General features: G+C 44.8%; 4 protein-coding genes across 4 annotated transcripts; 3 read left to right on the top strand and 1 right to left on the bottom strand.

The window, feature by feature from the left end:
* Positions 1 to 4,017: 4,017 nt before the first annotated feature.
* LOC126541911 (katanin p60 ATPase-containing subunit A-like 2) lies at positions 4,018 to 39,988 on the top strand. Its single transcript, XM_050188876.2, has 17 exons — positions 4,018 to 4,190; positions 4,681 to 4,738; positions 4,801 to 4,871; positions 4,964 to 5,124; positions 5,225 to 5,264; positions 6,065 to 6,200; positions 6,837 to 6,893; positions 11,688 to 11,783; positions 14,503 to 14,601; positions 15,754 to 15,817; positions 18,301 to 18,419; positions 18,766 to 18,860; positions 19,048 to 19,155; positions 20,751 to 20,931; positions 22,607 to 22,709; positions 24,897 to 25,038; positions 37,324 to 39,988. The coding sequence occupies exons 2-17, from the start codon at positions 4,685 to 4,687 to the stop codon at positions 37,328 to 37,330; spliced, it is 1,533 nt and encodes a 510-aa protein (XP_050044833.2). The 5' UTR covers positions 4,018 to 4,190; positions 4,681 to 4,684; the 3' UTR covers positions 37,331 to 39,988.
* Positions 39,989 to 41,938: 1,950 nt separating this feature from the next.
* On the bottom strand, positions 41,939 to 46,536 carry mRpL24 (mitochondrial ribosomal protein L24). Its single transcript, XM_050188878.3, has 5 exons — positions 46,132 to 46,536; positions 45,757 to 45,852; positions 45,523 to 45,623; positions 43,610 to 43,746; positions 41,939 to 42,129 (listed from the first exon to the last, which is right to left on the bottom strand). The coding sequence occupies exons 1-5, from the start codon at positions 46,402 to 46,404 to the stop codon at positions 41,993 to 41,995; spliced, it is 744 nt and encodes a 247-aa protein (XP_050044835.1). The 5' UTR covers positions 46,405 to 46,536; the 3' UTR covers positions 41,939 to 41,992.
* Positions 46,537 to 46,742: 206 nt separating this feature from the next.
* Idh3a (isocitrate dehydrogenase [NAD] subunit alpha, mitochondrial) lies at positions 46,743 to 72,679 on the top strand. The gene is made up of 10 exons (XM_050188877.2): positions 46,743 to 46,852; positions 47,751 to 47,894; positions 49,620 to 49,792; positions 54,676 to 54,805; positions 57,625 to 57,758; positions 59,042 to 59,144; positions 63,563 to 63,627; positions 63,761 to 63,842; positions 67,245 to 67,397; positions 69,023 to 72,679. The coding sequence occupies exons 1-10, from the start codon at positions 46,826 to 46,828 to the stop codon at positions 69,107 to 69,109; spliced, it is 1,098 nt and encodes a 365-aa protein (XP_050044834.1). The 5' UTR covers positions 46,743 to 46,825; the 3' UTR covers positions 69,110 to 72,679.
* Positions 72,680 to 77,814: 5,135 nt separating this feature from the next.
* LOC126541915 (uncharacterized) lies at positions 77,815 to 112,901 on the top strand. The gene is made up of 2 exons (XM_050188879.3): positions 77,815 to 78,641; positions 108,392 to 112,901. The coding sequence occupies exons 1-2, from the start codon at positions 78,179 to 78,181 to the stop codon at positions 108,691 to 108,693; spliced, it is 765 nt and encodes a 254-aa protein (XP_050044836.1). The 5' UTR covers positions 77,815 to 78,178; the 3' UTR covers positions 108,694 to 112,901.
* The last annotated feature ends 8,995 nt before the right edge of the window (positions 112,902 to 121,896 follow it).

Genomic DNA, 121,896 nt, shown 5'->3' with positions numbered 1-121,896 from the left:
ATACGTAGGGCCTGGGGAGCCCTACGTATCACGTGTGGGAAGGACGATATTGTAATGAAGTGGTGGAAATTCACCAAATTCACCAAGGACTGAAGCAAGGATATCATCTCTTTCCATTGTTATTCACGCTTTAGTTTATGTTAGGGGTACAGAAAGGCAACTGGAAAAGAGTCAATTAGGATTTGATTTATCATACACGCGTAATGGAAAAAGGATGTGACAGAAGATCCCCGCACTTACGTATTTGGACGACATAGTGCTACTAGTCGACAATGCAAGATATTTACAGGCACTGGTCAGTATGTGTGGCAACGCAACGACAAATCTAGGCCTTCAATTTAGCACAGAGAAATCTGGAATTATTATCTTTAATGAAGATACGAGTAACTACGTGGTGTCGATTCAACTGCAAGTCATGTCCATAGTCAAGGAATATAAATATCTCGACGTATGCATAAACGAAGGAAAGGCTTACTCATGCACCCACCAAGATAACCTGAAGATAAAAGGGAAGCGGAATGCAGCAATAATGAAACATAGGGCACTTTGTGGCCACAATAAATATGAGGTGGTGCGTGGAATCTGATGGAAAGGAGTCATGGTGCCAACGCTGACGTTCGCAAATGCCATTCTGTGCCTAAAATCTGATGTATTGTCGGGATTGGAAGTTAACTAAAGATCGGTGGGCTGGTTGGCTTTGGGGGCTCACAGCAAAGCCACAGATGGGGCAGTGAAAGGGCACGTGGGTTGGGCCTCGTTTGAAGTAAGAGAAGCGCAGAGCAAAATAAGTTTTGAAGAAATACTCAGGGGCATATGGTTCAAAATAAATGGGCGGCTAAAGTGCACAAGTATCTGCACCGAAAAAGCGGTGGGTTTGCCCTGCACTGAAACCGACGAGGCTGCGGCACCTCGCAGCAGCGGGACTTTCGCCGCATAATCCGAGTGATTACACAGCTTGGACGCAGGCACCACATTATCGATCCCTCTTGGACTTCATTAGATCAGCAAATCTCTTTTCATTCGTTTATTCATCCTTATTCACCCCCATCCCATACCCCTGTATGCACTGAGGCATTTACCATCGCATTAAAAAAAAAAAAAGCGTGGACGCAGAATGGAGGAAGAGGTAAAGAAAGTTGGCAACCAAGTACAGGTTAATGAAAGTGTAAATAGGCATCCAGGAGTAATCAGAAGGAAAGTGTGAGAAACGGAGGCAGTGAATTGGATGCAAAGAATGGAAACAAAAAAAAAAACGAAAGAAGGGAAAATCTGTACGATAATACGAAGGGAAGTGTCTGGTCATTTAAGGCTCGAGCTGGTTACCTAAGGACAAAAATATACAGGAAAAAATATTCGCAATTAGATGAGGCATGTGTAAGCTGCAGCAAAAATCCGGAAACCACTCAGCACATGTTAATGGAATACGAAGGGGTTCACTCAGCGAGACCAGTACGTAACATATTGTCACGTGGTGGTGACGTTGAAGAACACACTAGCAACACTGTGAACGACAAAACTAAATTTTATTGGGCAAACCTGGGCCCATAAAACAGGCTACACTTATAGCACAACGATAGCGGCGAACACAGTCGGCGATCGTCGAAAATCTGATCAGCGTGTCAAGCGCGTCGGCTTTTATAGATCGGTCGTCGAATGTTCCAGATTAACCGCTGGGACCCGCGTGTCTTCCACAAAGTTCTACACTATTCGCGTCGCGCATAGATGCAATCAGATTACACAAGTTGCGGTGAAAGACAGTGGACGGAACCATCGATAACATTCCAGAAAGTTCTTTTACATACAGGCGCGTCCTGCGCTGTGCAATAACACTTGTTAGGCGGCGAAACGTGGTCGCCCGATAAAGTTAAGTACATGTGCACGTGTCAATATGCAACACACGCGCTTGGATTTAAAGTATAGACGGAAGTACCAACCGGTCAGCAGTGGAGATAAGCAAGAGAAGTTCAGAGTATTGGTGGAAAAAAAAGCAGGAAAGAGACTGATACGACCGGACTCATTGCAGACATAGGCAGCGGTACAAGGTAGATAGAGAGGATTTAAGGGATGTATACAATAATGCTAGAAGGGAAAAGCATTGATAGCGTATACCTGAGTAACTCAAGCAGGCTGGTGACGATATGTGTCCTGGCATCGTTTTAAAGGGGATGCCAATAAATCATCATTATCATCATCATCTTCGTCGTCGTCGTCGTAGCTAAGTTCCCTTAGCTTGGAGGGGGGGGGGGGGGGGGGGGGGTGTTCGCTCGGTGACCTCAATGCGCTGCTCGTCTCCGAACGGAGACGGAACGCATCGAGGCTTTGCTCGTTCAGCGCACACAACCAGATACAGAAAACAGGCTTTACTCGGAGAAGAATGCTTTGCATTAAAAGAACATCGCGGGCACGCGATGGCATATGCACAGCGCACGAAGTAGCCATATAGTATATTATGCCTAGCAGGCGAGCGGGACATGATACACTTGAACGGTTCAGCTAGGCAGGGGAAGCAAATCTATGACACGGGTTCTGGTTCTCTACACGGTTTAAATCGTACGGAACTTCCGGCGAGTGGTAATTAATGGCGGTGCTTATTTCAGTTTCGTTATAAGAAGGATTATATATGAGGGTCCCGTTTTCAGTATTAAGACTTTGGGACCCTCGTCTGTATATTACATTTATGTACCTATGTTTTGCATATGAATAAACTTCAACTTCAACTTTAAAAAAAAAGCTTCAAAAGAAAACGTCGATTATTACGAGATGCATGCTGTTCCGACGCGTCGACCCTTAAATTTTGCACAGAGGCTGTAACTGGGCTCTTTACACGGTTGAAATTTTCATTTCACTTGGCCTTTATATAGCTACTTCGCCCATTTTGAATGAACGTCGTCCGATCTCGCAAGATAGAAAAATCTGGAGGAGAGTAAAGAGCGGAGAGGGAAAGCGTACTTGCGGATATGTGCAGAGGAAGAGGAGAGTAAAGCATTTGTTTGGTTGGCGCGGGCGTTTGACTTCCTGCACTAGGAAAGGAGGAGGGGAGGAGAGCGCGCGCTAGTGTTCCTGTATATGCTAGCACGCTCCAGCTACGAGCGCCACACCCACGTTCCCACGTGGCAAAGCCGTCGCGTAGGGCGCGAAGGCTTTGGACAGGCATTGATTGGTGGACAGGCATTGCAACGAAGTTGGAGCCAGTATGATAGGGGTAGTATGGGTCACTAGGCAGTTTCAAATGGGATGTTGTGATTGCAGCAAGATATACTGCCTTAGTATCATATCGCATCGTGGTTGGCTGCGAGGTTGCCACTTCTTTCGTCTGCTCATGTGCCCATGAGGTTTCGTTATTCACGAGTAGCCTATGGCAATATGGAGCATGTCAAAGGAAAGCTATCGCTGACTTTGGCAATAATCTTCGATAGTTTCTGACACATTTCTTTTTTCTCATCACTGTCAGTGATTTACCTAAGCGATCTATTGTTACAGAAGGGCGACAGGAATTGCTTATCTACGGATGGCACGTGCATATTAGCTCAGCCGTAAAACGCACCAAACGCTATACGCCATGGCTTAAGTCAACGTTACTAGGCCACACGTGCTCTTTCGACTGCCGTAAAAGCATCTCGGAGTCAGAAGCATTGATGAAATAGGCTGGCCTAGCAAGTGAATTGACAATTAGATCAAACTTTCATAATCATATGCTACAAACACCCCTCTCTCCCTGGCGGAAATGTATAAGCACTAAGAATAGCGCGACGTTTATGTTTAAGTTGAAATTCCCGCCTTTTCGCATCACACGATGCCACTAATGCCACCGAGCGCGCGATCATGCTCGGGAAATTTATAACTCCAATAGTAAGTAGACGCCGAGAAACTTTAACACTAAAATGTCTTTTATTTTTAAGTCACCAAAATATTAATTTCTTATTTATCGCAGATTTTTTGTAATTCTTTGAAAAGTGTGTTGAGCTCTGCCATCTAGGTACCGTCACCTAAACTATGTAAACGCGACGACTGCAACTGATGAACTTACGGGCATTCGGTCAAAAATAATCCTGCGCGTTCGGCTGCACGCAGTGCACCTTGTTTGTCATGGCGTTGATGCGGAGTGATCAGCTGTGCCATAGAGCAAGCATTACCACGGTGACGACGGTCTGCTGATCATCTGAAAGAGGCTGCTGATCAGCTGCTAACAGGTATTACGCTTTGTTATTAAAATCCGCCCGTGTGGCGTACTTTTTTTTCTCCCGAAGACAGGTGTGCGCGTTGCGGCTTTGCCGCTTGGCACTGGTCAGCGCTGTCAAAGGCGTTCGTGCGGGCGATAATGCTGCTCTCACGATCAATTGTTCTATTTATAATTCCGCGACCGAGCGTCGGTGACCTGCACGCCAGTGTCTCTCACGCACAGTAATAACATCTTCGCTCCATATACAGTTTAGAAGCTTACAAAAATAAGCAAGGAAACGGCGCTGGTCGGCACGTCAGCCAGTTCCACTACGCGGTCGTTCGAGCTGACAACAGTCGCGCCGTGACTACTTTACGAAGACATGCCGTTCGCGCCGCTTAGTTCTGTTATGGAGCCCAGGACGGTGAAATTTTCCTATACCATGAGGTTTGTGAAGGCAACTGTAAAATTTTCGGTATGTATACATGCTGGTGTCCTCGCGTCACTCTTGTTTTTCGCAGGAAGATGGCAGAGTCAAAAACAGCAAAATCCTTTGTGGACGGGCATATCGGTGACACTGTAAGTATTTAGTTCTTAATTGGCAGCTGAGCTTAGAGTTGATGAAGGCTTTTAACGTGCAGGAAGAACAGAAATCAGCCGTTCGAAAGCGCAACCTCCTGGTCTTGATCCTACACTACCTTCAGCACCAAGGGTGAGTACCTCTACGTCACTATATTTGCCTTATCACTTTACCTAGCTCGGTGCTCTATAAAAACTACTTCACTCTCTGTCTTCTTTTATAAGGCTGATGACAACTGCAGAAAGCCTCAAGACTGAATCGACACTGAAACTTGACGACTATGTTCTCTGTGATAATGTCGACCTGGAGCTAATACTTCAAGAGTATGAAACATTCCAGTTCGTCAAGTTCAGAAAACAGCCACATATCACCCGTAAACTGGAAGGTGTGTTTGCATGGTGCTTCCAATTAAATGTTACCCCTGCATGGTTTGTTTCCCACAGCAGAGACAACAACGTTTATTGATTGCTCCATTTCTCATGCAGAGAGTGGCACACAGAAGCATTCAAAGTCATCACGAGCGCAGTAAGTGATTGCAATGTTGTTTCCCAGACTGCATGATATCTTACTTCTTGAATTCGTTACTTTTCATTTATATGCTTCCAAATTTAATTATTAACATTCCCCACCAAGGGGCCCGCAAGTATATTTGTTAATCATCAGTGCTTCTCAGACAGGATAATGTAACGGTTCTATTCCAATTATTTTCTTTTTCACACTTCTTCAGTAGTAGGAACAGCGCTCCATCTACGCTATCACCAGGATTGGCCTGCATGACCAGTGAATGGTAAATAAGGAACAAAATTGAGTTAAAGGAATCTTTACGTTATGTCAGCCCTTGTTTGCTGAAACTTTGAATATATGAGCCATGGAACAACATAACACGCTCCGAAAACTTACGGTTCGAACAGCTGAAGGACGGGTTGAACACTGTCTTGTGCAGTGTTGTCAGCAATGCTGCAGTCACTTATTCAGTTGTGTAGAATGATTGTTGTCATGTCACAGTGTCTAGCTAAACATTATATTTGCAATTGTAGAGCTTATAACATGCTAAAATTTAGGTCACGAACTGCCACTGACAAATGGGTTGCATATGAGCTTTCAGCACAGAGCAAGTTGCTTTATAATGAAATGCTGGAGTGCAAAAATCACTAGGTGACTCACAAAGTACATAGTACTCATTTCTTTGCCAACCCATCTTTCAAATGTGTTGTGTATAAGAAAAAAAACATTCGCAATATGGATCTGTGTGGACTCTGCCAGCTCTACCACTGTATACATTCACAATTCTTATCACTGTACTCTTCTCCATCATAACTTTTCAGTTCTACACAGGGACAGTCAACTCAGACATCTAGCAATGGAAGTGGGTCCTTTTGCAGCACATTTCGGATACGGGGCCTTCATCGAGCAAGTAGTGACGAAAAGCACAAATCTGAGTCACAGCTCTCTAAAGGAAAGGTAAACCATGCTGCTCTCTATTTCTCTTAAGTGATGTTTGGATTTGTGTGTTCATTCTACAGCTGAATGCTAGCACTTGTTGTCTGAGTGCATAGGTACTCTATATGTGTCTCATATGTGCACCACAACTTGACTACGTCGAACTGAGATGTATTTAAATATACTAAAAGTAGAATAGTACTTGGAAAACTTCAGTGTGAAAATATGGTAATGTAATATTGTTACTCTGAGCCAGCCTTACTGTGTAATCGAATAATGCGGACTTCAGTCATAAACCAGTCCATGCAATGTGAGTGATGCCAACAGAAATTCACACTGTTTCATTACTGTAAGCATCTGTTGCCTTTATTTTAATCAGTTACCTAACTTTCCTGTAACATGTCATGCATTTTGTTGCAAACCTGTAATATGTCCAATGTTCTCTTTGAGCTGTTCAGCATCTTACCAACATTCCTGTTTAATGTGTGATATTATGATCTAATTAATCTTTTATTAAAGATGAATAAGAAGCATTCCTCTGAAAATAAGTCTGCAGAAGTAATGTAAATTTCGTTCGTTGTTGCTTTAATTCTTCAGTACTGTATTCCAAATGTCCTTTCTTGTTTCACTGATTCCTCTTTTGTATTTATTTCATAGCTTGAAAACACCTTTCGGCCAGAAAACATTACCATTGACAGGCGCCTGGGAATACAGGTAAGCAAACTATTGCCAATAGATAATAATGGCCTTGATTCATTTTAGGGCTGAACAGTTGATAAATCAACTGTCTGATTAATCACCAAATTTTATTTATTTATTTATTTATTTATTTATTTATTTATTTAGGAATACTGCAGTTCTTAGAAGGCCCAGGCAGGAGGGGAAATATACATACAAAAAAAGAAAACACAATAGATTGACGAAGGAGTAAAAAGAAAGAGCTCCAGAAAAAATGTAATAGAAAGTACAAATGCATAATGAGTAAAGCACTTAAATAATGCATAGAGAGTGGCAGTTACAAATTGAAACATTGTTTCACAAGCACAATTTCAAAGCACTGGAAATGTCATAGAAAAAAAAAGAGGAGTGCATAATTCAAAATTATTACAATGCGTAAATCAATAAATATTGCACAACGATACAAATTGAAACGAGATTTCGTAACAACAAGCACTAATATTAAATAGTAATAGACGCTATTGAGTCAGTGCTGAGAAGTTTGTTATAAGGTAGGCTGTTCCATTCCGTTACTGTTCAAGGGAAAAAGGAAGATATAAAGACATTGGTTCTACCCTTATAAGGCGTTAATGAGGCAGCGTGGTGATGTCTTGTTCAGCGGGCAGTAAAGGGTGTTATGTAAGGTTTGTGAGAAAGAGGTAGTTTATTGTTACTCAGTAAGAAGAGAAATTTAAGCCTGTGAATTTTTCTTCTTAGTTGCAAAGACTGAATTTTGTGTTCAGCCATTAACTGACTTGGGGAATCACTTGAGCGATATTTAGAGAAGATGAACCTTACTTCTTTACACTGTATCATTTCTAGCGCATCGATGTTACTTTTAGCATAGGGATCCCATACAATAGCTACATACTCAAGTTTAGGACGGACAAGAGAGGTGTAGGCGATAAGACGGGTTTCAGAAGGAGCGTGTTTTAATTTATGCCTGAGGTAGCAAAGCTTCTTAAAAGCTGAGTCGCAAAGATGAGAGACGTGCGAGTTCCAACTAAGGTTACTGGTTATTGTAACACTGAGGTACTTATACTCATTCACCTCCATAAGAGGTTTGGATGCTAGGCTATAGGTAAATGACAATTTATTAATTTTTCTAGTGATCTTCATAAATACTGTTTTATCAATGTTAAGCTGCATATCCCAGCGCGCACACCAAGCTAGTATGTCTTGAAGGTTAGAGTTTAGAATAACTTGATCTTGTTGGCAGATGATCTCATTAAAGAGGAGACAGTCATCAGCAAATAGTTTTATTTGTACGGGTTGAGTAACAGTGTCTACAATGTCATTAATATATATGTTAAATAATAATGGTCCAAGAACACTACCCTGGGGACCACCAGAAGTGACAGGAAGGATGCTGGAAGAACAATTATCAACTACTACGAATTGCGTACGGCTAGAAAGATACGCGCAAATCCAATTTACGAGATGTGAAGGAATGTTGAGATGTTCAAGTTTTTCTATTAGCTTTGCGTGTGATACAAGATCAAACGCTTTCTTGAAGTCCAAAAATATGATGTCAGTTTGCCCTGATTTGCCAATAGTGCTAGCGAGACTGTGAATTACAGTGGTTAATTAGGTTACACTGGAGAGGCCCCTGGAGAGGCCCTATCTCCTGCATAGGAGATAGAATGGCTCTATTATTGAGAAATTTATTGATTTCAGAGGCAATAATGCGTTCTAAATGTTTGCAACAAGATGAGGTTAGTGGAATGGGACGGTAGTTTGCCACTAGTGATGGATCACCTGTTTTTATTATCGGAACAATACGAGCAGAAAGCCAGTCGTTAGGAAGCACCGCTGATGAAAGGGATGCACGAAAGATAATTATGAGAAAGCGTGATAGCATTTCGGCGTACCTGTGAAGAAACACGTTTGGTAGGTTATCAGGCCCAGGAGATGATTTTGTTTTAGTATTCAGAAGCATAGAAAGGACGCCAGACAAGGAAATAAAACTAAAATCATCATTGTGTGCTATGCCATTCACACGAGGGAAAATGGGCGAGTTCGAAAAGACACTGTTAAAATAAGCATTGAAGTGAACAGCGATATCTTGTTTAGCAACGACAGGATTGCCCTCATGCATAATATGGTCAACTGATTTACTTTTTTTTTACTAAGATAACCCCGAAACTTGGAAGGAGCAGTTCTGATGAAGTTAGGAAGGGTTAACTGGTAATAACGAAGTTTAGCAACACTGACAGCCTCATTTAATTTTGCTTGGTAGGGTTGTACTATGTCACGAGAAATACCCTGTCGTCTTAGTCGCTCGACCTTTCTCTTTATGTTCACTATGTCACGCGTCATCCAGGGAGTAGCTCTAGATGTTTTCTTGGTTTTATTTGGAATAAAGTTGTCAATACAGTGCATACAAATATTCTTAAATTCATCCCAAAGTTGAACGGTGTCATGTCCCCCTAAACCGCTAAGACGAAAGTCTAGATAATCCAGTATGTTCTCATCCCTGGTATGTGCGAAATCTTTTACAGTAATAGTTTTACAATAAGTAGATCTGAGAGGATCAAGGTAGCAAGAAAAAGCCACAAGTTCATGATCAGAAATGCCATGTTCAACAGAGACCGAATAATTATCTAAAGTCTGTCTAATAAACACAAGGTCAAGTATTGAGGTTGAAGTAGTGCTAATTCGTGTTGGCTCAGTAACCACTTGCTGCAAGTTGTGCATCAAGATGATGTTACGCAACTGCTCAATCACAATGCTTCAATCACAGTCGTTCTGCTTTATCCCTGTTAATTGGCTGAGGTCACATTAGCAGAATCAGGCAAGTGCCAACACCCCTGTCCTCGCGTCACTTCTACAGCAAGGAAGGCAGCCACAGATTCACTGTTCCAACTAAGATGGTACGTGCATGCATGTTTCTCGGAAGTCAGGACAACGACCATCTATGTGCGTTCCACTTCAAGCCAGCAAGACGAGTAGTCAAGTAAATTGCCTAACACTGGGCTTATGATTTCTTACCCACCACAGTAGCTTAGTGGCTATGGTGTTGTGCTGCTGAGCCTGAGGGTCGCCGGTTCAATGCCAACTGTGGCCATAGCATTTCGATGAGGTTGAAATGCAAAAATGTCCTTGTACATTGACTTAGGTGCACATTAAAGAACCCCAGATGGCCAAAATCAATCTGAAGTCCCCCCCACTACAGTGTGCATCATAATTAGAGATTTAGGTGCATGTCAAAGAACCCCAGATGGTCAAAATTAATCTGCAGGCCCCCACTATGGTATATATCATAATTAGAAATTTAGGTGCATGTTAAAGAACCCTAGATAATCAAAATTAATTGTGAGTTCCCCACTATGATGTGCATCATTATTGGATCATGTTTTTGGCACGTAAAACCTCAGAATTTTAGTTATGATTTCATCTGAGTGTATTTGATAGTATTGATGTATGTATGCTCAAGCAAGGTGTCACTGACATAATAACAAAGGCAACCGTCTTCATATAGTACAGGTTGGTTTTTTACAAAGTTTATGTACATTTTTAAAAGTTATCAGTTTTGATTTTTAGCTCACATATGTAAATCTACAAATCCCATTAGTAAATTAATGTATTAAAAAGATGTGGTTAATTGGGTTAACATTTTTGATCAATGCCTGGCACTAGCAAAGTTGTAAATAAAGTTATGATACTGTAGAAAGTCTGCTGTTGCCAGTAACATGCCTAGCTGGGTGCCATTTAAATAAATAAGATAAAAAAATTTAATTGTTCAGGCTTTATTGTGCTTTATTGCTTGTGAGTCCACTACATATTCTTGAAATATTTTGGGTGCCATTTTCAAGTCAATCGAAACTGCAAAAGTAATATGATTTTGTCAGTTATCACAATATGCAAGTTTCTTAATATCTTTGGGAGGCTTAATGAAACAAAAGCACTATCTCTCTCTCTCTTTCTCTCCCCTGTCATTCTCTCTCTCCTTACCTTTTCACTGTCGCAGCAAAAACATGGAAGGTAGTGGCACCGACCAAATCTATCTTGGTTGTGGAAGGAATAGATCTCTTGGCTAACTATCAGGCAGTCATACACCATAATACTGATTCAAGACATTGTACAATAGGTCAGCGTGTAGCCATGGTTTAGTATATAGGATCCATTTTGAAATAGCTTAAAAGTTTCTTACATGGCCTCTGTGCCAATTCTAGGTTACTGAATGGGAGTGGCATTCTCACTGTCTAGTGTGTGCGTTCCATCAATGATGAAGCAGACGTTTCATGCATTTTGCATATTGGAGGCACAGGCTTTAAACACCGTGCTGATGCCAGAAGCACCATGCTGATTGTGACAATTACAGTGCATATCACTAGCACCTTGAAAGATAGTCTGTCAAAACAGCATGAGGAACAAGGATAAGAGAAGCAGATGACACAAGCCCTAGCGCTGTTTGCTCTCTCAGCATTGCCTCTTTTTATGTTACAGTGTGGAATACTGTTACAATGTGGAACAATATGCTCGATATGTTGCAGTCAGTACCTTATTAAACTTCAATGTGTGGCACTTCACAACATGGTAGTTTTCGGCAGAGTAGTTGACATCATATGGATAGATACGTTCTGTGGCCTGATGAAATAATGAATGTTCTTGATATGGCCCTTCAAAATGAAGGAAATGGCAGCTCAAAGGTGCGGTAAAGAGAACAGAAAATAGTGCACAGGTTTATATATTGTGATCTAGTGAAGGACCCTTTTTGTCTATCGTGCCAAGTCTGTGAATACCCATGCAGCATCTAGTACTAGAAATTGCGATGCTGTGCTTGTGCAGATCTGTACACCTGGATTGCCTCAGCTAAAGCTGCCGCAGGCCATGGGTGCCACTTTGGGGAGTGAGTGGTTTAACTTGGTCGACATCATTTCAAAGGTAAAGAAGAAAAAATTATGCAAGAACTTGAATGCACTGCCCTTAACGACATGTAGCAGAGTGGAGCTTATTATTGGTTTGGTAGACTTACTGTGGTTTTGCATTATGCACATATACGCTACCAATACTTTTGTTAGCTTTGTTTTCTGTTTTCTTTAGCATAGAATGTGGCATGGCATACATCATGTGCATGACAGTGTCCTCAGGACTGTGTCTATGTCCCCTTTTTGTCTTGTTTGTTGCACTGCTGTTCTAAATACCATGCACTGAATAGACCACCAGTAAACTCTTTTACAATAAATACCATTCATCTGCAGCAGAATATATGGGGTGATCATGCTTAAGTTTTACAGAATCATTAAAATTAACTTGTGGCAGATAGCATAATTGTAGTCCTTAAGCTGGATTGCTTGAAGCGGCGGGCATTACTTACACAAGAAATTGAAATGCATAATTGACTAAATAACAAACATTTGCTAATTACCTTTTAATTAATTTCCTTATTTCACATATTGCAATTTACAAATCTTATCCAGTTAGTTGGCAAGGCATACCCACTTGGAACAAATTTTGAGGATGGCACAAGTTTCGTGATATGTTCCTTCAAACTAGCAGTGAAAATGCACTGTTGTTCCACTTATGTTCTTAACAAAACATTATCTTGTGCATCAAAGCACAAAAGTAACTGTAATGGCCATGTATTTCGTCACACACTTTGGCAATGAACATATCGAAATTGTAATCATCCTGAAAATAAATTTTAAGTGAGTACACCTGGCAAACTCACCTGCTACAATTTGTAAATTGCAATATGTACCATGAAGTAAATTAAATATTAATTAGTGATTCTTGGCGAATTAGTCAATTATGCATTTCGATTTCTCACTCGAGTATTGTCCACACCTTTAAGTAATTCTGCTCAAGCATTACAGTTACGCTATCTGTCATGGGTGATTTTTTTTAATTCTGTAAAACATGATCACCTCTTATGTTCAGAATGAAAGAGCCATTAGCAGTTATGCACTATACTTACACCTGCAAATCTGCTGCATTGATTTCATATTTTTTAGCTTGCTTTACTGCCATCTTGCGATGAAGATCTTATATGTACTGCTTGGCCACATTCTAAAAAGAGCTTGCTTGTGTGCTGTGTACATTTGTACAGAAGGAAGGTACTTTTACAGTTGTTTTATGCTTGTGTGTGTGAATGTGTGTGTTTGTGGTATGCATGCACACATATATGCGTGTAAAATATCTTTCACGCTTGTATCTCTGGACAATATGATACCTTGCATTTGGTAAGAATATATTTTACAGGGCGCATAAAAATGGCAAAATTCAAGCACTAGCTTTCACATCTGATTTTTCAAAATCAAGGGAAGTTAGATGACCTCTAGTGTTCCTTTTATTTCTACTATTGCATGTCCATATGCACACACCCGTATAAGTACACTGTGAACAAGCACGTGGTAGCCATAATGAGCTTGAGCACCAGTACAAGTGATTGAGTAGGAGCATGATGATGAAGTGGAGGCCATTTCCGCAGTTACCGTAATGTATAAAAAGGGGTCAGTCTACACCAAATTTCCCAGACATGCCACTCAACTATGCCAGATTTTTGCTCTTTTATTTTATAAGCGTGACTTTTTACTACCTTGCTTACAATCATTTTCAAATATATTTTTGTTGAAAAAAATTTTCATGTCACGTGACATGCTTTTAAAGTTTGGTCAAGTATGTGAGAACACAGTTCTGTGAGAAAATTAATAATAAAGTTATTTCAGTGTGTAATGCTGCACGACTTTGCCTGCTGAACTACAAAGACTCATCTTCAATATGTAATGGTGCTTATCAGCAACGTTGGTCATGGAAAGTTTCTTTAATGTTCCAAATTTTGACAGAAATCTGCAATATTGATTTTTACTGCCAGAACTACTATTGGTTTGCTCAATGTAATTATTTCGCTTGACTTTCCTGGAACTCAACTTTACAGCAAGCAAATTTCTTGCACCATTACATTGTATGGATTTTTTAAAACAACATGATAAACATACCAAAATGTCAGTTTTCATGCACTTTCAGCCCTGATTTTCGCAGTGAGGTGCTCCATATAAGAATATGACATAAAGTGCATTAGGTATGCCTATTTTTTGGTGTTTCAATTCCATACGTATCTTATTTAGATTTTTGTTCTAAGTAGGATATAACTTTTTTTTAAAATTGGACTACTCCTATGCTATTTATGTGATAGGATCTGTGCCACCAATTTATGGCGCAGTGCAGTAGCTGTCAGTGCACAGTGTGGGACTGTAATGCGAATTTCCTCAGCACGTGAGAGCTAAACTGTGTTGCCCAGCCAAAAGAACTATTATAAAAATTGTCCTTGCCTTGTCTTCCTGTCATATTTCTTAGAGCTTGCCAGTGTGAATGCACCCTTACACTTGACTGGAAGTTGTAACTTTGCCTAAAATTGAACTCCTGATGACAAAATAAAAAAAAAAGAATACACTGAGAAAATGATGAAACAAACGTTTCATGGAACTGGAACAAAGTGACATAGTTTTGCATTCTGACTCTCTCTCTCTTCTCTCTCTCTCTCTCTCCCCCTCCACACGCACACACACACACACACACACACACACACACATATATAAATATATATATATATATATATATATATATATATATATATATATATCTTTCTCTCATTCTTTTGCAGGATGTCTATGTGGACAGTCCAAACGTCCACTGGAATGACATTGTTGGCCTTGAGTCAGCAAAGCGGCTTATCAAAGAAGCTCTAATCTACCCAATGAAGGTCAGTTCAGCACGTTTTTTTTCTGCGATATTTTGCAGTGCGAACTATACAGTGGAACGCCTTTACAAATAAGTGCTTGGGGCCTTTGAAATCACCCGCTGTACATGTCGCTCTATTGTAAAGTTGCACACAGCACTACTCACTATAGAACCAGGACAGAATTATGTCTTCGCTAACAGGTCATTTAGTTGTAGACACATTCATTGTAGAGGCGCTTAACTGTATTTAGCAAAGTTTATTTCAAGGGCCCAGCAATATTTCTTGAATTCATTACATCATGTTGCCTTGATTATCTCAGCAGAGAATTATACATCCATCAACATTAGAGGTCAAACTTGTTCAAGTAGCACCTTGACTGTGCTTGCACTCATTCAACATTTAATTTTTGTTTGTGAGCTCATTCCTTTTTTTCCTTCTGAAGATATTTTGCAACTTTCCATAAGAGTGTTGGAAGGGGCATTAAAGCACTGGCACCTCAATCTTAAGCTACTATGTAAAGCTAAGATGAAACACACATCAGTTCGGCTGTGTACAAGGGCACAGCTTTAATGTTCCAATGGAGGAGCCCGATGCCAGTGGAGCAGACTGTGGAGATATGTTATGTGGTTATGTTGTGGCTCACATGAAAAAAAATACATAGGCTGTTGAAATTAGTCTACAGCGTAGTGTAGTAGTGTCACTCTTATGGGAAGTTTGACAAAAGTTTCTTTTGCATGTAATAAAAATCAGTCACTCAATTAGTATCACTGGGGGGAAGAATAAAAAAAGAAAATTCATTTTGTTTTTCCCAAAGGTACCTCAATCAGTAAATTTAAATTCATAGTTTACAACACAATACACACAGAAGCTGTACTATATCTAGTATGAATGATCCAAAGACATGGTAAAGTGATCTTGTTTTTTTATGACGAGTGTCACATAATGACAGTGTTTAGAGAGAGCATGGTTTAGTGTTATTGGAAGCTTTTGTTGGCTGTGCAGTTCGTTATTGCATTAATACTGAAAAACATGTTATATAGTTTTCAGACCTTGAATTATTAGTTGAAGAGCCTATCACAAACATTTGATGATGAGTAAATTTGAATTGGAACCACTGTGATGTAGTTAGTCATTTATTCAATGATGCATTTATTATCGTTGCACGCTGCTTAGTATCCAGACATCTTTTCTGGAATAATGGGTCCATGGAAGGGACTTCTGCTGTTTGGACCACCAGGTGGATTTTATCTCACATGTCACTGTGTTGTGTGCCTGTTTTTGGACAACCTATAATATCTTCAAGCTGAAAAAAATTATGGTTTTCCCTTTACAGGCAGTAACCACATGGAACACACATTTAGCATGACATTGCCCTCTGCAATGCACACATTTTATGATTTTACAGGATTTGATAATGCTACTTTTATTGCTGAAATGCGCGCATAGTGCAGGCTACTATATTCTCTTTAAAAGTGAGCACCTGGAACCCCTTTCAGTGAAAATCACAGTGCAATATGGAGATACCATAATAAATATTCATTTGAAATATGTCCCATGAAAGAAAATAATAGTCATCCCAACAGTTGCATGAAGCCACAAAGGAAGCCAATACAGGTTTCTTAGGGAGAAAGCTTCACTTTTCAGGAAAAATTTATTCTGGACTGGTGATCGAACCTTTCTGGGGTGGTCACTGTACCATCTGAGCTAACCAGGAGGCTAGTGGATCACAGAGCTGGGCCAATTAACCAACAACTTAGAGCATAGAGACACCAAATAGGACAATATTACTCTGCAAAAATATGCAAGGTAGCTTCATGCTACTGTCATGTGGATGACGATTACTTCCTTCTATGAAACTTCATCTTGCAGACTTCTGCAGGGCAGACTTTCAAATATGTTCCATGTGGTTGCTGCGTATGCTTTGTTAAACACACCACACAGAATTTGTTTACAGACCTCTTTCGTTACTTAAAATCAGAGGCATGCCAGTGCTGGTGTTGGTATAAGTGCCATTGACAATTCACATGATCTGCAGTTGTGCAAGAAGATGAAATACAAGAAGAAAGTGAGACACAAGAAAGGGTGTTCCCGTTTTCGCCTTATCTCCTTTAAACTCGTCTCCTCGCCTCTTGTCCTCTCGCTCATTTAGGTCATTCTACCTAGCCCAATTTTCTGCAAGGCAAGCATTATTGAGCTGTGTCACTCTGTCACAAATTGACGTCATAGGAAGCTAAGCTTCCACAATAAAAACTTAGTCTTTGATTGAAAGTCACAGTAATAAATGTAAAGCTAGTGGCTGTTTGTAATTTAGGACATTTATTAGTTATGACGCACACACTTTGCAACACGACAGCTTTTGTAAGCCATGGCATGACCTCAGCATTGTAACAGTGGTACAGGGTGTACAGTTCCTTTAGAAAAAGATGTGTCCAATTCTAGGAACAGGGGTATGAAAGCCTGATACCCATTGTCAGAAGAATAATTGCTGTTAGCCAGATGTACAGAACCGGCAAACTGCGAGTTAAAGAGCCTCTTACAAGTTACGAGACAAGCGAGGTGCATAGATTTCGCACTGATGATCGTGTCTGCAAGGTATCAAACTGCTGCACGTCACGAGAAGAGCTGAAATTTTAAACACAAGCCCGCGCTTCCTTCCTCTCGAGGGAGCCCCGCTTCCTGCTAGAAAATTAAGGCCACATGCATAAACGCACTGCCTGCAATGTCCTTGATCATGCAATACAGTATGCACAATACCACCACTCAAAGTATGCTGCACAGCAAAAAAAGGAAGAAAATAATTAAAGAAAGGAGTTGGTGCTCATGATGTAAATGAGATGCAATGCCTTGGCTCCAGTATAGGAGAAGGCACAAACAGAATGTTTCTTGCAAATGCTAGTTGAGGCAAAGCAAGTGTCTATGTTGGCAGTAAAGCTAGCCTCCTGGCATCACGGCAACATGACATTTCAGTTTGTCCTGCTTCCTCTAATAATTTACTAATTTTGAGAATACCTGCGATGAAATGCTCTGCAGATGGCATTATAGAAGTTCTGATGTACTATAACCAAAATTTTCTATAGGCCCTGGTGAGGGGCCCATTAACAAACTGTGCGCCTGACATGGAGCCTTGTGTTCATTGCCTAAATGTCAGCGTGCTGGAAATAACAGTGGCACCTTTGTTTACTAGCATGAAAAAGGTCTTTTTGCCACTGTCAAATCAATTTTGCACCTTGGGCTGGTGTCATCTCCTATATAATTTAACTAATTGCTTTCTTTTTCAAGAGTTTTATTTGCTTTGTGGTCTTTTGCTAGCAACCTTTGCGGTGCAGTCTTATTATTCCTCCTTCCTTCTTGTTTTTTTTCTCAAACTTGTATTGGTTTCACGTTTTATATAGTGGCAAGTTCTACACCTTAAATACAAACCTGTTCTTCAAATTTTAGAGCAGCTCAAGTTTGCCTTTCATGTGATGCTATAATTAATTATCAATATTACCGCTAACGTTTTTTCACTGCTAATGTATGTCTAGCCATGTAGCCTATCTGCAAGAATGACAGGGTTCTAGATAGGGCAGTTTCCTTTAAGAAAAGAAGTGTTCCACATAAATAGAAACACCTGGTATAGTGTACATAGTACAGAAGTGAGCAGAGCTCAGATCTGGTGCAATGTTGTAAATCTTGCCATCAAGTAATTAAACAGTTGTACTAATAAATGCTCTGCCTCAGGCACTGGAAAGACACTCCTTGCAAAAGCCGTTGCAACAGAATGCAAGACAACATTCTTCAATATCACTGCTTCTACACTAGTCAGCAAGTGGCGCGGTGAGTCTGAAAAGCTAGTCAGGGTAAGTAATTGTTTTTCCTATTGCCATATTGTGCAGTGGTTATAGGTACATCTCCTAATTTGCATGTGCTTGATACCTTGCATCTTGAAACTGTCAAAGCACAGAAAGATGAGAAACAAAGAGAGTGGATAGGACGAAGCGCTTCCACTTCCGTCCTATCCACTCTCTTTGTTTCTTGTCTTTGTGCTCTTTAACAGTTTCAAGATGCAAGTAAACCAACTAGCCCAGTTATCCATTCTGTTACTTGATACCTTGATTGCAGTGATAAGGAGTGTTTTTGATAGTTATGCTCTGCTAACACAGAGGATTCGTTTTGCATAACTTGAGGGCACTCTTTCACATGTAGGTACTGTTCGAACTGGCTCGTCACAACTCGCCTGCGACCATATTTCTGGATGAGCTCGATGCACTGGTTGGGGCTAAAGGTGCACTAGGAAACAGGTAACCAGCCACTGAGTGCAGCAGTTCCATTGTTCATTTGTGCACTGAGAGCACAGTTCATCTTTCCTGTCAGACTTTTCTGATGATTCATTTTCTGTGCATTTTGATTTCTGAATGAAGTACAGTAGTAGGCTTTCCTTCCAGGCAAATTCTGAAACTCCCCCAATTGTGTGTTTTTATGTTGCAGTGAGAATGAGGCCAGTCGTCGCATGAAAAGTGAACTTCTGATACAGATGGATGGTCTCAGCAACTCTAAGGATCATGTCTTTGTGTTGGCCACTTCTAATTCACCATGGTGAGCAAATGATCATTTGTTGAAGCACCGAGAAAATCCAGCAAGGAAAGGACATAATGCTAGTTGCAAATTCTGAGTGAAAATCAGCTATTGGTTGCATCTTATGATGGTTTTACAAAAAATGACGGCACTTTCATTTTTGCAGCACCAGAAGTTCAACTTTATGTCAACCTACAGAGCACCACTGACAGCATTAGGAATCAAGATGCTTGTTTATGCAGTGTTACCTTGCTTGCTTAGACAGAACATGTTTAATATGTTGGCACATTGGCAACTTCGTGATGTAAAACAGTCATCTCCTTACATAGTTGTGGTCAAAGCACCAAGGCATGAACACACATAAAGATAAAGGGAAAGACACTGCATTTGCAGACGACTTACTTATGGTCATATGACAAAAAATAAGGCATGGGAGCACATATAATGTGCAACCTTATTGAATTCACAGCAACCAGCATGGTAGCATAATTTTTTAGTGACACCTGCCAACGTGCACAGTAACCTGAATATCGAACATGGACGCACGTTGCCTATCATGGCTCTCATCAGCCTTTTTAATACCATGCTTCCCTGCTATGGGAAGCCAAAATACTTGAATTAGAGATCCTTGTTCTACATATTTCAGTTAAAGTTTAGGAAGAATAAAATTTGCAGGACACTTAAGCTGTGCCTTTAGGAGTGGAATGTGATAGCATTCAAAGATTCCTGACTGCTTCTCTCGCTTCCTGGCAACTGCAACTTATGCAACTGTAATGTTTACCGGGAAACGCTGGCAGCAAACGCTATGCATGAAGGCAAGTTTTCTGGTAGAAATGCGGCCTCTTGCATGGGCCGATCCCGGAAGTAGTGCACAGCCACGGCAAAAAAATTACATAATTTTTAGGTTTCTATTTCGCACTTTTATTATTTAAGTCTGAGAAGATTTAACATAAAAGTCGTGTGCTGTCAGTGTCTTGTTTAATGACATTTGTTTGTGGGCTGTCATTCTCAAAATTCCTAGGAATAACTTTCTCAAGAATGCAAGACAAGGTAAGAGCACCTTCAGTGATAGACTGGTGTGGCAATATAACCCGCATGTATTGCATGTCATATAGCATGACGTGGCATATACATGTACCTGAATATATGTGACAGTTTTCGCTCACGAAGAACTTCGCCGACACTGGATTTTCTGCGACACGGGGCTCTTACCGCTGTTGCATTAAAATGCACAATGCAGACAACGGCGAGAGGTCGAGACACAGACAGTTCGCCTGTGTTGCGCATATTATTCTGTCTAAGCATTATGAAGCAACTCACCCAGCAGCAAGTTTTATTAATTAAAGTGACTTAATGCATTGAAATTGTTATGGGCCTACAAAAACTTTGTGAGTGATTTTATTTAACTGGAATTTAGAAGTGCACATAATTAAAAAGTGTGATGCCTGGGCACGCTTGTTCAGAGGCTTTGTTATTTTAGGTCAGCGTTTCACATGGGCATTGTCTTCTAGTTTCTGCTTTTGAACTTTTCACTGTCTCCCTCTTGTAGTTCCACCCATCAGAGGTTTCATATGTTGACTGTAACAACAAAACAAATTTGATGCCTCTCACAACAGGGATCTGGACCATGCTGTTCTTCGACGCCTGGAAAAACGTATCCTGGTGCCTCTGCCAGGCAAAGAAGCTCGCACCTTTCTTTTCCACAAGTTCCTTGAAGGCGGCCAGAGTGCCAAGAGTGGTGGCCGCCGAGAGAGTTGCTTCGTGGCTGCTGACATTGACTACAACCTCGTCAGCGAGGTGCGATTGTTTGTTTATTCCTGTACCTCACTCAGAAAGCTTGCACAGTTTACATATAGCAGTGATGGAACAGATGCACCAAATTGTGCCAATAGCAGCCCCTTGCCCCAACCTGCTTTAATATGGCATCTTAGTCAAAAATTGTGTGGTGCCTCCCCCCAAAAAAGTATTAGAACTAAAACCTCATTCTGCTTATGCTACCCAGCTAATAAAACTGAAACCAAAACCTAACCCTAGAGCCTGCCATCTTTCATCATCATCAATATGGAACTAAATGGAGCAGCCATAGCCTGTGTATTTCTTTCCATTGAAAGTTCACTGTGGAGTCTTGTTTGGACCGTTTGGACTGCAATTCAGTATTCCTTGTACCATCAATGCATGGAGTTTGCTCAAGAAGGATATCGGATCAAAAAGAAGCTTTAAATAATGTCCAGTCGTACATTCTTTCACTGCACTTGCTGACAGTACTGCTTTAGAAATATTTTGTAGTACGCCAACTCAATCACTGACAGATAATTTGCTCATTAGTGCGAAACTTCCTTGCAACTCTGCATGATTTGAAGACAATGTTTCACGGTTTTAAACAGCTTTCACATGTTCCATGGCACAGTTATACAGTAGAAATTGTGCGCATTAGAAGTAAAGGAGCCTGTGGATGTCTTTTCAGTAACTTCACTTTAGTTGTGCATGTCCTACAGTATGGTCTCATTTACATGCTCTAGTTCCATGAAACCTTGCTCGCTTAAAGCACACTGATTGCACACACAATGCCTGTTGCAAGTTATAAATGGCTTTATACTATGACATATGCACAGGAAAACCAATTCTATTAAAACTTAATGAAACTAGCTTTATGATTTCAATCTAAATGTCTGAGTGATGTACGTAAATCTGGCTCCACTTACTTATACACTATTTCATTTAAAACTGAGACCATATCTGGCATATAAATGTAAATCGGGTACTGTGCCGAAAGTGCTTGTTGCTGCACAAAGTCAGCTTTCTGCCTGTGTCAAGGCCTGTGCTAAAAGGTCAAATGGCTGTTTCTCGCTAATGTTGACAAATACATACACACATAGGGAAACTACTGCATACTTAAACAAGAGTGCTGGTGTCACTACAAAGGCAGCAGTGCAATTTGAAACTAAGGGCCATGTTCTGTGCCGTGTTGTTTTGAATTTTTGATTCCTTTTTCCCTTTGTCATTAGCCTAGGTGGCATAATGCCACAATTATTGCCAGGATTGGCCTCTCATTGTAATGGATGATAAGAGGGATGGAACATTAAATTAACTTTTGCAAGACATAGCCACCAGATATCATATCTTGATTGCAAATATACTAGATTTTGACAAGCTACTGCTTGTACGTCTGTTTGTAGCCCCGCTGTTGCCTATATGTACCTGAAACTACAAAACTACATAAGAAGTCCACACGAAGCCCTTGGTTGAACCTCTGTCACCTTTCTGGTTGTCATTGTGTTACATTGATGCAATATTTTATTCAATGGCATCGACAGTTCATACAGCGTCGAGTAACATCAACAATCTGCAAGTGTTCAAAATAACAAACAACTTTACTGGATTACTTAATAATTTACAGTGATCACTAGTCTTAAAAAGTAATTAGAACACCACCATCAGTGAGTGTGTGCCTGTGTGCTCTCTTTTGTAACAGGCATCAGAGGGTTATTCGGGATCAGACATCAAGATAGCCTGCAAAGAAGCCGTGATGAAGTCCCTCCGTCAAGCACTGGAAGCTGCTGAATGCTGTGATAATGGTAAGCATTTCAGTTCTCACAGTTACCGCTGGTGCTGCTAATTTTTTATGACATATCATATTATTGAGATCCGAAGTGTTCTGCACAAGTGAAACAGCTAGTCGTGGTAGCTACATTTAGAAATGTTGCTTTCTCTTGGAGCTGCTGTCATCATTGTTAACCTTTCATGCCATAATGTGGCGGCAATGCACTTGAACTAGAATTTGTTTCAGAGTAATGGGGGGGGGGGAGGAAGCAAATGACATGACAGGTGCAGCAAATGTAATTTCTGCATTTAACTGTTAATTTTTTTTTGCATGCTGAATTCTCCTACACTACTGTTTTTGATGCAAGTACTGCTAGCATGGTAACATAGCCTTGCGAACAAGAGACATTTTGTGTGTGTGTGTCAATTGGTGCCAGCTATAAATTTTATGAACAATTAACTATGATATGTTGAGTAAGTAAGATTACATTTAATAGAATTCAGCACATTACTTGGCCATCGAACTTTCTTAAATATTGGTTCATATACTCTGGTAAGGCTTATGGATGTTGTACCGGCACTTTAACAGTTTTGAAATTACTACCAAAATTGCTTTTAACCTCCTGGCAAATTTTTCATAACATGGTGATCAAACACATAAGCTCATGCATGATGGTACCACAAAAGAAACAATAGGGTAGGCAAAGTCAGGTAAAAAAAGAGCACTCTATCCTGTCCCAACTGCTTTCCGTCAACAGCAAGTAACCCCACTCTCTTCATTAATTAAAAAAATAATAATTTAGTGCCGTATTTGCTGTCCTCTTAGCTTTTCCATCTTCTGCACAGTCACAGCTTTGCAGCTCAGTCATAGACAAAAACGTGCTTGCATTTAGCATGTCCGCTTGTTGTCACAATGACTGGTTAGCATTTGTGCTCCACTGCAGTTATTTTGCAACCCTAGTGATCACTCAGTGAAGACGTACTTATTTATTTCACAATGCCCCTAAAGGCCCTCGAAAGGGTATTATTAGGCAGAGCGGGGGATACAAAAAAGAAAGTAAGGTGAACGATATTATATAAAAGCTACAAGAATATACAAAATTAAGCGATAAAACCAAATCCACAAGTGAAACTGATCAACAATTGAGCGTTCAAAAGAATACAGATGGGTCGAACTGAAACATAATAAAAACAAATGAAGTACAAACTTGAAAATAAATATAGCAATACGTGCTCATCAGACACAATAAATATCTAATAATGGCACAAAAATACACATAAGTGCTGAAAAAGTGATAGAGAAATAAAAGTGTTCTTGCTCACAATTGAGGCAATTGTTTGAACATAACAGTAAACAAGTAATTTATACACTGATAAGCATATACACTGGCAAAAAGTCTTCTTTGGGTAGACACACAATTAGGTAAATCATTAATATAGATTAGGAAAAGTAGTGGAGCAAGAACGCTGTCCTGTGGAACAGCAGAGATTACTTGGGTAGAAGACCCGCCGTGGTTGCTCAGTGGCTATGGTGTTGGACTGCTGAGCACGAGGTCGCGGGATCGAATCCCAGCCACGGCAGCCGCATTTCGATGGGGGCGAAATGCGAAAACGCTTGTGTACTTAGATTTAGGGGCACGTTAAAGAACCCCAGGCAGTCGAAATTTCCGGAGTCCTCCACTACGGCATGCCTCATAATCCGAAAGTGATTTTGGCACGTAAAACCCCATAATTTTTACTTGGGTAGAAGAACTAATGTTGTTAGCACAGGTGTATTGTATTCTAGATTAGAGGAAATCCCTAATCCTCCCAATAGCGGTTGGGTGTATGTTAAGGTTCGTGAGTTTCAGCAGTAGTCTGTGAGAGAAACTTGCTCAAAAGCGTTTGAAAAATCTAGAAAGACGGCATCAACTTGGAATCCATGGTCTATAAATAAATGTAACTCCTCTAAAAAGCCCTCTAACTATGGTTCGCATGAAAAGCCCTCAGGAAAGCCATGCTGGCATTCAGAAATAATTTTGTGGTCTTCCAAGTAATTGATAATTTCAGTATATAAGTTGTGTTCAAGTAGTTTGCAAGTAGTAGATGATGATGTTTGTCATCCGGAAGGCTACCAAAGAGGCCATAAAGATACAAGAAGCGAATTTGCTATTTTTGTGATATAATTTATCTTCAGTACTTCAATTACATTCATACACCGTTGGCGACATTGTCAACTGCAGAGGCAGACGGAACTGACCGCATCATCCCTGAGCCTGTGTCAACGGAGGACATCTTGGATGCCATCAAGCAGACCAAGCCCACTGGCAAAGCACTCGCAGCAAAGTTTGAAACTTGGCACCAAGAGTTTGGCTCGTCACTTTCGTAATGCGCTTTCCTGTAACTTTCTCAAAGGCTGCATAGCCCACAGTCAGAGCAGGCAACTGTGTTTTGTCTCTAGTGCTAATGATTGCAGCCATAGAGCTTCCTACAAAAATTACACTGGTCTCTGCAAGAGCTGCATGTATGGTGGTTTAGACAACGTGGAAATGATGGTTAGAACATGATATTGACTGAACTTCATCCTCCACGCCTTGTGACTTTTGCAAATCGGTAATTTTCTAAGTGCAAGGATTTGCAATGATTATGCATGTGCACGGAGACTTATTGCTTTCCTTTGTTCAAAAAAATATGATTTCTTCGAAGTGAATATAAAGCATAATAAATAATGCAACAAGAATGTCTGAAGCCACAAGCACTAAGATTAGACAAATCCATGTACTACCTACGGTTCCTGTGTTAGCTGAATGATTGCGGTGCCAGAGTTCTCTCTAGTAATTTTAGTAGGAAACTATGGCTGCAGCACTGTTAAAGCCCATGAAAAAAAAGCATAATTCCAACAAAACAAAGAGCATGTTTACTTGGTGCACGTGAACTGCAGAGGACATTTCTACAACCATAATAAGAGTCTTTACGGCCTATGCAACAGTGTTCAAGTCAGGGTACTGTGTGGCGAGAACTGCCATGCACACGCGATGGCTTGGAATTCTTTCATTGCATGCCTATTTGGCTGTTACTAGTGATGTAGTCTCGTGTTCTGCAGCTTCGGCGTTATGCAGCTTAACCCATCATAATGTGATGCTGTCATGCCTTGATATGAGCTGTGCTCATGCACTGTTGCGTTGAATATGAGCTGCAACGTGTGGAGAGGGTGTTGCAAGAAAAGTGGAGAGGGTGTTGCCATTCCAGAAATGTGCATACCCTCATGCCGTACACTGTCTGCTTTCTTCGTGGAGCAACCCGCCGTGGTTGCTCAGTGGCTATGGTGTTGGGCTGCTGAGCACGAGGTCGCAGGATCGAATCTCGGCCACGGTGGCCACATTTCGATGGGGGCGAAATGCGAAAACACCGGTGTACTTAGATTTAGGAGCACGTTAAAGAACCCCAGGTGGTCAAAGTTATCGGAGACCTCCACTACAGCGTGCCTCATAATCAGAAAGTAGTTTTGGCACGTAGAACCTCATAATTTAATTTAATTTTTTTTCTTCGTGGAGCAATAATACACTGGCCCGCCAAGCAGCCATCGTTCCATCGTGGATAAAAGAAAAATTAGAAAGCTAGAGCAGCATGCACCGTGATGACGTGCACTGAGGGCTTACAGGCTGTTCTGCAGGCCAATGTATTATCAATCCACGAATAAAGCAGACACCGTAAAGCACAGGAGTATGCGCATTTCTGGAATGGCAAAACCCTCTCCACAGTTTTTCTCGAGAATGTAGCTGCAGCCATGGCTCATGTGTTGCAGCTCACATTGAGCGCAATAGTACATCTGTAATTATCCAAACACTGACCGTAGAGTCACTGCTGTGGTTGGGTTGTGAGCTGCTTAACATCCTGATCTTTAACAATGATCCGTGTCTACTACTGGTACATATTTAAGAAAATGAGACACTTGGCACTTTTAGGTCTAGGAAATGCATTTATTAAGTGCATTTAAGCATGGCTCACCATGAATCATCATTTGGCTGAAGGGAGCTAGCTCTTTCATCACAGCTTTACTAAGGGTAGCCAGTAGCTAAATTTAAGCACTGAAGATTTAGGTAGTATTTCTAGCTCTGATGGGCTTAGCAGGAATCACTTCAAGCAGTTACTAAAGAAGCGACATCGTAAGCTTTCCCCTACACTTGTTTCAGTAGTTGCAGTTCCGCATATTTTACATTGACCGGATATTAATTCTTTCTACATCACAAGAAATGATGAAAATTGTACAAAGTTTCCAGAAGCTTCCATAAATGTGGCACACGGGCAGCCATGTTGAAAAAGCGGGCAGTCAAGTAGCTCATAGTATGAAGTATAAAAGCTACACACAATGCCACTGACGTTGACAGCTTGCCCTCTTATTGTCAAAAACTGCAACAAAAAGCAAGCTGACAGGTTCACATGTCAAGGTCGGTTCCCACATAACGACTATACTCACAATCTATTATATTGGTACTAATTCCAGTGACAAGCTTATAATCATCAGCGGATGTGATGGTTAAGAAAGATAGTGTCAAATTCATAAGTCACATGTGAATAAGATAACAAAAAAAATTGTTTCGCTCAAGTATTGCATATTTCTAATTCTTGTCTTGTTGTAAGGGTTTCTTACTACGTGAATTAGAGAGGGGTGGTTGCATGTGCATGTGGTATTTGACTTAGAAAGAAATAGGAAGGAATTATACAAGATCATGAGTTTAATTATCTTTTTTTAGCAATTGGCAAAATGTTTCTCACTGATGCTAAAGAAACATAAAATCGTAACACAACTGAAAGTTGAGCAAGTTGGTTGAGATTCATGTGACTGAAAGGCAGGCGTGCAGACACAAATACAAGAAGGAACAAAAAGGACAAATGCCAGATAAAAAGGAAAGATCAGTAAATCTTTGTCTGTGACTGAGTTAACATCACTGGTGCTGCTTCTGTGAGAGTTCGCCTGAATAGACGAGTGCAAGGCTGATGCAGACACTAGCGCAACCATGCGTTGGCTGCTGAGTCACAAGTGGCAGCATGCAAGTACGTACACCTTTTGCCAACTGCTGCACCATAGCCTGCCATGGCTGTTGATCATCATTATCAACCAATATTGAGTTCACGGCGTCACAAAGGCCTCTCCCACACATCTTCAATTATTCCTGTCTCTTATCAGATGAACCCAACCTTTGCCCGCAAATTTTCCATTCTTGTCATTCCATCTAAACTGCTGCTGTTGTTGACTAGTGTTATGCCCTTCCCTGGGCATCCACTGTGTTATCTTTAACAGACTACTGGTTGTCTGATCTACAAACTACATGACTTGTTGAACTCCACTCCTTCCACTTAATCTCAGCTAGGATATCAACCACCCACATTTGACCACTAAACAATACTACCATGTTTTCTATCAGTCATTCCAGTGTTATGCTTATCATTTTATGCTGTTGAGCATGAGGTCATGGATTCAATTCCTGCACCACTGGACGCCACATTCTGAGGGGCATGAAATGCAAAAATGCTTGTGTTTTTTTAAGTTTAGGTGCACGCTAAAGAACTTCGGGCAGCCTAAATTAACCTAGAGCCCAACGCTATAATGTCTCCTCTTAAACCACTGTGCAGTTTAGTGACATTAAATCATACAATATGATTTCTGATCTTTCATTCCACTATTAGCAGAGTCATTAAGGCACAAGTTGGCAATATGCATTATGTCATTTATGGAAGCACCTAAGCAAACTCTTAGCTCACAAGTGGTCCCCTCACTTTCAAAGGGGCTATTACTCCATGCCATTGGTTCCTGGGCAAGCCATACACTAGTATCTTTGGATTAACTCTGACAGTGGCAGTACAATAAAGTTGCCAAGAATTTATGGCGCACCCTACCTCAATTAGTTGCCATTTTCTAAAATTGCACTAGCATGATTATACTAGTAGTAAAGTACACCAGCACTTATAGGTGTGCATGCAGCCTGCTCATTTTACAAAGGCCCTTTCTGTCCAACAAGCAATGTTGCAATCCGTGTAAGATGCAGCAGAGCATGAACAGGCTGACTCACCAAGTGTCGCAGTCTGCTTGTGCAGGGCTTGGGACACATATTTACAGTACTCAGTACAAACATGCTTTCTTTCAAACTGGCTGATTACCAAGGTTACCTTCAATCATGTTGATTTGGAAAAAGTTAAGAGCTGTCCTTGTGTGTCCGTGGCAAATATATGTATTTCAGCAAGTAGCTAGTAAGCCGATTACAAAGCACTTTTTTTCTTAACAAAGCTGCACCATATCTTTGTTTTCTCTATTCCTGTAATACGACACTTACAGCCAGAGTATGTGTTATAGGGCACCAGATGCCACCTGAACAAAACAGTTTTTCATAAGCAAAGTACAAGCATAAGTGGCTTTCAGCACAGGCATTGGAACAGGTCACATCCCAAGACAGTGGGTACAAGGTGGCAGTGGGTGAATCATGCCTGTCAGCCAAGATCTTCTTTGGCATGTGCCACCGGTCAGTTTGGAGCAGGGTCCATATTTTGTAACAATTCTTTGTCCTCAATTCTGTCTTTTCTGTATGAACTGTTGTGTCATGTGGCTGATCTTGGCAATAGTGACAGCATACAAGTTAATAATTATAAGCAAAAAGGGTGAATTGTGAAAACAATTATGACAAGATCTGGGCAAGACATTCTTTCGCCCTATGTGCATTTGTCTGGTTAATTAGGGCGATGTTGCTCATTTCACTGGTGCGCTTGCATTTTGAGCAAGTTGCTGTAAATCACTGCATGCTTGAATTGTGCGAGGAAAGTGTGAGCTTGCACTGAATTGGTGAATGGGTCATGCACTCTTGCACATGGACAAGCTGTCTAACCTGACCTGTAAAAATGGCTGCTAGGTCTCTATTGATTGAGCTGCAGCTAACCCGATAGAGTTAAATGCATTGCAGCTGTCTTTGTTCAGCTGCAAGCCACGGTTATAGTGTGTTGTATCACAGTTTATAAGTTGGAGCTTTTGGCCATCCTACTCTGGCCACACTGAAAGAAGTGCTGTTGAGCCCGTAGAGTTCCCTACAAAAGATTACTAGGTGGAATTCTTACACTAGTGTCAATGGGAATTGCAAGCATGGCAGTTAAGCTAGCATGGGACTGATGGGTAGTACATGGATCGATTTGCCTCAACTCATTTCCATTTGGCTTCAGATGGCTTTGTAAGTTTGCAAATTGATTGTTTTCAACAAAATGTTGCATTATAAACTAAAAAAATAGATGATGTTCAAAGTATGGTAGCCATTACATGTGTCCAACTTCTACAATTGCTCCTGGGACATACAGTAAGCAAAATCATAGGTTTCGAAATTGGTTTCCATTACTCTAGGGGAGCTGTCGCCAGAGGATCTATTTGGACACAACCTATTCGCAATTATTATACATGTGCGCAGAAGCTTATTGCCTTTATGGGTTTAGAAAAGATATGAGTGCTTGAAAGTTTAGAAAGAAAGAATGGAAGAATTACTGCCACAAGCATGAAGATTAGACAAATCTATGTACTAGCCATTGTTCCTTAACTTAACAATCGCAACGCCAGAGTTCCCTCCAGTAACTTTCTTTAGAAAACTGAATGGTTGAGCTAATCTATATCACTCTAGGATGCTTTGTAGCCTAAAGGAAGCTTCATAGCCTAAAAGGGAGGAAATGAAACTGCCCATCTTTTGGTATAAAGGATTAGCAATTCAGTGGCGTATCAGTGCTTTCTCCAGTAGTGTGCATGTACTAGTGTGCAAACACCATGAGGTGCAAAATTCATAGGTGATGAAAATGAAGGCGCTTACTACAAATTCCTTGTCTCTTCCAACTTATGTGCACCCACATTTCAGCATTCGTAATAATTTCCAGTGTGTCTATAAGTGTTCCGATGACTTCTTGTTTGCATGAAGTGCCAACAGCAGAGACTCTCTCAGGTTGCTTGAACAAACAGTTATTAGCACAAGTGAAATACTTACCTCCGTATTCTAGGACGTTCATGCGCTCAACACTCTACCTCGACTTGAGAAAGTGGATGGCAGCGGCGCCCCTCGACAGAAGTGGTCACTGTGTTTCACCAACACACCACAGCAATTCTTGGGAAGCATTGTGCCTTGTTCGGTCAAGGGGTGGTGCTGTGCTCAACTTGGTGAAGTGGTGGAAGAGCTTTGAATCAAGGATCATTTCAGAATACATGGATTAGTCTCTATTTAAAAAAAAATCTCCCACCAGCTGCATAATGTGAAACAGTTTAGTGTGCTTTCTAGAGCCTCTTTAACATAACGTGCATGTGTACATGCTGTACTGTGATGCAGTCTTAACACCTGGAGAGAGCAGTAACAGTAATGACATGACATTAACGCTACACTATAAAAGCATAGAAGACACTACTGATGTGCAGATCTAGACATGTAGAAACAAGGGAACTGCAGCTCCTCAAAAAAAAAAAAATATATCAAATCTTTTGGAGCCTTATGTCACTTACCACGTGATGCACACCTCTACGGAGCAAATGTCAAGCTGATCAAGAGAAAGAAAAATGCACCACTGCAGCATTTGTTTCTTGGCTCCTTGCATAAACACCTCGTTTATAGAATCAGAGCTGTTAGTTCCTCACAGTTACAATTAGAAGAATATTTACACAATTAAAAAATGTGGTTTCATGCTTGCTATGTGTATTCACCTTCCTCAACTGCTCATAACAGCAATTGAAGCATGAAAGCAGTATTATGACCATACCACCCAAAAGCACAGATCTGTTAACTCAAATCATGAAATTGTAAAGGCTGCAGCTTATCTATAATCATGTGCATTCTCATTGTAGTGCTTGTATTCTTTAAAGCTATTTTTCTGTGCCAAGGCTGAGCTATGTGCTCAACAGTCCATTTAAATTTTTTTCCCCTACTGCAGAATACAAGGACAATACCTTATATGAGCATGGCTATGAAGAAAACTTGAAATTGAATGGAGCTAACATACATTCTCCTGCTGGTGTGCCGTGTTGGTTTTAAGCAGGTCTGGGTAAGCAGTGCCTCTTTCGGGCACTGCTTCAACAACGTACGTGCCTTGAAGATGCCTCAAAGAAGAAAAAAATAAGCTACTGAAAGTAGTGAGCAAAACGAGAACAAGGTGAAAGCGAGAGCCAACATTTTGACAAGTGAACTTGTCTTCTTCAAGGTGGATGGCAGTCCACTTGTTAAAACGTTGACTCATACTTTCACCTTGTTCTTGTTTTGCTCATCGTCTTCAATTTCCATCTCCCGACTTCCCCTTGTTTTCTACTGAAAGTAGTGACATTTAAATTCTGTTGGGTACATATTAAGGCACTTCTGATTAGACCTGTGCTACAAAATTAGGTTACGTACAGAAGATGGCACTCAAAAAATGCAGGAGATAAATCTGTGGATGGGAGGGATGCTTAGTGGTGCAAGCATATATGGTCATGCAGCTGTTTTTGATGGTAGTGAGAGTATTAGAATAAGGTCCCCAAAGGTTTTGCAGCCCCGCAAAAGTAACGTCAGGGCCACTGTGCATGCAAGAGATGCAAACAGAGTCTAGCGTTTAGGTTGGCGATGCTAATTCATGAAAATAGCACTCCGATCCAAACTCGATGCAAAGGTTTGCCGTCAACAAACATGGTGGCATCCACTAAAGTGATGGCTCTCACCTTGTACCAGATTCGACCCCAGTCCTCGTTAACCTGCAGCCATCAAAAGCAATGAACAATGTCGTAGGCTTTCACTTTCACACATTCCATGTAAAAAACAAGGGTTGAGTGAGAAATCATTGTTATTTCTTAAATCAATAGCCAAACTTGAAGGCTTCCACGCCTAACACAAATACATCTCGTTGCTAGGTTGGCAGAGATTGAATTCAGAGCTTAACATGGCACAATTTATTATAAGCACTGTACAGACTTGTCATCGATAAAACATGTATAGAAAGAGCAATTATTTTGCTGCTGTGCTTTTGATTACCTTTTGTTGAAGCTTCCGTTTTCACTCGTCGAGGTGCTGCAAGCGCACAACACAAAGAGCAAAAGCTAAACCCTAGTTTAAAACTCTTTGTTCTTGCATGCGCAAAGCTCTTTGGGGCCACAATGATAGATGCCCCCAATATAAAGATTCCTAATAGGCTCCAAAATGTCATCTCTGCATTTTTTTGACATGGTTTGTGACTGCATATTATGCTGCCTATCTCTAATAGAAGGTTGCGGAAAGTGTGCACCCAACCTTCTTTGCATACCCAAAGCCGCATGCCCTGCTTGCGTTCTTTTGTATACCTTTTTTGTATTCTTTTGCACACCCGACAGTTTGCATCCCTGAACTGACTGCACAAAACCTAAATTTCTCTAATGAATTCTGAAATGGTTTTGTGTTTTCCAAGTACCCAAAGAAAAAAAATTCTTTAAATACATGCTTAGCAAGAAGCGTATGTAAACCTACAAATATAACAGTAGCTAATTAAAGATTATCACATGTATAATGCACCAATATTAAAGGAAGCCTGCATCATGCACAAGGTACAATATAATAGATTTTGATGCTGCGTGTGAGATAACCAGAGCTCAGGCATGCAGTGAAACTTGCAGAAAAATTCAGAAGGTTCAATCCATTTTGCTGCTTTCTGTTTTTAGTAATTATGAAGATGGAAGATATAGAATAAAATAGATCTTTTGGCCAATATAATTGAATGGTGCCTGAAGAGAATATGGCTTCCAAATCAAAATTGGTGCACATAGTTCACAAGCTTTATGCTTTCAAATGCTTTCTGAATATATCTGTTCTTGTGTTCATCTGTACAAAGTAAATCAGCAAGATTTCAAGTCAAGCCAAAGCGTTCTTATTTAGACTGGAAAAATACTGCCACCAAAGAATGCTGTTGAATTACAGCTGGATTGAGCCGTCTTGTCGGTTTCATGTTGGCCAGCTGAAAGGACAAAAAATGAAAACTCTTTAAAATTTTATATACCCTTCAGGGTTCACAGCTCAACAAGAGAACAAACTTTTTTCTCTCCCTCTCTCTCTGTTGCTTCAAACCAAGATGGTGCTCATGTTGCTCGTTCAACTATGCTGAATGCTCTTGTGTCATAACAATCATTAAGTGTGCAGGACTGTGAAAGACACAAAAAAAGCATGCTTTCAAGAAACATTTGTCTTCCCTGTTATTATAGAGCACAGGTCTCTTCAAGGCAACTAGATACAGACAAGTAGGTGGGAATGTAATGATAACACCATTGCAAGAGCTTGATGCTGAGGTGGTTGTTAGCTGAGGGAGGAACATAGCCTTGAATGGTTTGGTTGCTATTGTCCGGCTTGACCGTCATGTTTTGCGTTGTAATATTTGATAGATCAACTCACGTTTGAGTGTTACCACATTAGAGGCGGTCAAAGTAAAAAATGGTGGACCACGTGATAGAAACCCGTGCATCTTCATGTCCATCCCGTCCCCAACCAGTGAGTGATATGTGGTGTATATTAAATCAATACCACGTTGCCTGAATCTGTGTGACAATGCCATCAGCTTTGTTGTTGTACTTGTGATGCTCTACTAGGGTGTCGCAAGATTATTCATAGATTTAATTGTTGCGAAGAAACAACTTTTTCTTTTCCCCCAGAGCTTTGCTAGCTTGTTTCTGAGAAGAAAAAACTTCAGATGAAAGCCTTCAAACCAGGCAGCTCTCTTATGTTTTTCCTTTCTCCTAAAATTCACTGTTTTTCTTCAAATATTTATGCAAACATTGTTTTAGGCAGGCAAAGTTGTTGCACTTTTATAACTGTTTAACAAGTCATTCATGCTACACTGTGTAGGAAGGTACTGTAGTGAAAATATGCTTTACAGCTTGCACACAATTTGTCCTTGAAATGTTATAGAGCATCTAAAAATTGTCAATTCTCCAGTAACTACAGATACAGTACAAAGATGAAAAAGAAACACTTGTAATTGCAGGTTGTGTTGCATCTTCTATGTCACGTCCAACTTGCCAGCATTAACATACCGTTACAAAGGCAAGGTTTTGACTTATTCGGGCTATTAACAACACACTGAGACATTTCCTGAATGCAGGAAATGTTCCTATCTGTGAGCAACACCAGTGATGACATTATAAGAAGCATGATGGCCCAAAGATGCCAGCAATTAGGCACACGCACAAAACCCTTCTCAGATTTTCTAGAAAATGGAGAAGCAGTGGTTGTTAATTAGTGCATCCTGCCTGTCCTGTCACTACTCCATTATTGTGCTTGGATGTCTTTGTCAGACGCCAGCTTCAAAGGGTTACCGTAAGAGCACCACAGCATTAAAAGAGGGGAAAAGAAAGGAGCAATAAACAGGGCATTGTCATCAGTGCCACCCCAGCTGTAAGAAATGGGAAAAGTAAAACATTGTACTAATTGTATCTCCTTTCATGTTAGATTCCTTTAAAGAATTCCATTTGGAACATATTTCTCAAAAGGCATCACATTCATTCCAGTGTGTTGCTCAATTAAAAAAGGTGTTTCAGGGCTCCTTTAACACTGTTTGTTTCCTGTGACTTCATTATAGGATGTTAATTTTGTCACATCAAAGGTAGCAGTGGTAGTACAAAATTTTACACTTGTGTTAGCTTGCAGCACAGCAGGACAATATTTTCTTTTAAGAACGGGAAGGACTTGCCATTTGCAGTCATTGTGATGATACGCAGTTTATATGGTCTCATTGCCCTGTTCTCTTAGATTCTCCTATTGTAAGACAGATAAGATAGGACCCTCATGGCAAGATCACTAGGAGTAAACCGGCCAATGCAGTTGTTCAACGATTGAGGGAATAATATTTAGTACACATATTTCTCTATGACTTAGCTTGGCTTTGTGGAGAAATCACATTGCAGTCAAGGCATTTATTCAGAACAGTTAAAGATATGTTCACAACCAGTTCATCTTATAATATTCAGTGCATAAATAAATCACCACAGTGTATGCTAAATTAGGATGACAGCTGGATGGACCATGACAGTCACTATGGGTGACGTTGTTTTTGATGTCCTAAATATTTCTTTCACATTAATGTTCTCCAAAGAGCTGAACAATTGCTATTAGAAGCCAAGATTAATCATTGGGTTGTAATGCTCTTGAAAAGGCAAACAAGGTTCAAAGATGTTATTATACAAAGCCGCAAGGGTATTTGAAGCCACAAGGACAAAGATCAGGCAATGCTATGTGCTGTCCGTCATTTCTATATTGACTTAATCACCAGTGATGGAAAATGCAGACACCTGCATTAAGTTTTCCTCTGGTAACCTTGGTGTAAAGCTCTGTGGTGGACAGTAAGCGATGTGCATACAAAGGCATGAAGTAAACTGCAGGAAAATAAAGTGACTCTCACACCCTGATATCGTGTAAATCCACTCATGTATACGTCCTGTGAATCTCTCACACCGTGAGATATTTTCTTGCTGTTAAATCACGTGTTTATGCCCGCTGCTGTTGTCTGCTGCCGCGGCTTCAGTTCTTGTAATGCTTGCAGTATCTAATATCCATCGCACTCAATCACGCCAACATGTGACCTGTTACGCTGTGCAGTATTGGTAGTATTGATGATCTGATTAATGTCTAGTTTCCAACTGTTCAGGCTACAGTGCATACATTTTGGCTCATTATGTGCCCATGAATCATAGCATTTCATTATAACTGAGGTGACCGGGTGTTCCATTTCCCACCTGCTGCAGTAGCCTAGTTACTATGATGTTGCACTGTTGAACTTGAGGTCGCAGGCTCGATACTGGCAACGGAAGCTGCACTTCAAGGGTGGCAAAATGCAAGAGCGCCATGTAACTCAATGTTAGAGGATCCCAGGTGGTTGAAATTAATCCAAAGTCTCCATCTGCAGCATGCCTTATAATGAGGTTATGGTTCTGGTGCAAAAATTCCCTGAATTTTATTTCGTTTTATTCTTTGTAGGACAGCCATCCATGCTTTTACATTTATCTTGAGGAGCCCTCATGTCTTGTCATGAAAACCTCATAATGTGTCCTTTTTTTTCTTATTCAACTTATACACTAACTTTGCCTTTGTTTATTACAGTTGCAGATTAATTCCATTCAAAAAGTTTGCCAGCGCTATTTGCAGCCAACTGTGTAGCCTCTGTACATTTAGTTGTTCTACCTTGCCATTTTATTGTCATATGAAACAACAGTTTTAGCTCCCTTTGTACTCCGACACCACTTTAGTTATTATGCGTAATTTGCATTGGCTCATCACGATCATTGTGTTCAGAGGGTCAGATTGTGACTACTGCAGTGCATACGTGCCACGTGGTGCAGCTTCATAAATAAGGACAAGCACAGATGGGCAAGCCTACGTAAGAGGACATATTGTGTTTCTTGTGGATATAAGCTGCTCGAAATAGTCGAGAAATTTAGCAGAAAGTGAGAGTACTACTAATTATATGCTTGGCTTTCAAGTGTAGCTTCACAGCAAAAACACATTGCTGTGAATCAGCATTTTAAGGCTTTTAATTGCTGTGAAGCTACACTGTGCTTCTACGGAGAGAGATGCATGTTATTGTTTCTGGAACCATGATTGTGCCAAGAACAGTGCCAGGTTGCTTTTCCAGAGAAATTAATGATGTGTGCTCTCTCTCTCTCTTTTTTTTCTTTCTTTTTAGGCCTTAATAGACTCTGCAGGTCATGTAAGGGCAGCCTGTACACACAAAAAGATGGTACATATACATAACACTGAGAAGAGAGTACTGTACTCATTTTGGTTTCCATTACTACTCATTTCCGTGCTGCCATGGTTGTGCTGCCCATGGTTGCAGTGGTGCATATAGCTGCCAGCTTTGACATTTGTGTGGATTGAGCGAGCGTTTAATTATGTGCTGTTGTACGATAGTCTGCCATATTGATGTAGCACATCCTCCATGATGCTGTGAAACCCAGCACATTGTGATACAGAATGTTTCGTGTTAGTGACAGAAACCCTATAGAACCTGCAAGTGGAACCAGAAGTAAACGGAGCCTCGATTTAAAAGTGAGTGTGCTGATGCATGTTACAGTGAAATTTAAGAGATCACTCGTGCTTCACGCACAAGCACTTTGGTGCTGAAGTTGTGCATGAACACGGCATCTCTGTTTAGAAAGCTGCAGAACTTAACCTAGGCCTTTAATAAAAAAATTTGTAATAAATTTATAACATTTCAAAAAGTCACATTCTAGTGACTGTTTACAGTAGACTTACTAATACATCCTATAATTTCCAACAAATATTTTGCAAGAATACTTAAACTGCAAAACAATTGAAGCATCATTTTTACGATTTCATAATTTTGCAACAGACAGGTACTGAACTTAATATGTTAAAGAGGGTCGAAAATAAATGATCCTGGACAGGATATATAGGGTGTTTCACGTAACTTGAACCAAGGATATAAAAAAAGTGGTTAGCCGCAGCTGAATGGAACCAACGGCATATGGTATGCCATCATGTGGGGCTCCTTAGAGTATTTTTCATATTCCGCTGAATTAGTTAACCAAGATGAATTATGCAAAATTTTTTATATTCACTTTAGGGCCTAGTGCATTTTGTTGCATTGTAAAAGAGGTTCACAAATGACCGATCCAATTTTTTGTGGCAACGTAAGTGCTGCGTAGTGATTTTTTTCAGCATTTAAAGAAAGCCCGCGAAATATGAAATAAAACCACATGACTGCACTCATGTGCTATCGTATTGCTGCGCTCTCAATAGCGGTTCATGCGAAAGAATCGTGCGGGGGGACCATGGTGAAGCGAGCAGGCACAGCTCTAGGCATCAGCTTCACAGTGTGTCAGCATTTTTGGCGGTTGCACATGAAAAGGAACCGCCGTAGTCCCCGATAAGCGATAGTGCTTTTTCTTGATTTCATCCGCAGCTTAAGATTCTGTTCTTTTTCGACCATGTACTCACCCCCTCTGTAACACCCCAATGGCCCTGAGGGTAAATAAATAAATAAATAAATAAATAAATAAATAAATAAATAGGCTCGGCACATGGTTGAGAGTGCTCATGTGGTTCTATTTTATATTTTGCGGGCTTTCTTTACATGCCCCCCCCAAAAAAATCACGACGTAGCAAGTACAGTGTTACAAAAAATTGGATCGGTTGTTCCTGAACCTGCTCTACAACGCAATGCATTGGCCCTAAAGTGAATATTAAAACTTTTGCATAATTCACCTTAGTTAATTAATTAAGCTGAATACAAAATATACTCTAAGGAGCTCCACATGACAACAAACCATATGCCATTGGTTTCATTCAGCTGCCGTTAACCACTTCTTATTTTCTTTGATTATGGGGTTTTACGTGCCAAAACCACTTTCTGATTATGAGGCACACCGTAGTGGAGGACTCCGGAAATTTCGACCACCTGGGGTTCTTTAACGTGCACCTAAATTTAAGCACACGGGTGTTTTAACATTTCGCCCCCATCGAAATGCGGCCGCCGCGGCCGGGATTCAATCCCGCGACCTCGTGCTCAGCAGCCCAACACCATAGCCACTGAGCAACCACGGCGGGTAACCACTTCTTTTTAAATCCTTGGTTCAAGTTATGTGAAACACCCTGTATAACATGCTCCTAGTTTGTATGACTGGCAGTGACATAGAAAAGTAAATATGTCTGCTTTAATTACCCTATAAGAAGTAAGAATATCTGCAGAATTGCAGATATTCGCTTCAACTGCAGTGCTACAGCATAATGGTGCTTCAATGTTTTCTTGATTCTAACTTGCTTTACATATTTTACAACATATTTGATGGTCTAAATAAAGGATCTGCCTCAACCAGTCACTAGAATTTGACTTCCTTCTTGAAATGCAACAAATCTGTCAGAACAATTTAGCAGTAGCACAGGACCCAATTTTGCAATTGAAACATGTTTGAACGGGCAAGGTATAAGCAGAGTTTTCCTCTGCGAAGATGTGAAGTACCACCTCAGTGCATTCTACGTCGTAACGTGCCCCGTCTATATCTGGCTCCAATTCATTTTGCACAGCAGTTTTTTGTGTGTGATGATTCCATTCCTCATATCACTGCACAATTGCAATGTAAAAAAAAAGTGTCGCAGTGTTAAACTGTTTCGGATGCAGTGTTCAAGAAATATTACGCTACAATTTTGTAATGCAGCACTCACAAAAGAACCTCTCCCAGTTGAGCAGAAGCACAAGTGTTTGTTTTTACTTGTGTTGTCGCACACTTTTATGGCCTTGGGTGGACCTTTCATGGCATTGTTGTCAACATGTGTATTTGATGTACAAACCACACCAGTGTACAGCCAATAAACATTTTGCACCTGTAGCCACTGCAGTAGTAGTCTCCTTTTCGCTATACAAGCCTTTTGAAAGCTGTCTGTTATAATGTTAATTACTGATGTTTTCTTACTAGTCAATTAAATCTTTTGATTTCTCATGCAAGTAATGTCTGCCTATTTAAATAATTCAGCTTAGCTCAACAACTACAATTGGGCTATCTGCCTCAGGTGATTAAAAATGTTTAATTCTAAAAAAAGTGCTCTATATAGAAAGATCTGTCCTATCCATGGCAATAAACATTTGACACAAGTTTCACCAATATATGTAAAAAAAATAATAATAAAGCCACTGTGTTAGACAATGGCAGGGCTACCAATCCCATTTAGAGCACCTATATCCAAAGGCAGTCAAGGTAGCAGACAATGCCAGGAAATGTTTAGCAGTGTTTAAGACAGTGAATTTTTTATTAAAATGTTTACCAGCAAGAACACAGCAAACATCACAGTGTGAGGTCTGTCCCTAATGTTCTTGCAGAACGACTAGAAAAGATTCATTTCATGTACTTCAGATATATTGATTTGTTAACTTTCAAAATACTCCAATTATACACAACATACCATTTCCACTTTTTCTTCAATTGCTCGAAGCACCCTTGGAAGTAATCCATTAAGCACTTTAACAGTGATTATGCTCCTTTTGAATTGCTACATCACCAAAATGACGCCCCCAGAGCACCTGCTTTTATTTTGGGGAAAATATCACAGGGGGCTAACTCTGGGGAGTAGGGAGCATGCTCCAGCACAGTGATGAAACTGTGTGCCAGAAACTCTTGCACTATCAATGCCTAGCGTGCATGAGCATTAATTACTGTGGTGCAGAATCCAGCACCCGTTTCGACAAATTTGGTTGGACACGGCACACACAATCTTTCAGATGCCTTGGGAACTCCACACAGAAAACTGCATTGACAATTTGACCTTCAGGTACAAAGTCATGGAGCACAATTCCATGACAGTCGAGAAACACAATCAACACTTCCGATTCTTGCTTTGTTTTTATGCGCTTTGTTGGCTTTCTCATTTGTATTCGTAAATCCAAGTTTGCTCACCGGTGACGACCCCTTACAAGAATTCATCGCTCTCTGAAGTTTTTCAATTATTGTAACATTCTTTTCATCACAGCCTTTGCTCGGGAGTCTGCAATTTCTGCGCCATTTTGGTGCAAACTTGCATAATTTTGATATTTTCAGTTAAAATCTGGTGAAGTGAAAAGTATGCTTACAGACTTTTCCAAAACAAGTCCTTCTCCAATCATTCTAACAGTCATTCAGCAGTTGCTGAGCACAACAGAATGCACATAATCTACATTTTCATCATTGCACAAAGTGAAGGGGCATCTTGATCTTGCATCGTTCTTGGGGACTTCATGGCTCTCTCAGGAACACTGGGGCCACTTGAACACAGTTCCCATAGGCCTTTTGCAACACTTGATAGATTTGAGCACCATTCTTGCAGAGTTTCACAAGAAATGTGATATTGTCTGTTCATCTATCCATTTCGACAAAGGATAAAAATGGCTTGCACAAAAAGTGTACATATAAAATTCTGCCTCGTAATACAGCAATCCAGCTCATACTAGTAGACGCAAACTGGGTTCTTTTGAGTGATGTGAGCAAGGGAGCAGTGCCGTTACACCCTCTTCCACACTTTTGCCGACTCGCTGCATGAACTTTTGGCACAGACCTTGTATACTATTCAAACAAGGCAGGCAAGAGTAAAGACAGGCAGCCTATAGGGTAACCTTAAAACAGTGAAACTGAAGAAGAAATGGGAAATGTCACAGGCGCACGGTAAAAAGAAATTAAAGTTACAAGGATAGCGACGTGCCATAAAAAATTGACACAGTTGTGGCAGGGAATGTAAGAGTGAGTATGCAAAATACCTCTATGATGATCATGGATCAGAAAAACTGCTGCAACTCAAGACTGACCACAACATTGGTAAAATGTAACTTTATTCTCACTGTAAACAAATACAACTTACAATACTGCCTAATACCAATAAGTTTTAGCAGGTACTCTGTCTTCCTTGATGCCAAGTTCCTCCATTATCTCTTGTTCAAACGTCATCAGCTTTGGAACAAAAGTAATCTTTTCAAGCTCCTTTGCTCTGGTGTCTTTGGGTTGCTCTGAAAACAGAAAGAATTCACTGGCATCACTGGTTTGAAAGGACTTCAATCACAGTGAAGCCAATCAGGGGTGTAGTCTGCCTAGTGTGGCCCCACTGGGCAGATTAGACATAGTGATGCCACTTACCTTTCAAAGCTGCACTTGGCAATACGGGTAAGGGACAGGTATGCACATGCAGAAATGCGCTAACAGCACGCAGTATCAATTCATAACCCGTCACATACCCTAAAGATTATTACAATGCCATCCACTATTAGCACAATTATACAGGTATCCTTGAAAACCAATACCCTGGTCAGCCAAGCAAATTCAGTGACACTTTGATCAAGTACGTCCTACAGCAAGTGTCACTAAACTTCTACGCCTAACAACCTGCGAATGACAACGAAGTATACTAACCCAAGGTGACACTAAATTTGTGTTGAATGAGAAGAAAAGGGATTAACCGAGGGGCCCGACTTTTATTAATTATATCATATAAAGCCAACATACAAGGACACCAAGGACAACACAGGGGAAACTACTAGTACTTAGTAATTGAAATAAAGAAATTACAAATTAATGGAACGTAATGCAAAGACATGGGATCATTCCCCACCTCCGGCAAGCTGCTTTTTCATCCACTTTCAGTTCCATTAATTTATCATTTCTTTACTTCAATTAGTAAGTACAAATGATTTCCCCTGTGTTGTCCTTGGTGTTGTTTGTTGGCGTCTTATGATATGATTAAAATCAGGCCCCTCTGTTAACCCCCTTTCTTCTCGTTCATTACATAACGTGGGTCTCAAATTCATCAACCTTGATGCTTTCAGGTAGAACATGTTTATTGACCAGGTTGCCTTCACCCTAAAAAGATCACGTACTCGTGACGCCTGTGGTAGAAAGGACGTTCCACATCCACCGCCAAGGTTTGTGAGTGGTGGTGCTGGCTAACACTCCCAGGGTTAGTTCTAGTAGTAACACATAAATACCCCAGAAAGTGGATCGGAAGACAGCGCCGCGGTAGCTCAATTGGTAGAGCATCATACACATAATGCGAAGACGTGAAATTGTTCCCCACCTGCGGCAAGTTGTTTCTTCATCCACTTTCAGTTCTATTAACTTATAATTTCTTTATTTCAATTATCAAATACAAAGAATTCCCCTGTGTGGCCCGTGGTGTCTTTGTTCGTTCGCTTGTTATGACTAAATTTGTGCGTCATTCTAGTTGTGGGAGCAACGGTTCTTTTGGAGCTGGTTGACAAAAGTTGCTTAAAATCACCATTACAGCCTACCAGCGCAACAATATGTCAATTATGTTGATTAATTTGGCATTGTGCTGCCATCTGCTAGTTAATTCAGACAGAAAAGAAATGGGTTCAGAACGATAGCAGTCCCGGGTTTAACGTCTGGACAAGGACAGTCTGCTTTTTGAAGACACTAAAATGGGTCCCTTTGTAGCATTCTGCATAGTTGGGGAGGACTTTGAAATCTGCTTACCAGCGTAAGCACCCTTGAGCTTATAATCGTATGTTTCTTCAGCCATCAGTGGGATGGGTAGGATCCGGCCAGAACGCACCGATACCCTGACCTTCTCACCGTCTTCGGTGTAACGCCATTCTACCTTTGTTGGCTTGCTGAAATGAAAAAAACAGAAAGACAAAAACATTTTTTTTTTCAGTTTCATGAGAACTTGGCAGAGGCTCATGTAATCATCATCATCATCAACCTATTTATGTCCACTGTAGGACGAAGGCCTCTCCCAGCAATCTTGAATTACCACTGTCTTGCACCAGCTGACCCCATTTTATGCTTGCAAATTTCCTAACTACGTCACACCACCAAATTCCCTTGTCTCCGACTGTGCTTCCTTCTCTTGGCACCTATTCTGTAACTAATAGACAAGTGGTCATCCACCCTAAGCAGTAAACGGCCTGCCCAGTTGCATTTTAATGTGATTGCATTATAGGCAAACTTCACTCACACCGAAGGCATCTAACAGAAAATATGGGCTGATCCTGAATGCAGTGCAGTCAGCCTAACACGGCATCTCAAAGCGCTGGCTGCCAGGAGAGAGCAATGCGAGAAACTGGCATGTGATGCACATGCCAGACATTTTGAGGAGTGACTTTGGCATAAGAAAAGAATGCATGTGACCATGACCTAATAGTTGCAGCCTTAGGCTGCCATGCTGAAAGACCGAGATTAGGTCCCACCACCATCAGTCACACATTTCTTTATAGCATTATAGGTGGACTTCAACCACTTTGGAGGTATCTAACAAAAAAACTCGAGGTGTGTTGAGCATATGTAAGCATGTCTAAGTGTGCACAAAATTGCAAGTTTGTAAGAGATACAAGGTACAGAAATTTCACTTTGATAAATGAGAGTTTGAAAGGCAATCTGTGACGCATGCATGCACGGCTGTCGAGACTTCACAATCATCACAATCTAAATATGCTATTGCATAATTCAAGAGTTGGTGGTGCTACATCATGGCTTATTGCTTTTAATGTCCACTATAATAATGGCTAAAGCCACTTGCCCTCTCATTCACACCACTGTTTCTTAACATTATGCCTGTTTTTCGCTTCGTAACTTGTTGCACGGTCCTTAACTCCTTCTCAAGCTTTTCTTGAAAGAAGCTTGAGGGTCATATATACCTATGAACAAAAGTATACAAACCACAGGCTCACTGAAAAAACAGAATTTCTTTGCAATTCAGACCCACAAACAAATAACGACTGCACTGGAGAGTTGGTGATGCCTAATTTACACTGCAGTCTTCAATTTCGAGCTACATTCAAAGACGAAGAAAAAAATCTGCTTTATCGCAGAATTCCTGGCTTGCTTACTTTTGCTCAGAGGAGTACATTAGTTAGGTGTGATTTTGCTATATTTCATTCATTTTGCATAAATGAAGCCAAGCACACCAGCACATTTAAAAACTGATGACAACCACTTATGAAAGGGTAGCAGATACTCAATTTTGATTACTTCAATATACTCTCCAAATACACTGCATAATGTGGGTTGCATGTGACATTATGAAAACCACGTTAGCGAACAAATTCACAGCCTCCACTTTGCTGCTGGGAACAAACAAGTATTAAGAGGACTGGATTATGTGCAAGCTTTTCACTGTTATAGTGGTCTGCCAGCATGAAATCAATGAAATCACTTGAAATGTGTATACAGCATACCTTCTGTCAACGAAATTTACACAGTCCAGCTGTCACTGAATAAGCCTGAATTTCTTGAAAGTGCTCCACAAGCTATAGGCAACACACTAATGTCAACAACATGTGTTACACTTTAACGCTGCAAGGTGAAAAACTGTCCTAAATAGGCGCAAACTCTTCTGATAAGCTCTGTTGCACTTATACAGTGTCTCGACCTAAGCAACTACATACTTATCTGTTGGGTCCACCAAAGCAACTTGGGTTGTGACAAGCAGAGGCATCTCAGTCTTCATGATGTGCATATTTTCACCAGAACCAGCACTACGGTATTCCTGAAGGAAACGCAAGAAATGGAATGAATTGTAATGTTATTCCGGAAGTTATGCTTCCTCACTACAACCAAGAAGAACGACGGGAAAGTGCGAATGGCATGTGTGTTTGCCAGCTTGTGTAACAAGTACTTACGCAGTTCAGTCCTTCTACACAAACCCAGTTACGTTCCTTGACAATGTAGTTCACAATTCCTTGTTTTCCCTTGTCCTTTCCAACAAGGACTTCGACCTGTACAAGAGAAAGGAGAATTCGCAAGGAAGCCCAATAAAAGCTTACAGCTAAACTAAAACCTCACATTACGAGATCTTTCCCGAGCTCGATGTCCGAGCAACATAATTAAATTAAATAATTAAATGCTGTAAGTTGTGAGCGCCCTACAAATACAAAAAGGACACAATCACTGGCCATATATATATATATATATATAATTAATGAATTACTGAAACCACATTCGCTTCTCGACAAGCGATAACTACAACGGCAGGAAATTCAATTGCCAGTGCGTACACGATCGCCTCGGAACACTGTCCACACGATAGGCTCGACAAAGACGTGTTTGCTAGGAACTCCAGGCATGTTGTCCTTCCAGAAGTCCGACTGCCAGGGACGTGCCAAGCCAAAGTAGTATTTTTTGCGCTGAATCACAGCCGGACGGTACTGAGGTCCCTTCGGTGTGCGCCACTCGACCTGTGCCATCACTCGCTTCACGTACGACTCGGGGAAATTTGCATAGTCCTTGGGCAGCTTAGACGCCTTCAGTAGGAAAGACGTTAGCCGCATTTCTATACGTTATTAATCGCGAAGCTTCAAAAAATAAATTATATAGGCGCCTCATGTACGGCACGGAGAGCGCATACTTGCGGAGGACGCAATGCAAACCCGACCATGCGTGTACCAGTGTTGCTGATACACCATAAAATCAACGAAACTACCACTAAGGGTACAAAACGTTGCGCACAAGCACGTACAAGTTAAGGTTTAAATGAACGGCCGTTTACGGCTCTTTAAATAATTTATAATTTACACAACGCTGTTTTAAATACGCTTTTAGCGATTTTATTACAGAATAAAAGAAACTAGTCTGAATGTATGTCTGTTGCTTTAGTTACTTTTGTAGCCAAGCAAAAGCGCAACGAAAAGGGAACAGCCAGTTTCTTTTTTAACTCGTGCTCTTGCAGTTCACAAGCTTTCGCCGCGCAAGATGCCTGGTGTATTGAGAAATGTCTCTGTGAGTAACTTTTGGTTGCATCCACTCGTTCTCCTTGCAACGTATAACGTTAGATTGCAAGGAATGTAGTTTAACGAATTTAATTACTTCAACTCGTGCAACTCTCATTGCCTCCTTTCGTGCCGGCTGACCTTATAGTGACTTTGTGACTATCTGTGGATTTTCTCCGTAATTGTTACTCGCTGAACAAGTTTATGCGAAACGGATAAAGTCGGAAACGCTTGCACCTGCTCATCATTTCTGGAACGCACTCTATCGCTTAATGCAAGCTTCACGACCCATGTCGATCATGTATCCGCGGAGTGATCGACTGCTACGAGCATCAGTCGTTTTAGTTGCCGTCTTTTCTACTTAACCCCGCCCCAAGGTCGGCGACCTTCGCCACTTGACTACTGCTCCCAACTTGACTACTTCTCCCAACTTGAAGTGACCTGGCGAGGCAACGGTGCTTCGGCGTTTGCGTTTTTGTCTCTCTAACAAGGACGATTGTTGTATCGGCTGGCGGTGATAATCGTCGAACGTGCGCTCCGCCCGAACATCCTCGCCGTAACAGTTGTGCCAATAAAGAGCGCATTATACTAGCAAACATGAAGAGTATGGTTATGTCTTTAGGCCAGTTGTTCTTACACGCAAAATTGTTTGCATTGTTTGCGCCTCCATAATTGGTTCTATTTATTTGTGGCATCGTAGTTTGCTGTGGCACCGAAAAGCTATTACGAATAGTGCCGCATTTCTTTTAAAAAAAAGAAGAAAAAATGCTTTTTTTTTACTTCTCTGCTCGTCTTTAAAAAAGCGCATCATGTGGAAGGAAGCTTTAAGGCATTTTGTAAGTTGTTATCGAACAGACCTGCAGCGGTGTTCAAATTCCCACAATTATTGCATATTTTATACATTGCAGAGGACCTTGCTTCAACGTACTTTGGGAGCGGCAAACTCAAAGCGACACTCATCCACTGATATTAGCACGGTGACCCTGATTCCTGGCGATGGCATTGGTCCAGAAATATCCAGTGCTGTGCAGGATATATTCAAAACTGCTGGTGTAAGTAATACTTTCCTGCTCTGAGCTGTCTGCCTTTATGCTTGTACTGAAATTGACAGGGACAGCAGTCATTATTTCTCATGAGTTAGTGAAGGTTGTACCCTTTGATAAAAGTTACGATGCAAATGTAGTGCATGGAAAGCTTGTTGCTAAGTGCTGTAGGCCGTATTTTAGCTCGTGTACAGTTTGGATAGAAATGTGGGCACTAAGGACTGTGGATATCTCTCACCTTGCCTATGGCGTTCTGAATGCCTGACAACCTCAAGTGGATTAAATTATGGTATACATTATATATATTTCTATCTTCAGTACCTTGCTTATTTTTCACTATCTTACATAATTACCAATGTCACTGAACTTTTGCTTATTAAGGATCTGATTTTCAAAGCACTCTCGAAAATCTTTAGTAAGCAGCGCCATCTCTTGGTTGGCTGCCCTTTTTATATTGTAGTGGTTGTCTTAGCTTCCGACTTGCTCCCCACTGTTCCCCACTTATTGGTCCTGATTTTATTAGAGAAACCAATTAGCTGACTGTGGCAGTTGTAGGTTTTAATCCCTGCTGCTTCAGAAACTGCATTCTTATGGGGGCAGAGTGCAAATATGCTGATGTACTGCAAGAACGCTTATGTGCCATGCTTTGGGTGCAGATTGAAGAACCTCACGTAGTCAAAGTTAGCATGGAGCTCTCCATTATGACATCGCTAATAACCCATGGGATGTTAATCGTCTTGAGTCAATCAATCAATCTTGTGAAACTGCCAGAGCTTAGTAGCGGCTGCCAGGTTAGTGAATTGGTACATTCATAAGGCTCATCTCAGAGGCACAACTGATACCAGTGTCACAAGGCCACTTTTGTTCGCTGTCAAGCCCGATCTGAATTGAATTTCTTTATCATGATTGACAATTATTACTGCTACACGGTCCAACGATCCAGATTGAGCTTGGGTAAGCTCTAGTGTACCAGCTGCCGTTAGTGGCTTCAAAGCACTTAATAAATTTGTCTAATATGCTGCAAAAGTTGTAATATGAAACTCATTTTTCTCAAGAACATGTTATTTTGTTTATCATTGTCAGTAAGTCTGTTATCGTCTACTGATCGTCTGCAGCTCTCGTAACTACATGGTCGTCAGCCTACGATCGCGATGCACAGATCGTGATTGTCGGGATCCTGATCGAGCAAGATCGTGATTGAAAGTGGCAGCACTACAGGGAACTCGTGCAGCAGCACTCCATTCGAATCAGACCCTGTTGCTATCAAAAGGGACCATGCGACACCGGTATAAGAGTTACTGGGGCATAATCACACATATAGTTTATGGGGTGAACAAACTTGCCTTTTTCCGTGGCCTACCATAATAGTGCATGACTTGTGTATTGCAGCTATACTTACAGACAACTTTCTATGGCAATGCAGGGAAAGCTACGGAAGCAAAGTGCGCGCAGTTAGAAGTGCGTCTAAATAATTCCCGCATTTTCATCCACGTTAGTTGGAGTTGTGATAGAAAAAATTTAGAGGCCTTGTCTACAACAGCAAAATAAGAGAAAGCACACCAGTGAGTGTTAAATTTGACTTAGTTTGCTGCTCACTATTACGTTCTGTGCAAGTGACACAATGCTGCATTATATTCTAAAAGTAAGCTAACACTTGGCTAGGCAAAGCTCAGTTCCTGGAAGTGACACTCCATTACCTGTCTGACAGGAGTAATAATTTGCTTGTGCTGTCAGGTGCCAATCCAGTGGGAAACAGTAGACGTCACACCAGTGAAAGGGCCAGATGGAAAGTTTGGCATCCCACAGAAGGCCATCGACTCTGTCAACAAGAACAAGATCGGCCTCAAAGGTCCCCTGATGACACCCATCGGCAAGGGCCATCGTTCTCTTAACCTTGCACTGAGGCAGTAAGTGCTGTCTGTTTACAACCTTTAATTTTGTTTTGATGAAATTATGTGCTCCAAAATTACTATTCTGTGTATGTCGCAGATCTTTTTAGGGGCAAAATGTGAAAACGCTCGTGTACATAGATTTAAATGCATGTTAAAAACCTCCAGGTGGTCCAAATTTCTGGATTCCCGCACTGCGGCATGCCTCATAATCATATCGTGGTCTTGGCACGTAAAACCCTATAATTAAACTAATTAATGCAGATCTTTCTAATAATTGTAAATTATTTGTGCTTTTGCTCTGTCCAAATTGTTAAGGCTATTGCCAGCTTTTTTGAGGAGTTTGTACTTGAAGGGGCACTAAAGACTAATATATTAAGTTTTGCTGTGCTAGCAAACTACGCTTCTGCAATAGCAAAATGGCTACTCTTACTGGGAAAGGCGGCGTGATAAGCCTGAAAAGATGGAGCAATAAATGATCTATGGGTATGGGAATTGGTGGGCATCATGATCAGTGGGCGCCAGCTCACTGTTATGTCACATTTTAACAGTGGCTGCTAAAGTCTGGCTAATTGTACATACATAAAGAAGGGTTACATTGTATGCTAAAGGAATAAAAAATTCAGCCCAGCAAGTTTCAAAACCTTCTCCAGAACCAACCCAGCCCGAGTACGAAGAAACACTTTGAAATCTACGATGTCACACTGACATATAGGTGCTAAGATTTCAGTGAAAAGTTAAGGAACGTATGGGCTTTATTTTCTCCAGTTGTGACCAGTATAAAATAATTTAGTAAGGTCCTTTGGTGTCCCTTTAAAGCTGCTATATAGTAAACATTTTAACCCTTTCAAGTGCCATCTTCAGAATCATAAAAAGCGTACAGCTGCAGAATATATTAAGAGCTCTCAATTCTTTAGTGAGTTTTGTCACTTTTACATAATGTGGACTCGAAGAAAAAACTCGACTACAGGAACATCAGATATGAGAACATCATTTATTTCATATCTAGCAGGCTTGAAAAGCACCTATCCAATCACTAGAAAATTCTACACATTGTGAAAAACAATGAAAGAAGTGAACCCACTACATACAAAGATATACTTTCACCGAGCAAAAATATGCAATGGTCTACCTTTCCACTAATTTTACTACACCATTTTGCACATGTCATTCAAATTTGCAGCACAATTCCAATCAAAAATGCTCAAGATGCATGCAACACATTTTAAATAACATTACTTTCATAAATGCTTTTGCTGCTGATGCACTGTCTTGGAGTACACAATTGTGTGCAGCACCTGAAGCGGTCAAGTAGGGACTTGATGAACAGTAGTTAAACAAGGAATGTTACTGAAACCAAGGTTTCAACAAATCCCCTTGCAAAAACATTGGCCTCACCAACATTCCTTGTTCAACTACAGGTCACCATCTTCCTGTAAACTGCTGTCTTTAGTAAGGGCTTGTGTCATAGACCAGAAATTTTTAGAAGCTTTCATTCTTCAGGTTATGATGCTGAAAACTTGCTGATTTATTCAAGTGTGTGTGCTTATTTGAATGTAAATTCTATTTTTATTTACGTATATCATTTGGTTCTAATTCTATGTGAGTTTTCTTTATCTAATCTTCTGGAAGAGTTTCAGAACAACGCTTTTCTTGTGTCAACTTCAAAATCTCTTTAACTCTCATTATAAGGTAGACAGAACAATAAGGTTTAGTCTAATTGGATTTCTTGAATTACAAAGATGTCATTGATACCCTGTTTAAAGGGGCCCTGGAACACTTTTTATCGAAGCTGAGAAATGCATTTGAAGTTAAAGTAGATTACTTCAGAAATACTTTGCAGCAAAAAGTACTTCATTGTGTTCAGTAGAAGCAGGGTTACTGGCAATCAGAGATCGCCTTTGATCCCCTTTGCGGGGCTCCCATTCCTTCTTCAATGCCATGCACTGCGAAGGCTTGGCAGAGCAGGGCACGCCCACAAGGCTCCACTCACTGAATGCCACCATGGCACACAGTTCAAATTTTATTTAGAATATTTATGTAGACGCCACTACTTCCAATTTTGGCATCTACGACGCACCAAACTCAGAGGCTATCCTTCAACTTACGGTTGAGTTTACGGTGTCTCATCCCTTTGCTGTGCTACGGTGTACTAGATAGCTAGGTGCGGCTATGTTTACTTACACTGAATGGCAGGAGTAACACAGTTACTTTTGCACTTATCTCTAGGGCAATCACCAAATTTTCAAGGGTCAAAACAAACATTGACTTTATGTTTGCTCATGCAAGTAGGTCGGCAGTGCCCACATCTGCTAAGCGATAGATACCACGCTGCAGACTCACCTTGAAAGAATTTCTAACGTAACGAGCTTCTAACATGATGGTGACACACCTCAAAGGTGTGCAACTTGGGAAGCAGATGACCTGTTCCAGTCGGCTGTTGGCGCTCTGACCAGCTTGTCATGAATCCACGTCACCACAGAGACCACTCGGAGCGTACTGTTGTCCTCAGCAAGCTCAGCGTGCGGACTCATCGCGGCACTCCACGGCCGCAGTGGCATTTACACTACGTGGCATCTACGCCCTGTTACACTACATGCAACCATACTGGCTAACCATAGCACGCAACATTTGCTATGTGCATAGGCTGGAGTGCACGCTCGCCCTTATGCACCCCAGCAGTGGTCATGCGAACCACCTTTGTCCTGCACCAGCTTGACCACTAGATACATCTAAATTGCACATTTTGAAGTGCTGTCAACATATCGATATGAAGCAATGTCTACCAACATTGCCTTGCCAGGAGCGGCCAGGATTGAGTGCTCTATGGCAACCATGTGTGTGGTTCGAACTTTAGTTTCGTGTGGTTCAAGGCTAGTTGAGTGTTCAAAACTAATCGATATTAGCTAGACCCAACGGCTACTAAACCAAAAAGCAGTATGGCCAAAGTTAAATTTCCTTGCAGGGCGCAACGGCTGGGCATGAGCATACATACGATAGTCGGCATCTGCGTATATGATTACGCTAGTCATAATTCTTACTGAACTTGAAAATGCAAATTTTCACTTCAACCTCATTGATGTGGATGTTGAGAAGGGTTGTTGCTTGGCCATCTTCACCTATGGCACCATTGTTTACCTGGGCTCCTGTCCCTCAATTCTCCATTCGTTGTCAGGCTACATATTGCAAACGAGGCTCACAACAACTCCTCCATATGTACAGGCTTATTTACATATATACATTTCCACAACAGCTTGCGGTATCATCGACTCTAGCTCTCTCATCACTCTCCCCCCCAAACAAAAATCGAACTTCCCATTTTAAAAGCAATTTGATTCCGACAAGAATCCTATGCCCCTCAGCAGCATAGGGCCAGAGAAGGTACTCTACCAATCACAAGTGGTTTTACAAGCACACAACTGTCACGAACCAATGGTTAGCTCTAATCAGCCCAAAAGATTTCTTTTGGCCACTCATATTGTTTCCTTTTGCTCTTTCACCTTTTCCTCTTGCCATTCCTTAAATTACCAAAATAAACAAACCAGCAAAAGACACAGCAACAGTAAAGTACACCAACAGAATCCAGAAAAAACATGTCTCCTCTATTTCTGAATCCACTTGTTGCCCGGCACATGTACTCGATCAAGCTGCACACTGGAGAATATGCCATGTAATTGCTTGAAAATAGGTGGCAGCCAACTCTGACATAGACCGCGTCAAACACGCGACTCCCATCTTCCCATTAGCCTCACAAGGAGCGCTGCCGGCACACACCTTTTTATCCTTTGCCCAGCTTCCCTGACACTGTGGGGGTGACAACGGTGACGACCGGCAAGGGAAGCATTTGTTGGCACTCGTCTGTCGCGTTTGTCAATTCGAAATATCCTGCACATGTGGTCAATGACCATTGGCCTGGCGAAGCCCACCACCACCTCTTAAACGACCTACCGTGCTAGCCGATAGCGTGCCTAGTTCTCGGGCCTACACACACATGGAAACATTTCTGCAAAGTCTGCCTATGCCCGTCTACATATAAATAAATATAAAGAGATGCAATCGAAGGTTGTCGAACTTAACAAGCCCATTTATAAACTGCACCAGTAAGTATACCCAGTAACAGTATGTAGAAGCACACGGATTCGGACACCCTTCTTGATTAATGCCAGCTATTGTCCAATTGCAGCTGTCTATGGGAATCTTGCATATGGCGACATATGCAAGGCACCAGCGACTTCAAAACAGGTGAGAGGAAAGCGCTGTTTGAAAAGAGAATGCTTGAGAAAGAAAGGTGGCTTTGAGCTTAGCTGGTGAGTCCCATGCACTTTGCATGACTGCAAAATTTTACTGAGATTTTCACAGCTGTGTACACTACCCATGGACTGTGTTTTTTCTCCAAGCTCAAGGGATGATCCAGGACCCCTTTAAAAATTCTAAAGGTCTGGCTTTCTGCAATCTGTTCCATAAAATTAAATAAAAGAAGCATGCATAATATTAGAACCAAATGAGGTAAACAAAAAAACCTCCTATTTGAAGTAAGCATACACAGTTACATGTGTACAAGTTTTTAGCACCATAACTTTTAGAATAAAGATTTTAAAAAATATTTTATCCATGACCTAACTCCTCATCAAATACAGTTGTTGCACTATATAACCTAAGTGTGGTGAAGCTTTCACTAGTTGTGCCATGAATACACAACCAGTGACACTGAGCTTTGATATAACTTTACCAAAAGGACTGAATCTTTCCGGCCACATGTTGTGCCTACAGTTTGTTCTTGTCATTCACACAGCTGTTGCCATTCACAGGGCAGTCTTCATTTTACTATTTGTTGCTGCTACTTATTGTACGATAAGTATCACAGTTTAAGTCTTATGCAATGTTCACCCTCTGTTTCGCAGGGCGTTCAGTCTCTATGCAAATGTGAGACCGTGCCGTTCACTCGAGGGCTTCGAGACACCCTACAAGGATGTGGATGTTGTGACGATCCGTGAAAACACCGAGGGAGAGTACAGTGGCATCGAGCACGAGGCGAGTGGCCTCAACACTTCTTGTCCTCTTTCTTTTTCAGGTGGTGTTGTAGAAAGCAATGATGCACAATTTTTGTTTACTATTCCATAACAAAATAACAAAGCTGGAAATTAGTTAAGTGCGACAAGTGATGTCATACCTGCATATGCGCATGTAGTCTCACGCACCTCCACAAAGTAGCATGATTGGAACAGTCAAAGAGGTTGGCTCATGCATGAGACACACGGCAGAATGTGCACATGCTGTTGTAGAATTTCTTGTTGTGTACAGGGATTCTGTAATTTACATTTCCTAATGTTCACAGGCAGTGTGGAAGAGCTTTGCAGTCGACTTACTGCGATGACTCGGTGGATATGGCATCCTGCTGCTGAGCGAGAGGTTGCAGGTTTGATCCTGTAGAGGCAGCCGCCTTCTGATGCAGGCGGGATGCATAAACGCTTGTCTACCACACTTCGGGTGCATGTTAACGAGCACCAGGTGGTTGAAAACATATCTGGAGCCCTCCTCTATGCCGTCCATCATAATCCACTGTGAAGTTTTGGGAAGTTAAACTCTACAATTTAGATTAATAGTTTCTCAGTTGAGTGTAACACGTTTTGATTCTCAGCTGAACAGACAGCCTATGTGGCACAGTGTTTATGGCATTCTGTTCATAAGGCATTCATATGGCATTCTGTTCATTCTGTTCTGTGCATAAGGGGATGGGATTGGTTTATAGCCATGGCAGTGGGCAGGAGGGGAAGGCAGGGACGTTTCTGTACTACTTAGATTTAGGAGTACATTTCAGAGAATTATTGCCAGTCAAGATTAATCTGGAACCCCAGTGGCGGCATCCTTCATAGCCGAATGTGTGGCTATAAAACATGTCGCTTCTGAGATATTTTACTTGTTGGAGTGCATTGCATGACTCGTGGCTTGAAGATATCGATAGTCGTGTTCACACATTGAGGAGATGGTAATGTTAACGGGATCCCACATGGTGCAACAAAGCTTCCCTCCTCCCTGCTTTTTTTTTTTTTTTTTAGATGCTACCTTTCTTGATTAGCAGCTTTAATGAACACCATCAATCTGGGATCTCAGTCTTGAAGTGATTGATTGATAGAATTTCTCATTAACTATTTAGGACTTCTCAGCAAAAGTAACTTCCTTTGTCTTGTTCTTTCTTTTTCTTTAATTGATATACCTCTAGCCCAGCAGCTAAGAATATCTCAAAGTTTTGAACTTGGCGCTGTCGATGGCAACTTTGCATGCTAGCTGGGCTGTACAGAAGTCAGATTTTTGCATTATAGTGACAGTGGCCTTACTGTTGATGTGTTAGGATGAAAAGAAAATTTGTATATGGTTATGCTAACGTTGTGATCTTTCTTTGCCAGGGAATGAAAATGAGAATAATTTGCAACGACTTCAGTAACAGTTTTTGTCAGCTGGAATGCTCCAGTGCCACAGAATCTCAACACAAGTATATAATCGAGATGCATGCACAATGCTTCACTGTAGGTAGAAAGGTTCCCACTGTGCCTTAAAGTGCAAAGGGCTGTATGTAATTGTCAAAATTCAGAGGCATTGTATAACTGTCATAATGTCATAACAACAATTTCAGACAATACCATAATTGACACTGCCTTCATGCACATTTGCTATTCTAAATTGTCTGATGTAGAATAGAATGCCTGGTCTCCAGAAATCAATACAGAAATTCTGTATGGTATGTGCACTGAAAAATTCTAAGCAGTGTCAGGAATTCTGCATTATACTGCATGCATTTTAGTGGCAGCCTTGTTTATTTCAGGAAGCAATTGCTAGCCTCCTTCTCCTCTTTTTGTGGTGCTTATATATGTTGATGCGATTAATAATAACATACTTTGCTATGGTTGCTGTGTGTAGAATTCCTGGTTGGTCAGTGATATAGACAAATTAGGATGCATTAAAAATTGGGCTGTGCAATTTATATTCCTAATTATGATATGAGTATAGGTGTGTGATTACGACTGAGCATCATCTTGGCTTAGAAACCCTCCAGGAATGAAGAAAAATATCTTTGTTCAAAGTTCTTTCAAAAACTTTTCTACTCTAGGGCTGGCATAGACCATGATAATTACCTGCTCAAACCACATATTTTTGCGTTTGTTGATCACATCCATAAAGTAATATAACGGCAATCTAGAACTGATGTTTTTTGAATGTCTTTCTTCTAAAAAACAATCCCTGAATGGAATAGACTGCCACACGATGTCATTTGTAGCACCTCGAGTGAGACATTTTTACATCCTTATAACTCTGTTTACTTGTGCATCCTTGTTTCTTGTTTTACAGTTTGACATCTGTGTACAATGTTTTATGTATTACATGTTTACCATATTCAGTTTACTGTTGTTTGATTGACATGTGTGTCCTCTTATATGTTGTATATATGTTTTTTTTTTTATTGTCTGTTATCCCCCCCACCCACCCTTTTTGTAATGTCACACAGGCACCGTGGGTATTCAAATAAATGAATTAATGGGCGATGAAAAGCTCTACTTTATTAGTGCTTCTCTGTCTAACCACACAGCAGACACATACCCAGAAGAGTGTGATTGCATCATGTGCCCACTGAACATCACCGATTTGTTTCACAATTTCTGCCGTAGTGCACTGCTGGTGTGTAGCAAGCCTGATGGACATAGAAATGTCTAGAGGTTTACTGACGTTGCTGTTCGAGAGCCTTCATTTAGCGGCACAGCAAGGGAGGGACAGTCAAGCTGATCCTGACTACCTCCCAAAACCCATTTTATTCAGAGATCTTTACTTACTCTGAGCTTTGCCTTGATGTGGTGCAGATTGTACCAGGAGTGGTGCAGAGCATCAAGCTGATCACAGAGCCTGCGTCAAGAAACATTGCCAACTATGCGTTTGAGTATGCCAAAGCAAATAACCGGACTATGGTTACTGCTGTACACAAGGCCAACATCATGTAAGCACTTCTTTGCTTTGTAGTGTCTGTCAATGCGGCCCTGTACACTTAAAAAAAAATGCTGTAGCCACTGCATATTTATAATAGTTCTCCACTCTAGCTTATGGTGGTAGATGTAGAAGGGAGTGCATCAGTATGCAGCATGTGCCTATTTATGAGCTTCTGGCTGATTAAGGAGCTTAAAGCATGAGTTAAATTATTTCACCATGCACAAAAATGAGCAGGTATATTCGTATTGCAGCCTGGATTGGTGGCTCAGCTTATAGACCAAAACTAAGCTAAGATTGTGTATAAGTATGCCAAAAAAGTGAATGTCATAGATTGGAGATTTACATATCTTACCATAATAGAAATAAATATTAAACACATTTTCTTTACTTCTTTGCAGCAGTACAAAATGGCTGTACCTAGAATTTAATTTAGACATTACTGGTACTTGCTGCTACGACAAAAGCACTTTGGATGTTGCACGCCATTACAGATGTGAAGAGGCACATTAGTATCATTGTACAATATGAGCATCACTCATGCTTTCCATTATTACCATTATAGCCATGTACACATCACATGTTATTAATATATTAGATGTGTGACATTTAAACATAAACTTTTGGCAGATATTTTAATGGGCAAGGGATAAATTGACATGAGGAATATTAACACAAATGAAAATTTGAGTAAGGACTATTTCACTAAGGTAACCTCACATTTCGGAACTCAGCCTCTTCTTTCATCAAAACTCAAGTTTTTATCTATGTTTAAGTTTCTTTGTCATGTGTAAGGTTACATTTGAAGACATACAGGAAGCAAGGACTATTGATGGAGTTGGCTGCTTAACAGGAATGCCCTGCTGGGGATGCCAGTGCTGTTGCATTTTCTGGCTTTGTAAGGGATAGAGAAAAAGCCCATCTTTCTTTCTTTCTTTCTTTCTTTTAACCAACATTCATAGCTATGTTTGGGCATGTAAAATTATTTGCAAGTTCATTAAGGGAAAGGCTAAAAAATAAATCTTGCTTTTATCAAGCAATGTTTCAATTTTCAAGCAATATAAATTTTCATTTGTGAGCAGGTTTGTGCGTTTTGTAACTAACTCAGCTGCAAGGAAACATAGAGCACATTTCCTTGCTTCTTTCAGCAATGAGTTTTATTTTTTTGACTGTCATGCAATATCGGTTAAGATTAGTACATAGGTTGCAGGAACACAAGATGTAGCATTTGCCGAAGGTTGGGGAACTTATTATAAGCTCCTTTATTCCTTTCCTTCATCCCTCTGTACTACACAGGCGGATGTCTGATGGCCTTTTCCTACACTGCTGTCGAGAAGCAGCTGAGAGGAACCCTTCCATTAAGTACAATGAGATGTACCTGGACACACTGTGCCTCAATGTAAGTCTCATGCTTTGAAAGTTGTGTCTGTTGGCTTTGTACCTTTCAAACAAAATTACTGCCACTGATCTAATTGTGCTATGCTTAGCAGCTGTTGTACTAAATCTCCTATATTTAAAGGAGAACTGACAGAAAATTCTTGCCTTGTTTTTATTGCTTTATTGGATAGCTATCAATCCAGTAATTACGCTATGGAGCCTGAATTTTCCCGATAGCACAACAAATAATTAATTACGTTACCTTTCAATGTGGCCATGTGCAGTACAGCTTGAGACCTGAAAAAGGAGACTCGTGATGTCGTCTAAACCTGTTGTGGCAGTTTCCTGGTACCAGACACCATTGACACGTACATACACTATGATCGTGCTGCTATGATCGTGCATTTGTCCCATCACGTGCTGAATGGCCAAGGCCATTCAGCACGTGATGGGACAAATGGGGAGAGTATGCTCCCCTTCATTTTGAAAAGAAGTGAGCAATCGGAAGGGTCAGTTTGGCAGCTTTTGGCGACACAGTCATTGTATGGCCACCTCCACTTTTGGTGACGTGATGAGTCTCCTTTTTCACTTCCGAAGCCATGCTGCACTTGACATGCATATTGAACAGGCTGTACTTATTTCATCTCATTTATTTCAACATACTACAGCCCTAAAGGGTTATTGCAGGAGTGGGGAAATGCAATACATGGAAAAAACATAAAAATAGCATTGAGCATCAATGATTAGTAATATACAATAGAAATTCAGGGAGTGGTAAAGATTTGCCTAACCAGGCAGAGCATTCCAAAATTCTATAGAATGGGCAAAAAAACTATTTAAACGCATCAGTGTGATGGTGAAAAGTTGACATATTCAACTCATGGTGATGTCTGGTGGCTGTGGGTCTAGTGGGTGCGTTGTATTTGCTAAGTCAGGAAACTCGTGGGGATTTAATTAGAGTATAAAGAAACTTCAAGGATTCAATGTGACGACGAGAAGAGAGGCTGGTAAGTTGAAGACTAAGAAGATGGGAACTGGGTGAAAAATACGTGTCAAAGCGACAATAAATGAAGCGTGCAGCTTTCTTCTGGACAGATTCAATTTTGTTGATGTCAGATATCTTGTATGGGTTCCATACAATGGAGCCATACTCCAGTGTTGGATGAACCAGTGTTTTATAAGTGAGGAGTCATGTGCTAAGTGGGGCTGAACGTAATGTGCGCAGCAAGTAGCCTAACCTTCTAAGCGCACGTGAGTTCTATGTGATGCGACCAAGAAAAATCTGAGTGAATAGAAGGCCTAGATATTTACACCGTGAAACATCTCCTAGAGGGCAGCCATTATACAAATAGGTAAACGGAGAGGGGAAAAAGCAATCGGTGAATGGCCTAGATACAGTTTTTCAGAACTTGATTTGCATATACCAAGTCTCACACCATGATTGAAATGATGCAAATGAATCATTAAGGATAATGTGATCATGAAGAGTTTTAATCGTATGGTACAAAACACAATCATCTGCGTGCATTCGGAATTTAACAGGAATATTACTTGGTAGATCACTTGTGTAAATCAAAAACAGAAGCGGACCTAATATTGACCCTTGAGGCACGCCAATGTTAAACTGCAAGTAGAGGATTGAGAAGACCTAAAGAGTACATACTGAGACCGATTGGATAAAAAATAAGAAATCCAGTTAACTAATGCTTGGTTGTTAAGAATAACAGTGCGCTTTTTCAACAATTTCGAGTGTAACACAGTGTTGATAGCATTGAAAGCTTTTGAAAACTTAATAATTATTGTGTCAATTTGATCTCCTACACTAAGGGCCTGTATGAGATCATGAGTGAAGCTGGGTTGTGGCCCTAAATCTGCTTCGAAAACCATGTTGAGCATCAGATAAAACATTATTCGACTCTAGAAGTTCAGTGATATGTTTGTAAATTATGTGTTCAAGTATTTTACAAGAATGAGATGTGATAGAGATGGGTCTGTAGTTTAGTAAGGACTGCTTATTCCCAGATTTGAATAGTGGAAGAATTTTAGCTATTTTCCAGGCAAAATGGACAACAGGCATCGAGAGAGATTTCTGAAAAAATAACAGTTAAATATTGACTAGTCCATAAAGAGTATATAAAGAGGAATGCATTGTCTATATATTGTCAGGACTATGTTTCTTTTTCAGATCCAGTTTTAAAGATCCAGATATTTTTTTTAGATCCAGTTTTAAGCACACCCTGGTTCGAAGCAACAATGTTGTTAATAGAACTATGCGTCTGGCCTATAAAAGGAGGAACAACAGTTATCAAGTGTAAAAAGAGATTTAAAGTAACTATTAAATGCATTTGCCATCATAGAAGTATCACTTGTAACTGTGTCATTTATTTCAAAAGTATCAGTAGTAGATTCTTTTGGCAGAACAAAGCTCCAAAATTTGCATGGATTATTTCTAAGCAAGCCTGTAAGTGTTAACTAGAAGTAAAATCACGAGCAACATTAGTTTTGCTTCAAAGTTCCTCCTTAAGAGCAATGAATCACCAGTACGTTTAGTACGCTGCAAATGTCCAAGTCGTCATGACAGGTCCAAAATTTGCCGTGTAATCCGAGGCAGCTCTGAATTCGTCTTTTTTGTTTTTAACAGTACAAAACACATGACGCAAAATGTAGAGAGATCACTAAAAAATTACGTTAAAGTGTCGACATTGTCAAAAAGACTAATCGCTTCAAACTGGCTAAAGGAAGCGCTAAATGTGTCAGTTATACCAACATCCTCTGCATGGTTCATATCGCAGAAAGTAGAACAAGTATAACAGGCTTCTGGTACAGGGCAGGAAATGGATGTAAAGACCACTTTATGATCTGAAATGCCATCAACGACAGCACATTTGTAACTATAATCACAGACCCTGGGGCTGAAAAACACAAGATCTAAAATCGCCGTGCCTCTTGTGGCATCACTATTTACTTTAAGCCGGAACTGTTTCTGTTTCACTGTTTCTCTGTATAGTTGGGAATCATGGCCTATCCGAGATAATGACAGCCAGTGTATATCGGGAACATTGAAATCACCCATGCATATTAGATTTGGCAAATGAGGTGCCATTTCTTGGATGAATGCATTCAAGGAAACCAAAGGGCCTGTGATCAAGTTAAGTGGATGGTAAAAGAAACCAACAACAAAAGTCAATGACTCAAAATTAACTTTACAACAAACCGACTCAGTTTGAGAAGGAGCATCAAGCACAGGAAATTTGCAGTCAGAGTGTAAATATAAGGCAACGTCGCCGCCTCTACCTTCTGTTTTATCAGTTCTTATAACATTAAAGGCTGGTAGCAATACTTTGGCATTACAAATTTCACTATGAAGCCACGTTTCCGTGACTCCAATGATATGGGGGAAGTAGGACAAAGTTAATGACAAGAAATCGGAAAACTTGTTGACTAAACTTCTGACATTAATATTTAAAATGCAGAGATTATCGGGGAAGTCAGATGGGGGTCATCAAGCATTAGAAGCAATAGCTGTAGGAAATGCCCTGGTATCGTGATTATGAGACTGCACAATCGTGTTAGTCTGCGCGTCCCAGTTGTAGCGCACGTCAATAAGCACGTGGTCGTATACTATGAGCGTGGAGGAGCCGCTGTTGCGGTAAGTTCTGGTTGCCTTCCATAGCTTTCTTCTGATAGATAGTACGTTGTCTGGAGCCCTTCAGTTTAGACGCGTTTTTAAGAATTTGAGCTTTCTCACGAAAATCCTGAAGTTTCATAACCTCAATAATTCGAGCTCGAAGGGGCCCAATAATTTGTTCGAATTAAACAGAGTTTGAATTAAACAAAACCTAATTGAATGGAGGAATTCCCAAGTAACATGAGTGACAAGTTCCGAAAGTGTAGCTTCATGGCAGCACATACTGCACTGACAGGAAGTCATGCTTGTAGGCAAAATTATCGCTGCTGTGAAGTCGTGCCTCAAGGCGAAATTCCCATATAAATATTGTTAAATTATTTGAATCTTTGGTGTGAGTTATATTTACACGCCAAAATATGGTTCTTGCATTGGGAGGCTGGAGCAGCAGCCAGCACACAGCCACACTGTGGGTCGGAGGCACTGCTGCGTAAGTTCGCACTGCGGAGAGCATATTCGGCAGAATGATATGTTCAGATCAACTGTCGCAAGTGCTTACATGTTCGAATTACTGGGCGTTTTCGCACATCAAAATACACATCATTTTGAAAAAAGCCGCAGTATTAGTTTGAATAAACTGGAAATTCAAATTAAGTGAGTTTGAATTAAAGAGATTCAACTATACTTTATATTTACGACCATCATAGTTTTGATGTCACTTGTTTTTGTTACTTTATGCAAGTGTTACTCATGTAAGGACCAAATGCAGGCATATACTGATTAAGCTCACATTTTCATGTTCCAAACCCTTACAGATGGTTCAGGATCCATCTAAGTTTGATGTTCTTGTTATGCCTAACCTTTATGGAGACATCCTAAGGTAAGTGTTGCCATGTGCGGGCCCCAGCCTTTTCATCGCACAGAGAGAGCCACCTGCCTTGGCCCTGCAAGCTGCCGCATGTAATAAAGACATAAAATATTTGACTACAGACATAGTACTCTCTCTATTGCAGTGATTTGTGTGCTGGTCTTGTTGGAGGACTTGGAGTGACACCAAGTGGGAACATTGGCTATGATGGAGCTATTTTTGAATCGGTAAGCATTTTTTGTTAGGCATGTGAGCAGTTCAGATTTCATTTAGGCCTAAGAGAGAGAGAGAGAGAACAACTGTAGTGAAGATGCCTGCAGAGTCGGTTAGGCTCACTCCACGCGGGGAGGACAAGCTTTTACCGCGATGCGGCCACTACGTCAGTCTCGTGCATTGTGCTCCTCGAGGTCTTGGTTCCTCGCTACTTCCACGGGTTCGAGAGGGCCGCCGCACCCTTCCTGGGGGTGCTGCCCCCCTTCTCCTCGGTTTCGCGCGGTCGCTGCCTCTCTAGAGCTGCCGAGACCTGCTGGACGGCCTTGAGTTGTGTCTCTTTGTCATAGCTCCTCGTTGCAGCCTCTAGCTGCGGCGGGATATTTGTCTTCTCGCTGGCTTCTCGCGGATTTATGCTGCAGTCCCAAAGGATGTGAGCCGTGGTGGCTCTCTCCTTCGCGCACAGTCTACACACTACATCGACTAAAAATTTTGGTAAGATTAATTGGAAATGTTCAATTTTCAGCATGAGTGGATTTAGGCAAGAGAGCTACAAGAAATCAATGCGACTGGCGTTTTATGTGTGTAAACTGGAAAAAAACATTATTTGAATTGTCAGTTGCATGTCAAGAGACACTTTGCCTGAATGGACATATCCAGCTCACTCGGATGCAGTCGCAGAGGCAAAGAAGATTGCTAACATTCTGTTCTGGTGGAGAGTTCTTTTACTCAGTGGTAGTCAGTCCTACCAGCAAGAGGTGCCCACATGAATATTTTCTCTGCTGGCTCAAAGTATAGCTGTTTCCATGAATGGCTGTGACTTCTGTACTGAGAAACCCACAGGCGGCATCTTAGTTGGGGCAATGAAGCTGAATCTGTCGTTTTCTTTCTTGCTGTTGAGCAAGCGAAATGGGGCATCAGTGCTTGCTCATTTTGCTCATTACATTAGCCTGTTTAATCACATGTAAAGCATTAATTGAATAATCAGAAGGTTATTGAATCAATCAGGCATCCCTAATTTCATTGCTTGTAGAATATATGTAATGTATGGTTCACCATTAAAGAGAACATTTGAGCACACACTGGACACTTTGGAGGTGTTCCAACTGTGGTGGCCTGTGGAAGCACTGTTGATGCATTGTGCGAGCATGCAGAAAATAGCCAGCAACATTACTGCAATTCTTCTGCTCCACAGCAGAAGGTTTGCAGGCTGGCTATGCAGGGAAATTAGCTTGTGTCATGTACTTGCATGTTAGCCCTAACTATGGACCAGGCAGTACTCTACTATATTCATTGAAAATGGCAACAAAGAGGTTTGTGTTCTAAAGTGCCACTCTTCATTCTCTCTTGCAAAAGTCTCCTATGTAGATGCACTCACATTTTGCGCAGTGTTAGACCAGGATTAGCGACCGCATGTGGTTCAGATTATTATTGCAAGGGTGGTTCAACAACTCAAGGGTAGGAATAAGACATAATTTTGTATTGGCAAGCCCTAGATTACTTTGTTACATTTCCAAATAGTCGCTACAAGTATTTAGCATTTCTTATACTTCTGAACAAGCTTTTGCATGCCCCCTTTGAACGATGTTGCCACTTGTTCCCTAAACTACTGCACCAATCATGGTCCCATCAGCAGCCAACATCAGCTATCCTGGGCAACTACTGTTTTGTGTAGAGGAAAAGATGACAGTCTAACATGGTACTGAGCTGCTGGTCGTGTGGTCAAACATTGCACCCCGAAATGCTGAATGAGGCTTATCATTCGTGTGGGAACACCGGTGTGGCATTGTGGTGAAGGACAACAGCTCCCTCACCACAGATATTCGTCCTTCATTATAGCAACAAACTTGTGGCAATTACATCAAAATTTCATTATCCTTTTCAAGCATGTTGTGTAGACTCCGCGGCACACAGCTTAGAGTAAATGTGTATCTTCATGTGCACCGTATCTAAAAGGGTCAAAATGTGGAGTCACATGATTGAGACCCTGTGAAACTCGCTGCCCGAATGCCAGCATTTCATTGGCACTGTCATTTTTCTGCTGAGAGCATGAGGCCATGGGTTTGATTCCCAGGTGCCATGGCTGCGTTGTGATCAGGGTAAAATGCAAAAAAATTCTCGTCTGCCATGCTTTGGGTGCATGGTGCATATCAAAGAACACCAGGTGGTTAAAGTTCACTCGGTGTGCCCTCCATTGCAGCACCCCTCATCACCTGTATGTTGCTTTGGGATATTGAACTTATCTAACCATTCAGTTCATTCATTGGTAATATACTTCCCTTTTGCTGTTTGCGTAGCTCACATAAAAAATAAAACCACATTCCTAATGTAATGAACAGGCAGTTTATCAGTGTAAGATGGAACATCAAGTAATGTGTACTCAAGTATGGAGTAGACTTTTTTTTTTTTTTTCCATCTTCATCATGGGGACGTTGCTGGAGTTCTTCAAATATAACATTTTATAATGTCTGCAATGTACTGCAAGTATTGTGTTCAGAGGCAGCATCATGTAAGAACAGCTCCCTCAACATCTCTTGCTGATGCTTTTTACCAAATCATGCCTTGCCTTGACCAAAATTGATGAAGACAATGTTACAATTACTAATTAATATGATTGCATGCTACCCATTTCTAGATAAACAATGAACAGATTTTGATCCTCACTCCTGAACAAGCATGTCATGTGTCCAGCCCTTTTGGTCTGCAGTTCCTTTCATTGAAGTGACTGTTGAGTGTACATAATCACTCCTTGGAATGTCCTTTAGTCTGGGAAATGTGTGAAAAATAAGTATGTATGATCCATTTAGGCAGGCCTACATCTAAAGACTAGCTTCATTTGTCTCAAAATGCTGAGAAATGACATCTTTAAGTGCTGCAATTACTCTTTTAGTCAACCTTGAAGCATTTGGGGACAAACTTGCTGAAACAATGCTCTTTTTGTGAAGCTCATTCTAAACGTAGTCCATATATTTTTGTGATGAAATTAGTGGTTCTACTGTGCTGCGATGTACATTAGATTATGAATCGGCAAATTTTACCCCCTTCCTCCTCTTTTCGTAGATTTAGTAATCAATTAATCATGCAGAACTTACATTTAGCCGATATTCCTATTCCATTCTAATAACATGGTCCCTATTTTCACCCCTATAGAAGTAACTTACCACACAGATATAAATAAGTAAGTTGTCAGCAAATAAACACAGTGTCAGTATCATTATTTAGGATACGAAAGTCTTAAAAAAAGGAAGTGGCCATGCTTGTTCAATGCACTTTCACAAGAGGCATTCTAATTCAGTTATCAGTTAGTGTTAGTACTTTAATGCTACTGAGTTTTGGCAACATTTGAACTAAATTGAGTGAGAAAAAATAGGTTGCTTTCAATGTCGCTCAAGCAACATGTGCTTCTTGATGGTTTGCAGGTCCACGGGACAGCGCCAGACATTGCTGGCCAGAACAAAGCAAACCCAACTGCTCTTCTGCTCAGCGCTGTCATGATGCTGCGCCACATGAAGCTCACAAACTTTGCTGACGTCATTGAGACTGCCTGCTTCGACACAATCCGGGAAGGAAAGGTGGGATTTAGACCAATGAGCCACACTTGGTGGAAGCAAAGTAACATCTGTTATGACTGGCCTGTCTGGTGAACAATCTGTGTTGCGTCGCTAAAGCAATGATGAAAGCCTGGACATTTTAAAGATTCTAAGCGGCCCTCAACTGTTAAAAACACCTAGAAGGCCGCAACGGCGAAAAGATTTGGCATTTGTACGCCCATTCGAGGGCTCCTTAGGGCACTAGCCCAAACAAAGTTCCTGTGGGCACAATTCCCAAGCAGAGTTCGAGCTAGTATCATGACATGTTAAACTATGCTGTGCAGTCAACTTGTGGTGGTTTAATCTAATCACGAACAAGACAAAGATTCAATGGACTGGGGAGATTTGAAAGTGATGAATAGGGTCGAAGAAAGAAACACCCTTTGTTCAACTACTGTTGACCACCAGTTAGGTATACATATCCTGTGTTTTTATCATTGTCGTTTGAATTATCAGAAGTCGAATGAAGTGTTAGGAAACAGGATTTTGCTCAAAGCGATAAATTGCGAGCCTTCCCAGAGTAGCATGAATGCAAAAGAAACTTGTACAGGTTTCATTGTGAAGTATGCATCTTCGCTGATATGCCTGCACTATGCTGAAACTTTCTGGTGCCACCACAGCCCCAGTGAATTATGCCAACAGTCAGTAAAGTGTACTTATGGCACATCCCAAGTGCTGACCCTTTTTACCACATACAACATACATGCCCTCTTGAGATCATGTCACACTGCTGTATTATCAGTGATATTTTATGCTTATTTATCTCACATGCAACAAGACATACCTAAGAATTGGGTCATACATGTGGCTTCTGCAGAGCTTGGTGCCTCCCAAATTCAGTTGCGAAGTTGAATAAAGCACCAGCAGATGAGTTTAGCATCAAAGTGAATACTGATTGGTCTTGCAAGTTCTGCACTGAGCTGAAAATATGAGATAACTTTGTTCTCCTTTTATATTTCTAATGTGTCAGCATTAACTCTCTTATCGCTGCTCATGCATTAAAATTGTATCTGCTTATGATATCTCAAAAGTCATCAAAGTTGGGATGTGGGGTCACTTCATAAACATAGGTATTTTGTGATATACAGGGTAGTAAGGTTGGCTAGCACTAACATAAAATAGCAAAAGTTTATTATTTGACTTTAAAATTGCTGCAATAGAATGCTTTTTGTGACTCTTTCAGTAACTGTTTCTTCGTGATCCAGTACCTTTATGTACTTTTTGTGGTGCTGCAAACCATTCTTTTACATTGATTCTTTCTCTCTATATGTTACAATGTTTTACTGAATGCAGCTTCTTAAAAAGGCTGTATAATGCTTGTTTGTTTTTTTAATTAATTGAAATGAAGCAGGTTTAGACTGACAAAAATAAAGCCTTTACATATAGCATGCCATATAAGTAGGCTTTATGAATAGGAGATTACCTTTGAGAAGTCCATTAATGGCATCACTTATGTGGAGGTGTTGTTTTGATTGCTCATAAAGCTGCATAATTACAATCGTCTGCACCTATTTATCCCAGTCAATTGTATTTTGAAGCCATAACACCCTTTGTGAAAACAGCTGTTTCTGACTTTTCATAGCCTTTCGTTCTCTCTTTTGCCACAGTATCTCACCGCTGATTTGGGGGGCAACGCCACGTGTTCCGACTTCACATCGGAAATTTGTTCCAAGGTAGTTGCTGCCAAGAAGTAGCCACCGTAGCAAGATCTACACCATCACCGGCCAGCAGAAAAGACAGTCTTTCAAAATGACAGTTTAGCTGTAGAAAAGAGCACAATAGAAATGTGATTTCTTTGCTTTTCTTTTTTTTTTTTTTTGTTGAAAGCCTTTTTTTCTCAACTTTGTTCAGTAATGTGGTGCTGTGGTCTGTAGAAGCTAGTGGACCAAGTCGCTGGTTACAAAATTGGCTACCCCTCCACATAATGCGCATTTCAATTTGGTAGATAATTGAATTCACTTACCGGTGTGGTCTGTTCACGGCTTGATTTTAGTAATGCAGCCAGCTGCTTGGTCAGCATTGAGTACTTTGTAACTCTCACTTTTGGGCACATGTGACTTGCAGCATGAGCTGGTTGTCTTGAAGCAACGGAGGTGGATGTGAAGAGAGAAACATTCATGCAGGCACATTTCGGGACTGGGTTTACCACATTTGCACGATTCAAACGTGCACCTTTTTTTGAGCAAAAAAGTGCAGTCAAATTTGCATGCATGTTACAATCGTAGCTAATTCTACTCAATATCAAAAACGAAACCGATTCTTACTAAAATAGAAAGCTCAATGCAAGGTAGCTAGCCTCAGTGCCATCGAACGGACATTTTTTTATGCCTTGGTTTGCGGTCGCCATTTTCCAGTTTGCTGTATGTGTGGCATTTCTAATGCATAAGATGGAACTGAAGATGGGCAGCAAGAAGGAGGTGTCGGTCAGACTCCGATAGCGACTAGCCGCTAAGATTCAGCTGTGTGGAAGTCTGGGTGCCTTTGTGTGTTCCATAAGGTTGTTTCAACACGTTACGTGTTGACTCAAGTGTTGTTACTTGATGTGCACGGTAGAGTTGGCACCAAGTTAATTTTTCTTTCATATATTTGGACGGTAATATAACTGCACATTACAATTGGGGGCGTGGTAAAATATTGCAAATACGATATTTTCATGCTGCACTGCTGTTGAGTGTACTGACGATGCTGTCACCACTTCAGGGAAGGCCTTTATTGCAGAGGCTGTTGGGTCACGTGAGAGTGGATATGGCAATCTCTGTAAGTTACGTTTTTGGGGTTGTTGAAGAGTGCCACTAACCTTGTAGTTATGAAGATCCTTAGTTCTAGCTTGATCTTTCTTCCCCCGTATTGAGCCTTGGTAGCTAAGAGGACAAAAAAAGTTAATGCTCATGGATGTATCAATCCTTAGTAGCTCATGCATCAAAGATAATGAAGCTGTACAAGGTAGTTCTTGTACCCTTTGGAATTTCTAGGGGTCTGTTCTTCCACTGCCTGAAATCTACCTAAGACTTTGCAAACACTTCACGATAGCTGATGCAATTTCTTTGCTGTACCAGAACCTTTCCAAACATCTCGCTATATCCGAGCTTAGTTCTTCAATAATCTTCACAATCACCAACATCCTTTTTCTGTATTACTTGCCAGCTACACAGACTCCTGCATCCAACTGTATTTCAACAGTCTGGTCACACGGCCGCTTCATACGGCCACTGCATGGCTGGCTGTTATTAATGATAGTTCATCATGAATGCTAGCATGCAGCTAACGTTCCCAGAGACGCCTTGGTCAAGCTGCTGCTTCAGGGCTCAAACAGAGGTCGTGATGTTGGCTATTCTGCGGCTGACATTCAATACTGGCCCTGCTGTCTCGCACCGCCGCCGCACCAACAACGTTTTGGAACTCCCCTTAACGGCATCACTGTAAAACAGGTTGATTTTAGATGTCGGTGCACCATAAACTTCAAGCTTCAAGCCTTCTCTTCTTTTTTGATTGATGTTTTCGTTGAAGCAACTCCTGGGGCTACATAGTGCAAAGTTTAGCTTCTCATGAAGGCATAATCTGAGACGCATCACCGGACCTACATTTTGCCTCTAAAATGAGTACACCCTGGAATGGAAATCATCAAAGTTTGCACACCCGTTTGAATTATGGTAAAAAGTGCCCATGCAGTAGAAGTATCTTGTGGTTTTGTGCTGTAGTCAACGTACGAAGTGCAAAGAAAGTTTGCAGGGTTGTTATTTTGTTGTTTGTTAGTAGTTGTTCTTGAAGAGCCATCTGCTGCTTTAGTGTTTTTCATTTTATTACGTAGGGCATTCTGAGAGATCAAGTGCTTCTTGTTAACCTAGTTCCACATATTTCTCACTTTACAAAGGCAATGAGAATGCACTTTGCTTCATTCATGGTTGCCAATTTTTAGTCATGTTGTTGGCCAAATATAATTGATCTGGCATCAATAAACGAATTTGCAGTCTGGCCTCTACATTATGTGCTGAGATTTTGATGAAATTTCAGCTTGAATGTGAGTGTGTATTCAATACCGAAAGACAGTTCTAAGTAGACTTTATTGAAGGTAGCTTAAATGTCTTTGATTAGCCTGATGCTTGCTCTCTGAAGCAACGGGAGGGAAGTTGCTCTTACATATGTCTTTTCTCATGTCACAAATGTTGCACGCCTTGTTTGATACTTATTTATATTGCCCTTTTTCTTGCATAATTTTATGCCAACAGCTCTGCACCGGAACACTTATGGAGCTCAGCTTGTTGCTTACAATGCACTTTTGCTTGAAATGCTGTGCTACTCGTCTAAATCCTCATTTCTGCTGTTTACAAGCAGCCCATCTATCTTTTTGCTCTTACTCTCTCTGTCTTACCTTTTGAAAAAATTTTGTGGCATTCGGCGAGGGGAACCGTGGTACTGCTGAATGTGAAAAGAAGTGTGGGAGATTTTGAATGCCAAATCATGCAAAAAGGTCTGAACAGATTGATCTTTTCTGCTGTGTGTTGCTGATACGGTCTTGTGTAAAGTTTTCATTGCCATACCCCGCTAGTTCTTGCATGTGAAAGAAACTACACAACTACTTTTTCAGGCACTCTAGGCAACTGCTGTTTTAAATCTGGCGTTTGTCGAAACACAAAATGTAAAGTAGAATTGCGGTGCTAAATTTAGGTATATAAGGCCAAGCAGTTTGCTTGCTCTCTCTCTGTTTTAGTCAGAAATATAGTTTCCTAACCCAATTAAGCAGCTCTAACGTAACCACGCCTGTGTGTGAATCCATTCTATTAGGGTTCGAACTGCCTAGACTTTGCAGAGATAAGGATCCTGTTCCTCAAATACGTTACAAACACATACGTGTGATGGTCATTTAAGAATGTGCACCACACGTCTTTGCTTTAAGCCAATGACCTGTCTGTTGCCTTTGTCTCAACTGGCCACACATGTACTTTTTACAGGAAGTTTCCGAGTGTGAAATTTTTTTTTCTGCACTTGTAGTCTCCTCATCACCAACCATGCCAGATAGAGGGAAGGGCATTTGTGTGAAGAGCTAAGGGTAAATTCTACATGCATAGCTCAATGTCGCCTAGTCTTTCAATACGCACGCTAGCACACGCAGCCGCGGTGATGGCGAGAGTGGGGGGGGGGGGGGGGGGGGGGCATACGATGCTGCTCCGTGTTTGTTTTGCAGCTCTATTTGTTTTAGTGAACATGTCCCGTTTGCACTGTAACTAGATCCTGCTTGCACAAATAAAAGCAATGCAAGATACACATTTTCCAAAAGTGTGCCGAGTCATTTTTCTTCGTTCCTGTTTCTTGTGAAGAAAGCGAGCAAATGCCATGGTGCCTATGGCATTACGCAGCTGAGCACGAAGTTGCACACTTTAATCCCAGCATGTAGTAGCTGCATTCTGATGCAAGCAAATTTCAGGAAATACTTGTGTAGTACTGTGTTTTGGGTGCACATTAAAGAAAGCCAGGTAGCCAAATTTAACCTCGAGTCTTCATCCACAGCATCCCTCATAGTCGACTTGGTAGCTTCAGGACATTAAACACTGCAATTTAAAGGAGTACTGGCTCAACATTGAGTACATCATATCTTTGACTTCGCCATTTTTTTGTGTTAAATCCAAACTCTCTTTAATTCTAGAAGAATGCTGGCAAGCCATGGAGCGCCTTATATAACCCTTTCAGGTGTATGTACACAATTGTGCACACGAAGTTAAGAGGAAGCTTTAGCTCGGGCCCAACTCTGACGCGGCCTATTCAATACATGTAAAACGGAAAAAACCCTTTTCTGAGATAACCCCAGGACTGATTCTAATGAAATTTGTTGCATTTGAGAGAGAAAGCTCAATTCTAGTGACCGTTGGAAGTGGAATTTCGGTTTGAGGCCTGAATTTTGTTACAAAAATCTTCAAAAATTTGAAAGTTTGAGTAACATAGAAGCATGAAGTTTACAAATTAATAGCTCTGCATCAAGAAGAGATATCGTGGTTCTGTAAACAGCATTAATTAAATCATTGAAAGTGGGCAAAGTTGATATGTCATATTATATCACGTGAATTTGTTACGTTGTGCACAAGGGTTCTGCAAAAGCTGTATTTCCATATTACTAAATTTTTTCAGCATTCATGTGTAACATATCCATTTTGTCTGCTTAGATATGCTATTAGATGCAATTCACAGAATTGCGGTATTACTTTTCATTGCTGAGTTAGAGTTGTAAATTTGATAATTTTGTTTTCTGCAAATTTTCTATTTTTGTCTATATTTAATAAAAAATTGACGACCTAAATAGAAAATTCGAAACCAGCAGTCACTAGATTTTAAGTTTTTCTTTTAAATGCAACAAACCTCGCCAAATTTGGTGCAGTGGTTGCTGAGAAAAACGAATTCTCCTTTTACATGTATTTAGATAGGAGCACCCGAGCTAAAGCTTCCTCTTAATGCATAAAAATCGAAAGCATTGATCAACAAATCACCGCCCAAGCTCTCCGTATAGATTGTTAACCAGCAAAGCTGAAACATGTGTCCCGGTGTTTATCACTAGGTTAATCCCAACAGTTCATTAAACGACGGCTTGGTAGACTGCCGGATCCTCGGTATGCAGTTGCTGCTTGTGCTCGGCTGCACGAGCCTGTTCTTGTGCCTGGGCTGCAGCATCGGCATGGTGTTGGCGAGCTCGCTTCCAGTTCTGCTCACGGCATTGCTGATCGAAAGCTGCCTGCTCCTCGGAAGCATGCATGACGTGTGGCCTACCCATTTAGGAGCCAGAGAGAAACTGCTGCGTGCACGCTCGGCTGCGACAGAGAGCAACGACGTCGCTACTGGCGCACCCAATCGCGTGCCTCTCTTTCTTTCTTTTTTCCCCTTTCCTTCTCTTTCTTTTTACATGCATACGCATGGGGTTGCGCTGGAGGAGTTTTCGGCATACAGGCGACAGAGAGACGGATGAATTAGGTAGCCTTATACAGCTTCACTGTAAAAAAATTATATTATTTAAGATATATCACAAGCACCTTGAAGCACTTCAGATTGAGCCTGTGCTGCAAACTTGAATAATAAGCATTGAGTGTTTTAGTAAAATGAGTTGCAAGGTTGACAGGTGAATATTTGAAAGCTTTAAGTGGCTCATACCTTCGATGGGCTGGGAAACACGGCGTGCAGAACAGAAGGTGATGTGAGCGCGCCTTGCGCAGACGCACGCTCATGCCACTGCTCACTCATTTGCTGTCTTCAACAGCTGGCTCCAATGCCACTCATCATGCCAGTGTTCCCATACTGGTCCTTGCGCTCATGCCACTGCTCTCGTATTCGTAGTCATCATCTTCCACAGCTGACTCGGATGGCACCTATCTTGCCAAAAAGAAAAAGGCTAAGTTAATTGAAATAGAGTTAATTCAGGCACTCGAGCCCACGACCTTCAATGGGAGTCAAACCCTTGAGCCTATGTGGAAATCGAAAGCGCAAAGTTTGGTGTTCAGGCAAAGTTAATTAATTCACTGTTGATTAATATAGAGTTAATTAAGGCACTCGAACCCTCTAATTTTGGTGGAAGTCGAACCCACTACCCCTGGTGTTGATTAAGGTAGCGTCAATTAAGAAACTTGAATTCACGACCTTTGGTGGGAGAAAACAAGTAATAAAAAGTAACAACGCATCCAAATGAGAATGTCAGGTATTTTAGTGAATGTCTCTTGAATGCGCAGGCTTTTGCCTTCTTCCTCTTTGGCATATGCTAAAGTGACTGTCAGTTTTTTGCCCTTGCATTGTCGCCTTGCCTTCTGGAGTGGGTTCACTTCTTTCATTGATTCCACAATGTTTTTCATCGGGCATATATTTCAGTTTCAGTACCCAGGAGGTGGACTGTTCATGACATTTTGATACATTGACTGACTACATTCCTGCGATCACAGCACCTGGCACAAGGGCGTACAGCCAGAAGACACGTGCGCGGCACTCTCGCCTATTTTTAATAAGCAATGTCATCACACCTATTCTTGCTACACGATGTCGGAAGATTTTGATCTGTCTCGTGATAATGCAGACAATACCAGGTCTGCATTTCAAGGCCGAAAACATAAAAGATCTTACAAATTTTTCCCAAACTCAGTACTTGCGAAGTCTTGTCCTACTAGATGCGAGAAACTTGTGGCATAATTTCTGGAACTTAAGGAATTGGTATTCCTTTAATACTTCATGAAAAAGAGCTTGGTAAAGTGTTGGCTTAGACCCCATACTTGGCTGATTAGGTTCCATACTGAGAGTAGTGCAGAGGACATAGGCGATTGAGAAGCATTGTGATCGCTTGTGTCTTTCTCACTTGTCCACGTCATTTATGCTCTTTACACCGTGGAACTTAACATTCACTCCTATATAGAGTTATGTGTCAGTGTATCTTTGTCAACTGCTCTTGTCAGCTGATCATATGTAACTTCCGGACGGGAGACCCCGAGGTGCTGCGGTATTCTGTGCTTGACTGATGTGAGAAAAAATGAGAATTCACTTAAGAGCAGACAAATAAATAGAAACATCTGTTTCTGTACCTACATTTAACAACAAAAAAGCATGTTCAGTTATCTGTTAGCTCTGTTATCTTAGTTCTGTTAGCTAAAGTACATTAACATGTAGCTATAAGAATATGTGAAAATGTGTCCTGCACAACCCAAACTCTGCACAGTTCTTCGAAATGTGCAGTTATTGAAGATGAATTGTAGCATTTGTGTTTATTCAACTCACATGGTGGCACTCACTTCATTACCATTGTACCACTCCGCTGTACATGGAGAGGTGTCATACATAGAGGTTTTGTTTGCGGTGTTGCACATTCTGTGACCAATGAAGGCATTTGATTTTTGTCGTAAATGGTTAAATAACGATCCAGCCATGAAGGCTTTAATTTTGCCTCTGTATGTGGCCAAGATGAAATGATTGTTTGCTTTCTATGTACTCTGAAAATTTCTGCATATGGCTGGCCAGCAGTTGATGGCAGGGCAATAAATTATTGTAGCTACTCTATCTGCCGACAGGAATGAAGCCTTCAGTGTTGCGCATAATGTGCAGAGAATATATGTTTGTTGGCCATCCTGATGGTGACTGGGATCACTCAATTGCAATGACACATGAGACCTGTGATTCATGTCATTTTACTTGCATACTCGTTCCTTCAATGCACTGTGATTTCAGTCACATTCGGTCATCTGAAAAATTAACTCAATTATCCTTTTGCGCTGACTTAGCTAACTCGTTTATTTAAGTGAGTGGTTTAGCAGGTGTTAGCAATCCAGCGAAATCATAATGAGGTCGCGAAAGAGTATTTCTAGAAAGAGAATCGGCACTAGAGAGTCGTGCAGCTATAGCTAGCTGGCTAGCATAGGAGGGAGACGCCAGCATTCTGCAACTGTCCATGACCACAAATTCATGGCGGAAGCACAGGCTTGGTATTTCCGCGCGGACAGTCTAGTGGTTGTTGCAGCATGCTCTCAATATCAGAATAAAGGGGAAAGGAATGCTCCTGTGTTATCGTGCGGGAGGCCCGGAGGCGCTAATTCGTGCGATCCTTGAGGGAGGCGCGGTCCTTCGTGCCGACCTCGTCGCCGCGGACTTTTGCCTAAAGCCCCTCCATCCACGCGCCACCGCCGCTTTTCACCTGGCCGGCGGAAACGTGTATGGAGGGGCTTTAATTTCGCCTGGCCTGTGCGTAGCACGTACGCGCCGAGTACAACCTCATGCTCGATGGAGACGATTGCCGCAGCATGTTCTCGTTTCTGCTCATTTGCTACCGCTTATGCGTGTACACAAACGTATATGTCGCGCGTGCCGTGCTCTATGTCAATCATTCCATCTGCGATATTTAAAATTCGCGCGTCGTCGAATACTTGGGGAGGTGGGGGGATCAGCACGAGCACAACGCACGCTTTCTGTTCAATAACTTAGAATGTCTGCTTGGGCGCGTCCCATTATGAACCTAAGGCCAGTGCCAAAAGGCAGAAGTTTGTCGAAAATGTGTCAAGCGGAGGAGGATGCGTAATTGCAAGGTTCATTTTAACTCTGAGTGCAAGTTCATTTAAATGTGAGCAACGCATCCTAGCTAATATTCTACTTGTAGTACCAACGTTTTTGCTTCGCATGGAGGATCATGAGCTTAGCATTCGGTAAAGTACAGCTTTTTTTTTGTTTGTGGAATGCGATAGGACACGTGTTTTTATATATATGTATATATGTAGATGTTTATGGAGCTGGAGAGTTATTAAAGACGTGAAGTATTTGCCAGCCCTCAGTTGAGAGCATAGACGCAACGTTTAGTCGCAGGGGCCGAATGGCTCCATTCTGCAGCCACCAGCAACGATTTTCTTCACACCCCCCCCCCCCCCCCCCCTTATTTTTTTATTTTCTCTCACTTCCGACCGCGCGCGCGCGCGCCGGGAGGTGAGACGTCGCCGACACCGCCACGCGCTCAGGTAGCCGCGTTTCGGAGAGCGTAGAGACGCGGAAACGCAAAATATGAAAAAAAAAAAAGAAAGACCGGAAGTACTTGTGGAGGGCATGTCCAATGAAAAGCAAGGCTCGCGCTTACGTCACCTCCGCTAGGCGAGCGCTGGCCACTCCTCCAAAAACCACGAGGGAAAGTCGCAGATGTGAGCAGGCGGTTGCGGAGTGTGTGCGCCCCGCGCGTCTGTGCTTTCTTTCCCGCGTTCATGTGGCAACGTGGGAGTTAGCGCTCCTTGAATCGTTCACGTCGTACGCGTTGTCTGTGGTCCGGCATCGCCATGGCAGTACGTCTCTTGATAGACTCGGACAGAGACGTGAGTCTTGCCGCTGAATGCCTCGTGGCGATGTCCAACGCTCGACCTCGCGACCCGTACCCGTACTCTGACTCCGATCGGCGCAGCCCAGCGTCTCTGAGCACGACGGACGGCAGTGACTGCGTGCCTGACGAGCAGGAATCTCATCTCAAGGACACGTCGGTGTACATGATCGCCCGGATACTAGCGGACTTGACGCGGGTGCCTCAAGAGCCGGTTGGTTCGGCGGCCGCGAGGCCCGTAAGTAACGTTAGGCCTAAGGTGCGCGCCGCCTCGAACAAAGCGATCGTGGCGGCGTCGTCGGCCACACCCGGCGTCCGCGGATCCTCTTCTGCTCTCAAGAAAGTCCACATCTGCAGCTACGCAGGCTGCGACAAAGTCTACGGCAAGAGCTCTCACCTCAAGGCGCATCTACGCACGCATACAGGTAAGCAAACAGTCGGAACTGAACGCGCATCGTCTGCTAGCGAGAGGCCGCTACGGAGAACCGGCCCAGTTATTTTTTTCTTTTTTTACTCTCCGCTTTGTCTCTCGATCAGCTGTGAACCGTGCTGATTCGCGCGCTTGGCGATCCGTGTCTCCAACGTTTTCGTGAGAGCCGCTTCTAGGAGATAGACTACCTTTGGTCTTGGAGTGAGCGGGGTGGGGCTGGCGCTTTAAGTTTCAGGCCGCGTTTCTAACCCTCGGGGCGCTACCTCGACCGAGAGGGGCGTTCCTCCTTAGCAGACGACAGAGCGGCGGGCCTCTGGTTTCCTTCCTCGGAAAAACGCGATGGGCCGCTTATCGCCCGACACATACGCTCGGTCGACTCCTTCCCGTGTTCGCGAGAGAAAGTTGCAAAGCCACTAGCGATGCGATAACGTTCAGAGATTAGCGGCCAGGCAATCTGGTCGCGGTAATGAAGAGGCGCCGCTGTTTCACGCGCCCACTAGCCCTGTCGTCAAGGCGGCTTGTCGCGTTGCCTACGTCAGTGATCGGCGGACTGTCGCGAGGCAGGGCGTTCATACCCCATTCGGCGCGCCTAAGCATGTTGGGGCGTGCGTGGCCAGCGAGCCCGATCTCGGCGGGAAGCGGGGGGTGACCTCCCACACCACCTCACGGCGCGTGAAGCAGCCTCCTCCCAGCCGCCGCGACGAAACCGAGGCAACGGGTCTGGCGGGAGCGTGCGCCTCGTTGGTAGTACACGTACTTGGAAAAAAAGGTGGTTGTTCGAGCGAGGCCACCCCGAACACACCGCGCGCACGGGGTCTCTTGAACTTCCCTCCGCCCTCATCCGCCCAGTGGCCTTCGGGCAGCCGCGCTCACCTCTGGACTCTACTTCGCCAGAACATCTCGCTGACGGAGGAGGGGGCCAGCGATCTTTGTTTTGCTCATAAGTTACCTGCTTACGCGCGCGCACCTTGGAGAGCTGTGTGTGTGGTTCACGGCGCAAGCACAAAAGGCGCGGCGCGCGTTTGCCCGATCGGCGCTTTTAATTTCGCCCTTCAACGACTGCCTGCCATTGTGTGAGCGTGTGTACGTGTTTTCCTTTTCGCTGGTGCCATAGTTCGCAACCTCACGAAACATCTGCGAAGGCATTACCTGTCGCAAGCCTTCTGCGTCGCAGTTACAGAAAAAGCGCAGATCACTGCGCCCTTCTTGGCAGCCTGCTTCTTTTAGCGCAACGCGCCCACTTCTGTTAAATGGGGTATATTTTAGCATCATGTGTCTCCCCCACGTGTAGTTCGAACCGCACCGTTCAGTCAATGTGAAGTCAGTGAAGTGCTGCCATTTCGTTCTTTTGTTCAGGTCTGGATGTGCGTCTCTGCTCGCGGGCACGCCGACGCGTTCCGTCTATTGTGTTTCTGCGCACTTCATCGCGCGCCAGTGATGGGAAATAGTGGGCGGGTTTGTGCGCGTCTGTGCGCTTCCGGCTCACTAGGAGCAGCAGCTGGAGGCCATTTAATGCCAGGGGGGGGGGGGGGAATCTGCGGTCCCGACTCCGACAGACGCAGCGTGCGTTTTCGCCGCCGGGAGCGGGGACCCGGAAAGGCAGCGCGATGCGTAGGTTTGGCCACGCGGTATGGGAGCGCCGTCGTTCCTGGCAGGTCACAAAGGCCGTGCGCGGAGCGGGGTATCTCCTGCTGACGCGCTGCCGACGTAAATGCCAGCAGCATCGGTGCGTCGCACTTGCGCGCTTGCCCAACGCGCATCTCGTGCAACGTGTGCCGCGACTCACGTGTGCTCGCGCGCGCTCTTCCCAGAGGCCACCGTCGTCGACATGCGGCCCCAGACTCTCCGGCGCCGTGGGTGGGAGCTTCTTTTTCCGAACACGTGCTCCCTGACCTTGACGCGGTTGTCTCTTCTCTGTGCTGTCGTCTTCCCCTTGTCTCCTGCTGCCGTTGCCCCGGTTGGCTGCGGACGCACGGTTGCCCCCCTTCACTTTCTGCGTTTCTCCCAGAATCGCGCGCCCTTGTTTTGTTACCCGCTCGCGTCGTAAGAGCTTCATTGTTCGCAGCGTTTCTCTTTTTGGGACCGTCGAGCGTCTTCTTTGAATGCACGGAACTCGCCTTGTTGCCTGCGTGCTTCGAGAATATCTTGGGAAAACTAAACAAATTCGGATTGGTTGAATAAAAAAAAAAAAAAAAGTGGAGCAGCAGTACCAACATGTCTGTTGAGAGGGCCAGATAGCAGGAGCTTTTTGTGCTAAAACGCACAAACCAGAAAAACGACGCAACGTTTTCATGGAATCTTGTTGGCATGTTTGTCGCAAAGGTGCGTGGCCCGAATGGTCACCATCATTTTCTCCGGGCGCGAAGAAAAGGTTGGGCGAGCAGCTTTACGTGCCTTTTTAAGTTTTCTCATGACGCCCACGTCACTGTCTCCGTCCAGGCTTCCGCATTCGTGACCTGCAATCTGTAGTACAATAAGCGTGCGGTCTTCGCAGCAGCGCACGTGATGTCGTCACGCGTGGACTCTCGGAACGCATCCGCGCGGTGGTGCTCGCGCTCTGCTACCCGGACAACAAGGTGCGTGTTAGGCCTAAGGCCACGCCTCCGTCGCTGGCCAGCACGTGGCCTCTTCCCCGCACTGAATCGGCAACTGCCTCGCGTTCGCGACCTCTGGAGCCCGTCCGTCATGTGTCTGTAACAGCAGTGTTGCAACACTGCGCAGGAGTCTTCAATGTGCGTCGCGCCTTGTAATCTTGAGTGGGCGGATGTGCACTTTAGCTGTTCTTGCGCCGCCATGTTGGTGGGGAAAATAGCGAGGCCGCACATGGGATTCCTCGTGACACCTTTTAGGGCCGTTTGCAGAAATATGCTGCGCATGCGCAAAACTTGCTCTATTCCGACAAAAGGTTGTCGTCCGCACACTTGTATATTGATCGCTCTCATCGCCACCGCTGAACCCGCGCTAGCCCCCCCCCCCCCCCCCATCTCCTGTTCTGCGGGGGTATGGCGCTGTGGTAAACGCCATTCAATGGTAACAGTACTTCTCATGTCGCTAGGTTAAGGTCGAACTACGCTGGAGTGGAACTTATGGTATATCTCGGAAAGCCTTCCCGCTCGTGCTTTCTTTCCTAGGAGGAGAATAAACGCAGTCTGTAGGCTCGTTCTTTCTTTCAAGAATTAAGCTGGCAAATAATTTTTCACATGGTCTATAAAAGTGTAGTGTGTGATTTTTGTGCTGTGCACGGAATGGTAAACCTGATGCTGCCTGTTAAACGCATACAATTCATTTCAACTTCTGTTTATGTACTCCCGGACGATTAGCACGCAATTCAAATGAGGACGATCTCTGGGAATCGAGGTTTTGCAATATAGTCCGGTGTCGAAACGTTTAGCGCGAGTGTGTGCTTGCACCACCGCTGGTGACACCATTACCTGCCTGTCCCCGCAACTCTTTATTTTTCTTCTGCCCTTGGCTTCGAGATAACCTTGAGCAAAGTATCAAGGCCAATTGCTTCGTGGACTATCGTCTCCGTATTATGCGCGGAGGGGGTGTGCCTCCTCAACCGTGCAGCTACTGGGGAGTCTATCTTGGGTTAAGAGTTAAGCTGCTTTTGACCCAATAAACAATCATAAATGACAAACGTCAACTTACATTAAACTAACTTAGCTACAGACCGTGTGTCTCGCTTTTTTCTATTTATGAGAAGAAAGAACGGATTAAGGCTATATGTGCTTCAGCCCAAATTTCCCCATCAGTCCGCTTACGACTACCGGCACCCTTTGCGGGGGCGAAGTGACTCATCGTCAGGATCAGTCTGTCGTGACAGTCGTTGAGTCACTCTACAACTGTCACCGACATACTGACCCTGTGGAATATGTATAGTATTTCTGTGGGGCAGTGCCCTGGTAACATTATAGGCCTCTAGCAGTAGGCACGCTGCTCTGCAAAGCTTCATTACAGCCACTCCCGTCCTTTGCAGCCTTCCTCAGCTATTTCTACTCACGCTACGGATATAAAAGTGGGGTGAAAACCGCGAGTGAAAAGGGACGCGTGATTAACAGCAACGTATTGCGAAATAATTTACCAATCCAGCTTACATCAGTATTCCTCTTGAGCGTCCCTTTGACAAGTCCCGTGGAACGGCAGGCTTTTTTTTTTTTTCATTCTTTCAGACGCGGCATTGTTCCGGAAGCCATCGTGCGCTCGCTAGATGACCGCAAAAAAAAGTCGGATCTCTTCTTTTACGTCACAAAGCAGCTGCAGTCTGTGCGAGGAGACGAGGTTGGAAAATGCAGCTGCCGCTTGCACTCACGTTTCTTCATTTTGAAACGTGTCGAGCCCTTTTGCGCAGTTGTAACTTATTCGCAGACGCTGCGATTCGATTCTTCTCTCTCGTTACATAGTGGCCGGTGGCACGCGGAAACGATCCGCGGCGTGTCGTCTTTATAGGCCATCGCTTCGCAGCTGCGGCTGAAACTTAGATGCGCACTCCGATGTTGTTATTTGTTGGGAAAATAATGCTGTTTCTGTCGACCTTGTGGCCTAAACGGTCGCATGTGTACAAGCGAATGTACCGGGAGTGATGAACGCGCTGCCATGCTTGGTTTTTAATGCGCAATTGGGCGCAGTATACTTCTAGGTGCAGGGCTTGGGGAGTTTTTCAGGCAGCAAAACCACGCGAGGCGATCCCCGCCGCACGCGTTGTCCAATAACATAGAAAATGAAGTCCCAATTCAGTCACTTTCTACAAATCTATTATGGTATGATTTCGCCTCAGAAAGCAAAGAAAAAGGAAAAGAAAGCCTGCCTTGAAGGTCGATAAAGTAGGGTTGTTGATATAGTGATATAGAGTTTCTTTTACATTGCATTTCTGTTTGCTTTCATAATGTCTAAGCCAACTTGTCTTTCTTTTTTTTTTTTCTGCTTATGTATTGTTTTTGTCGGTCCTGAATTTGTGCCTGCTCCTGCTGCCCTCGGACCGGGTGTAAGGCCCGTCAAGTTGCTGCAAGCAACTTTTTTCTTAAATCCCCATAAACTGTATGTTTATGGACATAAAGGCAAATATAAATATAAAACTACACGGCGTGGTTGCTTAATGGCTATGGTGTGGGGCTGCCAAACACGAGGTCGCGGATCAAATTCCTGTCGCGGCCGCATTTCAGTGGGGGCGAAATGCGAAAGCACCCTTGCATTAAGATTTAGGCGCACCTAAAGAGCCACAGGTGGTCCAAATTATTCCGCAGTCCCCCCGCTTTGGCGTGCCTCATAATCAGATCGTGGCTTAGGCATGTGAAGCCCCATAATCTAAGCTAATCTGGTGATGTACCGAAACTAAAATTTTTCTGCAGAACTACCGGTAGTCTTGGAGACCGCCACTGCGATAGGTTTCTGCGCTTCTCTTTAGCTTTAGTGGTGACTCGTTTTGTTGGCCTGGCCGGTTCTTGTACTCCGTGCAGCTGGCTTCGCGAATCTCGTTCTTCCCTCGGCCCTCGTCGCCGAGTTCGCGATGGATGGATGGACAAACTTTATTAAAGTCCATTAGGTCGCGCTAGTTTCCTAGCCCAAAGCTCCCACGTCAGGATTGAAAGGCCTAGCCTTTCGACCGCTTCCCAGGTCCGTCGGCCTGCCCATAGCTGCTCTTCTAATGTGGGACTCCGTAGAGCTGCGTAAGACGGAGCAACGCCGGAGTATATGACTAAGATAAATGGTGTCGTTACATTTATCGCATGCTGTATGGTGCAGCGCTTTTAACGTGGATGGCTGAGCAGACGTTACGAAAGTCTCCTTCGTCCTACTCTCTCCCTTTCCTCCTCCTCATTTCGCCGAAATCGGATCTCCCCCAGGCGTCCGCATCTTGCAGCACGTGCGAAAGGTCGGCCATGTGTCTCGCGGACTGGCGAGCATCGCCGATCTCGCTCGCTCGATAAACATGCTGTATAGGTAGCGGCGCCTTGAAACGGTCGCGCCCGGTCTCCAGGTTTCGGCTTTCGAGGCGGCAGCGAGCTCGTGTTTTGCATCGTGGAGGCACATCGCTTTCTGCGCAGTGCTTATCGGCTTGCCCGTCTTCCACGGGCTGACCGGCCAAGTATCTCGGGGCGAGCGACAAAGAGGCCCCGAATACTGCGTAGATTGCAAACGGGATCGGTGCGCCTCGAGTTTATCTAGCTCGTCTGTTTTTTTTTTTTTTTTTTTCGTTGCTTCTGCAGTTGTGGAGCCTGCATCGAGGGCTTAGAGAAAGATAGAGGGACGTGAGATCTGTGAAGCATTGCGTGAAAATCGCCAGTCCGTGTGTCCCGCCCATACAAGCTCGCTGGCACTTCTAATTTGCGTCCGCGGTGCTGCACGTGCAACGCCGTAGGCGAGCGCTCCGAACGCCGTCAGTTTAATGTCCATCGCGAGTCTCGGGGCTTACAACTCTTGCAAATGAACGCCAGCGGTGGGGCGTGGGGTTTTTAATACGCAAAGAAACAATTTTAGTCTTACAGGCAACGCTGTTTGCTGAAACCTCAACCAAGACTCGTTTGCTGGTCTTCCAGCAAGACACTGCTCTACAGCGCACATTTATTTATTTCCGTCAAGGGCGCTGGAGCGCTCAAAGTGGAAGTGCGGGTCACGTAAACGTAGCCTAGCTGTAGCTACATTTACTTGAGAAATGCGGGTCGAGTCTGCTTGTCGGGATGGAAACCGGTCGTTGGGTCCATGTAAGCGCTAGCGAGTCGGGCCGAGCGAGCGTCGATATTAGTTCGGTCAATCCGTCTGCAAGGGGGGCGTTGACTCGCCCAAAACGATGGGCAAAAGGCGCGCGAATGCGATGAGGTCCACTTCTGACTCCTCCAGCTCGCGTCGCGTTCATGCGAGCCAAGCTTGCAATCGCCCCCGAAGTCTGTAAATTTGGTTTTGTCGCGCACGCCGCTCTCCCGCACCTGACCATGAAGGTAACCCTCTGAAGCGTGACAAATCTGCCCCATCCTCTTTTCTTTCCCCTCTACGTTCAAACATTCGGGAAGCGAAAGAATGGAAGCAGGCCAGGTGGGATTCCTTCAGTTACCCGAAGAAGTAAGCGTTTTTTTCGTGGAAGACAGGCTTCCAGGTTTTAGTCAGTTCTGCCACGTGGCTTCTGGTGCTTTTTTTTTTTTTTTTTTTGTAAATCCAGCGATACTTCTTTTTGAAGATGACTCAGAAGGACATGACGGGCGCTTCTGGTTCCATACAGGCGTTCACGAGGGCTGAGGAGTTTTCGGCGAAGTCGTACGTCACGAATTCCGCCAGCCCTCCCATCGTCCGGTGGGGAGCGCGGGACGGAAAAAAAAGGGGGGGGGGGTGGAGAAAAGGAAAAAAAAAACACTGTGTGTCTTTCCAGCGCGGGTGCCGTGAACGTGGTCCGATGCGATCGCCGACGCGTGCCTCGATTCTTTCGCCGTTCGACGGCAGGCGCCGTCGGCAGTTTCCGCATGTGCTAACCCTCGCAGCCGTTTGGCCCGCGCCCAGAGTGGAGCGACGATAGGGGAGCGCTCGCCTTGCGACATGCGTGCACTCGAGCGATAGAAAGGCGGCGGTCTGCTTGGCCCCGCTATCGGCGAGACCACCTTCGCCGCAGATAAGCCGCCGGCTTTGTTGCGCACTCGCCTTCTTCCTCGCCGCGTCCGCGCGACGGCCATGCGGAAGGATTGCTCGCGTCGAAAGTGCTAGCCCCAGGTCATCAAGCCTTGGCGCACTTGTGGAGACTATTCCGTGAAATCTCTCGAGGGACATGCCCTACGTTTTGTCTTCGCTATCGGGTGACCGCTTCCTTGTTGAGGAACCGCGCAAACTCATTGCCGCCTTGTGGACGAGTCGGGACTCTGGTTTGTTGTGTGTGCGTGCCGTTAGCGGATGTATATGGGCATCCCTAGTCCCGAATTTCTAACCAGCGCAACAGAAATTCTCGTGGCCATCACGCGCTTCGTTATGCTTTCATTGTCGTTGCTAAAGCGCCTGCTCTTACATCCGTTTTTGACCTACACTCCCTCTTAAAGTTGGTGCGCACCAGCTTGGGCCTTTCCGGTAATGAGATGCCGCGTGTACATCATCCTGAGTTGCCCCGCGGTAGCACTCCGTGGAGGGCGCGCAGTGATACGCGCACTTTTGGAGAGCATTCTGGGGCAGCTCGCCTAGCGCGTGCCGCTTTCGCCGCGGGCACCGTCCCTTCGTTGTGTAGCGGCGCACGCGGGCCCCGGGAGCGGAGTGTTTTGATACGGCACTTCCGGCTTTACGACACCGCGATTTCTCGTCCGGTTGCTTTACGACTTCGGCGGCCGACGATGTAGCGCCCCTGCTCGGCACCCTTTTTGATTTCTCTCACTAGCTGCCGCTGCTCGAAACTCGATTGGGCGTGTTTGGACTCGGCACGTTTGCGGAGGCCTGCTAGTCAGGCGCCCAAAGAGAAAAATAGGTAGAGCTGTCTTTTGCGCATCATACCTAATTAGAGAACTCCGTAGAGGTCCACCGTGATATCTCCTCTATGGTAATTTTGATTTTTACTTTCGTCGCTCGTCAAATGCGGTACCGGGCCAACCAGTAGCGGTGCGTTGCGTCTAGAGAGGACACGCCCCTCATAAGGAAGCACATAGCGCCACTGCCCATTTTTCGGCGGCTCACTATTCCTTGCATCTTTTTTCGTCATCGTTTCTTAGCGTTACCTGTAGCACTCTCTCACTTGCGTTCGCCACCGTCTTCGCCAAGGGGCGCCAGCTGGTTCTCCCCGAGCGAAAGCGAGGTGGCGAAAAAGTCATTTGAAGTCCGCGCTTTCTTTCTTGTTTTCTTTATAACCACTTCCGTATTTTTTGGCGCCTCGATAATAGAGACCTCATTTTGACAGCACCACCTGCCAAACCACGCCCGCGGTCCGCCGCCGGCGATGCTGCTGCTGCTGCCGCCACCGTTAGCGAGAAAAGAGCGAGCGAGTCGGTTCATCACGCATCCGCGGTGTCCATCATCCAGATTTCGCCCGCGTTCTGGCGCGCGTGCAGAATGGACGGCACGGCGAAGCGGCGGAGGAAAGTGAGGTGGGGGAACCCAGGGGAGAACACGCGCTTCCAGAATCGGCGGCCGCTTGCGAAACGCTCCGTGTGGCAGCGTTTGTTTCGGAAGCTCGCAACTTTTCTCTCGTCGCGCGCGCGCGGCGTGTGTGTGTTTCTTGCTCTTTTCCCCCCGCTGGCTCGGTGCCGTTGCGAGCGGCGCTTCTCTGCCGTGACCCACTTTGCCCGTGGCAGGTAGCCATTGTTTCGTCGTCGCTGTCCGCTCCTTGCAGTGCGGTCGTTCTGGTTGTTTCCTTTTTTTTTTCGTTGCTTTTCTCCTTCTGCGTTTATTCCTCGGGCCAGTGGTGGTGGGCGGCCTACGTGCGCGCGCCGGACGCTTCCCGGCTCTCCGCCGGTCGGTGCTGTCGCCCATCTTCTATATATCGGCCTGCACAAATCTCGTCCCCCCTGAGCGTGCACGCATCTTCTCCCCGTTCCTTCTGCCGTTGAGCGAGCCCGCGTGCTGTTTCGTTTCTGTGGCCCGGTCGGCTTGCCCAGTTCCGAGCGCTGCTGTATTTGTTTTCTTCTCTGGCTGCCTCTGACGCCTCCGCGTGCCGTTTACATCCCTCTCTCGGCGAGCGTTTGGTGCTCTCGATATATTTGCGTGCCTCGGGTTTCGGCATCCCGCAGCTTTCCCGTGACGCTCGTTCGACTAGACGTACTGCCCGGCACCTGCCTTGCATTCAGCGCGCCTGCCTTCTACGGTGGTCTTTTCCTTTCGCGTTCTTTAAAGGGCGAATGAGTCTTGATAGAGTTCCGCGAGTTGCATGCCTCACCTCACTGCCCTTTCGTATTTCGTGACTGAACTAAGCACGGACTCGCGGGCATCCAAGTCTTCGTCCCAAAACACGCATGCATGTGCGCGCACAAGCGCGATGTTAGGAGAACAAGGGGTGACGCGGTGGGTGCTGAAGCTGATTCGCAGCATTGCCGGCTCTTCAACTATGCTGCAGCCAAAGGTGACTGTAGTGAGAGTACAAATAAATACTAAAGAAGACGCATACCAAGATTAAATACGGAGAAACAAAAGAAATTGTCGTGTTCCTCCATCATTGCCGCCATGTTCGGCCACTGATTCTTCTACTCGCGCGCCGGACGCACTTCGCGCCCGCGATGGTCGAGTCCAAGTCGAAAGAGCGACGCGGGACACTGTCGTCGTCGTCCCCTCCCCCCCGAAGAGTTTCGTGCTGGTCCGTCTTCGTGGCGGTCGGTACGTCGTACGCCTCCAAGCGCTCGGTGTACAGGTTGGAGCGTCGATGCGTGCTACTACTGGCCAGCGCGTACTTGTTTGAATGCGAGACCGCGGGAGGAGCCGGTCGCGCGACGCTTGGCCGCGCATGCTGCGGAGTCGGCCGGAGCGCCCTTCTTTGAAGTGCGTACGGGAAACGGAGGAAGGGTGCAGAACATACTTGCAAGGCGCTGGTGTGTGAGGGTAGTGATTATGTGCGCGCTCTCAGACGCCGGAGCGGTACGAATGAGCGGACTACTCCCCCCGCGGCTCAATGAGAGAGGGTGTTGTCGCCATCGTGCGTACACCAAGGTAGCACTCTAGCACAGCGTGCGCCGTGCCAGCCTCCTGTATTGTACCGGGTTGTGTACGCGCACGGCCGACGCACGGCGTTCCGAGTCGCGGCGTGGTCTGCTCCAGTTGTTTTGCGACGCGCCCTCTCCTCTACCAGTACGCGGCGTCCTTGCTTCTTCCTCCGCTGACTCCTCCTGTTTTGCGTGCGAAAGCCTTTTCTTTCCTTATTTTCGATCATTCTCCCTCTTTGTGCGGCTGTCTCGCCGATGCCTGTGGCTTCCTCGGTCTCTCTGTAAGCCCCAACCTCGCGTTGCGTTGACGCGGAGGCGCGCATACTTTTATGCAACGTCCGGCGCCCACGTGGTAGAAGTTCTCGGGAGAAGCTGTCGCGATATGCCGTTCCTGGTTCGATTGTGCCGCATTCTGAGAAAGAGAACAACACCGCGGTCGGCGGGCATCTTGCGAACTGTCACATGGGTGGGCTGCCCTGGAGAGGCTGCTTTCCGACCACGTAGTCGCATCTGGAGGCCCGCTTCTTCATTGATTTCATTGAACGGAGAATTCGGGCCTTCTGATCCCCTTAAGCCAATTCCCATGGGACTGCGTAGGCTAAGATTAGTTAATGCAGCCTATGCAGAAAAGAGACCTAAAAAAAAAAAACAAGTGCACTGTACACTACGTGCCGCCACAAAGCTCTTTCTAGCGCTTTTCCCATGAAAGGGCTCGAAATATCGTTGGTAGACCTTCGGTCGGAAAACATAATTGCAGGACAATCGACTTCCCGAGATTCGCGCTTCCAATTAGGATTACTTTTGTCAAAAGATAGCGTAAAATAACCTCGAGCATTGGAAAAGCATAAGTGAACTGGGGGCGCTGCGTATGCCTCTGCATGTGTATCCTTGCTTTCTAAACAATGCCCCCCCCCCCTTGTAATCACTCTCGCTTTCGCCGTTTCTCTCTTACTGATAACAGTGCATTGAAAGCAAGATAGTCTTAACGATTGCTTCCGCTTTGTTTCATTTCTTTATCGCTCGCTCTGCGTGCTGTTTGTGGCGGTAACGACGGTCGGCGCGAGTCGCAAATCGCACGCGATTGGAAAGGACGGGAGCGATCGCCACTTTGTCATGTTCCTGGTCCGGTTTAGCTTTGTTTCTTATCGAAATGTCGTCAAGCTGCGCGCCGATAATCGTTGTTTACACTCGGGCCTGCATTATGTGCGCCATCGTAGTATAATCGCTTCCGTTATCGTGATTTCCGATAACAGTTCGCTGTAGTGTTTTATCAGGTGAGCACTGATTGTATAGGGCCGATGTGTAGGCGTCGCGCTTGGTCTTTAGTCGCACCAGTACTGAAATGCGCACGTAAGCTCCGAGCCAAAAAACTTAACATTCTGACTGCTCTAAGACGTTGAGGTCTTCGAATTGTGTCGCCGCCTATTGTATGCGCGTGAAGAGGCACCGCGAAATGCTAGTCTTACGCGCTTGGCCCACTGTACGCGGCTTGTTGTCACGTTGGGACGGAACAAGAAGAAAAAGACTAATTGCCCTTCCGCACTGTGAAGAAGGATGACCAGCGAAGCTGTGTATGTGGGCCCCTTAATGGTGAACTGCACATCCGCCGTGGGTCGGCCCGGCATAGCACTATCTTCGGGATCGGCCCACGTATGGGGAGTGCTTAACGCCTGCTTCACTTCCCCATTTGACGTTTTGAGCCATTCGGAGAGGGCGTATCCGCACTGCAAGCCAAAAATAGCTGACGCGGTGGCGCATTCCACAATATGGCGGAGCTTTGAGTGTCCAGAAAATGGCGCCCCCATCACGCGAGCTGCGTTGTGGGCTCTGAGGGGCACTACAGTGTGGAGCGCTCTGCTTTGATTTTGACAGGCTTGTGTCCTTTACCGTGCCCCGACAAGTGCACTAGCGTATCATTGCGTTTTAGTTCCATTTTTCGAGAGCCGAGGGAGGGAAACGAGCCCACCGCCGCGGGTGTTGACGATGATAAACTTCATTCCGTAGTGCGAGGCATCTTTACGGCGTGATTCCAGTGCGTCGTCGTAATTGGCTGCTCCTGTTCCGAACGCAGCTGTTAGCGCGCGCAAGTGGGCGTTGTCAGCGCGACCACGAGTGCGCGCCCTCGCAGTTGCGACGCTCCGGGTGATAGCGCCCGCGGGTTGTTGTGTAAGTGTGCAAGATGCAGGCCATAAGTTTGCTCTCTCTCTGTCTGTGTGTGTGTACGTGCTCTCGACAGCCCTACCGCCGGTTGTGGTCGCGTCGCATCGAATGCTAGTCCGCTACGTCTACTCTTGGAAACCGAGTTAGTAAAGAGTTATAGCTCAGCAGGCCAGCTTAGACGCCAGCTCGCATGCGCGGTACATGCGCCGTGGCGTCTACGCTGGTCTGCTGAGCTATAACTCACTATTGTCCCACCTTCCATGCCTTCTCTCTTGCTGTGTGACAGTTCAAGGGCTACTCGCACGAAACGTTTTACCGATGCCATCTATCTATCTATCCGTTAATTTCCTTTCCCTTTGTCCTCTGGTAGCTTCAACACTAGTCAAGGAGGGAAGGTGTTGAAGGTCCGAAGTCTGCTCCCCTCGATCATTCGAGTGCACGGTGGCAGCGCGAAGGAAGAGCCGTTGTCCGATAAAGTGACGCTTTATTGAAACGCCGAGGCGTCTCTCCGAGTCCAAGCCCTAAGCTCCCCCTCCACACAATCAAACATGACTTTTAAGCCCTCAGTTGCACAAAGGAGTCGCAAACCAGCCAATCACACATGCGAGTTCACATCATTATAACCAATAGCGCAACCCCCTTCGTGCCGCACACGGCATTTGTGGAAACAGGGGCACTCTTTACAACACGCCAGGGGATAGGATTTCTCAGACACGTGTCATCTCCCTCTCCCCTACGTTGGGCTGCGAGCATCGGCCCCTGATGTCCTCCTCTTTTCACCTGCAAGCGCCCCCCATGCAAGCTGCAAGAATGTTTCCATGAAACTAGGGCTTACTGACTGCATATCTGCCGGACAGCGAGCTGCCCTGCCAGTACTGAGAAAACTGTCTCCCGTGCAGCTGTGTGCCGGTTCGCTTGAAATCCAAACACCATAATTGGGACCCGATGGCGATCGCACACAAAAGCATCCATCGGTCGTAGCCGGCTAAGTGATTGTAAAGCTACCGCTGTTTTCACAGGCATTCTCAGAAGGCGTACGCGGATGCCAAACATCAAACCGGCTGGGCAGCGTCGCGTCGCCCAATTCCCGTGACCGAGACGGTCGACGGGACATTTGGGAAGCGCATGGGCTTTAGCGGTGACCTCAAGCAGCCCCTACCTTTCACCTTAACGCCCGTCTCCCCGAGCGCTCCCCTTCAGCTCCGGCCGTCTACCCTTTTGTTCCGAACGAGCGTGCAGATCTAGTGCCTTTTCTACGGCGCAGCCACTAATCCGTTTTCTCTCCACGCGTGGGTGTTTCCCGCGTCTCCTCTTCGCGGAACCCACCTGCATGCTTCGTTTCCGGTTATTGGCCGGTACAGCAGGTGTGAACTCGTCCTGCGCTTTGCTGTAGTCGCCTAAACTGGGCCACATAATAACAGCAAGGTCAACTCTCTAACCTCAAACTGACTCTATCTATCTATCTATCTATCTATCTATCTATCTATCTATATAATCAGGTGGCTGCCGGAGCCTCTGAGTTAGTGGAGGAGGAGGTTAGCTCTGCCAAATGTTTGCATGGCGTTCAGAAAGTATCTTTCTTGTTCTGCAGCGAAAAAAACAAAAGCAGCAAAAGGGTCTTTTAAGGTTTTATAACTCCATATTGCGATTCTCCCGGAATGAGCCTGTTGAAACGCGCCGACGCCAGGGATATACACCTGTGTTTTATCCGTTATTCACGCTGCGTCTGTCTCCGACCTATCGCACATAGTAACTTAACTGGCTCATGTTCTCATTTTGTTTTTCTTCGTCCGCTGTTCGCAAAACGTAACAGATGTTCCTGCTCACTGCGAACTGCTTTTGGCGCACGCGTCGAAACAAATTGTGCACTCCTAAACATCTGCTTTGATTTTTCTTTTACACCGTGCGATGACGAGATGTGTTTATGATGTCGTTGCACTGGCATCAAGCTGTGATGCGTCGCCACAGGAAACAGGTTCACTATGCTTATAGAGTATTGGTCGCTGACTCGCGACGGATCTCTTCCTTTTTCTTTTTAACGTCGCAGTGCGCGATCAAACAAGTTTTGTAGCATGCTTTAGGGAAACACGTGACATCTACCACGGTGGCTCTGTAAATTGTGGACACAATTCCTAAAGTCGAACAGTAATGAATATGGCGTGAGAAGCACGATCGCAGATATGGGAGAACATAAAGACAGGGGGAATGTAAACTCCACATGTAAACTCGCGTCAACGACTGGAGTAGAAATCATGCTCCGCCGCATTCGGCTGTGCGCGGCAAGTAAAAGCGCTCATTTGCTGTGACGGCGCGCCAGGGATTGCGTCACAGTGCGCTTCTCCGCGGCCATTTCGCATTCCGATGAAACTTCTGCGCGGCAGCGCTGCTTCCTTTTGGGAATCTTGTAGAAATGGCTTCGACTCAAAACATATACGTTTTGTTTCACACAGCAACGTGAGCCACCGTGCTTGGACTGTTTACGCCCCCATCCCCCCTCTCGTCCAGCTGAGACCGCCGCCCCTGGGGGAGCGCGTGTTTACCGTCATGAGTTTCTTGACGTGCGTGCGCTAGGCTGGGCCACTTCCCGGTGTGTTTCTTTGGTTTCTTGCGCTACGGGCACCCCTCCCCCCTCTCAGCCCTTCCCTCTTCTGTTGAGCCGCCCCCTTTCGTGCGGCCCGTACGTGGTGGCCACCACGCGCCGGTGCCGCACTTCGGAAGCGGAGGCCCGCTGTTGCTACAGCCGCCCCGCGCTACTTCTCTCGTGTTCTCCCTCTCCTGCGAGGACCGCCTTCTTTCTTCGAATCTCCTTCGTTTATTTGCGCTTGCGCCAACCGTGTACGGGTTGTTTTCTGTTTCCTGCGTGTGTTCCCATCGTCTCCCCTTTACACTCTTTACTTTTCCTCCCTCTTCCGTTATCTTTGAAACTCGCTTCCGCTTTATAAGAGAGCGAGCTTGCTCGGTTCCGCCTCCCCTTGGCCGGCTTCGCGTTCGGGACCCGCTGGAGCGAGCGAGCAGGCTCCACGAAGCCGGGCCGTTAATTTCAGGCTTGCGGGTTCGACTGCCTGCCTGCAGCCTTGATGGGTGAAAACCTACCTCCTGTGCTGGTTGGGAAAGGCGGCGTATGTTGTTCGGTCGAAGCTGCGAAAAGGCGGCTGCTGCGCTCTTGTTTGCGCCGGTCACCGTGGCGCTCGTGTGCTATGGTTTCATTGAACGCTTCTCGGCAGTGCTTATATGGGTCGGGAATGGTAACCGCGCCTGTCCATGAACGTTGAGCAAGGTAAAAGCCAGACTTTTAGTTGACGTATACGCTTTCTGGTCCCGCTCACGACAGGTGGAGACAGCGCGCGAGAGAAACGCCCGCATAAAAAAGAAACCTAGTACGCCGTTGTTTGACTTCACAGACGTCACTCCGCGACCTTCCAGCTTCCGACCTTGCGTAACTGAACTTCCCGTGGCAGACGTAGGCTGACTGCTTAACTTTAAAATAATAGCAATGAAACCAAAAACATTTTGGCACCCCACCCTTCGCAGACAAGCGCGGCGCCATGTCGTCCTAAAAAAAAAAAAAAAAATGGCCGCAGTACTGTTTCTTGCTCGAGGTCAATCTGGTGAACAAAAGTACCGAATCTCAACTGAAGCGATTACATCTAATGTCGTCTGAAGCACTATTTTCACTCGCACTATTATTGCCTTGCTTCAAACATCATGAGCGCGTCTATGCATAGGTCGGTAGACGCACTCGCGCTGTTTTGTAGGGTGTGCGCACATGTTAACGATCGGACGTTCGTAAAACTGGTTTCATCCCTGAAACACGATGCTCGCGAAGTGGCATTTCTGAACTGTCACTCCCCCTATGTCATTTAAGCACTTGTCAATCTCTTTCTCTATGACGTCTATCGCCACGCCCCCTTGAGCACACCATAGTGCGGCGCGCCTGAGCGCTACGTTCTAGCATGCCTCGATGCCCATTTGGCGCTGGCATTGAGACACCCTTCTAAGTACGAGGTAACTGCATTGGTGTATGGCGCAGCTAAACGATACCTTACAGTGAGCCTCCTCAGACCAACGGCCCCTGTGCGTGCGTGGCAACGGCACCGCGTATTTTCTCTCTCTCTCGTTACAGACTTGCACTGCTTCGGGCGCTTGATTTCAGCTAAGTGGGACAGGCCTTTCTACGAGCTGTTTTACGAACTTGTGGTCGTAAAGAACCAAGGCAAAAATGAAAGGAAAAGGCGGGACGCCGAGAGTTCCGTGCTCTTTTACTGCGCTCGCCCTTGGCTGACCCGGCGCCAAGATAATCTCCACCTTTCATTTATTGGCTTGCCTCGGCAGCCTTTCCTCCTAAGTGAAACGCACGGGCTCGCTCTTCTGCGAGTTGCGCACGTTATTAATTTTCATCTGTTAACCTCGGATTGCGGGGCATTTCTGAGACAAGCTTTAGCGAAACAATCGGGCGGCGTCCGTCGTCAGTTATGCCTCACTGTATGGCGACGGACATGAAGGTTGACGTCGCAATCCACTTCCGCTGCACTTGCTGTAACTAAAATCACTATAAGGGTATGAAGCCCCTCTCCTCTGAAGCCGGTCGCTTCAATCGCGTGCGATACCACCGGGGGTACGGGTTCCTGCTCACTGTTTACCGGCCTTGGGCCACATCTGCGGTGTCAGGCCCTGCGCGTCCATTGTTCGCATCATGGTTGAATTTCGGCGCGAACCAAGCGCTCTCTGGCGCTACCCGCTATCATCAACAGTGTGTCAGTCGGTCACTTCCCGGACTTGGGAGTGGAAGAAGGGCTCTGGCGGAAGGAAGACCCTCCGTGTCGGATCGCCGCGACACCATTTCAGTTTCTTTTCTTCGTTTTCCCTCGCTCTTGCTGCTGCCGCTGCCGAGCTTCGAATGCCTCCGGGAGAGAAATGGGCGTACACCCGGGCGGCAACAGCTGACGACTGGGTTGCCTCGCACGTGCTGCGTCGCGCTGTCGAAAGAAAAAAGCAAAGAGAGCTCGCGCGCGCGCACTTGCTGGTCCAGTTTTCTCGCTCGACGGGAGTGGTGTTTCCTCGGCAAGGAGGTGGCGGTGAGCGTTCCCTCCGGTGCCGCTCGGTCACGGCTCTCCTCGGCGGTCGGTTCCGTACGACCTGCTTTTCTTTTCGCGGATCTGATTCTATGGCGGCCGAGAGCGAGAGCTGCGTGTCCCTGCCCGCTTTTTCGTGCTTCTTCGAGGCTGGCTCGCTCGCGTCTCAGGTGTCGCCCCGCGGCGTGATTGTTGCGGCGCGACCGTGGCGACGCGCCCTTGCCTGTGCGGGGCGCGAGCGTCAAACGCGACGGCGGTGGGCGGCCATCGCGCCAATGGATGCTCGGCGATGTCTTATAAAGCGCCTGAAAGAAAACTGTATACAAATATGCACTCCGGGAGGATGATAATCGGCATCTGCTACCCGACGTTATGTGCCATCTGCAGGGCCTCCTTTCTACTCTGCTCTCTGTGAAGAGCGGCGTATGTGTATGTGACAGTCGCACTCGTGCGATGACGTATTGGGAGCATCGCAGTGACGTTACTAGCGCGTCCCCTCGAAACGGCGGCGGCGGCCCTTGACGACGCACCCACTCACGCCTGCCCCCTCCCCCTTGCTCACACGCATTTATTTGCCCGGCCCCAATTCTCTTTCTGGCTTTGGCACATAGGCCGCTTTTCCGACGTTTTGGTGCCGCTTTGTGGAGCTATAGCAACGCAGCACTGTACTACGCATTAACTGTAGATTACGGCATTCGCAGGGAATTGTGGGGCTCTTTCGGTCTGAAACGAGAGAAGTCTTGCTTCGGTGCAATCTTCGTAATTTGAAAAAAGGAAAGTGCGCGGATCGCACGAGCCCGCACGTGGCCTCATTCGTGGGTTCGATACCCGACTGCTGAGGGCGTATGCCGCCTAATGCGAAATTCAGAACGCTCTTGTAACGTCCTTCGCGTGCGAGAATCATCCCGTGGAGAGTAAAAATTAATCCGGAGCCCCCCCTATTGCAGCGTTTCTCGTAGACCACTGTGCAGCCAACCTTGGAAACTTAAACACCGCGATTCGATTCGAACGAGACCCCGGTGCCGCCGCCGCCCCTCGCGACGGCGCAGATGGAGGTGGGGCGGCGACCGCGCCGCGCCCCCCTTCGTGAGTGATCTAGGCGCGAGCACGGAAGGCAGCGCAGGCGGACGACGACGACGAGCGAACGGGTTGAAGCGACGGCGGTGAAAGTCGCGGTTCCTGTTATCCCGGTTTTCTATGTTCATCTCGCGCTGGCCCGCTCTGCGTTGCAGCGCTCGATTTTCTTCTCGCCTCTTCTCCCCTCCTTTGTTCTTTCCTTTCGATTCGTGGTCGATCTCGTTCGCGCCGGGGAGAGCGGCGCGGTGGCCGTTTAGTTGTTGCAGTAGAGGAAGCGGCGCGCGCGCGCTGGCTGGCCGCGGAGTGGGCGTGGCACTCTCGCCGGCTGGCCTCGCGAGCCTTCTTGTTCCGCACTGCTGTTCCAGATACGGGGGTTCCTCGTGGTACGATTCCGTTGGCTCGGCCCGAAGCTGTCGCCTCCCGTCAGCCCTTTCTAGAGGGCCAAAAGCGCACGCACACGAAGTCGTCTTCGTTTTACCTGGTACGAACGTCGCTCGGTTTTGTTTTTCCGGGTCTCGGCGGCTCTAAGCTGTTTCCGTCTTTCCCTGTCGTTCTCTCTCTTCCCCTTGCCGTTGCCATCCCATATTCTGTAACTGGTTGCGAAATCCAATTAGTCGTGCCGGCCTTCGACACTGTGCACTCGGACAGAAGTGTAGACCAGCTTGCCATGTTTCCTAGGCCGTATTATCGGATTTGTATCTCGGAACGTACGGCTCTTTCGTTAGCATTGATTGGCTGAGCCAGTGGAAGCGGGCTTGATGAAACGGAATGACGCGCGTCGTACCCAGGTTATTTTCACCTAGCATTGGTATCGACTGCGTTGACAGCACGGGGAGAGAAAAAAAATAGGAAAGAAAAAACGAAAGTTTGTTTTCGTCTTCCATGGTTTCCAAGGACGCCCGCCGCTCCAGTGAGTCGTCGCTCTGGGGGCTATCTCGAGCGATTTATCGAGAATCCTGGATACCCTGATGTGCTGTGTTCCAAGGGGGGTATCGTTTTCGCTGGCGCGAATGCGTATCTTCGGCCGCCGCAGGATGGTGCATTCGAGCCGAATGTCATCGCGGACGTTTTTTTAATGACAGCTGCAAAGTAGGGACGCTATCCCGGCAGCGTTATATTGTGAAGGACGTATTGTGTGAACATTATTATAGGATATAAAATTAACTTTTTTTTACGCCGGCAACGAGATTTGATACCGCGTCGTTTCGGCTCAGCAGTGAGCAGCCCCCGCGCGAGCGTTTTGGTGAGCGATACCTTGGCTCAACGCTGGCCGGCATGTCTTGTTATCGCGAAAATTAATTTCTTCCTTTCCGTGGAGCTCGATCTGCCCGCGCGAGTGGTCGAAAATATTTTCCTCGTGCCGCGCTCCTGGTTACTCGCCGCGGGGGCTATGGCGTTCAGTCACGGCTTCCGATAACCGGCCACGTTCTGATGAGGGCGGAAGGCGTGCACTCGCGTGTACTGCTCTTCGGGTGGACGGTAAAAAAAAAGGCAGTTCCGCCCGAAAGGCGAAGCGCACCGATTGCGATAGCAAATTAGTAGACAGCTGTACGAAGTAAGGATAGTAGTTTTATAGGCCGTGTAAACTTGTAAACATTCGCTCACTAACTAAATTAACAATGATAGAATATGTAAGCGTGACTCAACGAAGACGTAGAAAGAAACACACACTGAGACTGCGCTGTCTTTGTGTGTCTGTTCATTTCTACGTCCTTGTTCAGTCGCGCTTACACATTCTATCATGGATACAAACCAACTAGCCCGCCAACGTGTTCTAACTAAATTAACCAGCACGGTGTCACGCGCGCACAGGTAAACACGAACACATCTCGCTCGATGACAGCGGGAACTGTCTGTGAAAACGCTGGAGTTAGGAATCTCGGCAGCAGCCGCGGGCCAATTGACCTCCGCGCATCTGTCGCTTCAACGTGAACGAAACGTCGAAAGCACAATGCATACGAAGCCACCGGACATCGAGGCACCCTAGCAGCTGCCGGAGAAGAACTCCCCTCCTCCCTCACCTGACCCCACTGCCTCGCTCGCCAGAGGAGGAGGGCACGCATCCGGGCGGCGTTCCTCGCTCGCATACGCGAGATTGAACCGCGCTCGCCGGCTCACCCTCACACGCTTTCACTCATACGGAACCTCGCGGCGACGGCAGAAAATGCGCCCGGAGTGTCCATATATAACTGCTATCGCAATAAAAATGCCCCCCGGTGAGGTCAAAATTTGGAGCCCGCCACCACATGTAGGGCGTCTCTCGTAACTCACTGAGCAGTTAGTGGACTACTTCAAACCTCGCAGTCTTACACTCATGTTTACTGTAAAGTGACTGTTTTTGTCGAGAGCGCACGCGGTGCAGAGAGGGACGCGCCATTACAGCTCATTATCTCAATCGAGCGCTCAACCCATTAGGCTTGTTTTTCCTTCAACGGAACGGTCACTGACGCCTAACCAGTGGGACTTTCCTGTTTTTTGTTCCGCTCCATCCTTTCTGTTGCTGTGCGGCTTGGCTTTTGTTTACCGAGGAGGAGGCATTGACTGGCGACGGTCCACTGTTCTGTGACCCCCGCGCTTTGGCAAAAAACCGGCGGGCGACGCCGCGCGCGCGCGCTTATCGGGGAAGCGGAATAAACGGCGCGTCACGCTCTGTAGACACTCGCGCGGACCGGTATAGGTGGCGGAGGGGGTGGAGGACGTGCCCCCAAGGTTGAGGTCGCAGGGTGTGGTTGGCGGGGCCCGTTCATTGGCGTTCGATTTAATTACCGTCGCTCACGTCGCCAGCCGCGGATCCCCGGGGCATGACTTGGTTACCTTCCGATGGCTAACAGCAGCAGGTCCTTGCCGCTCGATGCTGGCGGGAACTTGCCTTGCCTCTGCTCTGCGGGTGGCAGCTCGGTTCGACCGCGACGACCCGCGTTTCGTGCCTTGCGCTCCGGGTCGCGCCAACACGTCGCCCCCAGTGTATGTCCATAGGGTTCACGCGCAACGCCAAACCTTGCCATCGCTGCTGCATCTTTTCGCCCTTCGGGCCAATGACTTTTTTTTGTTTCTCTTTTACTCACACTTCACTACCTTTGGCATCGGCCCACGGTTCTAGGCAGGAGGACGATGCCTCCGAAGTGGATACATCCACATGGCTTCCCCATTTTATCGCGATAGCAATTATAAAAGTCTCTATAGGTGAGTTCGCACCGTCGCTGTTGGCGTAGCCGTGGGCGTCAGCATCGTCCTGATGTCCCGCTGTGTATGGCGAATGCCTCGCGCAAAATGCTTTAGAGGGTCTTCAGAAACACAGAGCGCGTTTCGCTGCGAAAACAACAAAACGAAGTGGACGCGCACCGTCAACGCTACCCTAAATCGCCACGGTGGCGAAGCAAGGGCAACCTTCGGCCTTCCGCTATTGTCCTCGCAGTTGCTGCTTTGCGGATTCTGTGTTTTCTCCCGAAAATTATGTCTTTTCCCGGAATAACGGGTCAGCTCTGAAGGCCCTTATTTTATGGTGATTGGGCTCGCTGTAGCCGCAAGTGTGATGTCTTCGCGCGTGCGCCCATTATGACGATGGCATAGTTGAGTGTACGCATATGCATACACGAATATATTAATGCGGAAAGCGGCTAGCTGGGAAGGTTCTAACTAGCACACTTGCAGTGGTCAGTCTCCGTCGAATTTATCGAAACTAGCAGCAGCATAAACCGACTCTCCATGGAAAAAAAAATAATAAACTGGGGTGCCTTACTTTTTTCTGACATTGCTGTATTATGGACAGACAGTTCTGCATCACGTGGTTATATTCGATTTCTCCACGTGTAACCGCTGGTTCCTAAATATAGCGTCCTGCGTAGACCCGACTTGGCGAGACGATGTAGCGTTGAAAGACGCGCACTGCAGGGGGTGCAGTCAACGCTGCAGGGGGTCCTCGTTTGAACTGCGCAAGTACCTGCTTCCGGTTCAGTCTCTCGGGGATGCGGGCTTCCGTTACGCAGACCTCGTCGTGGCAACGCGGTGCTGCTTGCTACCCATCTACGCACCGAGCCCGCAGACCAGACCGTTCCCGAACGTGATGCGCTCTTTTCTCCAAACCTGCAAGGTGGCCGCCGTTCTCGCGCGGGGCGGTCCCTCGCCCTCCTCCCCGCCGCGCATGTGAATGGGGCACCGTGTTTCTCAGGCGACGCGGAGGGGAGTCGTTCTTCTCAGACCCGCGGGGAGCGCCCGAGTTACGATTCATTCATTCATGGCGGCCCTTCCCGTTCTCTGGACCCCGAGGCCGTGTTTTCTCTGGTCGCCGCCAACGCGTACGAGGACGCGCATTGTGATCCGTCGTTGTGAGTGAATGGCTGCGTCCCGGTGGGGAACCACGGACGCGCATTGGCTTCCCTTCTCGTCCCCTGAGCCCCACTCACTCTCTCGTTTAAATCCTTGTGTGTTTTATAGTGCGCCAACGGAGCCGCGATTTAGGTGTAAGTTTCTTTAGTTGTCTTACTTCGTCCGCACAGGTGTAGCCTAGCCTAGCTTAAAGCACCGACGCGGCCCCAGGCGGTGCCTGCCTCGCCGACTGTCGCTGCTTCCCCAAGGGGGCGTAGGCTTGTTTGTCGGTTCGGTCGCGCGGTGAATGGACGCGAATCGCGGCAGCGATTTAAAAGGCTGAGAGGAGGAAGGTAGGCAAGGAAGAGAGGGAGAGGGAGAGACGTTAGGTGCTGGGAGCCGTCGGGAGTGAGCGCACCGGCGGACGACACCTGGACCGGAGGTGCGTGTAACGTGGGAGAGGCTGCAGTGGCTGTTTTTTCGATCGTCTTTCTGTTCTTTTTTTTCCTCTGCCTCGTTGCTCTCCCACCGTGCGCTGGCTGAGTCGGCCAAGTCGGTGGTGCTTGGCACTACTCTTGTTTCTTTCTTCTTCGCCGGCGGAAGTCGGGCAGTTTGCTGCTCGACGGCTCCCGAGATTCGTGACCGAAGCAGCTGGTGGTGTGTGTGAAGGAGGCGAGGGGTGTGGCACCCCTGTGGGCCCCCTTTCTCCCGGCGAATGCCGGCGGCGGAAGGAGGTCCCCATCTGTCGGTTCACCGTCGCTCCGAATTTTTGCACCGCCACTGGTGTTAGGCGCCGATCAGCTCTCGTATTTCTTTTTTCGGTTTCTCCCGGCTCTTTTCACGATAATCTGGCTTTTCGTTTTTACTTTTTAGGGCGATAATACTGTTACGTATAGTAATGCCGAAAATTTTGGCGGGGCTTCCAGAATGGAAGCGCTCCTTCGCGAGCGGGAATCCGCGCGAGTCTGGTGCAACTTTGTTGACGGACGGGCGCGCCGTGCGTAGCAGCGCAGTTGTCCCCCGCCGCTGCGGCTCGATGACGCGGCGTGCCCGTGCGTGCTGCGCGGGGGTCATGACGGGTTGCGCCGATGCAATTGACCTCTTCCGTTTTATCGCGGCCGGGGATGCGCGTGGATACAGGCGCCCTCGGGGGCCATCGCACCGACGAAAGCTGCCGAAGCGGCGGCCACTCAACCTGCGGCCGATCCCCCGGTCCCAAAGGGAGGGTTGCGAGCAGTGCGACACGAACGCGCGCCTTCGCGTCGCCGGCTCGTTTTCTCTCCTCTGCGCGCGTCGGGGCCGAGCAGATAGCGGCGATTGTTGTGGCGTTGCCTCGCCTGTGTGCGAGTGGGCGCCGACGCGCCGGGTGGGCGTCTTTCCAAGGAGAGCCGCCGCCCGGTGGGGGTCATTCTGCCTGGCCGGGGCAAGCGGCTCCGGTCAAGTCGACGACCTCTAACGTGTCGAGGGGAACGGGTTGGGCGCGATAGATTTTGTGTGCCCCCCATCTGGTTACCTTTGCCGCACCTGCAGCGGTTTGGTGCTTCCGGTTGTGGAGACGTTGCCGCCGACTGCGGTCGTATCCTGTAGATGTATGGTCGAAGGTCCGCTTGCGTATCTTGTGAAAGTTGCGCGTTCAAAATGATGATTAGACACAGTGATTCTGACACTGTTAGGGAGGAGGCAAGAAAAAAAATGGGGGGGGGGGGCAGGAAGCATGGTAGGAGTGCTAGCTGAGGTGCTGTTTGTTTGGACGATGTCGCCTGTTTGCTTCGGTAGCGGTACCACGTCGAAGCGAACATTTCTCGACGCCAGTAAAAACCGCAACCCGCCGCGTTCGATGAGGGGCACTGTCGCTGCCGAAAGTTGCGTTGGCAGCAAGCCCGTGCTGCCGGGCTTCATATACTTGGGGCGCCGCGCGCCGGATGGTCGTGCCTGCCCACGGCACGCGCTCCCGGTGAATCATCGTGCACCAGCCGTGGCCCCGCAATGCAGGCGAAGTCGTCCCTGCCGGAGGGGACGGTCGGGACGTCGACAGCGCCGGCCAGGCGCCGCCGTCGGACTGCGGTTGGGACGGCGACCGGAATGGCGGGTGAGGAGGCTCGCCGGCGCGACGTCTTTGCTGCCTCGATGCCTCTGGCAGCAGCTGTCGGCACCATCTGCCTGCCGGTGTCGCACCTGTCCTTCCCCTCCGGTCTCCCTCCTCCTGGCGTTTAAATAGGTGCGCGCCACCTGGCACCATGTGGGTCGACGGACGCGCGTCAGCTGCCGCCGCGAGCCGGCTATGCTGCCGACCGCGCCCGCCCGGGGCCGCCGCCCCCCCCTCCTCCGTGCCACGTGCGGCCGTGGCTGCCGCACGTGCTTCGCGCACGACCGAGCCGCGCATCCTGTTGTCGCCGACCTGTTGAGGCCTCTCCGGCGGGCGGTGGCGACGAAATCTGCCGTCGGGTCTCCTTCGCCTGCAAAGGTTGCCCTTCCCCCCCATACCGAATTGTTTGATCGAGAAGCTTCGTGACCTGCGGTGGTCGGCGACTTTGGTCCACGGGAAGGAGGCGGGGCCGCGTCTCGTGTAACCACCACGTAAACTCGCACGTTTGCGATGCATTCGTCGACCCGTGAGCGGGTTGCACCTAGATATTTTTTCTTTTTTTTTTTTTAAACAAGCACCATTGATGACCTTTATGTAACAGTTGCGCCTATCGTCGGAGTAAATTGTCGCTTGCGTGCCGTCGAAAACGCAATGCCTGCTTTGTGTGAGCCTGAGAACGAGCTATCGGTGAGCACGCTCGGAATTGTTGGAACGTGGCGTCAGGCGTGCGTCAGGCTGAACTCGGCCGTAGCTTTTTAATGCGATAGCGTTGAGGGCCCCGTCTTGCAAAAAATCCGCTGTCGGATGTTGCTTGGCGATCAATCATTCCGAACCACAACCACACAGGCCCTCATCGTGGCGCAGATGAGTTACTGAAATAATTCAACTCCTCAAAGTAACACACGTAGAAAAATCGTAAAGTATGACTTACACACAACCTACATACATGATAGCGTCGGACTGAATATGCCAGAAAACGTAATTCTGTTACGCAGAAACTCAAACACAAGCCACCTTTCCGAGCGGCCCGGCCCGCTCGGTTCCTTACAACAACACGCAACCGCAAGAAAGCTTCGGTTGCCGGGAAGCGTGACAAGAAGTCAAGGATCTTTGAAATCTATCGGGTTCCACTCCTAAAGGCGAAGCTTTAGCGTCCTCCAATTTTTTTTTCTTCATTATTTCGTGTTCGCAAGGTGCGCATTAGAAGATACCCACCGAGTACATAGGCTTTAATATTCTACGCTTGCTTAGGCTGCGCGTTATGGGCACAGAATTGGCTCCTTATATTAGGAGCCGAACATACGAGCGATGTTGTTTTCCATTGTCTTGGCGAGTCTGACGCAACTTATCTGTTGCAAGTATACTTTTGTCTATACACAAGGGAAAAATAAATATGCGGATTGAGGAAGAGGATTATAGCGCTCACGTTCTTCGCGGTGTGTTCGAAGGCGAACGACCTCGCTCTCTGAATTTTTGGGAGAGTGTCAAATGTGTTACGACGAGTGTTGTCATCCTTTACGTGCTCCTATGCTGCGAGAGTCAACAAATAAATCTCTGTGCGGGCCCTCACCTCGCGGCATGCTAACAACTGACAGCAGGCATGTGCGAGGATAACCCTGGCAGGCCTTTCGACGTCAAGTTTCGTTCACTTGGCTTACAAAAGCGACCTGAAAAGTAACACAAAGGAAAAAGCGCTGACGGTTCGCGGTGTGCCCACACGCTGCCCTCTCCCTGCTTTTTGCTAACATAAACACCAGGATCGCAACTGTTGTCTCAAGGCTCAATTTGATGCCCCCACCCGCTTATATATATATATATATATATATATATATATATATATATATATATAGTCTTAGCCTACTGTTCTATTGTCGCTGCGCTCGGAGTTCACACTTGATTGATCGTCTTGACAATGGCGAAGAGCCACCCGCCGTGGTTGCTCAGTGGCGATGGTGTTGGGCTGCTGAGCACGAGGTCGCGGGATCGAATCCCGGCCACGGCGGCCACATTTCGATGGGTGCGAAATGCGAAAACACCCGTGTACTTAGATTTAGGTGCACGTTAAAGAACCCCAGGTGGTCGAAATTTCCGGAGTCCCCCCCACTACGGCGTGCCTCATAATAATGGTTTTGGCACGTAAAACCCCACAATTTAATTTTTAATGGCGAAGAGCTGAGCGGGTGCGGTGCAACACTCCGGAGTGCTTGTTATTGCCGAACTGTTCGATATTGCATTGTTGCGGCGTGTACCGAATGGCTGTAATGTTCCGCCTTTCATGCTAAATGTGAACGATATTCGCTAATCGCGGTGTTACTCGCAGGAAGTGCATTTCTTCTCGTACGTCATTTTGGGTTCCCAGCAAGTTATTTATTTCTTTCCTTTTTTTCTTTTTTGATTTCAAGCGAGTAAGAAAACGCGTGTGCTTCCGGGCTTTCGCTTGCAGTGGCGCGTCGATTGGGCTAAGCCAGTTTGTCGCCCCAGTGAGGCGCCGTGGACATCGCGCCGCGCGAAAGCGTCTCCGAAGTGATTTAGCGGCAGCACGGGGGCGCCCAGCACCGCTCGGCAAACTGTCCGACTGTGCCGCCGAGGAAAGTGGCGATCCGTTTCCAGCTCTCGCGTTGCCCACCGAGGGGGGAGCGCTGCCGCGTTTCTTTTCGAAGCTCGGCCGCCGCTTTTCCGCGACGTCGCGCAATCCGCGCTCTGATTGCGCTTTGAAAGGCGAGCGGGCGCGCGCGCTCTGCGAGCTTTTGTGCCGACTGCGTTTCTGCTGTTCCGCTTGATTTTCCAGCAGGGCGATTTGCCGGTGGCCGAGGGGGAGAGAAAGCGTGCTGCTGATGGTATCAAACGAGGTGGGTGGGTGGGGCACCCCGCGTCTTGTGTCGGGTTAGAGCTGCGCCTGCCCGGACTTGTTTTGCGCCATATTGCTCGTGTATTTTCCGACGCGCTATTTGGCTGTCGTCTCTCTGGCTTCGCAACAGCGCACGGCTGGCTTTCGTCCCGGCGTCCTTGCATCAGCATCTTTCCTGCCCCCCCCCCCCCCCTCCCTTTCGCACTAGGGACGGACGGGAGGACAACGCGAGGTTCGCGGTACGCGACCCTTGCCTGGCTGGCCCGCGCGCTGTCGTCGAAAGAGCGATCCGGGCCCGCGGTCGCGCCCGTTTCGAAACGTGTTTTGCGTCGCGTTCGCTAAACGGCTTCAAAAATAAACGTGCCCGTGCCACGCCCCTTCTTTCTCCTCCGGGCCCGGACGGCGAAACGGGGCGCGGAGCGAACTGCCTTTGTTTCGCCCTCCCTGGGCGTGCCAGTGCCAAAGGCCCCGAGAGCGCTGACGCCGCTACCTTTGCAGTCGAAGGTCGCTCCCGTGCGCGCCAACGGGTTGCGGACGACGTACTGCCCGCCTGCACTGGCATGGGAGCTTGAGAAATCAGCATGCGTCCTCGCGGATTAACCCGCGCGCACTTCTCGCGTCTCCAGAGAGATCGGTGCCCGCTTTTTCTCCCAGCGCGGAGAGGCTTCGGAGGTCGCCGCTGCGGGCTCGCGCATGTCGCTCATTTCGTTTCTTCCGTCGTGGGAGTGTGGCGTCCCCTGGTGACGGACGCGACAGTCTTGGCAAAGGGCTTTCGCCTCTGGCTCTTTCTTGGGAAAAACGGCGCTCTTGGCGGTTCGTGGCTCTTCCGGTTTTCGGAGGACGACAAAGGGGCCGTTTCTTGCGTGCCGTGCTTGCGTGCGTGTTTCTTTTTCCTTCCCTTTAACCCGCGCCCATTCGAATTCGTGCTCTCTCTGGCTGGGCGGGCCTGTTTCCAGAGCGCTTTCTTCGTTCTTCGGGTGTCCGGCACTGCGGCCGCATCCTGCGTTCGCTGTGTGCGTTTTGAATGTTTGGATGGTGCTCGCGGGTCATGGGGACATGTTCTCACGGGAACCGCACCACCGTTAAATCGCACCGATTCTGTTTTTGGTGGGAAATTTATGTGCAATAGATTCAGCGCGATTATTTTAAAAATGCGATTTTATATTTGCTCTTGCAGACAAATATCCGCAATAAATGTGGTTTAAAAACTCCGTTACTTCAATACACGCAGTGGTGTTAGAAACTCCTCAAATGCAATTCATCACTTGTATTTTTTTGGATGGTTTAAAATATTCTAGGGGACACCTTTACGGCAACCACAGTATCTGGCTTCTTCTGTTGGTACTTCAGCCGTACGCTAATTAGTTCTTCATTAAATCGGATGTTAAGACAGTGTCGACGTACACTGGGCTTTAACCCGCTCATGCGCCTTCTGGCATATATAAATATATATATATATATATATAGTGTGTGTGTGTGTGTGTGTGTGTGTGTGTGTGTGTTCGCCGCTTCCGAAAGCGGGTTTTCACGACTCGTAAACTATCAACGAATGATAAGCTGCACGCTAACCTCGGTTCTGCTATTTTTTTTTTTTTTTCGTCTGCGCAGGAGAGCGTCCATTCCCGTGCACATGGCCCGACTGCGGCAAGCGGTTCGCGCGCTCCGACGAGCTGGCGCGTCACCACCGGACGCACACGGGCGAGAAGAAGTTCGCCTGCCCGCTGTGCGGCAAGCGCTTCATGCGCTCCGACCACTTGACCAAGCACGCTCGTCGGCACCCGGACTTCCGGCCGACCATGCTGGGGTCTAGCCGCCGTGGCGGCGGCGGCGGCTGCCACAAGCCGACCAACGCCACAACCGCGGACTCCCTGGGGGACAGCTCCGACCACTCGCTGCCCTCGTCCCCCTAGGATGGGAGCCCATCAAGCGCCATCGTGCTTGCCCGAAAGAAAGAGACAGTGCAACCATCCACGCTCTTGCTGTCACTTAGGCAGAAGGAAGAAAGAAAAAAGAGAGAGAAAAAAGGAGAAAGCGCAGATTCTGGTGTGCAGCGTGGACATAACTGGCACACTTATTGTGTGGTATAGCTCACCACGGTGTGTTTCCTCAGCATCTTACTTTGTTGCTTCTATTTGTTCCTCAGCTGCTGCCACTACTGCTGCTGTTTTTCATGATTTTTATGGATGCTGTAGCCCTGCCCGTCCTCTTTGCTTCGATGAAAGTGGCCTTCAGTGTGTTGCTTGAACGGATACTAGTTTGACACATGCCATATTTCAATTAGTCAAGCAGAAAAAAAGAAATGGCTGTGAAGTTGAAAATGAGAACTTCAATTGGACTGCCGCCGCCCCGCACCTACTCCCCTTCACAACTTAGATGTCTTGTGAAAGGGCCTGTGTGGCGAGGTGAGGGGTAAGGTGAAAAAAATTCCTGTCAGATGTTTTTATAATTTTTATTTATTTATTTTATGCTGTTCTCTGGGCAACACATTGGGCCATTGATAGTTCGAAAACCTGCGACCTTTCAATGTGGGCAGGGACTCTCTCACTCATTTTTTTCTGCACTATTTTCAATGCCGTGCGCATGGTTTTTATGTACATAGGGGGATGCTTGTGGGGCAGGTCAGGGCCATAACTGATGTTCATTGCTGCTTATTTACGTCTTAGGCCAGTTTTTCTTGGGTAGCAAGGCTGAATCCAGAGTGTCTTCTAAAAGGACATTTGCTAACTCTTCATTGATGTCATGGCCCAGCACAGAGTGCCCCTGTATGCATGTACAATCTTGTTTCATGACAATTGTGGACCTTCGTTTGTTAATCGCTGTCTACTGCACAACCTGGATGTGTTACATGTGTGAACTGTTGTGAAGAACGTGGTGTGTGTGTGGGGGGAACAATGTTAATAGTTTGTATGCGTGCGCGTGTGTGTGCGTGTTTGTCAGTGTGCATAATTTGTGTCCCAAAAATATACAGTTTGGAGCTGTGCTCACCAATTGGCGCTACCTTCTGTTCATATAAATGCAGCTACAATGTTCAAGTCATTATGTGCACAATGACAATCTGAAGTGCACTGGGTGTTAGTCATCAAGTGGCATCCTTTCTAAATCCATCTTTGGGCTTTTATCGGCTTCTCATAGGAAGTTTCAAAATATCTTCAGTGCTCTTGGATACCCTGTGACAAACTTCGAAGTGGCAGCCACTGATCTCTCATGTATGTAGAGCTTAGGCTAACAAGTGTTCCTGTCGGTTCTTTGTACCCAGGGTTTGGCATGCAATGTGATGAGTGCTTCACATTTGTTTGTAAAACTGTTATCAGCTTTAGTTTGTGTGAATGCTTTGTTTCCATGTTGCAAAAGCACTATGGCTGTGATTCATAATGCACTTTTGTTTTTGTAGGGTGTGTATAGTTTGCTGCATTTTGTCTGCAATTGTAATAATATGGCTGGCCATATTAGTCAGATTTAGTTGCACCTTATCTGTCATAGCTATTTTTCTGCTACAAACCTCTTATAGGTGTGGCTTAACCCTTCTTCTTTTTTTTTTTTTTTTTTTGTTGCTTCTGTGTGTGCGTGTGTGCAGGATAAAGCTGAAGTGTTTCACTTTCTTTTTTCTCAATCAGGTCAGGCTATTATGTGCATCCCCAAACTTGCTGCAGTTTTCTTGGGGTCTCGCATCTTGAAACCAGTTCGGTTTTGGCAGTTAACAGATATCCATCGGAACACTTACAGCATCAACTTTGTAATTTAGCCACAACAATGCATTACAATGATTCCTCAGACATTTTGAACATATTCCATCATGCCACTTCATGGTTGTCATTTGCTCTTGTTCAAACGCTGTTACTGTGCTTGGAGAATGCTCGAGGAGGATGCCACGAAACACATTCGCAGTGTGTGTGGGTCCAGGGCGTGTCATGCATGCTCAAGTGCCCTTGGCAGTGGTGCCATAGTCCCACCAACTCTCCATCTTTCTGTTTGTAGCATCTGGATTTTTTCATCCCTGCTCGCAATCATATCATTCCGAGGACATATACTCAATTTGTGAAAAGGCAGGTTAGCAGGCACTTTTTCTTTCTATAACATATTACACTGTTCCTTTTTCTTCATTAGAGCTGGACTCTTTTCTGTTTCTGCTTTTGACTTGCACAGATCATGACTGCTTACAGCAGCCTGCGTTGCCATCTTGTGCAATGTTCTGCAAATGTTCCCAGGGCGGCTCAGCTGCTCCCGCGTTCCTCACATGCCCGTCACAAAGATATTGCTGTGGCTGGAATTTGTTTTTGTTAGTTCCCTCCACCACATCCCCTTTTCCTCCTCTCCCCAACTGTCACATAAAGCGTGTGCCACTGGCCTTGCGTTGCAGAGGTCTTGTGTCGCTGTGCATATTGGGGGCCGGCTGTATAGATCATTTTGTGTCGTGGGCACATTGTGCACTGCACCACAGTATTTGTTGGCACATTTTCTTGGAAGTGGTGGGTTTGGAACTCGGAGGAGGAGAGTCCGGGCGAGCCTGAGAATGCGTGGCACATCTCTTGCTCGCCATTTGCGGTCACTATTGTGAGTGCTCTGGATGCCTTTCTACATTTTTGTAAAGGGTGCAAGCTCTGGGTTGTCTGCAGAGTTTTCCTTGTGTGGCCGGAGAATAGCTTGAGTAAGAGTCAGAGTGTATCCTGCTGTTTAATTTTTTTTCTTTTCTTTTTGTTAGTTCAGTGTAATACAGATGTCACTTATTACTGCCCAATATCATATGTGGGCCTGCCACTCGTACCCTGTATATTTGTTCTTTTGCTCTTTCTGGTCGGCTAAACCTGTGCCTCCGCCTCTCGTAGTGCATCCTTGTGGAGCAGTGCCGCTGTATGGCTTGTGGGAAATGTGGAGGTGAATGGCATTGGCACACGGTGCCGATTTCTAGGGGTTTGCAAGCGATCTTTTGGAACTGAATTTATTGCAAATTTCATAAGGATGGCATTGCATCAAGTCTGGCAGTTAAGTGCTTGCAGATTACAAATTGAGACTGTGCAATTTTCAAATAATTTTTCTAATTGTACCGGCTGTAAAAGAGATGTGAATTCCTCCCAATGCAAGTTTAGGATATAACGAAACTATTCAGGGAAAAATCGAAATTACAAGGAGCAGCTATTAGTGAGATTAGCTGTAAAAAAACATTTTTAATATTTGTGCACCCCTATTGATTTCTTTCTTAGTACCCTTGTGGTATGTGGCTGCCAAGTGCCATGGCACGCTGCAAACTAGCTCACAGTTGGCTTCCATCCCAGTGAGCTTTAATGCTCTCTGCTAGCGAGTGGCACCTATTAACTTATTCATCCATATTTAAGCACAGTAGCTATAGTTTATCTTGTAGGTTTTTCACATAAAGTAACAGAAAAATGTCTTGTCCATATATTTTTTATCACTATCAAAAACACCACTGTACAAAAACCTCGGCTTGCCACGAAGCCACCAGGATTGCTTTCGAATGTCTCCGTGGCAGTTCTGTGGGGCTAATACTCTTGCATAGCCAATGCGTTCCTTTGTTTTTGTTGTTGTGTTTAACAAGTCAGCAGCGTGGCTGTTTGTTGGCCAGTTTTCTTGCTTTGAATTCGTTTATTTTTTTAATGCTAATATTTTTTAAAAGCCTGCCTACTCCCCCTCCCCCCCCCCTTTTTTTTTTCAATGCCACAGTCAGGCATGATTTATTGTCTTAAGTACCATCTTGCAGCTTTTAATAGCTGTTTTTTCATACTAGTTTTATTAGCAGACTTGTCATTATTTGTTGCATAGCATTTCAGTGCTGTAAATATTGTACCATAAGCGTGTTGTTTATATATGCCAAATGTCCTCTGTGGATTTGCGAAGCCTTTTTTTGTGCCGCCATCTGGTCTGTTCTTCGCCTTTTGGCGAATGCTTCCCTTGGCGTTTTTGTCCCTCCCTTGCAATCATAAAAGTGCAAACGGGAAGAAAGTTGGGGGACCTTTTGATGTCATTGGCAATCCAGTACTTACAAGAGTTGTATTTGTACATAGAATTTCATTGGCCTCCATGGTCTACAGAATCTAAAGCTTAACTTGAGAGTCCTTGAGGGTGCATTATTTATACACTGAAATAAAAATTGTTAGACAAAGTGCATACTTGGAGCCTGTCTTTCTTTCATGCATTTCATGACACTATTACAGCCTAATACAGTTAAAACTCGATCTAATGAAATCCAATTTTATGAAGTTCCCGATCTAACAAAGAAATTTCCATTCATCGGCAGGTATCGATAGGGTTCAACGTTATCATCAACCCAAATTAACGAAGCAAACTTGCCCGAACATCATTTAACAAAGTTTTTTCTGAAATAAATGAGTAAAAAATGGTGATTTCTTTTTAATTTTGATACAGGTGGGTTCTTATTTGAGCGTGCACTCTAAAGCTATTGCGTTAGAATATCTAGGCGCCATGGTCACATCCCTAGCTTTATTTTGACGAGGCTGTACACCGTGCCCATGCACGGAACAGCTGACTCGACGTCGCCTCGGTAGGGGCGGCGGCGGTTGCTTTTGTTATTTCGCGGTTTATGCGACAGATGACTGGATTAGCGGCAAATACAATGCCGCGGTAGCTTTTGCATGTCGCTACGTTACAATTTTAGATTTCAAGAGACTGAAAAATTCCTTTCTCGATTTTAAGAACTTCCCAATATAACAACATTATTCGAGCGTCGTCATCACTTCGTTAAATCGAGTTTCAACTGTACAGCCAATATAGCCTATATAAAGTGACTTGACAGTCTAACCTAGGAATGCCCTCGAGTACCATATACCTTCTGCAGCATGACAATGATTGTGGGGCAATAGTGATCACGAAAACGGCAAAGGGCTGTCTTGTTCAGCGGAAAGCTGAGAACGGCGGCCATACTGAAAGCTGCACTGCAAACAACCACGCTTCACTTGATGAAAGGTACCTTAAGTCTACGTTTGTCTTGGCAAGTAATTGACTAATTGACCCATGACCTTGAAATTTCGCTGATCTTCCATCTGCAGTTTACCAATTCTCAGTGCCAAATCTTACTTCTCTATTTCTCTCAGCTTGCCCAGAGAATAATTTAGGATCTTCAATTTGAGCATTACTCTGCTGTAATAAAAATGCCACGTTTGGGGTAATTACGACTGCTAATTACCTGCTGTCTTGAGATTAATCTATTATTCCTAATGCCTAATCATCTATCTCCCTTAGCCTTCCATGAGAATTGTTTGGAAGACGGAAGTATGGTTTAGAAAGGTAGCACCAGTAGTTCGAATTCAGATTGTGTAGAGTTGTTCGGCAGATTATGTATACATAGATTTCGCCCAGTTTTTACACCCCGAACATGTTTCAGGAGAATCGGGTTAAACACGATTTCTCCCCGAATGGACCTTCCCAGTAGTGATCTGCACAGTGATGCGCTGGTGGTCTGCTGTTCTCTCCCAGCGTCCCGTGCAATATAAACAAACGGGTGCATTCTCACCTTGCTGCTTGGAGAGTAGATATTGCTTTCTAGCGCTGCACTCTTTTATCCCCGCTTTCTTGACAGGTCACCGTGATTTGTACGTGCACACACCCAAAAAAAAAAGGCTTGCAAACGAAAGGGGCAAGCACGTTTGAGGCTGACCACGCTATGAGCACATGGCTGCCAGTCGGGCAGTAACAAATATAGGACAAAAAAAAAAAAGCAATGAAAACGGCGCTTCGCCTACTGCAGATTAGTCTCGGGGGTATGTGCACCTGCTTGCATGGCTTTCATGCGAAAGGAACGAGTGACAAGTCAGTGGGGGAGAGATTGAGCGACGAAGATGTTTCGTGCACCAGCAAGGGCCCCAACGCCTATTATCACTTTTCTTCAGCCAGCCTCTGTCACGGTGAATTAGACGCACTCCGTTGGCCGTGTTGATAGCCATGTAGTGTTCTGCATCCCCCGCGCTTCACGCAGCTTATGATATCCCTTTCGACTGCCCACAAAAGAAGGGAAAGGAGCCACTGCACTCAAAAATTCTGTTTTGACAGGAACAGCAAGATTCCGAGAATGGTGGCATTGTTCTGATTTGAAGGACTTCAAAAAAGTGTCATGTTTTAGTGGCAGGGGGAGAGAACGCAAATGAGTGTGACCAGCAAGCGATAGGAGGTTGGTCTCTTAGGTTTTCCTACAGGTTTTCTCAACAAATTCGAAGTACTGCTAACAAAGAACTTACCAGCCACCTGGAGAGAAAAAACTGCCGATGAAGTGAATCATGCATTTGGTTGGCTTAGAGTGCGAACTCTAACCAATGAGATGCATGATCACCATCGTCACTTCCCATTACCAGGGGCAACTGGTGAGTGCAAAGCCACCATCACAAACATAAGGCTCCAGTTCGCGGCACAGGAAAATTCAGTGTGGAGATGGGAAGAAAACAAAAGACACTGTATGACTGGTGCAATAAGCATGAAGATCTCCTGATCGCAACGAGAGACAGTGAAGGCAGCTGCGCATTAGTGTGCAAATATTGCAACACCGAGATGGTCACCGATCCAGGGAAGAAGCTCTACAACCGATTTCGCAAGCATCTAGCGTCGTCTCATCATAAGAAGTTCAAGAGGTCGACCCAGGAAGCTGAGAAGGTGGGAACATCTCAGCAGACGCTCTTTGACATGCCCTGTAGACCATGTGCGAAAGAAACTGAAGCGGATGGCATAATCCGTGACTTCGTTTGTGCTCTAGTGTACAGTGGAATCGGCATGCACCAGGCAGATGGCCCTCTGGGGGACTTCGTACGCAAATACTGCAAGGACGCGAAGACCGTGCCAACAGGACAAAGACTTTGGCTGAAATACCTGAAAGAAGCTTTAGACAAGGACATAGTGAAAATCCGCAACGATATGCAAGATGTGAAGGTGAGTGTCATCGTTGGCGAATCCCCTGACATCACTGGAGTGCCTACCATCAACACTCTCGTGTGCTACTATAGCCAAAAAACCATGAAGAAGCAGGTTGTTCTGGTCAACTTCGATAGAGTAAATCCTTCAAACAGCTACACGGTGGCCAGCGTAGTCAGCAAGGCTCTCCTGACTAGGCAAGACATGGAAAGACGTGGCTGTAGCCACAGACTCAGCGGAGTACATTCAAAAAATGGTACGAGAAATCTGTCAAGCTGTAGGAATCCAAATCTTGCATGTGAAAGATTTAGCACACCTGATTCATGTGAGTGTTGACCATGCCATTTTTTTACCATGCATGTCAACAGTTCGATCCATAGTAATCAAGTTTGGAGCATTATTTAAGCACGCTAGCAAGCTCTACCAAAAGCACAACGAAATTTGTGCTTCTAATGGCCTCTTTGTACCTGGTGTTAAGAAACCACCTTCCGTTGTCCCGAATAGATGGCAAAGCTTCTACAAACCACTTGTGGTTGTCATAGAAATGTGGAGCTCATTAACGGAACTTGCTGAAAGCTCGCATGATAGCAGCAAAGCAGAAGCTGTTCGAGTGATACTTTTTGAAAAAGAAGTTGTTTATGCAAAGGCAATCCTGATGAGAGACACACTCGGCCCCCTTTTATACACCCAGGAAAACTTCTGATGCCCAGCTTTGATCACCTGGTAAACGTCAAGCTGCAATAAACTGTCAGCAAACTTTCAACTATGATCGGTAAAAGCGATCAGGCCAGAGCTGTTTTGTCTGTTACCCAAGATCAGCGCCACATTAGTAAAAACATATTGTGAAGAGTTCTGCACAAAACTCGCCACATAATGGCACTGCACAGTTGAACGGAACGTCTCGGAAAAAGACGAAAACCAGCTAACTTTGTGGAAGTTGGAAGCCGTCCTGAATCCATTTCAGAAGCGTATGTTGGGAGAGTCATCTGATGACTACCGGCCATCTACATTGTCCACAACCGACAATGTAGATTCACTTCACGGGTTCAACCAGTACTTGCTGGAAACAAGCCCCACAAACACAGCTGTCGAATTCATTGAGTATTGGCATGACTCTACCGCTTGCTACACCAGGCTGGCAAATGCTGCACTCACATTGTGGTGCCTAGCTAATGGAAGCTGTGATGTCTAGAGAACTTTCTCCCAGCTCAGATACATTCAACGACCGGACAGGTCTCGAATGGAGACCGACATGTTGCGCATGCAGATGATAATGTATATAAACAAGGGTGTGTAAAAATTCTATGACCAGCTTTTCATGAATAAAATGTTTCATTTCTTAGAAGTTATCAATGCTCTTTACTGTCATCATTACTGATTCATTTCCAAACAAACACCAAATTTAAGTGTGGGGGTTTGCTCGATTTAGAACACGTGCTTTGGCATTGCTTGGCATTGGCCGGTGATGGTTCTCGAGGGGAACAGTGGTGGTAGCGGATGCTGCACAGTGAAGTGCTGGCGGACCAACTCAGGGCTGTCCAGAGGGCCCGTGTGACGGCAGAGGGGCTCGACTTCTCTGTCCCGACATGGGAGCGGCCCGCATCAGTCCGACTGATCCCTCAGGACCTAAATAAAGTTCTTCATACCATACCAAATTTCAGAGAGCATTTCCTAGAAAACCGTAATGTCCCCCCTGATGACCAGCTTGAAACAAACGCCAATTTTAATGTGTTAGGAGTTAAGAAGCCTGTGATACCTTGTGATAAAATAAACTGAGTGTATTACTTAGTACATGTGTATATTTAGCCCAAAAAAGCCCGTATTTCGGTATGGTTTCACAAAAAAAGCCGATATCAGTTTGAAAAAGCACCAGATTTTTACCCCCGATTAAAAAAAAATATAAAACCCAGAAACCAACAACCCTATGTATACAAGATTAAAGTGGTAGGGTGGGTCCCAAGAAAAAAAAAAGAAGTATAGGCTGGCACAAGGTTAGATCAGGTGAGACGATGTTAGGAAACTTGTTGCAAAGGATTGGGTCAGTGCTAGGCAAAGGTAAGTGCAGACTAGTGGTCAGTATTATAACAAGCATTGTTATAGTTAAGGAGAACCAATGTCAACTACAAAAATAATGGGAGGCAAACTCTGTTTTCACTAAACAGAACATGCAAAAGTCCTGTAAACAACACTATAACGCTGTGAGTCTGGAAGGGAGAACCCAGCCTACAAAAATTGTTATGTCTCTGTGGGCTTCACTGCAAATGGTGCCTTGGCTGTGCTACATCAATGCACAGCATGGAAGTTGGTGGCACCTCTTGGCTAAGCCATAGTGTTTCCTAAAAGCATGGCTGGATCGGCATGACACGTTTGTTCCTGAAAGTATGTCTGGAATTTTAAAGCAAGGCAAATTTGTTGCATGTGTATCAAAAATTAAAATTGCGCACTTTGGGCAGCAGCATCTGCAGTCATCTGCGAAGTCTGGGTACTGCGCATAGTGTCAAATGTGGTTGATGTGTATGTCATCCTTCTGTAAGAGCACTAGAATGTCGCACATAGCTTGCGCAAGCTCTGCAATAATTTTACCCCATTCAGCAAAACACTGAGGACAGCTGAAAAAGTGCTTACAGCATAGTTACCTAATCGCATTGCTCACCGACTCTAGTGTTGCCATGAATAATTATTCAGTCATATTCATGAAAGCTGAAGGCCAATTTAGTGAAACACAATGCCATGAAAGCTTGTTAAAACTGTATTGCAGAATTAGAGGCCTTAACAGCTTATATTGCCTCTGCACTTATGACTGGGGATGCAAAATTACCAGAAATTTTGGGTGGGAGGAAAAAATGCATTCCATTTTCCTGTTTTATAAGGAAATTTTGGAAATATGAAGAAAAATTTTAACCCCAGTAAAAACAGCTTAGATTTATTGTTCAAGCAATAAAAGTAATTCTTAAATACATGCATAATTATGCAGAGATCATGAGGACAATTGAATGAATGTCCTCTACGAAAGATTGGTAATCTTATACCTCAAGAAAGAAAAAACGGTCACTCAGTATCTGAGCCACTCTCACTGAACACATTCGTATTAGAATGAATTGCGCATTAGTTCCACACTCAAATTTGAGCGTAAATGACGAGTTTTCAAACACATTTACCTGTGAGCTTGTTGCGATGCTTTGTGAACATTTTCAAAGACCAGTTTCATTCACAACTGGCAGATGGCGAAGGCATCTGCAGCAGCTAGAAGCTATAGGTGTCCGCGGCAGACTAGTGGAAAGGTTTTGCCGCCAGGCTGGCGGTCCCACATGCTTTGCGGTGTTCCAGATGCCAGTCCTGGACCAAAACCCAGAAGATGTTTGCATTTTGCGACATTTCAAAGTTACGCTACATTTTCAAAATGAAATTGAAAGCATATAATGAAGACACTTGAAAACTGCTGCTATTTTTGTATTGTCATCATTGTTTCTAGAATCATATGCTGCACAGCAAAGAATGGCAAGTATAACTGTATGCGGACATGTTAATGGTTTTCTACCACATTTACTGTGTTGTGAAAAAACTACTTAAAAAAAAAACGTTTTTTAAATTTCGCTGAGTTTTTTCTCATGGTGTCCTGTGACGTGCAATTGTCTTAGCTAGTTGACATCCTTTGATATATAACACTATGACAAAACAGTGGGATAATCTGCCATGCAAATTCAACCACGGTGTTTAGTTTTCCAACAGTTCGAGCACACAGAGAGCATCTTGCAGCATCATTCAACAAACAGGGTCAGCACGGTCCTTGTGTGAGAGCTTTGTGCAGGTGCTTCCTGCATACTCTGAATAGTCAAAAATCGCACAATTGAGAATCGCACGCACCTGCCAGCAAATTGCTCTCAGAAATATGGCATTATGACCTACATAGCTGTGCCAGCGAGTGTGCCTCTGATTGCGCAATGCATTAATGATGGCAAAATATGTGTGTACACATAATGTGCTCTTATGTGTCTGTAAAACACGCAGGCCCGTTAATGTACGACTGCGTGATATCCAAGGGTTTCATTGTGTTGTTGTTACACCCAGGCTAGTTCAACGCCTTAAGTGTTACATAGGAACTCCAAACTCTCAGAAGGTATCCAATTAAGTGGTTATGTGCTTAAACAATAAGGATCACTGGAAGCAGTGCCTCTGTGCCAACATTTAGCAGTAGGAGGTTTTCCTCACTAGTTTCTGAGCTAGACATAAGATTACCACAGCGACAAGGCTTTATAGTGACAAATCATTGCAAAACATGGCACAGAGATTCTGCTGCAGTGGCTTTTCATATGTACTTTTTTCTTGGAGGAATAAATAATTTTCTACACTGCATTAACTTTTCTTAGCGTACTTATCTAAGAGAAATTAACCACGGGTGACAGACATGCTTTGTACCTCTCAAAAATTTTGCCCGCTTTGACAAAGTTCTACCTACCTGTATGAGGATCTTTGTCCACAGTAGGGTTTCATCATAGAGCTTCCTACTAAAAATGTCGGAGAAAGGTCTGGTGCTGTGATCGATCAGCTGGGAATGATGCATAGTACATATCTGTCTAATCTTCTTGCCAGTGGCTTCAGGCATTCTTGAGGCATCGTTTGTTAAGCGTTTTCTTTCTATATTTCCAAGCAATCATAATTTTCTAAGCACAGCAAGGCAACAAGTCTCTGCACACATGCATAATCATAGCACATTGTTGCATCTATGACTCAATATTTTGTTGAAGATGATGAATTCAGAAAGCAGCAAAGCTCTTTAAAGACAGAAGGACTAAGTTTAGGCAAATTCATGTACTACCATTCCCACACTGGCTGAACTGCCATGCTTACAGATGCCACCGACATTAGTGCCAGAGCTCTCTCTAGTTTTATTTGTAGGAAACTGTATGGGTACTTAAGTGGCAACCAATTCCAATCCAGGATATACAGAAATTGGAAGCTTCTGTTCAGTCCTCCGCAGCAAAAAATTTTCAGTCAGCTTCCAAACTGTTGGAATGGTGATCCAATGCCATTCCACATATTTTAATACTGATTCATTGTTTTGTCAAACAAATAAAAACACCCACACAGACATATAACTCTCAGATCGCATAGAAAAATGGGTATTATTGAAACTTGAGGAGTACAGAAACAAGCACTGCAAGACAAGGTTGGCACTTTCTCTTTAACAACTAATGTTTCATTCATTACATGCTGATGCTACGCAGGACAAGACCACAGCACATGAAGATGGAAGGAGATGTATGTCATCTTCACATGTCACATGTCAGATGGATGTGTGACATTAGGAAACAACTATTGCCTGTTAGTGCAACAGAATAAAATGAAGGGAATAATTTTCTGGGGTAGTATAAAATCACGAGAAGTTATGAGGTTCATTAGTACATAAGGTGGACAAAGTTACAATGGAGCACTCCTAATTAGAGATCAGTGGACTCATTCTGGCTACTGATGATGATATGATGGCATATAGAGATGGTTATAAGTTGTGAAAAAGTATTGAAAGTGTAGGGAAGAGTATGCTGCATTTGTTTACTCTTTGTCACCACACAGGAAACTTGAGTTATATGGCCTCGCAAAAAGGTCACATCAGAATAATGAAATGTGGAAGAGAGAGGAAGTAACTCTGTTTATTAGTATACCCCTAAGACAGAAAACTGAAGTAATGTCTGTGGGCTTGCGGCTATGACAGACTTGCTAACCATAGCGGTTGAGAAATACTACACTAGAAGCCAGAAACTACTAATATGTTCTGAAAAATACTAAAAATTGTTTTGTTACCCAAGATGTCGACTGTTTGTTAAAAAAATTCGGGAAGGGTGTTTTGCAGAGACACCGTGAACAAGCATACTACCCTATAGTAGCAGCAAGAATGATCTACGCCACAGACAAACAGAAAGGTTCATGTTTATTCATAAATCAATCACCTAACGATGGCCAATATTTTGGTTCTCGTTATATGAGTAAGTGGATGGTGGGCAGGTCCAAATAGTCCAGCAGGACTCTGCGGTGCTTTTTTTTCAAATAGATTTTACCCTACTGGATGCAAATGGAAAATTGTAAATTTAATATTATCGATACGACAGTCATAAACGAGCTCGAAAAAAATGAGGCAGTTTACGATAAAATCGTAAAGGTTAGCAGGTATGCAATGAAATAAAACCTGAGCATGCCTCAAGACAAACTCATTCAATTTGTACTCATAATTGTACTCACAATGGCACCAT

Source organism: Dermacentor andersoni, chromosome 2 (genome assembly GCF_023375885.2).
Source record: "Dermacentor andersoni chromosome 2, qqDerAnde1_hic_scaffold, whole genome shotgun sequence".
Taxonomy (NCBI): Eukaryota; Metazoa; Arthropoda; class Arachnida; order Ixodida; family Ixodidae; genus Dermacentor; species Dermacentor andersoni.
Note: the sequence above shows the minus strand (reverse complement) of the source record. Positions and strands in the feature narration are given on the sequence as shown.

What these genes read in the sequence shown, in the direction of transcription:
- LOC126541911 (XM_050188876.2), top strand. Translation starts at nt 4,685, where the DNA reads ATGGCAGAGTCAAAAACAGCAAAATCCTTTGTGGACGGGCATATCGGT. An exon ending in ACAGGCGCCTGGGAATACAG is followed by an intron (nt 6,894 to 11,687) that starts GTAAGCAAACTA and finishes GTGCTTGTGCAG; the next exon opens with ATCTGTACACCTGGATTGCC. An exon ending in TGGTCGACATCATTTCAAAG is followed by an intron (nt 11,784 to 14,502) that starts GTAAAGAAGAAA and finishes ATTCTTTTGCAG; the next exon opens with GATGTCTATGTGGACAGTCC.
- mRpL24 (XM_050188878.3), bottom strand. Translation starts at nt 46,404, where the DNA reads ATGCGGCTAACGTCTTTCCTACTGAAGGCGTCTAAGCTGCCCAAGGAC. An exon ending in TTGGTGGACCCAACAGATAA is followed by an intron (nt 43,747 to 45,522) that starts GTATGTAGTTGC and finishes TTTTCATTTCAG; the next exon opens with CAAGCCAACAAAGGTAGAAT. An exon ending in GCTCAAGGGTGCTTACGCTG is followed by an intron (nt 42,130 to 43,609) that starts GTAAGCAGATTT and finishes TTCTGTTTTCAG; the next exon opens with AGCAACCCAAAGACACCAGA.
- Idh3a (XM_050188877.2), top strand. Translation starts at nt 46,826, where the DNA reads ATGCCTGGTGTATTGAGAAATGTCTCT. An exon ending in GTACACAAGGCCAACATCAT is followed by an intron (nt 57,759 to 59,041) that starts GTAAGCACTTCT and finishes TGTACTACACAG; the next exon opens with GCGGATGTCTGATGGCCTTT. An exon ending in ATGGAGCTATTTTTGAATCG is followed by an intron (nt 63,843 to 67,244) that starts GTAAGCATTTTT and finishes GATGGTTTGCAG; the next exon opens with GTCCACGGGACAGCGCCAGA.
- LOC126541915 (XM_050188879.3), top strand. Translation starts at nt 78,179, where the DNA reads ATGGCAGTACGTCTCTTGATAGACTCGGACAGAGACGTGAGTCTTGCC. An exon ending in GCATCTACGCACGCATACAG is followed by an intron (nt 78,642 to 108,391) that starts GTAAGCAAACAG and finishes TCGTCTGCGCAG; the next exon opens with GAGAGCGTCCATTCCCGTGC.